The sequence below is a fragment of the Pyrgilauda ruficollis genome, unplaced genomic scaffold (genome assembly GCF_017590135.1).
Source record: "Pyrgilauda ruficollis isolate IOZ18807 unplaced genomic scaffold, ASM1759013v1 scaffold36, whole genome shotgun sequence".
NCBI classification, from domain to species: domain Eukaryota; kingdom Metazoa; phylum Chordata; class Aves; order Passeriformes; family Passeridae; genus Pyrgilauda; species Pyrgilauda ruficollis.
Window position 1 is genome coordinate 5,597,840 of NW_024525045.1, and position 144,179 is coordinate 5,742,018.

Consider the following 144,179-nt stretch of genomic DNA (forward strand, 5'->3'; position numbering starts at 1 on the left):
GGGCTGAGCGGGGACAGCGCGGCCGCTGCTCCTGGAGCCCCGGCCGGGCGAGCCCCGAGCGGCCGCGGGGCGGGCGGGCGGCGGCAGGGGAGAGCCCGGGGTGACAGGTGCCAGCCCTGCCGCGGCCCGGCCCGGTGTCACGGTGCGCCCTGCGGCGCTGGCACAGCCCGAGGCCCTGGGGATGGGCTGCAGGGGGACCCGGCGAGGGGTCACGGAGGGTCCGACCGCTCAGGAGGGATGGCTGGAAGGGCCTCCCTGGGGAGCTGGAGCCTGGGATGTGCGCGGTCCCCGCCTCTGCGGGAGCGCATCCCCGGGTGCTGAGCTCCTGGTGCAGAAGGACACAATCGCGATTAAAGAAAACTGGCTTACTGTTGCCCCCACCTGGAAGATAATTGGAGAGGTTCACTGTGGTTAGGAGCAGAACAGGAACACGACGTTAAATGCGCTTTGTATTTTCCCTTTTATGACGTTAACAAATTAACATATAGAAGAAACTGTAACAGAAGTGTATTACCTTAAGAGAGACTGAGCCAAAGTTTCCTACAGTGTACTGAGTATGGTTTCATTATCATTTTATTAGAAGGCTGTTGAGCCCTCTGATGGTTGCTTAAAATAAGCTGTATTATTTAATTCTTTGAAATTCTAATTTAATGTGGGAGACTGAAACACTACATTGAACACTTAAAACAATTTATGGAAGATTATTTAATTAATGGAGCTCTAAAATAGAGCTAAGAGCCTCCTGTCATAGGGATTAATATTTCACTGGCCACTGATTTCAATTTGTATGCGGTGAGAGGAGCCCACATTAAAGTATGGACTTTCAGCATCACTGTAAAAGTGGAATGCAGTAGTGTAATTTGTGATTGAAAATTTGGTCGAGGTAGCTGTAGTAAGACAATGGGTTTCCCTCTTGGCAAGTTTATCTTCTGTGTTGGGAGTTTCTGTGACGGTTTCTGTAGAAATGGTTTTGTTCTGTGAGGCTGGAACATCAAAGGTGTCTTTGAAATGTGACAAGATGTTCATAATATGAAATGGAAAAACATTGCCATACAGCTGGTTTTGTAGTATATTAAGGAGAGCACTCTATATAGATACTGTTCTATGTTGCAGGATAATTCATTTGGTGCCTGAATTTTTTAAACTTAATTAGTTGTTATAATCTATTCTATTGGGAATAAGATAATGCTGCTTATTCCGTGTTTCTACACAGTACTGTAATGGAATGAGGTAATTATTTTCGTGCTTAACAATTCAAGAATTTTAAAAGTGATCTTTTAGTATGTGTATTTTGCAAGCTGTCTGCATGATGTTCTAAAAAGTATCCTCCTAATAGACCTTTACTTGACCACTTCTGTTTATCACAAGTGCACAGAAATTGACTCTGTAGAAATGTAAAGACGGCAGGTGAAGATTTGTGATGTGTTTTATGACTGCACAAGTGGTGTGTGCTGTGCAATGTCTTGTTTATCACAAATGTGTGAAAAACAACCCCCTGACACCCAAGAAACCCCACAAACCGAGCGGTATTTGTATAGACTCTGATGAAGGACGCAGTTTGTGGAAACAGTAGATAATTTTTGTGTCACTTATGTCTATTGAAAAAGATCCGCACCAGCCTTTTAAAGTTGTATATCCTAATATAAAGGCCCTGAGGAGATAAATTACTGGGATCAACTGTGGCTCTGACCGAGATTTGTGTACCTAGACCAGTGTTTTCCAACTTGGAGTTGCTCGTTAGCTGTCTAAAAGGTTATGCCTCCTAAAATCAGGCCTGACCATTAGCCCCTGTTGACTTCAGCAGTAGTTGTAGATATTCTGCACCAAAGAAAATCACAAGACTTTTATTTAAGCATCTAAATGAGAATTTAGGTGCTTGACTTCAGGTACAAATATTTGAAAATTTGGGCCTTAACCTCTCTGTTCTTCAGTTAATGCATCTGTAAAGTTTGATAATAGCATTGACCTACCTCACAGGTAAGATGTGAGGCTTTATTTATTAATGTTTTTAAGCAATTGGAGTTCCTTGAAGAGGAGGTGCTATAGAAGAGAAAGTATTATTGTAAATGATACTGTAGTAGGAATAAATACATGTAAATTAATGGACATAAACAGCAGCAATGTTTTCTAAGAAAAATAAATATATGAAATATGTACATGTGTACATCATATGCACCAATATATGATTCCCCTTGTTGTGCTTGTCCTGCAAATGCAGTGTGTGTGTCTGCAGTTCTGTTCAGCCAGGTAAGCTCCAGTACCTGGCAGTCCAGGTGAGCCCAGCCAGCTGTCACTGCTCCGACTCTGCCTTGTGGACATCCGAGATGGCTCTGAGTGCTCCTGGAGCTCAGCTGGAGCTCCCTGCGTGGATCTGATCTTTACTCTGCCTTAGTCCTGCAGGCTGGGGCTGCAGGGAGCTGCTGGGGTGTGCCAGGGGCGCTGCCAGCACGGTGGGCACACCAGTGAGCTCCTCCCGTGTGGGAATGTGCAGGAGCTGCTGTCCCATGGAGGCTGTTATGGAGCTGAAATACTGATTACAGTAAGGAGTGTATACTCCATCTTTTTCTTTACTTTCCACATGATAGTTTTATTCTTGCCTTTTGTCTGTAAAAACAGTGTTTTGCCATTTTGACTAAAGCAGTGGTTTCAGCTGGGATCCACGGACTACTAACAGAGCTGCGAAAGGTAAGTAAGAAAAGCAAACTGATCATCAGAAACTTAAATCTTTTGTGTGAGGGTCAACTTTAAAGCATTTAGAGGTTGGCACGTTACAAAAAGTTGAAGATCACAGGCCTAAACAGGATTTTCAGGCTTATTCATATTGAATGATCATATTACGTATCAGGTTCTTACTCATATATTTAAAAATATATCAGAGCCAAATTGAAATGGACAGTCTGATCTTATGCCAAATCCTTCTCTCTGCTTACACAAATTTTGGGAAACTCCACCGGTTTCAGGAGCGTTAGTCTGGATCCACATCACAGTACCAGTCAGAAAAAATCATGCATTGTATAAATCTCTGGCTATTGTAGAATCCCAGTATTATATTTGTATTTTGGGTTCCTTTGAGTGTACAGATTGCTTGTCCAAAGCCAAACTTTGCTCAAGTTTCAGTAAAAAAAAGTTAAGTAAAAATACAGAAAGATAAAATCTGCATGGCTGCTGGTGTTTTGTTATTGTAGCTATTTCAGTCACAACACTTGTGTGTTCTGGTTGTTTAAAACCACACAGAGAAATGCAGCAGGAGTGTGCATCAGTCACACAATCCACACGTCTTGCAGGAGAAGTGTCACCTTGGGGCACTCTGTGGGAAAGCAGGGAAAACAGGGTAATCCACAGCACCATGGGGGAAATCATAGGAAATACAAGCTACAGGCTGGGGTTTTTTCTTGTGTTCAGTTTTTTGGTATTTTTTTTTTCCTACTGTGCAGTATTTTCCTGTGTTTCTCAGTCTGAGGCACAAGAAATGGAAACACCAAGAAAAGAAACAAAGGCCTGATGCTTTCTCAAAAAATTTTTGACCTCTCTATGATCACAGTCTGGATGAACTCTGAAAGATCCGTGGTTTCCTGTTGTGCCTAAAGATCTTAACATTCTTGTGGCAATAATCCCCAGTTCCTCTGCCTAACTGAGACGTACTGGACTCCAAATGGGAAGATCAAATGTGAAGTTTGAGATTTGGGGTAGGCTGCCAGATGTCAGTCATGTTAGACCAAGAGAAGGAAAGACCAACAGGAGGGCAGAACCCAGATAATCAACACACGGCCTGGGTGAGTAATCATGTGCTGCAAACTGGGCTTTTCTACCTCACCTGGGACAGGTGGCAACTTCTGCTGGAGGAAAGTTCTCACTGGACCAAACAGCAGCTGCAGGAGAAAGATCAATATGTGCTATTTATGGGCAGCTCTGCCTTTGACAATATGTGGGGATGCATTAGGGTGATCACTACCACAACTTCTTTAATGTTCCCCTTCTGTGTAATTTGTGCTCAAGAGTTCAATTTTTTAAAAACAATTATGCTTTTAATATTAATCCCGTTCTCTCAGGGACACAGTTATTTCTGCTCTCTCCTTTGGAAGTGTCTCTAATAAGTCCTGCAGTTGCACAAAAAGAAATTATATTCCTTTTTTACCAGTAGCCCACAAGCAGTAAATGATCACAATGTTCATTTATATAATGGTGGGTATTCATCTTGGAAAGGCACGTTTGACAGAAAAACACTGAAGTGATTCATAAATGCATGGAAGGGATACTATATAGTTGGTTGGTTAAAAGGCCTGTTTATGGATAGAATTTTCTGGTTTATCGTGTATAAAGCAGCATATCAGTTACTCTCATGTTTATGATAATTTGAAATTTAGCACAAATCCAAATAATTAAAAAGTAGCTAACAGCAGTGGGTATTGGGTTTTAGATCCCTCCAATGAGAGCAATGAACTGTATTTCCTGAAGTGACTGGTAGTTTATCTCCCATCTAGTTTTGTCTGGGTTGAGACAGAATTTTGAAAGTATATTTTGAAAATCATAATTAATCATAGTACTGTAGGCTGAGAATCTCAACCCTATTACTCTGAAAAGGGAGTTTCTGTTGGCATTTGTACTCCAAATAACAGAAAAGAATAAATTTCTGTTATTTTTTCTTTATATTGAAAAAAAAAATTATGAAGGACAAGTGCAATGGAAATATTGTTGCTTCTTACCTCTGTAAGAAGTTTCTCTGTAGCTCAAATCATCATTCACAGGCTTTGTTTTCAAGGCTCGCATCCCAAGGTAGCTCACTGTGTGTAACACTTTGTGTAAAACACCTTTTATGTGTGATAGCAGAGTGAGTTTCTGCGCACAGACAGTGACCACGGGCTGAGAGGTACAGGTGTAATTCCAGGGTCAATGTGGTTTCCCTGTGTGAATCCTACCACTGAAGTGGGAGAACTCTTCCAGCCGGCTGTAGTGGTTGTGCAAACAGACAAAAGGCAGTGAGTGGGAGCTGAAGTGTGTGTGAGGTGCAGTTTCTCTGCAGGTGAGCTGTGTGCATGCACCCCTGGGGCTCTCAGCTTTGCTCAGGGCAGTGCTCTTGGTGAATCCCAAGGGAAGGGGCTGTGCAGCACCCTTGCTCCTGCTCGTGACTGGTACAATCCCCTCTCTTTCCCATATCAGTGTATTCTCTGCATCACCAATAATATCAACAGCTGCTGGAGGAGCCAATATTTAAACATGAATGTGTCCAGAGGAACTGTTTTTAATCATCTCTGACCCACCAGCTTAAGCATAAACAGCGCAGTTCTTATTAATATGGTGAAATATGTTTATGGACACAAAATTGAGAGCCTAAAATTCAGTGAAATTAAGTGTGTCTGACTTTGTCAGAGCTCCTTGTGTGCACTTAAACCCTCCTGAGCTCAGTGGTCCTTTCCCCTGTGTTGTGGATGTTTTGTAACTCTTCTGTCCTTGTCTGTTCTACCAGTCTAGAGGAGAAGCTTTTCTGACTGGAGGTTAGTTAATTTTTTTATCATGTTATATTGCCAAAGAATCTAAAAATAAAGAAAATATAAAGAAAAAAGATAAGAAAAAGATAAATGTTTATATTTACTTGTGATTATCTCTTCTCCTTTAAACCACATCAGAGGCAGCTCCCTGTCAGTTGTCCCTTGGTGCAAAATCTTCACACAAACAGTACAAGTGTTCCCTTCACATTACAAATGGGTCAAGGAAACAATGGGTTTTTCATGGCAATGATTCCTAATGTTTCTGAAGGACATTTAAATTTAGTAGCTCACTTTTATTAAAGCTAGAAAATCCTGCAACTTACCCTGCTTTCACATTTTATCCAGGTGCATGTAGAAATGGAGATAGCAGGAAGAAATGCATTAACAAAATATGGTTTTTGTCATGAGGGAGTCATACATTCATACTAGACACATTCAACTACGCTGATCTTTGATCAATGCAGCACAAAATACTCTTGCTTGTGTTCAGGGAAGGAGCAGTGTTGGCCTTCTGCCTGTGTCTGGTCTTACTGAAAACACCTGGGTCTGAAAGCGGCTTCCCAGCTCCAGTCTGAGCTGTCTCAGGCGTGCTGTTCACATGTCATGCAGATTGAGAGATTTGGCATCAAGGTGATCAGAATCTCTTACAAATAGCTTCAAATGAGAAATATTTCAGCTGTTTTAAGAAGATTTTTACAGTAATCAAATACCATGAGGTTGATTAGTCTCATTGGATTATGGAATTTGAGGGGAATGGCTTGAATTATTCTTTTTTCTCCCCCAAACCTACTTCTGATTCGTCAGGAAACCTGAATTTTAGACTTTAGCTCATTACAAGTCTAGATGTAAGCTATGTTTCCCCATCCTACCTCTAAACTCTTTGATCGTTTAGCAAAATCTAACAAATCCTTTTTAGTTATTATTTTGTGATATTTTTATTAGTAATAAATAGCAACAACAGCATTTGGGTTTGGGTTGAGTTTTCGTTTGTTTGTTTAATTGTGTGTTTTCATGAGTGAAATTTGAGTAGTAAGGAGAGATAAAGACCAAAATTTGCTTTCTTTTAAGATGGGACGAATGAAACTTTTTATGACTTAGAAAAAGTGATGATGAACAATAATGCCGGTTTGGTTTCCATGTGGAAAATAAGGACTTGCTAATTGGACAGTTAATATTAAGAGAAAGAAAGTATTCCTCCGTGGGGGAAAAAAAATTCTGAAAATTTTGAAAACTCCAAAGTAAATTAAATGACACCATAAAATAGAAAACACACTTTCTTCTAGTTAGGTGGCAAACTTTTCTATGTGAGAATAAATTTAGATCTCCCTGCATTATTTAAGTATTGACATTGCTCGGAAAATAGGTGACATTCTAGTTTGGAATTTCCTTCTACTTTCTTTCTGAAGGGGAGGGAAAAGTCTGTCTTCGGTGATGACTACTAATATATTAGTCCAGATATTAATTGGGTCTGTTACCCCGGAAAAAAAAAAAAAAAAAAACAAAAAAAAACAAACCCACAAAACCAAAAACAAACAACAAAATAACCACCAACAAACGCACACCCTAAATTCTTTATTTTTTTGTGGGCAGTTGTTTAATTTTGGCCCGAGGCCGAGCAGCAGCTCCGGGCGCTGTGACCGGGGAGGTGCCCCCGGAGGTGCTGGGAGCGCCCCAAACCCCGCATCTCTCGCTGTGTCTGCCCCGCTGTGTTTTGCTTAACCCGCTGATGCTGTGGCGTTGGAAGTGAGCGCTTGGCACTGACGGGAGCTGTGAAGCGGGATCCCGGTATTCCAGCGTGGGATGGGTGGCGGAGAAGGAGAAGGCAAAACAGCGGCATCAGCCGGCTCCCGGCCTCGCTCGGGGATGGGCAGTGCCCGCTGGGGAGCGGGGCTGGAGCCGGGGCTGGAGCCGGGGCTGGAGCCGGGGCTGGCGCTGGCCGCTTCCTGCCCTCTGCCCCAGCCCCGGGATTCGCCCGCTCCTGCGGCGGAGGGCACGGCCGCAGCCCCTGCACCGGCAAGATCCTTCTCCGGTCTTTTCCCCTCCTTCATGCTTTCTTTCTCTTTTGTCCTTTCCTTCCTTCTTCCTTCCTTCTTTCCTTCTGTCTTCTTTCCTTATTTTCTTCTTTCCTTCTTTTGCGCTTTCTCATTTTCTCTTTTTCTCTCTCTTTCTGCTTATCCTTTCCCAAATTTTAATTCCGCTCATCTTTAAAAGAATAAGAGATGAAATCATATAGCTGTGGGCGAAATACCGATTAATGAATTCAATGTCTGTGCTAGAAGGGCCGCTTCTCCCTCAATATCGTTAATTCCTGGCTCAATGGTATTGGATGGAGGGTGAGGAAGCAGGGAGAGAAGTAAAAATGTCCCCGGAGACATTTGGGACCTTTGGGATGGAGTGCTGGATGCCTGCCCATTCCTATCTGTTGGCAGACCCGGAGTGGGTCGCTCAGGGCCACGGGTGTTCCTCGTTTCTCCAGCCGCTGTGCGAACCCCTTGTTCCTCAGGCAAATGTATCCGATGGTCCGAGCTTCAGGCTCCTGCAGCCTCATGGTCTCTGCTGCAGTGAAACTCCTGGTGGAAACCCATTGTGACACTGCTGGAATTAATAATATCCGGTGTTTTTACAGGTAATTAACGGGGATTAGACGCTTCGTTTTGAAACGGGGCCGTTAAGTGCGGAGGAGGTGCGGAAGGAGGACGCGCGTTTCCCGCCGGTGTGCGCGGGGACCCGGCCATCCCTCCGGCGGGACACGGCCCGGCATTGCCGCCGCTCTCTGACATGCACCCGAAGCTCCATGGTAATCTTTAAAGCCATAAATAAATGAGTTACACCGCCGTTTCCTCCCGCCTGTTCGCGGGGAAGGACGGTCCCTTCCCAGCCCGCTGGAAGGAGCCCCCGGGCTCCGCGGTCCGGGGCGGGCAGCCCGCGGCCGCTGCCAGCGCCAGGAGCGCAGATGTGTCCCTGTCCTGGCTCGGAGGACACGTGTCAGTGCGGAGTGGCAGCTGTAGTATCGCTTACTGCAGGATCTGGTAGTAATCAGAAAGGTGAGGAGTTAGTGAAATACATGTTGTATTTATTGCCAGTTTACAGGGAGACAGAGGGCGGCCTTCGCCCACGGGCAGCCCGGCCGGTTGCGGGGGGATGGATTTCGCCCCTTCCCGGGGCCACCTTTCACCCCCTGGATGTTTGCTCCCTCTCACGGCTCCCTTCGGGGCCCCTGTGATGAGCTCTACCTCGGATCTTCCCACCACGGAAATACTTTGCAATTCTCCTCCAGATTTCTCTTCCATCCGTGGTGGTGGCACAGGCGATCCCCGAGGATGTAACCCTCGGAGGAAACTCTTCCTTAGGAGTGGCAGAGCAGGGTGTTCTGTCCCCTATTCCTGGCCTTCTGCAGAGCCTCCTCCCGTTCTGAGCTGCCCCTTCTCCGACTGCCAGGCGTACTGTGGCTGTAAATTAATGAAAACGTAACAACTCAAAAAGGGAAAAGAAAAAAAAAAAAAAAAAAAAAAAGAAAGAAAGAAAAAAACCCCAAAATAAAACAAAACGTGCGGATGAGACATAAAAGCGATGGGAAAAGGTTCAAAGCTTTCAGTGATGACTTTTCAACCTTTATTTATGTGCCTATTAATGCAATATCCATCATGGAGATACGCATCTTTATCCTTTCAACTGATATGCTGGGAATCAATTGGATATGCAGATTACATTTCATAAGTTTCCAAATGTTAATCTCCCCGGTCCTTTGCTGGTAATTTCTTTTTTAGCCAAATAGTGTTATGTTTCTGCCACCAAAAAAACCCCAAAATAAAACAAAACAAAATTTAAAAAAAAAATTAAAAAAAAAAAAATGACCCAAACCAAAACTAAAACAAAACACTCACTAAAAATAAATAATCTTGAGGCTACTTGTCTCTATTTATTGCTAAGGCTCGGGCCCAGGAGCTGGCCCCTCCTGCCCGCTGCACCGCCGGCTCGGGCCTTCCCAGGGCATCGGGCCCCTCTCCGGGTTCCCCCGGGGCGGAGGCGCCCGCGGGCTCGGGCAGCCCGCTGCCCTCGCAGCACGGTGTCTGTGGGACGGGGAAGGTGTCCGAGCCGGTACTTTCCCCTCATAAACTGTGGTTCCCTCCCAGCCTTACAGCCTGGCGACCGGGGAAGCGTCCCGCCGATCCCACCGCCCCGTCCCCCCGATCCCACGGCCGCGTCCCACTTCCCGGGTGGCTGCACGGCGCGGGGCTCCCTCCTTCACAGCCCCCGGCTCGACGAGTAATGTCCCCGGACACCTCTGGGTCCGTAAACGGGGAGGGGTGATGTGCGAAAATAGGGTACGGAGCGGCTTTCCTCGGAGGGCTCTATGGCGGAGCTTATTTCTGAGGGCGAGCCTGGGCTGCACGGAGCTGCCTGTGGCTGTGGCCGCCGGCGGGGTGTCGCGGGATGCCACCACCTGCTGCCTCCCTACCTGCTCCGCTTCTCCGTCCCACCACCCCTTGACACTCCCCATCGCGTCCCCTCTCGAAGCAGGCGAGTCAATAACTGTGCATATTACACCGACGCCAAATTTCTTGAACAATATTGAAGTTTTTCTTCAGTGGCATTTTACAACTCGCCGCCCTACGGGGGTCACTCTCTTCCGAGCACGTCGATACCGGTTTGGCTGAACGCGCCCCTGCTCCGGGGCAGCGCTCCTGTTGTCCCCACGCCTGGCTTGCGGTGGGGACCGACCCTCCTAGCGCGGAGCACACGCTCGGGGATGGACAGCGGTCCCTGGAAGCCCCAGCCCCGCAAGCCCAGCTGCCCATCCCGCCGGGCACACCCTCCCTCAGCGACGGGCAGCGCTCTCGGCCTCTGGCCCGTCCGGGAGGCCGTGAGCGGGAGGCAGAGGGTCCCCAAAGGCACACACCCGCTCGCTATGAGAGAGACGGGGAAAAGAGGGAAACCTGTGCGAAGGGAAAGCCGTGAGGCAGTGGGTGAAGCTGAACTGGGCAGCACCGAGGGTTTTGGGGGTTTTTATTAGGTGTTTATGGCGAGGACAGCGTGGAGTACGAAACAGCAGTTGCAGGCATCCATACTCAATAGTTATGTCAGTTTTGACTTCTTTCGTTCTTTCTTGGGGTTTTTAGTGTTGGTGCTTTTCGATTTTCTTTCTTTTTCTTTCTCTTAAGCACACTTTTATGTATCAAACTGTGTAGTCTCCTCTCCACCTCCTTTGGAAATAGCCGGGGACTTCGCTTCGAAACCCGTATGAGAAATGATTTTGTGCACGCAAAACCGGAAACAGTGTAATTGATTTATTTCTAATAGAGGGGAGACCAACACTGTTTATCGTTCAGAAATGATTGCCTGTGTTCTTAATAGCTCTAATTTTCACTGTCCATTTGATGTGCTGCAGGTTTAATATAGAGCATTTACTAATCCAATTAAAAGTGCACCTGGCCTGGAAGAGCTCTGTAATTAGCAGGAGCGTTTTTAGCTATTTCCACTGGAAAACCGTGAAATCATCTCTGCTGGCCTAAAGGACTGTAATATGGGGGTGGGGGCGAGGAGGGGAGGGAGGAGCGGGGCCAGGCATTCGTGCCTAATCTTTTTGCCTTGAATTTTTCACAGTTCCCGTGCGGGAAGATGAGGCTGTTTCATCGCGGGGCGCTCGGTGTCTGGTAGCACAGGACCGCGAGGGCGAGACTAGGTGGGTTTCACCCGGCTTTCCCCTGTCGTCCATGCGAGCCCGGTCGGGAAGCGTGTCCTGGGGAAGCGCGGCTCGGTTTGGGGCTGCGGGGACGCGCTGGGGCGGCGGGGGCCACGGCAGCCCCACGGGGCCGGGTGCGAACGGGGAACTGGGGCTGCGGGAGCTGCCAGCCCTGTCGGGGGAAGCGTCCGGGCCCCTGCCCCCCGGGAGCGATCGCGGGGAGCAGCGGCGGCTCCGGAGCTCCGGAGCCGGTTTGTGGCAGGGGCGGCACGGGATGGGCCTGGGGCGGCCCCGGCGCGACACCGGCTCCACGCAAAACACGCGGCACGCACACGAAGGCGCGTCCTTAAAGGAGTGGGGAAGCAGCTGAAAAACACTGCCCAGGCTGGCTATCCTGCCGGGATGAGCGGCTCTGCTCCTCCTCCTCCGCGGGCGAGGGGTCGAGACAGTCCCAGTTCGCACTCCTCCTCGCGTGGGCGAGAATTACTGCCCACAGCATCACAATGGCACCCGTCGCGATGGCTAGGAAGGGTTTCTGCTCTTGTGCTCGGAGCCGCAGCGGTACCGGTGGGGAGTGAGTTGGCCACGGGGATGCTATTAGAGCCGTGCGGCCCCGCTCCTCGCCGCGGGGTTCCTAAATGAACTAAACCCTAAGGAGTTTAATATCTTTTTTTAAAATAACGTTTTTACCGACTTCCTCCCTGCAGTAAAAGGCGCGTGGCGAGTGGCGCGGCGTGGTCTGTGGAGCGACGGCTCGGGCCGCACGGCTCCCGCCGCCCCGGCCCGGGCGCTCCCCGGCTGCCGCCGGCGCTCCAAGCCCGGCTCGGCCCGGCTCTCACGGCACTGGGTTCCCGTAGGGCTCGCTAACGGGTTTTCCAGAGCTGCGGCCACCGGAGTGTTTGTGTTCACAAACGCTTTGTGAAACACACGCTGACTTTCACTGAGTATGAACTTTCCCTGCCAGCCTCTTCCTCGGGGTGCGGGAGCGTTCCCGGGCAGCACCCGATGCTGGATCTGTTTGTGTGCCTTTGAAAGCGAGGGAACCACTCGGTTTGGTGTCCGGAGCGTGGGGCTAGAGAGAGAAGCACCCCGCGTGCAGTGGGTGCCGGTTCTTCTGCGGACCCCTCGCTCCCACTGCGGAGCGGAGCCCGATGCAAACTCCGAGTTTCCCCGGGGGCCGCGCCGGGCTGCTGCCGGTCCCTTGACGGCCGGTTCGCTTATTATTAAGGCTCCGGATTTCTACCTAAATAACTCGAACCCCCGCCCACCCTGGGCTCGGCCCCGGCCCCGCAACGATCCTCCGACTCGTAAAGGGAACGCGGACTGGGAGCCCAGAAAACATTTTTCCCCTTCATTTCAAAGGAGGAAACCTGAGCGATTCTCATCCTTTTGATTGATTAAGGTCTTGAATAACTTGAAGCTCGGGAGTGACAGTTCCTGAATAGACGATTGCAAATAAAGAGCCCTGTGGAAAGCCGGGCTGGCACTTCGGAGTGTAAAGGAGGCGAGTTTGCTGGCACTTACCAAGTTATAAATAAAAGGCCGTGCACAATGGTACCTTCTCTAAGGACAGACAGTCTTTACAACACTCCTGGCGTCATATCCTGCTGTGGGCACTCCAGCTCCGAGGCAGACTTTACCTCTTTTATTTTTCCAGCAGTTTAGTTTGAATACTACAATAAATTCCTGGGAACAAACGCTTGTTAGTAAGACTTTAACATGCACCGCCTCGCACCCATACACATATAAACCCTCACGCACACGCGTGAAGCGCAGGGACACCCTTGTCCCACCGGTTTTTAAAAGTAGACATCCCCACGGAGATATCACTGCCAGCTCTTGCTCTCAAAACCGTGAGCACCATTTGTTCCAGAGATGTTTCTTCTGGACGGAGAGAGATTTCGGTTCAAAGTAAATAAGTAAAAGGAAAGAATAAAGGAAGAAGCATTTTTTTTTTCATTAAAATGAAAAAGGTTGTTGCCCCCACCCCGCCGCTGACGCTCGGGGAGCAGAACCAGGAGACAAAACGCTTCGTGGCAGCCAGGCGGAGGCTGTCCCGTGGAGTCCCGCAGTGACACGGGGTCCTGAGGAGTGCGATGTCCAGGCCGGCCCGGTTGTGCTTCCCTCCCGGGGCTGGGGCGGCCGTCGGGGTACCGCGTAGATCCCCATCGCCGGCCGCCCTCTGCTTGCGGGGAAAGGGTCCAGCGCGGCTCTGCCCGCGGGGTCAGCGCGGAGCCGAGCCGAGCCGAGCCGAGCGCCCTCCCCGCTCCCAGCCGCGCCGCCCGGCGGGGCTCCGGCCCGGCCCCTGCCCTCCCGGTGCGGGGCAGCGCGGGTCACTGACAAAGGGGCAGCGGCGGAGCTGCCTCCTCCCCGCCCCTCGGCGGCATCCCCCACCCCCTCCGGGGCCGCTCCTGATTCGGCGGGGCCCGCTGACAGCGCGGGTCTCCCCTAGATCAGCCCTCACCTGGATATAACCCTGCCGGCCGCTGCCGCTGCGATGACAACTCTGGCCGGAGCTGTCCCCAGGATGATGCGCCCCGGGGCCGGGCAGAACTATCCCCGCAGCGGGTTCCCGCTGGAAGGTAAGGCCGCGCCTGTGCTGCTGCCGGTCGGGAAAGGGATAATCATTCTGTGCCGGGACGCCGGAACAAAGCGGTCCCCCCGGCCCGCCGGAACGGGCGCACGGAGTCCTCCAGGATAGCTGCCCGGCTTCCCCCTGGGCTGTCAGAGCAGGGTTTGTCCCAGGACGGGCACGGCTCGGACAGCTGCAGCCGGCGGCTCCGGCCTCGCACGCCCCAGCGGCCCGTCCCGCGAGCGGGAGGTCGGCAGCGCAGCCGGCCCCGCTTCTCGTAGTGGAGTGAAGGGGGGAGATTTGGGGAGCCCAAACTTGGGGAAAAAGTTAGGGAAAAAATTAAATTCGGGTAAAAGCAATGAGAATCGAAAGGAAGTTTAGAGCCGTGGGTCGGCACCGGGCCGCTGCGAGTGGCCGCTGTTAGTTAAGGCAGCGGCGGTGCGAGGGCCCCGCAGTGCCGGGGACTGCCGGGCCCGGGCCCGAGCGAGGACGGGCGGCTGCCGCGCCTCCACCGCCGCTCCCGGGCCGGCCGAGCCGAACCGGGCCGGCCCGCGCTCCGCCGGGGACACTGCGGCCTTCCCGCACCGCTTGCCCGTTCTCCGCCGGAGTCAGGCGGGCTCTGAAAGCCGGCTCCGGCTGAGTGCAACAGGTGAAGCCCGGCCGCCTCCCTGCCCTGCCCGCCGGGCCGGCGGCGCGGTCTCCCCGGGAGCTGCGGGCCCCGAGCGCGCGGCGGGGCGGGCGGGGGTGAGCTGCTTTATGGAAAAGCAAAGGCAAAAATACAGTAACAACAACAACAACAACAAAAGAAAAAAAAAAAAAAAAAAAAAAAACTGCCTGCAGGATCCGAAGGAGACGTTAACGCCATTTACCCCCCTGCCTCCCTTCCCTCCTTTTCTAGTCTCTACCCCTCTAGGCCAGGGCAGAGTCAATCAGCTCGGAGGAGTGTTTATCAATGGCAGGCCTTTACCCAACCATATCCGGCACAAGATAGTGGAGATGGCCCACCATGGCATAAGGCCCTGTGTCATCTCCCGCCAGCTGCGAGTGTCCCACGGCTGCGTCTCCAAAATTCTCTGCAGGTACCAGGAGACGGGCTCCATCCGGCCGGGGGCCATCGGCGGCAGCAAGCCCAAGGTGAGCCTCTCCCGCCCGCCCGGAACCGGGCAAAACCCATTCGCGGTGGCGGGGAGCGAGTTCCGACCGGGACACGGTCCAGGCTGGTCGGCACCGGGGTTTACAGGCGGGACGGCGGCCCCCGGGAGGGCTGGGGGGACCGTGCGAGGCCGGCGGTGGGCGCAGACACTCCATGGGACACAGCACCCCCGCCGTGTCCCCGCCTGTTGCTCTCAAACTTACCGAGGTTTTAGAAAATATTGTTGGAGTTCTTGGAAATAATATACTTTTAATTAAGGAAATGCTATTAAAAAAATACGAAAAAAAAAGCTATTAAAAAAAAAAAAAACAAAAACAAACATAAAACGAAAATAAGGCGAAAAGGGCATTTTTTTTTTTTTTTTTGAGCCCTTGGCTGCCCGGAGCCCCGCGTCCCCCCCGCTCATTTTTCCCGCAGGGGCGCAGGCGGGCCAGAAATGCTTTTAAAAAAAAACCAAAAAAAAAAGCAATAAAAAAAAAAAAAAACAAACAAACAAAAGACGAAAATAAGGAGAAAAGGGCTTTTTTTTTTTTTTTTGAGCGCTTGGCTGCCCGGAGCCCCGCGTGCCCCACGCTCATTTTTCCCGCAGGAGCGCAGGCGGGCTCGGGGCTGCGGGACGGACCGGGATCGGTCCGGTGGTGGAGCTGACCCAGCACGGCTGGATCGGGCCCTCCCCGCTTTCGTTGAAAGCGCAACAAAACGACCTGTATTTCTGTCGGTCTATTTACCGCTCCTTCTCCTGCTCTGTTTACTTTTTCTCTCTGCTCTAGAGCAGCGTGTATTTATAGCTACGCCACCAAAAAGTTTGCGCTAACAATAACGGAGACGAAAATTTTTCCCAAGACTAGGATTCTCCTTCTCTAGCTTTTATTTCCCATTAAAGCGAAGTAAAGGCTTGAGTTTTTATTGGAAGTTGTTGCTAGATTCCCCCCGACACCCCTTCTTTGATTCTTCTAAAGTAGCGAAGCGATGCCCGAACTTTTCCTTTCCGTGTTAGGAGTAGAGGTAATTTTCTATAAGCGTACTACTCAAACGTAAGGCTATTGCCAGCCAGTTCTTTATGTTTGGTTTTTAGTTTTATTTTAAAATCACGAGGGTACCGAAGAAAAATGCCGGTACTCGAACTTCTCCGCGTTTTTATTACGCTGGTTTTTGTTCGGAGCTGCAAACTTTGTTCAGCCGAAACTTTACTGACCTGGAGCTTCGTTGCCCGGAGTCCTCCTCTGGTCGCGACCTGGTATTTTCTCGGCCGCACAGCAGCCTGTGCTGCCTAATTCGGGTTTTCCATGCCGAAGACTCTGTCCCACCTTCCCGGTAAACCCGGTGGATTTTCTGGGACGCTTCGTTTAACGCGGAGTGTGTTCGTTTTATGCGGCCCGTTATTACCTTCTGTGTCCCCTCTTTCTTTACCCTGCCGCATTCGGGTGTTTTATATCGGCGTTTCTAAGCGGGGCCGCTGTCGGCTCTCGCTGACGACGGCGCGGGCGGCTCCGACCGCCCCGGGGCTCTGGCGGCGGCAGCCCCGGTTCCCCCGGCCCTACAGACTGTGCCCGCTCGCTTGTCTTTACTGAAGCAGGTGACGACGCCGGATGTTGAGAAGAAAATAGAGGAATACAAGCGGGAAAACGCGGGCATGTTCAGCTGGGAGATCCGGGACAAGCTGCTGAAGGACGGGGTGTGTGACCGCAACTCGGTACCGTCAGGTACGGAGCGGGGAGTTCGGGGTGTCCCGGAGGGTCGGGGGCGGTCCGGGGAGGTCAGCGCGGTAGCCGGGTGAGCCCCGTCCCCTCGGGATGGGAGCCCTGGGCCGGAGCGGTGCCCACGGAGCCGCCGGCGTTAGCACGCGGTGCCTCCCTCCCGGGAGGATTCCTGCTCTCGGCGGGGTGTTTTCAATTAAATCGCAACTGCAACCCCCTCCCCTCCTCCTCCCGACGCTTCCCCGCCGTCCCCTCCGGGCTGCTGCCGCAGGAGGGCTCGGAGCTTGCCGGAGACGCGGGGCTGGGAAGCAGGAGATGGGGAGCCTCCCTGTGCCGGCGGGTTGCTTGCGGGATGGGGCGGAGGGCACATGCAGCCGGAGCAGTATTTTTGAGGGGTCCGAGGGTCTTTATCACCCGCCACGCAGGCTCGGGGGAAAGAAAGATTCTCGGGAGCCGCTGTGCCCCTGCTGGAGCCCGGTGAGGGACCGTGCCCCGTGAAACCCCCGCGGGGACGGGAGTGACAGGCTGCCTGCCCCAAGTCCCGGCTGGCAGTGGCCGAGGGACACAGGCCAGTGGCTCTGAGGGGGGACTCGGCTTCCCGGGCTGGCCCGAGAGCCGCGGGGGGCTGCTGGGGACGAGCCGGTCACAGCTCTGCACTCCCCCCCTGAAGTGAGCTCCATCAGCCGCATCCTGCGGAGCAAGTTTGGGAAAGGCGAGGAAGAGGAGGCTGAGCTGGAAAGAAAAGAGGTGGAGGAAGGCGACAAGAAGGCCAAGCACAGCATTGATGGCATCCTCAGCGAAAGAGGTAAAGTCCTGCTTGCTCTCCGTGGAGCCCTGCGACGGCCCAGTGCCAGTCCCAGGTGCTGGTGGCTATCGCTCCCAGTCTCCAGAGGTTGTCCTGGGGCCAGCCCAGCGGGAGGTGTAGGGCGAGCGAGCCCTGCCAGCCTGGCTGCCAGATCCCATCTTATCCCACTGCCCCAGCGGAGCAACCCCACAGTGTGCGGGAATGGCGCAGAGGCTGCAACAAAGATGGGAGGCAGCGCTAGTCTGGCTTTCAGGAAGCAGGGAGGGTTGGGGCCACCACAGAGCCCCTCACCACAGCCGTGCACGGGCTCCTCTCCCAAACCAAGCAAAAGGCTGCAGCTGCATAGGAGGGGTAGCTGTAGCAAAAGCCTGCGGAGCCTCAAGTCTCTGCAGTCTGAGCAGGGCAGGGAGACACATGTTTTGTTTTTTCTGCTCTTAAAACTGCTGGGGAGAGCATGTGTTGGTGTTTGGCCCGCGACTGCGAGGAGGTTGCAACCTGAACAAGGCGGAGGTGAAGGGCTGCTGCGGGGGGACAGCTGCTGCTCCCGCTGGAGCCGTGCCTGGCTCCCGGCCGGGCCAGGGTGCAGGGGCAGGCAGGGCCCGGCCCGGCCGCCTGTGCGTGGAAGTTGCTGCCCAGCGCAGGCACAGGCACTGGAGAAGGCGAGACAAAAGTACCAAATGAGCTGGTCAAACATTTGTACAACTTTTCCAGCTTTTACAAAGAAGGCCTTCTATACACAATCTACACTTGGAGATGAACTTGGAAAACAAAGAGGGGGGAGTCCATTGAAACTCACACTTTGGCTTTGCACAGACAAAGCTTCAGCTAGCAGCAGCTTGATGTGAACAAAAGAAGGCAACCTTTTTATAATTCAAGGAGAAAAGAAGAGAAAACAGCCCCACAAAAGGCTGAGAAAAGACATTATGGGCTTGCAATGAGGGATGAATTATTCAATGAGCGCCTAATAGCTGATGCTCCACTCAGTTTTATGGACTCTCAAACGTGGAAAAAAAATAGCTGTTTTTAGAGAGAAAATGTTTACAGCATTTCTAGACATCAAGGGATGCTGGTGCTGTGCAAGGACAACAGAAATCCGTTCTTTGACAGTAGGACATGTCCTTGTTTCGTTAGAACAAACCCCTAAACCCTCCTAAAACGTAGTTTTCAACTGTTATTAAAACTTTCAGGGAAGCCTCATCTTCTGTGTGTTTGTGGTTGCAAGGAGGTGTGTAGTACAGACATGCAGAAGATGCTAACAAAATTAGAGGTTTTAAGGCCAGAAGGCACAGTTTGATTGCCTGGTCGAGTTGCCTCCATATGATGGGTCCAGAGTTCCCTCCAGCATCTCCTTCAACATAGGATTTTTCCAAGAGGGATGTGCACCAAGGGAAAAATAGCTAAATTCAGTGCCCTAGTTGTTAAATAAGCTTTGCTGCGTTCTTCAATTTCTTGACAGAGATTAGAAACAGAAGATAGTAAGCCTTGATAATATCACTGCTTTATGGAACAAAGAGTGGTTAATAGAGACAGCAAGAGAAAAAATACTGTTATCAATATAACCCATCCTTCTGTTTCTCTTTGAAACAGTCTTCCTGTTCTTTAACTGTTTAAAGTGGGGCTCCTGATTTATTATAAATCAGTGTCTGGGTGCGTGGCTGCCTTCCACCAGTCCAGGGGAGCCCCAAAACTCTTGCAGGAAAGCCGCTGGAGCTGGTGATGCCTTGCTGCAAGAGTGGCTCGCTCGTGCCTCCCAGCACAGTCGTAGGAGGAGGCTGCTGCCATGTACCCTCTCTTTCACTTTCTGTGGATGCGAGTGTCTAACTTTATTTGTTTTGAGTTCAATCAGTAGCAATTTTCCCCTTGATTACATGGGGTAGTGTAGTCCTCTCCTGCCCTAGGCATGCAGGTTTTTTGCTGCGTGAACGTGACCGGACAGTTCCGTGGAAACGGCAGCTTTGGTAATCCCATCTGTTCTGTGACAGTGGCTGGGAAGGCTTGGCAGTGTGAGGGAGAGTGAGCTCTTCCCCACAGCAACGCCGGCTCCCCCTCCCTGACTAGCAAGCTGTTGCTTAATCTCATTACTGGAGTGGCTGGGATGCTGCAGTGCGAGCGCGCTGCTGCTCCAGAAAACATTTGTTGCCTCACTCGTGCCCTGCATGGAGTGTGATAATATAGCCACAGCACACCAGTGACACCATTACAAGAAAAGAATAACCATAAAAGAAGCCCACCACTACTTTCTGTATCTGACCAACAACAAAAAGTTCTGCTTCAACTCCATTGCCAGGCGAGGAGCTTTGATTTCACTCCATCTATAAAAGCAATCCTGCGCTGTTACTAAAATAACTGGCAGCGCTCCTCAGGATTTTGATGCCACAGGATCATATTTGCCAGCACCCACCAGCTTGGCTACAAGGCCTGTTGTGGCAGAGGGTGCCCGCTGCAAATGCATCTCAGATGCCCTTCTGACACTTGGGTTGCTTGCGGAATGTCCAAAGGGTATCCATGTGCTGTGCAGCAAAACCCTCGGTGCCAGCCCAGCGCCGAGCGCTCTGCATTACAGAGGGGAAAAAGTGCGGGATTTTGTGCAATGTGAGGAGTTTTTGTAGCCCTGTTCTTGGGGGCTTGAGGTATCCTGGAGCTTGGGTGCCAGGGAAGGCTGTGGGATAGGTCAGAAAGTGACTCCTGAGGCTGTTCACGATGGCTTTTCTGCTCGGGAGCACACATTAGTGCTGGACTTTTGCTGGCACTGCCTGAAATCCCCTCCTCACCATGGGCCTTTGGGTGACTCAAGGAGTGGTATTTTTTCTAAGGACAAGGACAAGATTTGTCATTTTAATGGTAGCTAATTCAAGATTTAGGGAGCATTTACAGCAGAGTGGGATTAGAGAGAAGGGAAATATGATATTTTTTAAAAATGTGTATCATTGTGTATCACTGGGCTCTCTCCCACCACATATATGGGTGTAGGTAAACTTTTGTATGGCTGGTGTGATTCTGTTCCAGCCTCTCTTCCTGGACACTTACACGTGATTCTCACACAGTTTACAGATGCCACATGTGCAGCCCTGTACGTGCTGTATTTCAGTGTTTCTGCCAGCGTCACCCTCAACTCTGGTTCTGGGGATATATTTAAAGAAAACTTGATTGTCAGAGTGTGTATCAGGAGGCTGATAGCTCTATAACAGCATATCTGTATTTCTGCACGCATGATAATTTTTTTCTTAAAGGCACAAGCCATAAATAAAGAACACCAGAAAGTTTTGTGCCTTTATGTGGCACATCAGGGCTTATTTTTAGCATAGCCACTACAGAAGAGGGACTTGCTTGTACCTTTGGTGGGAGTTATGTGCGGCATGGTTTGCTGACTAATCCGATAACTCCCCCCTTCATAAAATAGCTGTTGTTTTCTGGCAGCAACCAGTGGCTTTCAGCACTGCAGCGATGGGGCAGAGCTGGTCCCCGGCCTTCTGGGGAGGGGGCTGGGGCCGGGACCCCCCTCCCGGCCTCAAAGGGGGCCTCTGTTCCCAGCCAGCGGAATTGGCCCCCGGGCCCTGTCCCGGCGGATCCTCCCCCAGTCATGCGCACCCGTCCAAAAAGAGCCCTACTCATCCCAAGCCTCTACCCTTGGCTGTACTGAGAGCAATTCAGGCTACAGCAGACTAAATTGCCTCCTTTATTTTCTTCTTACTTTCATCTTGGACCAAACCCTTCCCCCTTTCCCTCCCCTTCCTCTTTTCTTTTTTTTCTGTGTGCCTGAGGCTCACATTAATACAATTTCGGCACCACCCCTATTTTAGAGTGTGTATGTGGGGAGTTTGAGGGGGTAGGAAAAAAAAGGACCTTAGCACAAAAGCCCTGCTCAGCAGCTCGAAAGTTCAAGCTGCTGCTGCCTCTCTAGCTGTGTGATGCTTTTCCTGTTTGTGAGTTTTGGGAAACATTTTTGCTTTGTACTGTAATGGAATTAGAGGACAGATGCTGACTGTAAATGGGACACGCGACTACCAGCCCCTAGCTTAAATATTTAGATGCAATGTTACAATTACTGACTTGATGCAGGAGGCTTTGAAGTGGTGGCACATGATCTAAAGGGTAGCTCGAGCTAGATGGGCTGGCAGATGTTTTGATTAGGGCTGGTCAGTATCATGCAGCCAGTTATTTTTAGATTGCTAAACTAATAAAGACACTTTATTAAGGGAGAAGATTAACATGGATATCAGTTTGAGTCATTCATTTCTGCATAGGAGACTGTTGGATTAGTGGCTGGAGCATGGGATGAGTCAGATGCTGAGTTAGATTTTGGTTGCACGGGTTGTCTTGGTTTTTCTCCGGTGTCCTGTCCCAAGATGCAGTGGTAGGAGGATTTAGGTGCTGTGTGAAATGCTGTTGTGGGCTGAGAAGCACAGTTTGTTCCCTTGCTCAGTGTTCATGGTAAAGATTCACTTATTGAGTGTGATGTGATAGCTGTGGCTGCAGGCAGTTATCTCCTTGAGCCTGAAATTTCATGCAGTACACAATGTATTGCTCACTAGCAGGTCTAAGAAATCAACTTGTTACTTGAACAGTGTCGTTTCTGAGGCCCTCAGAGCTGACAAGAAAATAGTACTTAATTAAGAAAAACTCCCTAGTGAGTCCAGATTTGGCTCAAGAGAGACAGTGCCAACTATATTTTCTGTCTTTTTTCCCTTCTCTTTCCTCATGTCTTAATAGTGAGAGTCCAGGCAGAACAAACAGGTATTGCACAGGCGCAAATTGGTGTAGGTGATTCCATGCAAACCCAGCACAGCTTTGTTTCTTCTGCCTGACCCATCGTCACTGTGGGGCTCTGGGCCAGGCTTCTTCTTCCAAATAATAATAATAATAATAATAATAATAATGATAATAATAATATTAGTAACGACTGATGAGCTCAGCAGTGAATAATGACCTCACCATGAAGTGAGAGTGTGATGTCCCAGCATGCTGAGCATTTTTAGAAAGGTGCTAAATGTTTGACTTTAGGGTGACTTCAAAGTGGAGTTTGCTCTTCCAGAGCTGCCGGGGGTGGGGGGGGGGGGCCAGCCCATTCCCTCCTGTCTTGAAGTGGGGGATTTTGAGGAGAGTGCTAATTGTCAGACTAACTGCAGGCTAATCGTCTGACAAAAGCACCAGTAATATTTCCAGCTGTGGGAAGAAAGGGTGTTAATCTAGCAGCGACTCTCTGAAGTAATATATGTACACATCATATCCTTGGCTTGAAATCATGATTTTATTAGTGGCTTTGAATGTTTTGCCATCTGAGGGACGCTTTCTTCAACTCAAGAGTCAGCGCCTGTTCAAGCAGAATTGCTGTGGGCATCCTTTCCAGTTCTTCTAATTGCATATATCTAGAACAAAGCTGAATGTTATTTCAGCAAATGTCAGGATTGCTTCACACACAGCAGTCGATTAACTTGAATTTGTACCCAAGTTAGCACCTTATTTGGTTGCTTTGAAATCTTCGTCTATTAGACTAAAAGGGTGTCATTCCAGAAAGGCAGAGGCAAGAAGCAGTTGGTTGACTTTGGTACGGCGAGGACTTCCTCTGAGAATGTGATTTATGTATTTGGCTTTCCAGATTCTCCTGTGATTGCAGGATCTGTGATGTCAGTAGGAATTTACCCTAATAGGCATCAGGCTTTTCTTGGAACCAGCTCTGTAGTGTGCCGAGGAGCTGCAGCTCTGGGGGGGATGCTCGGGTCTGGGATGTGAGAGGGGTTTGCTCGCTTGCTCGGCAGTGCTGCAGATGCGGTGCCGGGCAGTCCCTCTCAAAGGACCTATTCATGTGTGCAGCGCTGCTCACGTGGGCTGGCCAGGCAGCAGTGGGGCCCAAATTTGTTCTATTCTGTCAGTAAAAAGTACCCACTGCACGAGAGTGTGACTTCAATCCCGAGTGAAACTCCGGCAAAACTCTCACTGAGGGCAAGGACCTTTGTGTCTCAGTTTACACAGAGGTAGCAGTGGAATCAGAAGACAGACAGAGATTTTAGTTAGATAAAAAGCTAATTAACAATTAATGCTGTAAGTAAAAGCCAATACCGATAAAATTCTTAAAACAAATAATTTCCCGTGTCTGAGTTTGAATAGTGATTCTCTGTTATATCATGCAAATACAACACTTTTATCTAACACTTATTTAGGGAACATTTATTTTGGTTTGGGTTTACTTATTGATAAGGGTTGGAACAGGCTTTAGGAGAGGGAAGCCAATAAAGCTGATAGTGATAAATTATCATGAGTCCCCAGAGCTGTGTAATAAAACTGCATTGGGAAATGAAGCAGAACTACAAAGTGCTCTCTGGTTAATTTAAGAAGAAATTGAGTGAAACACAAAGCAATAAATCAGAGCAAGCCAGTCAATGTGAATTTCTCCATGTAAATGTCACTTTAAATCCTATGTAGCAAACATATGTGGCCAGAGAAAGAACAAAATATAGAAATAAAAATGCAGGATACTTCCAAGTGGTCCCTGAACGCTGAGCTTTCTGGCTAATAAAAATGATGTACAGTAATGTAATTCACCACAAGACCTTGCTTAGCCTAGTGTGAATGTGGCATTTTACTTTACTTGCCCTGGAGTACTCCTGCCCCATGCTGTTAAACTAATTCATTTTAAATCACTCTGCCCAGAAAAAAGTGAAGCGTAATGAAATTAAAACTCACTGAGGGCACATTAGAGTTAAAGTGTGTCATGTGCTGAGATTATTTAGTTAAGGGAGTTTGATGTAATTGTTGACAGGTCGTTTATTCATCCTAGTAAATAAAGATTCACGAACTATTAAGAATGTGCATATATAACTAGTAAGACAGTAAAAGGCAATTAAGCAGTCAGTTTAATGTCTTATCTTGCTGGTTGCCCTACAGTTGTTTTACAACTAGGAATTAAAATTTGAAAAGAAAGTTTTCAGTGTCCCTGGCCAAATATTGATTAAGTAGTTGTTTGCTGATGCCATTGTGGCACATAAAAAGGCCAGTGGTTCTGCCCCTTGTTGTTCATCTTCCATTGTTGCTGATTCTTAACCTCGGAGATCAAAGGAGGATCATTTCAGTTTATCTGTCTTGGAAAATCCTTCTTTGCTCCTAAACCCGTATGGATTAATGGCCAAATTGTCTTTAATGAGATGTGAAATTTGAATGGAATCCTTATTTTGCATGGTCTGTTGAATGTATACACTGTATGCTCTTACAGTTTTGTGGGTTTTTTTCTTTAGCATTACCGGATTTGATTTTGTTTCAATCACTTTATTTTTAGTATACAGTGCATTGAAATGTTACTATTGTAGCAGGTAAAATACAATGTACTTAACTGAATTTTGCTAAAACTATTTTTATTGCATGTAATCTTTTTGATGAGTGTAGCCTGAAGGGAGAAAAAAAAAAAAATTGTGTTCGTATACCAAATCACACAGGAGATAAATATCCAGGGCTGCCAATAAAAGAGAGGGAGCTTGAGAAGCCAGCCCATTCTCCAGGCTGGGCTCTCAGAATATAGGGGATGCAAACAAGCTTGCAACATTTGTTTGGTCATTTTCTTCAGTTTGGATTTTATGGCCCCTACTTGCCTCAGCTAGAATAGTTGTGCTGTGCCTTCTCCCAAAAAAAGGGAAGTTGGATTGACGAGGCTGCACAGAAAAACAAGCAAGAGCCCTGGAGAACAATCAGTTCCTTGTTGCATGGCAGAAAGCTATATTTATTTCAGAGACAGTAAAATGTATCCCACCACATCCTCAGTAGAAAAGGCTGCGCAATCTGGATGTGTTTTCTTGTTATTATGACACGAGTTTTCATCCGAATCGTGAGGTATGGGAGTGTTAGACCCAGCTCCCACTGCATCCACCAGACACACTTTGAATTTAGCTACACAAACAGTAGTAAGAAGCCTGTGAAACCAGAAAGCCTCTCCTGTGTTGCATTAATTTTTAGGTGGGTGCGTGGGTCTCCTCTGCTGTTGTGAAAAACAGCTGAGTAAAGGATAAGACAAAATTTTTTAATCATCTTTTTCTCATTGTCTTTCTTAAATACACTCTGCTTCCATTCTGTCTGGTTACTGCTGATTAAAATATCAGTCTGTGCATGCTTTGTAAGTGCCCAGCTACTTTAGGAGATATTTTGTCCCAGAGTAAGAGCTAACACTCTTCGAAAGCATTTTAGATACAAATTTCCTCAAAGTCCATGAACTCAACTTTTTTGTTTCCATAGAGAGCTGTGGTGAGCACAGCAATATCCAAACTACCTTTTGATTTTTTTTTAACAGATATTTGCCTGGTTGTAGAGTTTCTGCCAAATATGATTAGTGTTTATATCATGCACAAGCCCATATAAGGACCAGTCTTAAGGATTTTTATATTTATGATATGCCTCGTGTTGGATGTCTGATCTAAAAATGACTATGCAGTAATTTCTTTATCAGATATATTGTCATAAAGATGGCTGTGCTTTGAATAGTATGAGGAATAAACTGCCTGTGGCTGACAATTCTGCAAGCAGACAGCTTATTCAGCCCCTGTCAAATCTTATTCACCTTACTTAAATGAGCAGGACTGTTCATGCCAATATAATCAGAATCTCTTCCATGTACTAGCCTGGAAAAGCAATAAGCAACCACAGCTCTTTTGGCAAAATTACTCTGCACGTTGTTAAAAATGTAACCCATCTACCCCCTGCGAGGCAGTAGCACCGACCATACTCAGTGTAACCAAACTGTACTTAAAACTGGTTTTCATCTCTGTTTTTAACTGTCCCAGGGAGGATGGAGATGAGCACGGACAGGCTTTATAGAAACCAGGCTAGCAGAGTAGCGGGAATGTTTCCACAGAAAATCCGTTTTTACTGAAGATGGTGCGGCAGGACTTCCTTTCGTTTTTGACCTAAGGGCTGCTGTTTGATCCGCTGTGAAGTGCTGAAGGGTCAGAGCGTGAGTGGGGGAATCTGTGCCCCAGTAAATACTCTGACACCTACCCAGCCCCTCCTGTCAGGCTGAGTGCTGAGAAAAATCTTGCACAGAACTAGCTGGAAGTCAGGACTCAGCTGGTTTCTCAAAAAGCAAAATAAGTTCTTTTCAGAAGGAAAGGGTTTAAAAAAAACCAAAAGGAAGCGGAAATTATTCAGCTAAAGAAAATGGGAAATGAAATACACTGTTTCACAATGAAATCCTGAAAAGTACAGATTTTGAAAAAAAAATTCTCTGGAATTCCATTTACCAAGGGATAAATCAAATAACTCCACTGCAGATGGTGGACTGATGCTGTTGTGTGGCGAACGCTGATTTAAATTATCAGTATTTACATAGAAGAAGAGATACTTCCAAACAACTACTAGCTATGGAGTGATGGTCTAAGTGAGTAGTCATCAAATCTTGATGGTGTGATTTTATAGATGGAGATCTACAAATTTTTTCTGTAGAATTTTAACACGTGGTGCAGAGAAAGGCATCGTGTGTACCTCCCTTGCTGCGTGTGGTGGCTATTCCCTGTATGGTATATGACTTCACTGTGTTCTTTGTCTGTGGAACTGGAAAATAATAGAAGAAAACATTCAGGAATCTATTTAGAAGATTATACAATAGATGTCACAGTTAGGAAAAAGCCCTGTGGGTTCATCCCTGCTTTAGCACAGTTGATTTGACCTGCTCTCTTTTAAATCAACAGGCTCAAGCAAAAATGCTTGAATATTTGGCAGCTACATAGAAAACCACACAAACCCCTGTTGCTTTAGTACCCACAACTTGTTTTCCAACAAATACAGTGTTGTCTTTTGAAAACCCCTTAAAGCTAACTGCTTGTCCACCTCTTCTGAACAGCACTGAGTCTGGCGTGAGCTGCATGTTGTGTGCACTGGGGCAGGGCTGAAGCAGCCAGAAGCATTGCAGGGTCTCAGGATGCTCACGTGTCCTCCTGAAAATGCAAAATGGCTGCATACAGCAGACATATTTTTCAATCTTTTTGTTATTTCCATCTCTATGTTTTAAAAGTTTCTTGAGACCAAATGTTACTGGCATTTACACCAGAACAGTCAGGGCTGTGCAGGTTACTTAGCATCGAATTTGGCCCTCCATGAAAGTTTAATCACATTCCAAATTTGAGGGAACATATTCACTTTCTCAGACTTAGCAAGACCTTATAGTGCTAAACATCTATTTTTGCTGGTAAAGAAGAGATCTGACACAGCCAGTAAGCGTAGTTAAAATGCTGCAAGCAGAGCAAATTAAAAAAAGCTGCTTTAGAGAATGGCACTTAATTTTTCTAACATATGATTTAGCAAAAAAAAAAAAAAAAAAAAAAAAAGGAAAAAAACCCCCCCTAGCTCTTTGGTGTAAGAAAAAAAAAAAAAAAAAAAAAAAAAAAAAAAAAAGGCAAACAACCCCCCTAGCTCTCTGCTGTAAGGAGCTCTGTAACCAATCTGCTCCATCAGTCCTGGCAGGGTGGGAGGCAGTGCTGCTCCCTCTGATTTCTGGCTCCTCCCTGGCTGAAGGGTATCAGGAGGGGAGGCACACTCTGTCCCCATATGCAACATTCCTGTCCTTGGTCCCAGTCGACACAACAAATGAAATTTTTGGAAGGACACCATGTAATTTGAATGGTTGTCAAACCTTATAGTATGATGGGTGTAAAGAGGGTTTGTCCCCAGGCTGTAAGAAGTCACTTAGCCAAGGAAGAACTTAAATCAGAATTCAATGTTGCTGTGCTTCTCCTGTATTGGCAGTCAAAAAGATGGAGTGATGATTGATGACATAAATATTTCTGTTAATCTGATATCAGAAACAGAATTTTCAGCCCTGGAAGACTAAATCAGAGACAGAAATTTAAAGTGAATATCAAAAAAATCATAACTATAGCTAGTATCTGAATCCTGGTAATGATAGTCATAAATAAAACACCCTAGAAAAGTGTTATGAGGGGGGAAAAAAAAGATCCTCCAGGTGATGAAAATGTTGGGGGGGACTCACCTGTTCCTGTTCTTGAGTGCTACCCTGCAGAAAAGGGACCACTCTGCTGAAGGACCAGGCCAGCTGGTGCTGAGTGCCTGGCTGCTGGGCAGCAGCAGCAGCGGGGTTCCAGCCTGGCAAAGGGGAACCCTTTGGATGCACCTCGGTGTTGCTCCGCCTGTTTCAGCCTCGGGGTTTCTGTGGAGTGCCGTGCCCTTAGGGTGCCTTGGGCCCCTTTCAGGGCCAGATCCTGTGGCTGAAAGAGCCATTGTGCTTCTCTGAGTGCCAGCTTGAAGCAGGGAGCACAGTCCCGGCAACCCAGGGCTGGGTGCAGGGCTGGCTCCCAGCCCAGGTGGGAGCTGGGGCTACCCTGTTCCCAACCCAGGCAGCTCCTCGCTCTGCCCTTTTCTTCTGGGAGGCTTGCAATTGATTTCTTTGTATTTATTGTGAGGTTTAAAGCTTGCACAGGACCGTTGTGTTCTCGAGGTGCAGACAGGGGGGCCACAGTGATGCTTTGCAGGTGGCGCTTTGCACTTGGTGACATTCAGCTGGTGGAGTGGGTGCCTCGGGTCCCTGTGATTTGGGCTGAAGGGCTTGCTCCCACCCTTGCACAGCTGCTGCTGGTTTGCTCCTGTGCAAAAGAGGCTGCCCAGCCCATCTTTCCATAGGCTTTGACTTTCTTCTGACTAGGCTGTGGTGAGTGTGGGTCTGTGTCTTTGAATTGGGCTAAGGGATCTTTTTTAATACTCCTTTTGAGTAGGAAGGAATGATTTTGTTGACTAATGTGTTTGTAAGTAAGTGATACCCCTATACAAACAAACAAGAAAAACATGGTTATGGCAAAATTGGTGCTGGAAGAGTTGGCTTTAGTTTGAGGGGGAACTGGTTGGAGTTGGTACAATTTGCTCTGTGTTTCTTGCAGTGATTGCAGTGACTTTCTGCACTGCTTGTGCCTGGAGCCAGCTGAGATAAGACTGTTCACTTCTCCTTCCCTCTTACTGGTCTCTTGCTTCTCTGTGGTTAAATTTTGGTTTTTTGTTTTTTTTTTTTTTTTTTTTTTTTTTCTGTGGACTGAAGACTGCACTGGAAGCCTACTATGTCCTTCACAACAAACAAAGAAAGTTTGTAAAACTCTTTTTTGCTTTGACATGCTGATCTTGGCTCAGAAAGCTTCCCACACCCTTGGTATCAGTCTTGGCTTTCGGATCAACTCCATCAAACCTTCTGAGATACCCTCCTACTATTACATAGCTGTTGCAGAAGAGGAATTTTCAGCCAACAACATTGTGTCAACACTTTCAAATGAAATGTAAGATTTCTTACTACACCTACAAAACCAGCTAAATCTTGTTTTGCTATAACACCATTTGCAATATTGATATTTTGACAGCAGTTTCATTATAAAACATGGTAAGTGGAACCTACGTTTCTCCTAGCTCAAAAAAACCTATATGAGAACAACTTCCAAGCTACAAATATTGGCGGACAGGAAGAGATATTGAATTAGGTTTGTTTTTTTTTTTTTTAAAGAAATGAGACCAATGATATTTTCCTCCCTCAATGGTATTTCCAAATGTCTGTCCAGGAATCAAAAGTGTTCCATAGGTTCAGCTGTCATCGTTCATCTGCTGAAACTGCAAATCCAGATGGAATGATACTTCAGAATGAATGTTTGTGGCTAGATAGGATTGCAGCCTGTCTTTGGAAGAGTAGTTGGGCTTTCAACTTTGGGGTTTGCAGAGTTGGGGAACACCAGGGGTTGTTTGTAGAGGGCACAGTGGGTATCCTCTAGTCCAGTGGCCCATGGTATGGGGCACTTAACTCACCAGATGCACAGAGCGGCAGGGTGTGCTTTGGTGAAGTGGTAAATACTCTGCACCTTTATTTTAGTAGTTTTATTATTGTTTTTTAAAGCTAAAGTAGATCAGTAGCTTGTTTGGTCTGGGATTAAGTCCAAGAATCTAGAGGTGTTACCTCAATTTACGCTGAGGCTCTGAGCCACCATGTATTTACTGGAGTACAGCAGGAATTGATACATATTTTTTGCTGGTTTTGCCGAGACTCCCATGAATACCCTGCAATTCTCTCAAATACGTGGTGTGAAAAATCTATTCAATAATATGTATGAATAATCATTGGTTTTAAGAAAGTATTCAATGCTTGAAATTTATGTGGTTGTGTCTGGGCACCCCGGTCTTGCACTGATTTCTGTTCTACAGCTGCTCTTGCATTCACTAAAGATGTGCATTTCCTGGATAACTGTTAAAACTTTTTTTCTTCTTTTTAAATTATGTTTATTTTTTACCGTTGTACTTGTTAAAACAGAAACATGTACTGAGCAGAAAAAGGAGACAAAAATCATGCTTTCAGCATTCTTTTGTTGTACATTGCCAGTATTTATAGTTTAAAACTGTAGCTTTCCATCCTTATGCAAGAGAATGCATTTCTCAGTGGTGGGATTTTGTGTTACACAGGCTGACTAGAGATAAACTACTTTGGTTTGATTTTAAACTCTTATTAAATGAAATCTGTAATTTATTTTACAAACGTTATTCTTAACAAGGAGAAATAGTCCAGCAACTTGGACATAAAGTTATGAGACAAAAAACCAGGGAGCCAGTTGCAATTGATAGACTGGCTTAAACTTGTCAACAGGTCTTAAAAAAAGAAAAGTTTTAAATCTAAAAACTGCAGTAGAGCTTGCAGTAAGGCAAGATTTGATTTCTAAAGTTGGTGAAACAAATATTTTTTACTGATTTCCCCCCTTTGGGGATAAATTTCAAGGAAAATTGTATTGTTACAGTCTATTCCCTAAACAGTAAATTTATAGGTTGGTTTTGTGTGTTTTTCTTCTTTCTTAGCACCACTAATTCCTCTAATTAATAGTGTCAAGCATGTGAGATTGCTCATAAATCTGAAAAAAAGGCCTATTGAATTTAATAGCAAGACTTGCATTGTCTTTAATGAAATTTGGTCAGACCCTAAACAGAAAGAAAAAAAACAAAGAGAGAGACGGGAAAAAAACCTTTCTCTCCCCCTCCTCTCCTTTCCTTGAGGCAGAAAAAGTGTTGAGTTTTTTGAGGAAACTGAGGAATTCTAGCATTCCTGGGCATGAGAGGAGAATACTGATTAGAATCAGGCAGAGAGCAAGCAGGTGCTGAGCATGTTCATTGCTTAACCCCCTGCCCTGCTCCTGCATCCCTGCCTGACCCAGCGCTCAGCCCCTGCAAATAGCAGCAAGTTGCCAGATGTTGGAGATGTTTTCAGTAGGGTGATTATTCACCAGGTCTCGTCTAAAACCAGGGAGTTCCTACAATGGCTGTATTTCATGTTTAAAGCTGGGCTGGGTGAGCCATGGCACACAGTGCTGAGGAAAAAATACTGTATTTCTGGGAACGAGAGCTGGCTGTTCTGTTGCTGGCTGCTCTGTGGCATCCTTTTGCAAAAAACTAACAAGCAGAGTAGATTGCCTGAGGGGAGAAAGCCAATTTTTTTCTTTTTTTTAAATGAACAGAAAAAGATTTTATGGGTTAGAAACAGTGCACCCTAAAGAGAGGTGTGTTTAAAAGTTAAGACTCAAAAGCTTTTGTCTGGAGAAGAATACACTTGGAGTAAAGAGCTGCACAATGGAAGTCTTTTCTTCCAGTTATGTATGGGCGAGCATCAGTCAGCCAAGGAAGAACTTCAAAGGCCAATGTGAACACTTGCTAGGCTCTTTCTTTCCTGACAGGTTCTTCTTGAGGTAAGATGGGAGAGCTGTTTGTGCTGGGAGCTGGAGCTCTCCTCCTGCAATAAATCATGTGCAAACTGAGGTACCCAGCCTCAGCCATCTCTGTCTCCATATTTGCCTTTTTGGAAGCTGCTAAACCATCCCATTTCATGAATCTTTTATTGCTTATTCATAAAGAGGTCTCAAATTCCACTTCTGCCTTGCTGGAAAGGCACCATGCCAGATGGAGGGGGAAGATGATCCATTTCTCTGTCTCTAAAAAATACTCATTATTCATACACTGTAATTTGCTTTTAAGGTGGAAAAAACAGCCCCAATGTGTTTTGAGTGGTCCAAGGGTATAACTGCTGTGCATTAAAACAGCAACTGAATTTCATGTCTGCAAGTATGCATGGAGAGTGTCAGGGTTGTTAAAGGACATGCTTCTCTAACATAGGAAAGAGAAACTCCAAATAGCATCCAGAGAAATCTCTTTGACTTGACCTTATATAATAATTTCATTTTATGAATTTTAAAATGTTTTATTTTGGCTGGAAATTTATTTATGTTGAATACTGCAGTCTAGAGTGATTTATCTCATTTTAAAATGGGTTTAAGGAGCAGTTTTAGTGTTACCTGTGAGGCTGTGCTCTGGAGGCACTACTTTAGAGGACTGTGTGTGTCACATCAGTCTTTGTTCAAGGCAGACACGCAGCAGAGAAACCAGAGGATGTCTGATGGAGAGAGCAGCTCTTTTGGGTTCCCAGGAGCACAAAGCAGAGCAGTCTGTACTGCAAACCCAAACAGGGCTGATGCTCCTGCAGATGCACACAGGGATATTTACTTTCTGGGGGATGGGGTAGGGAAGGCCAGGCCCCTTCTGCAACAAAAGAAACCCTGCAGCATCTTGTCTCTGATAGTGGAGAAATGCTTCTCCAGGTGAGTGGGTGACCCCTCTGCCAGCCCGTGGCCACGAGCAGAGTGTGAGCATCCGTGGGTGCCACTGGTGCTGCCCCAGAGCCAGGGGCCAAGCAAAGCTGTGCGAGCGGAGTGCTGGGTGTCTTTTCTCAGGAAATCTGTAGCAGTTTTGCTGAGGTTCAGGGAAGGGCCACGTAGGATGTTCTCAAAGTGTTTGTGGTGCAAGCCTGGATTTGGGACTTGACTGCTGCAATGACGAGGCTGTGGGATTTTTGTGTGCTTTCTCTGTGTTCCTATCCTGATCATCCAGTTCTGCCAGACTTGAGTCCCTTTCCATGCCAGCCCTCATTCATTTAGCTATGCATTAGGCAGGGAAGAAGAACCAGTAATTATGAGCAAGCTGGCAATACTGTGTTCCAGTAACTGTTTCATGGTGTGTTTGAGCTGATGGCTGCAAGAATGGAAAATAAGTCTTTGGGATGATGTGGAAGATCTCTGTTTGCCTGCTCTGTCTCTTGGCTCGAGCCTGCCCTACGTGCTCAGGCACCCTTGGCTTCAGTCAGGCTGTTTGAAGGAAATGGGGTTTCTCTGAAGGTTAGGTTCAAAAGAAATGATTTGCCCACAGCAGCAGCAGTTGTGATATTCTCTAGGAGTGCATTGCATGACTTATCTAGACACAACCTATGAGCTGCTTTGAAGCCAGCAGTGGAAGGTGGCAGAAAAGCCAGATTAGTGTTGGCTGGCTTAAATTTTCTGTATAAGTGTTTGAACACGTAGTAAGGAAAAATTCTTTAAGTGAAAAAAGATGGGTTTCCACTGCATTAATGATTTCAGGTGAGTTCAGCTTCACTGCTGAGAAAATTTCATTTAGCAAAGCAAAGGGGTGTTTCACACAATGAAGACATGCAGTTGTGAAAAACGGGCATTTGAAACAATGGTGCTTTGTAATAAATTTCAAATGTGCAATCCTGCAACTGATCTATTTTTGTTTTGGTTTTTTTTTTGGTTTTTTTTTTTTTTTTTTACTTTCAGTATAATCCAATGCCATTGAACTCCCTGAGAATCAAGTATATGAACATTCACTTACATTGAATTTTATCTTTCATTTCAGGAAAAGGGTGAAAGAATAAATAGGATTTAGAGCCAGAAACAGGACAATAGAATTGAATTTGGTAGAGTGTTTTCAGCAGGATTTTCGTTTTTGAAAAGTAAGGGAAAGAGGAGCATTTTGGATTTTTGTCATGTTGTGGACTGACAGTCTTAGACATTATAGGTAATAGTCCTTGTTTTGCATCAGTGGTACAGAGCTTAAAACATATTTGGGAAATGAAAGAATTTGGCTCCTGCTTTCCTGGAAAAATGTTAGACTCTTGCAATGTGAAGGGAACATTTTTGACCATGATAATATCTCTGTAGTCTCATCTCCAAAGTGCTTGTTTTTATAAAATAATAAATGTCCCTTAACTTCCCTGCTGGAAAAATTCTAGATAAATTCAGGGTGTTATTTTTACCCTATTCCTTCCCCAAATTTGAAGCAGTCTCTGTTTGCTAAAGATTGAGATGGGGAAACTTAAGGACCAGGAGTGATTCTTATTTTGCTGCCACTTTTCATCAGATGTTCATCAGTCATGGAGTGCCACAGGCACTTGTAGAATCTAAAAGATATCAAAATAGAATACAAACTTGAAAATTTGTCTAACAAGTTTCTGTCACACAAATATTTAGGAGATATTTGGGCATTTATCTGTCTCTGCCCTTGATTTCATGGGGAGCTGAGCTGAGTAAAGAGCTCAGCATCAGCTTCAGTCCATGTAGATTCAGCCATTATCTCCTATTTTGCTGTGTATTTCTGTAGTTGCTGTGTATCCCTGATTTGAATTTTAGTAAAAGAACAATTTTTAATCTCCCTTTGTTTATTTTGGCGGGTTACAAATAGTAAACCAACATAATGTGAGATATTGTCTTAATGATTCTTTTTACTTTGTACTTTCATTTCATTTGTACTTTCAGGTAGATTTTCCAATAAACTAGGAAATAATGCTACAGCATAGAATATGTTTTTAGATCTGATCCTGGACCTGGTATTAACTCAGAGTGGTTCCTTGATTTCCAGGAATATAAGAGATCTCAACCTGGCTAATGGAACATTTTGTAGTTTGAATGACTGAGGACACTTTCCTGAGCAAGGGCATGTAGGATGTACAGCCAGATACTGGATTATTTGTGTCGTAAGGTTAAGTTATTTTTCTACTTTTTCTTTGGGGATAATAGTTGCTCTTTATAGAGAATCTCGTTCTATTTAATAATATAACAAGTGATGGAATCAACAATATTCTGTTTTGGGGAGAATTTGAAAGATTTCTGGTCCCTTTTAATGCAGTTTCTGTGACAATAAGGTGGTAAGGCACACTTCAGTGTGATGTATATGCCTACTGATATCAGTCTCCTGAATGCATTGTTAAGGAATATTGCAGATTTTGAGGAATGATGCTTAGTAACTTCTGCTTGTTCTATGTCTGTGTCACATTTCACACACATTCTGCAGACACACACAAACTGTGAAGCTGGGTTTCAGAGCTAGGTCTGGCCAGGCACATTGTCCAGACAGAAGAAATTTGTGTACTTGGTACAAAAGATGAATTTGTAACTATTTAAGCAAAGCTGTACCTCTTTTTATTAGTAAAAGAATGCAAATGGAGGATTTTATGCATATTAAGAAACATTTCTTTTACTGCTCAGAGGGCTTGCTGTCAGCACCCATTAAAGTCTCCAAATTAAAATAAAAATAAAACAGCAACAAACAACCCCCTCCAACCCTTGAATTTCAAACAAAACCAATCCTATGGATATGCTCTGTGTGGTAGATAATTTAGGAAAGTAGGTTATATCCTCCAGACATTCCTCTGGCACCCCTCCATGTGAACACTGCTAATATCCTTTGAGTTACTTGGTGCTATTGTCTTTCTAAATACTATTTGGAGGTTGTGCTGCTCTGGAGATCTCAGAACTGTTTTTTCTGCTGGGAAGATACGAGTCCGTTGAATGTGAAACTCTGTCAAATCATGACAATTATGGCAGCATTTTGTTCTAAAGAAAACAAAAGGAAGAATTCAGACTAGATAAATTCACTCTTTTCAACATTTGGCAGAACTAAATATTTTTGTTTGTTAATTTTGAAATTTTGTTTGTAATTAAAAAAAAAAATTCTTAAAAAACGAAGATTAAAGACCTGATTATTATTCTGAATGCATTTACAAACAATTTTCCTCTGCAGTTTTCTACTGTTGAGACTTATTCAGATTTCTCTTAACCAGAAGGAAAACAAATGCTGAGATACTCAAATTCTTTAGGGACAGTTTCTCGCTCCACAGTGTCCTTCAGAGAGCTGACTGAGAAGAAGCGTCAGAAACAATCCTTTCACTTTTCCTTGCCCCAGCACTCAGACTCTGGTTTGCACAGGTCACTCAGCCCCTGGGATGTGCAGAAGTTGGCAGCCTCTGGCAGGGGGAAGAACGGGAGGGATTTTTGTGGTGCTGCTGGGCGCAGGGAGAGCAGCACCAGAGCTGGCAGCCAGGACCCCTGAGCTCTGACTCGCCCAGCTGGGACCGTCCCTCCGAGGGAAAAAAGAGGCTGTCACAGCAAACAGTAGGAGCACTCATTTGCACCAGAGCAACATATTTTCCCCACCCGTGCAGCGTCAGTATTGAGGAAATTTGGTTTGCACTTAGCTTAGAAAAAAAAGCGATTGATGCAATAACTGTAATGGGGGGATTTTTTAGTTTGTTTTGCAGAGTTTTATTCATTTAAAATCATAGGAGCTGTTGAGGGAAATAGCAGACAACTTAGCAGCAAAGCAGTTAATTATGGCTGTGCAGTGGTTCGGAATACAGACATGAATATTAATTCTTTTAAAGCTGCTTGACGTATAAGCTGAGTTTGATTGGGGCTGCTTCTTTCTCTCTCTCCCTTTAGCATTCCTTCATTTTTTCATTCTTTTGTCCACTTGACACACAGCCTCTCCAAAGTGGTTTTGCAAAAACTGTTGGCATGATCCCTGAACAGTTTTTCCATGGACTAAATTGCTCCCCCAATGTATAGCCCGACTTTTAAATTAAAAATCTGTCTACACTGTTTCAAACAGATGAAGAAATATCTCTTGGTGTGAAGGTGTGAGTGCAAAGATGGTCTGGGGCTGACAGTACTGAGCACCTCTGTGGCTTTTGGATGTCGGGGATAAAAAGGTTTGTGGGGAAAAGGATGTGGAGTTTTTTGCTTTTGGAAGATTTCTGGGGCTGCCAGAAGTTTTCAGTGAGGCTATATTCAGTGCCTTTGAAATTTAAATACAGATTGAGAAATGAGTTTTGTTTATTAACTCAAATTATGGGTGCTGCCAGTCTTCTGCAGGGGGGAAAAAAGAGGAAAGAAAGGTGTAACTTTAAGCACACACTGATTTGTTCTTATTACATAACAAAAGTCTATTTCTTTATCATGTTATCATTCAGTTAATAAAAATTAGCTACAATAACAGCATCAACTTAGAAACCCCTCAAAGTCCAGGGGATTTTCTTTCACAATGAACATGAATACTGTTCAGAAATACAAACAGTCAAAGGATAACTTTAGGTCTGAAAGAGAAACCTGGCAAGGGTAATTGAATAAGCCTGGATCTCCTGAATATGTCATGGTGAGTGCAGTCAACATGTCATAATTAGGTTTATTGAGGGCCATTCCAACAATCTGCTTCTATTCTTCCTGCCTTATTGTCCACAGCTAGGCAAATAGCCAGGGGACAAAAGGAATCAAGTGCTGACAAAACATGAAAGAGGAAAAAGATTTAGCTGCTTTTATCAAAGAAACTGAGAAGGACTTTGTGTAAATAAAGTAAGTAACTGGCCATCCTGCATTTAGGCAATGCCGTTTTCATTAGAATTAATTCTTGACATATTGGAAGGGTTCCAAGGGAAGGATTTCTACTTCTGACAAGTTTAATTTGTAAATTAAAAACAGTTGGTTAAACATGAGCTGCCATCAACAAAACTTAACTAAAGCCATACATGGTCAAGTCCTAAGCAGGTGAAAAAGAGAATTACTTTGAAAACAAAGTATTCCCCAAAATTATGCAAATTCTTAAAATCTCATAACAAATGTTTTCTATTGAGACCTTCAGCAGATAGCTGTTTGGAAATATTTGGATCCTGTTTATTTTGCTATTTAAATCCTGTTAACTTGCACAGTACTTGCTGCTTGCTCTTTATGGTGGATAAGAAAAAATGACTTCAAGGTTTTGGGGTCTGCTGGGGTCTAATAGTGGAAAAAAAAAATAGAGTTTATGCAAAATGCCTGTGCTTTGGGTAGTAAGTGGAGAAGAGCTTTTCAGGTGGGTTTCTCCTCCCTCTCCTTTAACTCTTCAAATGGTGGTGATTCAAATGATGGCTTTTGTTTGGGCACAGGGACAAATGAAGTATTCTCTGGATTCACACATGGTAGTTTGATTAAGAGCATCTCAGCACTGCCATCCTTGTCTGGGAGCTGCTCCTGGAGAATCCTCCTTTTACTGAGGTCAATGTGAGCTTCCTGCTGCCTTGGTGGGAGTAGGATTGGTCCCTCTGGGCTGAGCACAGGACAGATTATATCAGAGCATGTGCTTTGGGGCCATACCAGTGGTCTTTTAAGATTAAAGAATTAACATATGGTCACATTTTCATTCTACTGTACAGCTTTTAATTTTCCTTTAAGAAAATTAGGTTGTGTTGTATGTGTGAAAGCTAGACACTGCTGTTCTGTAGCTGTCTGAAGTGTTTGTTTTCTAAAAAGTTTGCCACTGAACATTTCCAGACCAAAAACCTCCAAATCCTTTTGTTAATTTAGTCTTAAGGTTAAGCAGATGTAGTAAGAAACTTGTGGGGGGGGGGAGGGAAAATCAATTCAACACATAAATCCCTTTCTTCAGAACTGTACCATGTCTTAAAATTAAATAGGAAATTTATGAAATAAAAATTCAGTACAGAAAACTTCATAAAATGTGTCAAAAGTCTTTTGGTGCTTCCTAGGACTCTGTGCAGTTAGAACCAGCAGCTTTGGGAGAGCAGCTGTCCTGCAGAGGAGCTGCAATGCTGACTGCACTGTTCAGTTTATTTGGGTGCTTTCCCATAGTTTGAAGTTTTGCTGGAAATTCAAACTTGTCCTTGAATTTATATGTTTTCTGAGATTTGATTTGATTTTCAGCTTCAGTGATCTTTCAAGATTTTTTTTCCTGTTTTTTTTAATTTAAAAAAAAGTTAAAAAAAATCCAGATTTGGTTTCATTGATCTTCTGTCCAGAAACATCCTGGGCTCTTAAAGACAACCTAAAAGTTTTGATAGAATGTCTGGCAGCAGGTAGGGCTTGAGGCACGAGATGAAAGAGCATGTGCCCCTCTACATCAGGCTCTGCATAAACCCCAGGAGTGGTGGCACTCTCGGTAGCAAAGAGCAGATTATCTGACTTTTGGGACTGTATTTCCACTCACAGGACATAGATGCTAGGGGAATGCTGTTCTTCAAAGTTTAAGTTGGCTACTTTCAGTCAATTCCCTGAAGATAAGATTAGATGGTGTTTATTAAGCCTAAAGTATTTTGGTTTGTTTTTTTCAGTTTATGTATTTAATTTCTTCCAACCCCTTTTTTTCTTTTTGTTTAGTAACAGTAATAAACCAACAGCCAGTATTAAATTACTTTGTATAGGATTTACTACTGAAGTTGCAGATAATAAAAAAAGCTGGATAATGAGACATTCAAGCGTGGTGGTGGAGCTATTTACATGAAAACCAAAACCAGAAATAATATTATAAATGACAAAAAGCAGAGAATAGCTGAATCCAGTTATTACAAAACGGTCTTGTGGTGTTTGTCATACAATTTTCAGGAAAATATTGTCCAGGAACACGCGTGCCCCAGGCAGTGCTGGAAGGACAGTAATTGTAGGGGAGCAGGGCTGGTTGTGTGCATGCCCCTGTCCAGCGTGAAGTGGTTTGTCTCTATGAATGGCTCTGTTCTGCTTTGTATCAGCAAAGAACTGATGTAATACAAAACAAATCCATTTGCTTATGTTTCAAATTTTATGGTGGTTCTTGATAATTCAATAATGATAATGACAATAATCAATGGTCCCTTTGCTTCACAAAGTGTAGTGATTTATCTGTTTTTATGGTAGTGAATATGTTAGATGGCTTGACTAATATTTTTCTGGTTTGCCCAGCATTAGGCTATTCTAGAACTGCTATTATCATAAAACTATGTATGTTTTGTGTACTGATAGAGGCTGGAGTGACAGATTGGACAAAATACAAAATAAATTTAATAGCGAAATAAATTTTTCCCCCAATTTAGTGTTGGGGGAGTTAATGTATAAGGGTAAAGCAATTTACCAAAATTTGAAAGATGGAAAGCATCTAAGCTATTTGTTTTGTTTTATTGGGTTGATTCTTAAACATGTTCCAAATGGAAAGTTTATGTATCCTTGTTGGAGACTCGTGCTATAGCTTTGCATGTGTAATTTATACATTATAGTCAGGAATTATTGTGGCGCTTTGCTTTATTTCTAGACTGTGTATAACGAATAAGAGCAGTTTGTATCAAAGATCTCTACAGGCTGTAAACCCCACCGTACTGCTGGTTGAGAGAGGACAGCCTGTGTGTTTGGTGCTTGTTTCAATAATGCAATAATTGTGGCAGTTGGGGTGTGTGTAGATTTGGCTTATTTGTTGTGACCTGATGGGGGTCAAAACGCAGGTCTCAGCTCCTGTAATGGCACTGTAGTGTCTGTCACGGGGGAGATCCCTCGTCCCTCCTGGTGCTGAGGCTGGGGCTGTGCCGCCTTGGGAGCGCCTGCTGCCTGTATCTGAGCCTCACCTCTGCCTTGTGAAGCAAACCAACCTGGTGGCTCCTGGCTCTGGCCTCCTGCGGGGCTGTGGCACGGAGGAGGCTGCTGGCTGCGCGGTTCAGTGCTGGGAGCTGGCTGAGCAGTCCCTCAGCCTGGAGCAACCCTTGGGAGCAGCTTTTCCACCTCCAGCCCCGAGCTCTGCCATGTGTCAGACTGCTTCTCAACTTGCTGTCCCCACTGCACCCACAGCCTTGCTCTGAAGTGCACTGCATCTGGGAAACATTGCTGTTCTACGAGTGGAGGTGGCATGTAAATGATCATTTCTAAACTACTGTGACGCAGTTTTACTGCCAGTGCCCTTCTGAGGCTGTGATTTCTAGAAGAGGAATCCAAGTGGGGCAAAATGTTTTTATGTTGACAGCTAACAGTGTAATCTAACCTAATGTACAGAGCTGCCTGTGAATACATGAAGAAGAGTGAAATTAATAATATGAAGTATGGAAAATAAATTAGCTAATATTTTTTGAAAAATGTGTTAGAAAATATAACACTTCTGAAACAGAGGAGCATCAGGTGTTAGAGGAGCATTGCAGCAGTGGTGTTTAACATTAAATGAAATAAATCACAGAATTAATCCAGAGTTTTGAGGGTCTTGACTAATGTTAAAGCAAGATTGCAGACCAGGATAGCTCAAAAAACCCCATCCAAATTTCAGTAGGACCGTTAATGTAATGCAGTGCAGTTGAGCAGTTTTCTAGCAGGCTGCTCAACATATGGCTTTGTATTCCAAAAAAAGAGCAATTTAACCATGCTGATGCTGGCAGTGAAACCTCCAAGTCTCTCCTGTCCCTCTTCTGCAGCTGAGACCTTTTCTTCTGTTGCATGTTTTTCATTACTGTGCTGCTTCTCCCCACTTCACAAATGCAAGATGCTTTTCCAGAGTTTGTCAGTACTGAGTTTCCAGCTGGATGTTTAAGGTCAAAGTTCTCCACGTTCTGGTGAGTAAGAAAGATTCGGATCCAGGACTGGGGTGATGAACACTCCTGCTAAGCAAGGCTGGGGTAGGGTAGTAGTGGAGGAGTAAAAAAAAAAAATCCCAGGAAGAAGTGTTGGTGAGGGAAAATCTTGTGGCAGGTTGCACACAGAATTAGGCTTGAGCGGATGCAATATTAATAAAAAACCCTTTTGGAAAAAGTGGGGCTAAAAATGTGGTCTGTGTTTTTCCAGGTTGTTTGTACTCCTACAACCTTCTTAGTTATGGGAGATACCAGCACAATTCCTGGTGTGAATGCACTCATAAGTCACTTTTACACTGTTATGAGTATAGCTAATCCTCTTTCATGGGGGAGTAATTCTTCTGCAAGGAAACAACCTTGTATTTGTTAAGTAAATTATTTCTGTGTAAAGAGAAGTCTGAGTCTATAAATAATAAGTCAGAATTTATAAAGAGGACACCTGGGAGCTTCTTGTTTCTGTGTACTTGCATTGTGGCTGTAATTATATTACATTATATTTTATGTTGAAGCTTCTAATTTCAATTTTATAGTCTTGCTATTTTAAAGAGAAAATATAAGACTTCATAGGCAGAATTAAGAAGTTCAGTAAGTTTTCCTAGTGCAGCTTCCTAAGTCTCAAACAATCAAAACTTATCAAGTCAACCTGACAAAATCCCCAAGTATTATAATTTAAAACAAAATATTCGAGACCTTTAGGCAATTAAGAAAGTTAACAGCCACACATTTTAACACAGTACTGACTTAATTAGGAAAATGTAAATCAGTAATAATTTAAGTGAATACTTTTTTATTCCCTAGGCACTAAAATGCAAACTACTGGATGTGCTTTGTCTCATAAAAAAAAAAAACAACAAAGTTAACTTGCTGATTCCTTTTCTTTATAACCCTGGAAAGAACCATATTAAAACTATTTGTTTCTTTGGTCTGAGTCTAAGGGTGAAAGTTTAAACCCTAAAGTGTTTTTTTGTGAGGGTAAGGGAAGCAAGCAGAGGCTGAGCTGGACCCCAGCATTTTGCCAAGGGTTAAGGCTTTATGAACACAATGGGATGTTGATGCTTTTTTAACACATTCAGCCATATTAACTTATTTTCTGTTGTGGGGATGTTTGCGTTGTTTTTTATTTGTTTACTCTTGTTTGTTTGAACTAATCACCACTTAAGTAAAAGCCTCACTGCCTGCCCTGCCTCCTCTTCACCCAGCATTTAGCCATGGTGACCAGTCAGGCATAAAAACGTGCTTATCTGCAAATGAATGGCAGCTCTTTGCTTCATTAAAGCCTCTTTCTCTTCTGGCACTCGCATTGTGACCCTTTGATATTAATTCAAAGGGCAATTAAAGAATGCGGCCCATCTTTGAAGTAGAGCATTCAGGGCAAGGAATGGGATGAACCTGGGACTCTGATGGACTGTGCACATTCAACAGGCCTTTTCAAGGCAGTTTGAAGTGACTCAAAGAAAATGGGCAGGAGAAGGTCAAAGAGAAAAAAGGGGCTAAAGAAACAGTCTGTATTTGTTCGAAGTATTAGCCAAGCAAACTGCAAATAGCAACAAAATGAAACAGTTAATAGAGCAGCCAGACAGAGGCATGTCAATCACTTAACTTGAACAGCATTGGGCTAACCAAGGCTTCAGTCCACTGTGTTACCTAATTATCTTGGGAAAGCCAGTAGCTGGAAGTAATAGTATTGTATTTCTTTCTGCTTACTGCTCAGAAAAGGTGATAAATACTCACAGCTTCATAATTATTCAACATATATACATAAAGAGTGGTGGGTTGGTGGATTGTAGGCAAGCTGCTAGTAGAAAACCAACAAAAAACCCTTCTCGATTAACCTGAGATGCAGAATGTGAGCATTAGCATGTTTAAAATCGTGTAAGGGTTTGCTTATGGAGCGAGCTAAGACACGCATGGTTTGCTCTGGAACAAACCTTAAAGACAAACACATTTACAAACCTTGGAGCGTCGTTTTCGATCTTTCCTCCAAATATAGTTTTAAACCACACATAATGTTAAGGGTCAGACTTTAAACCACAATAAACAATGAGATTAAGAGCCAAGACTGCAACTCCCCTAACTTAGCATATGCTGTTTTACCTAAGCGGTGTAGCACACATGGTATGAGATTCCTGCCTTATTTTGCCCTAACAGGGTAAATTAAGGACAAAGTTTCACATTTGCCTCGTGATTTTTTTTTTTGGTATTGTTGGTTAAATTATCCCCATGGGGCTTGATTTTCCACTGGCCCGAATTTGCACATGAAAAGCATTTTATTTTATTTGCCCAAATGGATGTGCCCATAAACAGGCATATTTTAAAGTCCTGGCGTAAGAAGAGATTCCTGAACTTATCTTCATAGTTGCATTAAATTGTCAAATTATTGAAACAAGGAAATAATAATGAATTTGCAATGTGAGAAAGTGTTCTGGCCTTGATCCAGATGATGCGGAAGATTGTATAATAGTCATGAGCAGAAGTGTGTGGCAAGAACCATCTTGAAATATGTGAAGTTTTGCAGCATTACTGATCTGCTTGCATCTTGGACGTGCTTTTTTGGTCTAGATATTTTTATCTTCCTTTTTTTTTTCTGTCTGTTTTTAATGTGAATGGATTTTAATTGGAAAGAATGGCTGTTGCTTTGTACTGGTTAAATCTACTGCACAGGTTTGCATAGGTTTGCGGGTGCTGCTGTGACTACTTTTGCCTAAATGTAGCTTCGGTCTCCAGCATGATCCTGTTTGGTGGGATCCCAGTTGTGTTCACAAGCCTTAAGCTGTGTAGCAAGATTGGGTGGTACACTTGGTTTAACATGGTAAAGGATTTGTAGCAAAAAATGCTCCACACACATGAAATGGACAATATACAATGTGACTTAACGCATGTTAAAAAAATACTCCATCAACAGCTGGTAATGGTTTACTGTGGAGGAGAAGGAAGAAATAATTTTTTGTTGCTGTTGTTGAGAAAACAAAAGCATTGGCACAGTCAAAAAAATCACTTTTGTTGAGATCTTGCATGCTAAATTTTAACCAGAGGGACTATTTTTTTTTTCCTGGCTGCATTGCACCCTCCTTTGAACTTCAGTCTAACAAATAATCTAAAAGGCTATTCAGTGCGGTTGTGCTTGTATGAAGGGATTGCCATCATACAAGAAGAAATATAATCTTTTCTTTTATAGTGGCCACTGTATTTTCTTTTTTAGGAGCAGAAAAAAGAGGAATTCTTGTATATGTTAGGCATAGCACTGTTTTGAAGTTACATAGTAATAGAAAAAATGACACTGTGTGAACACTTCACTGTCTAAGAATTCCAGCTGGAATAACTGTACAGAACCAATGACCATTGCTTTGTATGGGTCCCTCCTGATGTCCATAGGGTTTTATCTGTAGTTCGTTGGAGTCAAAGCCATAAATTAAATTAGTTCAGTTTTAAAAGGTTCTGCTCTTACAGGAGGGATAAGACTTTATAGGGATCCTTCTGAATATATCAAGACTGACAAAGTACCATTTCATCAGCTGAAAATAGAGAGGATTTCTACAAAGAGCATAGAGCCTGAGCTGGTATAAGCTGCCTTGCCTGTATCTCCAGCTGGACTTGGACCAGGATCTGTGGCAGTGGCAGTCCTGTTAGGTGTAGTTGGCTAGTGGGCTGTGTTCATCATCTCTCTCCTCTGATTTTAGCTGTTTCCAACATTATATAAACTTCTTTCTTCTGCACTGTTCTCACTCCCTGGGGCAGCTGTATTTGCCCAGAGGAAGGAAGGTCAGTGCATGTCCCAGAGGGGTGGTTCCCTCTCCTGCTGGGTGGCATACCAGTTCGATGGGCTCTGCCAAGGCAAAACTGGGAGAGTAGGATTGCATAAGGAAGCAATAGTGTTCATGTTATGACCAGAGCAAAAGAAGGATGGCTGGATGGAGTCACCTGAGCTGACAAAAGGAAACAGAAAGCACTGAAGTCCCATGACATGTGTTATCTATTATCTGAACATACAGCAAACCATTTGGGGTTTGAACACCCAGTTTGGTGGAAACTTGGAGAGTTGGGATATCTCATTTGCATGAGTTTTGGGGAACTTTGTTCCCTGCTTAGATTTTGGTTTCAAACCAAGCAAGCCCTGGCTGCAAAATGCCTTGGTGGGACAGGTGCTGCAGCCAGAGCCTTGCTTGGAACAGGTTTTCATTCTGTGTTGCAGTTGTCTCTACTCATGGTTTTGTCCTACAGAAATCTGTCCAATTGCCTGATCCAAGGGAGCCGTCAAACCCCAAACCCTGAAAAGACTACTCCAAACCCCACATTGTTTGGGGTATGTTCTCTTTTGGAAGGAGGAAAGAGCATTTTAGGTCTTCTCAGATGTGCATAAGGATTTAATAAAAACCCCAGTCCTTGATTTTTGCTGCTTGCCTGGTAGAGTTTCCTAGGTGCTATGTGTGTGACTGAGTCCCCTCTGTCCATGGGATGAGTGTGCTTTGAGGCCGGACACTGCCCTGAGCCACTCCTGATTGTCAGCCAGGGGACCTAAGACGTGAGGTGGGTGCTTGGGTTGCACCCCTCAGGGGGTAGAGGGATGCTTGAAAGCATAAAATTTGTCTGGCTATTTCCCCACTCAAACTGAAGTCTAGTTTAGCTGCATGGCAAGAGGTAGAACCTGAGCATCTTTTCCATTTAACTGGGGTCTGTTTTTCCTTCTTGGCGCAAGTACCTGATGTGTATGTCATCTATTTCTTCAGTGAGTGTAGGTTTGTGCTATGTGGATTTTGCTTTATAAATGCAAAACTTAATTTTTTCTGTTTTTCCTTCTTGGTGCAAGTGCCTGATGTGTATGTCATCTATGATTTCTTCAGTGAATGTAGGTTTGTGCTATGTGGATTTTGCTTTATAAATGCAAAACTTAATTTTAAGTTGCTTTTCTCTCAGAGCTTTTGGGAATTTTTTTTTGCCTAGCAAGAAAGCAGAGCCAGCTCTTAGAATACGAGGCTATACTGCATTTTCTGAACAAAAATAACAGGTAGTCTCTTTGCTTTGCTAAAACCCCTCATGTGCTGTGTCCCAGGGCTTCTCCTGGAGACTGGAGGCCTTTTATTTGCTGGTGTTCCTTCCCAGATGCTGATTGTTGTAGTGCTGTGTGTACAACGTACACTCGATACATCATCTGAGCACTGGAAAGCGTTCATTGCCTTTGTGCAGTCTCTCAGGCCTGATGTAAAACAGGCAGAAGTGCAGCAATTCCTGCCATAATGTAACATGATTCCAGGAATTAGAAATTTCCAACTCTGAGTGTACCAGGAAGCAGCAGCACGCCCTGTGCCGGCGGGGATGGGCTGGCGGTGAGCTCCTCAGCCTCTCCTTTTAGTGCACAGTGTGTGTGTATGGCTGCAAGGACAGAGGGTACAGAGGGGAGGCATAGATGTCAATATAAATGGATCTGGTTTTTTTTACTGTAGACTCTGAAAGTTCTTCCAAGAATTAAGTCTAAAACCACCAAGTGTTAGCTAGAAAGTGGTTCCGAGTGCCTCAGCCGAAAGGCTGCGTCCTGCTGACATGGGAATCTATGGAAGTTTTGCCTTTGGCTTTTATGGCCGTGGGACTGCATCTGAAAAATGCCATAAAGTGATCTGAAAAAAGTTGTGAAGCTGCGGAAATGCACAGACTAACCTGAAAAGCACGAAAGGAGGCTTTTTAGAATATATTATCGTTCGTGGGGAGGTTTTTGTAATGTCAAAATGCTTGAGTTTTACTGGGAGTTTTACAAAGCTTGGAAACAAAAGATTAAACTCTAAAGGAGTATCTTTAGGTTTGCTTTTTTTTTTTTTTTTAATCTGGAAACCAAATAAATGAGGAAAACATCAATTGTACTCAAATTCAAATAACAAGTTAAAAAGAGGCAAGAAATGTGTAATAAAACAAGTCTAAAATTAATTATTACTAGAAAATAAGTTTTTTCCACTTGAAAACAATTGAGAGGGTTTAGGAATCAAGTCTGGGGTCAAAGGGTCTTGATGGCCAAGTCAAAGGGCACCCAGAGATGTATATTAATGCGTGTCAGCTTCTAGATCCTAGAGTCAAGCAGAAGTTCATAAAGGAAACAAGGCATCTTAAGAAGAAGTGTTATTAGCAAACATCAGGTCAAAGTTTATCTTTGGGTCAGTGTGTATGGGAGGGTCATCCATTCATGCTCCTAACGCAGGCGTTATCCTTACAGCTGCCTTGGCGCAAGGTGTAGAGGAAAAATAGAAAAACTGTGAAAACATGGTGATTTATCAGAATGCTCTGCAAGACTAAAGACTTAAATTGAGCATCCTTAATGGAGCAAAGGAAAATAGGAATTTTTATTTCGATTACTCTTGGTTTTTTTTCAATTATTTTTTAAATCCAAAGATAAAATTATTTTTGTATGAACATGTAGGTTTCTCAGCAATGTCTTTGCACTCTTGCCTGAGTCAGAGTTGATGCTATAGGGGACAGACACGTCTTTCTTTTGAAAGGACCAGTATAGCCAATGTCAAACCCTTTGATGTGGAGGTATTGTAAATCTTTACACGTGATCCTTCCTGGAAGCCATGGATTTCCTAAGAAGCATGTTGACCAGTTCATCCCATTTACAACGCTACTTCTGCAGCTCTGCTTTCTCCTCTTCCCACCGCCTTGGGTGTGGGAACCCTGGCGCCCAGGGCAGCCGCGGCCGGGGGCGCTCCGCCACTCAGACCTGGAGGAATGCTCCTGCTGTGCCGGAGCACACAAAGGCTGCCTACTTGCTTTGACAAGCCCATGCTGCAGAAAATCCTTGCAATCTTTTGTGCTGCGTGGTGTTGACTTATTTTAGTTCCACGCTAAGATGCTCCCCATTGAAAAAAGCCAAAAAAAAAAAAAAAGAAAAAATGGAATAGGGTTCTTTTAAAAACTGTTATTCTGATGCCTTTAGGAGGCACTTTGCCTGACTTTCTAAAGAGATGTGTTTGAACGGTGCAACTTTGCTTATGCTTTGGAGGGGAAGAGAATGGCATAGTTGTAGGAATAATAAATATGACTGATCACTAAAGCCCATTATGTTTGCATTGAATGGCGATTGGAATATAATGTGCAATGATAACTGAGTATTTCTGGGAACCAGTGTGACAAGAGGTGACAGAAAAGAGATTATCTGTTGGACTTTTATTTGTATAGTGTGAATATTGTAGACCTGAATTGTGCATTTAGTACACATGTTGTGCACTGGAAAGTCCTGAGCTCCAGAGACATCAGCATAATGGAAAGCCTTGGCATGCTCAGGAAAACAGTCATGTCCTTGCTGCTCTTCAGTGAAGTTATAACAGAAGAGTCCCAGCCTCTTAATTAAGATATTCAGTATATATTTCTGAATTTTCTGTTAGTAAAATATATGAAGAAAGTCTTAAGAAAAAGCCTTGAGCTATAACAGTCAAACTTCACTGTTTTTTAGACAAAATGCTTTTCCTGTTAGACCCTGGCAGTCAGAAAAAAATGACTTTTTCCAGATGGAATTCCTAGTTGGGAGTAGAGGAGAAAATGCCTGTCCTGTCTGCTGTGAGCAGGGCATGTCCCTGCATTAAGAAGGGAGTATGTTTCCCTGGCACTGAGGTAAAAGCTGTAACCAGACCTCTCTAGGTCCTCTGAGTTCCTGCATTTCATTTGCTTAGCTACCCTCTGTTGGGTGTTTGGAGTGTGGGACAGTCAAACTTAGATGCTTGGGGCTTTTTTTGGGGTGTGTGTTGGGTTTTTGTTCAGTTGGTTTTTGATCTGTCTTTTTTCAAGCACTCATTGAACCTTCTGAAGAGTGGAAATAGAGAAGGAGCTACTGGTCTAGACTCTTCAGCTGGTCTCCACTCTAAAGCATCCTGAGTGAGTGCCATGACCACATGCCTCTCCCTCTAGAAGACAAATGACTCCTTCTCTCTTTCCATTTTTCACAAAAGACTTTAACTAGATTTTGGGTTTTTTTCCGCTAGCACAGAATCAAGAAGGCAGGGGAGAAAGCTTGGAAGGAGAAATGTGAAATGTAGAGAAGGGCAAATATTCCCTTTCTCACCAAGTTGCAGCCATGGTCTGAAAGCATGAAATGACATCAATTGGAAACATACCCAAAAGGCAGAGCAGCTGAACCTTTGCTGCTGTAATCTGTCATGGCTCCACTGAAGTTAATTTGAAAGTCTGCCTGTTCCTAAATAGGTGCAAAGGCCTTCCAGTGAATTGTGTGTTACCACAGGAAATCATATTAAAGAGAATGGCATTTTGGGAGTCAGTAAGTCGTCACTTCTAATGGTAGCTGCATTGAGTTTGATATAAGCTCTCAGGAAATTTGTGGCATAGACTTTAACTTTGTGAGAATATCTTTTCTGCTAAACTGAGAGTTGAAACTCTATAAAATAATTTGTGCTAGAGCCTGGTCCTGACAGAATTCTGCTAAAAAATGTGAGCTGAGTCATGGGAACAGACTCCTGAAACCACGTTGTATGTGCAGCACAGAATAAAGAAAGCCAAAAGTTTGTTCAGTGTCTTCATGAACTCCAAGGCTAAGGAGGACTCTGGCAATCTTGCTTCCTTCAGTGTCTTAACAGGATCAAATTTACTTCTAATTCTTTTTCCCTGATTCTGCTTGCAAAAATTAACCAAGTAACTTGAGTTTATCAGATAAAATTAGGAGTTTATCATGTTCCTAATGAAGCTTATGGCAGCATTAGTTTACTACAAGATGGTGCACACTAAAATAATAAACAATTACTTTAAAAGAGGAAAACAACTGAATGCCGATTAAGACAAGCATCAGAATGACAATGTTCCATTTTCCCACTGTACAGAGAATGATTTGTGGCCAAGGCATTACTTTTGAAATTGTTTTGAATTCTGCCCTTTAATTTATTAAATGAATCCTTCTTAGGAACTTGATTGCTAATTCACTTTAATTTAGAAAAGCCCCACTGTCTTTGGATGTAGGCAGAGCCCTCAGGGGTCTATAAAACTGTCAATAGGGCTGTTAATTTGGCTTTTCTTTTTTTCTTATGGCTTAAAGCTTAATTGTGAGAGCTGGGAAGATGCCACGGCTTTGGTTTGTAGGGACTCAGTGTCTCATGGGTTTCAGATCCCATCAGAAGTTACAGGAACCCTCCTGCTGCTGCTGACATGCCAAGCTGGAAAAGCTCCAAGAATCTGGGGAGGACCAGGGCTTTGCTGAAAGTTGGTCCCACCTGGTTTTCGTGCTGGAATTGGAGATGGACAAGAACCAAGTCACTCAGTCTAAATGTCCCTCAGCTTTGGGTGGGTCTGGATCCTGATCAGGATCTGAACTTTTTGTGCCTTAGGCTTGTCTCTAATTGAATCCATGCAAAACCAGACATTTCACATGACTTTGATGCAAAACCATAAATAGGCCCATTTTTTATTCAAAACGAAGTCCAGGTTTGCTTAGAAAGATCACAAACCTCCTACTGAACCTTGATGGTCCCAGATTATAATGAAAATTGAAGTCTCCAATGCAATAACATTCCCAATGCAATAACATTCCTGGAGGCAAAGATGCTTGATATTTGTCTTTCTAGTCAAATGTTTTACTGTTCAGAGGCAGGCAATGATGTCCCACTTGCTGCAAGTTGGACAGAAGATGGTCTAGAACCTTCCTTACACAGACCCTGGTTGTAATTATGTTTCTTGGATTAGATCCCAATAAAAAAGAAAAATCTTAATGGCACTTCTAGTGGTTTTGTGTCTGATATAGGACAGTATAGGAATAATTCCAAGTGATATGGGATTAAAAATGCAAAACAAAGCATGGAAGCTTGGATGAGATTTTGTTTGGATTGAAACACTTTTTGCAAGCAAGATTGAAAAAAACCCCAAAACTCTGGATGTTTGAATTTTGCAAAACAATTTTCAAGTTGAAGGTGGCTTCCAAAAAGTACAAGGATTTTGTCAATACAAATTCTAGTACCTGAGCAGAACAGTATGGCTGTTATTTAATTTTAATGACAGATGCAGGCTCTACTTTGAAGATCCAAATCTGAGCATTCACTTTGAAATTATCCACTGCACATATCAGCTAATCCATTTATATGTGATCATGTATGTTAGAATTAAGTGGATGTTCATCAGAACACAGCCTGGGTCAAAGTTTGTTTGTAAAATATTGTTTGCAACTGCCCTTAGACTGTGATTTTGAAAGTCTGATTGGAGTGTCTGAATAGGTAATTGTCACTGAAAACATCAGAAATGTTTCCAGGCCATCTGTCACTCAGCCACTTGTTGTTATTTGTATTTCTATGGTAAACAGGAGCCCTGCTCGTGGACTGCCACTGTGCTGGGAGCTGTACCAACACAGATCTTGGGATTTCTCTGTGAAAAGGACCTAATGATGTAAGCACATGAAGGTGCACAGACATGTTTAGACTTTTAAGTAGAGATGGAGGCTATTGAGCTCTATGATGAGCAGTGGTTTCAGATCACTGGTACCCAAAAACTGCAGCAGATGATGGCAAGCTGTCAGAGTAGCAAAACCCCTCTAGAATTCCTGTCTCATTTGATGTCTACTGAGACAACAAATGTTCTAGGCTTCTGCTGTGAGCCCAAAGGCACATTTATATGCTACCAGACACAGAGGAAGGCTGATTACCTGGCCAACAGTAGACGAAGGCAAAAAGTCCTCTACCCTCACAGGGTAAACCCTCTTGCATTTGTTTCTGTGCTTTGTGATCCCCTTGGGCAGGATTAAACCTGGGACCCTGGATCTCCCTGTCCTGCTTGTCTAACAATAAAAAGGAAGCCACTTAGAAAAGCTGCCAAGAGCTGGTTTCTCCCTTGATCCCGGTTTTCCTTTGCTGACACAGGAGGCTGGCTGGCAGCGTGCAGCTTTTATTCTTTTCTGTCTCTCTGCTATTGTGCAGAGTTCACTCTGGCAGCCTCCCCCTGGACGCATCTGGGGCATCTGTCAGGCCCCTCCGTCGGGCTCTGTCCGGCTGGCTTGCAGGCCAAGTTTTGACTTCCTAATCTGTATTAACCACTTTGATGTGGCTCTCAGCAGGCTTTGACCTAAAGCAGGCAGAGAATCACATCTCACAATCCATAGGGTATGAATTGAAGGAAAAAATTAGCATTTTAAAAATTTGCTGTCAAATAAAAAGAAAGAGCATGATTTTTGCTGAAATTCAGTTGGGTTTGAATGCTTGTCTTTTCTAAACTTCCTAGAAAAGCCCAGCAAAATATGTGCTGCTTGTTTGCATAGGCAGGGAAGGCAGGCTGTGTGTTAGTGACTGGTGTTCTTCCAGTATTCATCATGGAGGTATTTCTCTTTCAGTCTGGATTTACAAGATGAGATACTCAGGCTTCCATTTTAGGACCCGTTATGTTTTCATAACAGGAAAATGCCTGTTGTGGCAGGAAAATGTCAAGCACTCTGCAGAGCCTGCTTTTGAGAAGCCCTCTTGGTTTTGAATGTGCTGTAATATGATGTTTTCAGGAGAAATTAGAAACAAGGAGGACTACTTTTATTCTCACCTAAGAAAGCTCCCTTGCTGCATGTTTTGTGATGGAGCCATTAGGACTCCCACTTGTGATGCTCCTGGGTACCCAGCAGTGCACATAAGAGTGCTTGCAGGCTGTGGTGCTCTGAGCTGAGTACAAGTGGAAGCAAAAAAGAACTCTGTTGAGTGGTGCCACAGCACTGAAAGGCAAGATGAAGCAGGAGCCAGGATTTTTACAGCTGACGTGAAGCTTCTTCCAGATCTTCTCCTGCTTCTTGCTGAAATGTTGAGGACCTCTGGGGAAACAGAGAGAACCTTTAAATAGATGCTATAATTAACCCTACAGCCTAACAATTTAAGATAGCTGATTTTACAGAGATGAAAAACCGTAGCTAAGAAACTAGGCATTTTAGCTTTCTGGATTCATCTGTTTGTATTTTGGCGATTTTCACCCCTAATTTTAAATATTGCAAATCTGATTTGGGGCCACTCTCACTGTTATCTTTGAGATATTTGAGAATTTGCCCTATTTCTGGAGGGTAAAATAATCAGTTTTAATGAAACCATTGATTTTCAGTCTGTGGGAGATCATCAGAAAGTGAGCTCCTTTTCATGCTCCAAAAAAAGCCACAGGAACTTTCATTGGGTTCCCCGTTTGGGTAAAAGGAGCTAAAGTAAAAACCTTGTATTTTCTGAGTGTGGACGTTGCTGATGCTTGAGGGTGGGTGAGGGCTACATCTGAGTCTCGAGGGTGGATCCAAGACCACTGACACAATGTGTCGGTATTAAATAAACGGCTTGCATTTAATACTGGGAATGTAGACCTAGATTCTTCAGAATCTCTTTCTTTGGGAATGGCAAGGAGCAAATGAGTTGTATGCGTGGTTTTGTACCTCATATATAATTTAAATACTCTCTGTTTAGACAATCACGTCATTTTAAGTCATTGATGTTGTAGGGACACTGTGGGAGTGGGAAAAAAGGAAATGAGTGAAAATATATTTTGTAATGTTAGTGTCCAAGCAAAGCCTACAGGACTCATCAACAGGCATCCTGTCACTTCTGCTGCATGTGTATGGTGAATAGTTAAGAGAAGCTAGTGTGTTTCTTGCACTAAATTTTGTGCAGAGTTACTTCTTCAGTTTTTGGGACTGTTAATAATTCAGAGAGACTGTTATAAATTGGTTAATATATGTAGAGATTTCAAAGCTGGTGACATTAAGTATGTGTATATTTAGTCAAATAATTTTTGACATCTCTGCCATTAGGCATTCACCAGCAACCATCCTTCCTGCAGGGTTTCAAGAACATTTATCAGCATCTGTCAGCAAGCAGTAAATGAGAGCAAATGTAAGGGAATTACATATGTCTGTGGTGTAGAGACTGGATCCAGAGTGACTCCCAGCAGGCACATTTTCCATGCTATTAAGGTGCTGTGGGGCTGGCTGCAGCCGAGCACAGCCCATCACTCCCTTTCACTGACTGCTCTGAGGTCAGCTCGAGCAGGGCTTTGTTCTGGCTTTTTTTATTGGACTGAAAAATTGTGAGTTTTCTTTGGAAGTGAAGCTCCCCATGTTTCTTTGGAATAGGTAGCAAGCTGTATACCTTGCTTCATTATTAGCCAGCCAGGGTCCATGTCCTCAGAGCACTGTGTGTGTGCTTTATTTTCTCATGTTTGGTGTCTGTATTATGGCAGTGCTCTGGTCAGGTGACACCTGTGAGCTCCAATAGCTTTTGTGAGGTTGGTAGAAGACAGTCCCCAGGAAATGTAATTAAAGGATGATGCCAGGAGCTCATGGGCGTGCAAACCTCATAGGGTGAGGAACAAGGAGCATCTGCAGGTGACCAGTTCTTGGATGGACTCAAGGTAATTACTGTAACAGCATCACAGGCGCTGAAATGAATGAAAGAGCTTTGTGTGCTTCAGGGAGTCTTGGGCACAGAGTCCTGCACCCCCCCATGCTGGCACCCAAGGTAGGAGCTGGAATGAGAAACCCCACAGGAAATAACACAAAGAGGTACTGAGCACCCTGCTGCTATCCCGTTATAGGGTCCTTTTATCCCAAACACTGCAACAACGATAAAGACAGGGGCTGTTTTTGACCAGTGGGACTGGAGGGCTCAATACCCAGTAGGACCAGGTTTCATGACAGAAGATGATGGATTTTGAGGTCAGCACCCCAATTCTTATGTAGTTGTGATGGAAGTGACCTAGAGTTACTAACAGCTTTGGCTGGAAAAGAAGTATTTAGCAGGAGTAGGTAGTATCTTCAAAAAAACAATAATAGGAAAAATATTTGATGAAAAAGATAAGCTATTTTATTGACTGAAATCTGAAAAGCAGAGGAAAAAAAGTCATAGTTTTAGTTTTCTTTCACAAAAATCTCCTGCAAAGTTAAGTAATTTCTAGAAGAAATAGAGTTGTATTCAAGGACAAAATCCAATATTCTATTTAAGGAAAAAAAATCTGGAAATATTTTGGCCATTCCTAGTCCTGAAAGTGATAAATAGAGACGGTCATATAACTCAGTGTACCTCTGTAGTGGGTAAAAGTGGCTTGAGGGGTGGTCTGGCTGCAGCTGTGGATTTAAGAAAAGATGATAAACTCGATTTCCCACTGAGACTTTGAGGACTGTAATCATGACATGGAGATGAAGCCATCTACAACAGCTTTCTCTGCTAGTGTTTTTTTTGGAATCAAGAATGTTATTAATTCAGACGCTAGAACTAGTTGAGACAAATAGGAAGTTATTAAAACATTCTTTTTTTTTTTTTTTTACTTTAGCCATCTGTACAGTTTCTGTTTTCTTCAAAAATGTTTTAGCACTACTACAAGTGGAATCAGTGAAGAAATCAGAGCTGATATTGAAAAATGCTTGTAAGCCTTTTCTGTCTTGGTGTGCTCAGTATGATCATATAACTTTAGGAGTTCTGTTTGCATGGTGTTGTTGCAAAGGATTGAGGCAAATATAATTTATAGGGTTTTTTTTCTTCTGAAAAATCCACATTGCCTTAGACAATTGAGAGATTACTGACAACTCAATTATTTACAGGACTTTAACTCACTAATACAGTCTCATTATTTATCCAGAGACTCCTTCATTTGCTTTATTTAATTTCTCAGCTGACGAATTCCATCTCCCAGGATACTCAATGTTTTCAGTCTTAATTGGTTATCAATCAGCACTTCCATCAGCTGATACTGGCTTGAAGACATGACACCAATCCTTTCTTAGTACGTTCTGGGATTTCTGCAAGAGAGATCTCACTTTCCTCCTAAGTCTCCCTATATTAAAATATCACCTAAATTCCTAAAGTTACTTGGGAGAAAACCTAATTTGGATTTGTGTATTTAGTTTCCTTTTTTTTTTTTTTTTTTTTTTTAATTTAGGAGACAAAGTTCTTTAATCCTCTGGCAGTTTTTCCTTGAAATGTCCAAATGTCTGTTGCGAACAGACAACAATACTTAAATACACCACTCGTGTTCTCAGCCTTACCAGGGATGCTCCCTGTGGGAAGGGCTGGAAAAACCCCCAGATGTGGGCACTCGTGAGCTCCCGGAGAGAAACAAGGAGCTGTGCTTTTGCAGAGCCGCTCGGCGGGCCGGCCCGGCACGGTCCGCGGTGCGCTCGGGGCGCGCCCGGGTCACCGCAGCTCCGGCTCGCTGGGCTCTGCCTGGGTCCGCTGGGAAAGGAGGCACGGACAGACAGACTGAGCAAGGGGCAAGGCTAGCCCGGATCCAGCTTTGCTCGTGTACCAGTAGAAACAGCAGAGTAGTCTTTTGAGGCTAGTGAATGGAAACTCTGCACAGTCAGCGAGGAAGCCTTGGCTTTGCGGGGAAAACTGTAGCAACTTAAATTTTATTTAGTCATTAAACCTGAGCTAACCCATATATAAATACCAACTTCTGAAACCACAGGGAAACCTCCCACAGGCTACATGACTTTTACCAAATCACAGTATTTTTTTTTTTTTTTGATAATACACATACATGTGTGTGTACTCCCTGGACCAGAGGATCTAAGTGCTAACTGCAGTTATTTTATATTTAGTTTTCAATGTAAGTAATAAGAATGAATAATAATAATGTCAATAATGTTAATGAGAATAATGATAATAATGACAATAATAGTAAAAATAATAGTAATCCCCCAGAGCAAATTTACGGCAGTGAAAGTTGGGATCAGACCCACATGCAAAGCTGGTAAGTACTTTAGCGTTACTTGTATCAACAAAGCAAATCTCTTTTTGGCAAAGGAGGTGGGGGAATAAGAAGAGATTTTTGTAGTTGTATTTGCAGTTTCCTTTTCCCTTCCTTTCACTCTAGAAATTCTTTATCCTTTCATGCACAGTTGAGAATTAGCCATTTATTCTTAGTGCTGGCGATGCAGTCTTTGATATTTAAAATGGAATGTGTTCCTTTTTGATGCTCTGTGATTTTGAATGAAGTACATGCTAGCAGATTAATGGTGCAGAACAGTTAGACACTGTGCATTTCTTCTTTTCCATATTATTTCATCATTGCAAAAAATATATATATATTTTTAAAAAAGAAGAGCCTGTGAATTGTCTATTGTTTATGCAGTGAAATTGTTTTCACAGTGTTGTCATTCTCTTCTAAGTTGAAATCATTGAATAGCTATGAGCTGTCACATTTTTTGTCACTTATAACTGCATCAAGCTGTGCTGACAAAATGTCCCTGCATAACTGTTAATATGCATTGTCATTTTAAGCATGAAACAGTTTAGCTAATGATTTATCTCTTATAATGCAGCACTTGGGGCAGCTGTATGATTTGTCTCTTTAGCAAGTCAAGTAATTTCTTTAACAAAATGTTAAGCACAGATGGGCCATAGGCTGTCAGTTAACCATTATTGTGCATGCATCTGCTTGCCTTCAATGCACTGTTTTATGTATTCAGCCACTTACTTAGGCACAGTTCTCTGAAAAGCGGAACCTACTCTGATTGGCAAATAAAATGTTCATTTGTCTCTTCTTCCTATTGTTTTGTTTTGGTAACACATGTCAGCAGCTCAATTACCCAGTTCATTAACAGCTCCCAGTGGACATGATGGCCAACCCATGATAAGGAGGGCGATTGTGGCACATATGGTCAATAATAGCCTGTCTCTTGGTAATTGTAAATAAAAGTCACTGTTGGCCTTTTCCTTTTACTGCAGCTACTGTTTTCCTTTTCACTTTGCCGTACAAAGCACATTTCTCTATGTGAATCAGCCCAAACAAAATAAAAATACCATCCATTTTTCTCAAGAAGATCACTTTTATCACTGCTGTGGTGGTTGTTTCCTTTCTGTGCTGACTTTTCAGCTTAGAGCTCACAGGATATGGGCTTGCTCTTTTCCAATTCCAGCAACGAATTAATTGCTCTTATTAACGAGTTTACTTAAGTAGCAACGTATTTTCTCAACATTTCTCTCATTCTCTCACTGCAGATTTTTTTTAAAGTGCCTGTGGAGTTAAAGTAATTTACAATTTTTTTTTTTTGTAAGTATGCCCTTTACAAATAGCAGCGGTTTTCAAAGGAGTAATTGAAGTGTGACTTAATCCCTGTTAGATGAGCGATATTCCTGTCTAGAACAGAGGCTTTCTTTTTGGTTTCATTTCTCCTTCTTTGATATATCATAGTCAAAATGCCAGTAGAACTGGTTAAAAGCAATTCTACTACTTGTGGGTATTTCACATTGTATCAGGTACTTTGCTGCTTTCTAGCAAGATTGAGAATTTCTTTATATATTTTCTGATTCCTAAATTTTCACTTTTAATAGGAAAAAAGAAGCATGTAGCAGCATTAGCATGTTTTATGATAAGCCCATCTGAGAAATCTTTTGTGGCTTCTTGTTTCATTCTTTGTTTCTTGAAATCTGATTTCGTTTTTCCTCTCAAAGAAAAGGAGTCCATTTGATAATAAGTTTTGGGCTGTGACTTAATAGGGTGAAACTTAGGGTGTCCAAATCTCCCTTCTGTCCTCTTACCCCACAGATGTTGAAGCCCAGAAAATAGCGTTGAACTGGGTAAAATTGCAGCTCTGAGTATCAGTAAACTTGCCCAAAAGTGCTTTGGGGAGAGAACCTAAACTTTAGGGATTCTCTTCTCTTCCTTGAAGCACGCTTTATCTTAGATAAACACAGCTTCAGTTGTGTCTGAAGAGCTCACAGGTGGCTGTGGGGTGACTCGGGACCCCTGAGCTCGTCCCCTGCTGCCTGCCATATTCATAACTAATCTGTAGTCTCCTCCCGGGCTGCAGGCACTCGGGGAGTTGTTGAGTGTCAGAGTTTATTTGTCCTGGTTTGATTAGCACAGACCTGGCAGGGCGTATTTTCTTTTTAATGGCTCCTTGCTGTGACAGTGAGGTTTTGGGAGGAGGAGGAGGAGAGGGGGGAGCCTGGCGTCATGTTTCCCCAGGCAAACACAGAAAAACGAAGGGCTGATGTGCTGGGAGGGAGAGAGGTGCTCTAGAGTCTTCATTATATTTTGTATGGATATAAGAGCCTGCCCCTAAACAGGAGTGCTGAGAGGGAAGGAGAGAGAGGTGCTGCTAACACGAAATAAGGATGCTATTTTATTTTCCTGTGGACTTTATTTTGAGGAAGAAAAGGAGCTTGGTGCGTTTCTATCTTGTTGACTGTTAAAAGCCAGCTGCTGAAAGCCTACCCCAACACAAACAAGGATCCAGGCAGGAATGCCCTGCTGGCCACCTACTGCTCCTGGCCATCATGGGGAGCCAGCACCAGAGGTGTGCTTGGGGAGCTCCTCGGGTGCCTGTGACACCCCCATCCTGGGGTAGTTCTGCCTCTCTCCCTCCCTTTCCTCCTTAATTCCCCCTCAGTGTGATGGAGGGCTGTTTGAGCCCCTCACCTCTGGTGGAGGAGGCAGTGTTGGAGGGACGCCTCCAGGTGCGGAGGTTTGGGGAGGGGGAGCTGGATTAACCCCTGCTGTGCATCCCCTTCACCCGGCTGCCCTCCCCAGCCCCCCGGCCCACCGCCCCCGCCTCCACGGCAGCCGCCTTTGTGCCTCCCGCATCCTGCCAGGCAGGTGTCAGAGCCCTGAATGCGGGCAAAGGCCCCGCTGATGGATACCACAGATGGAGCGTGGAAATCGGCCCAATAGGCCTCAGCCACAGGCCATTTCTTAGGACTCAACAAAAGCCTCCAAATAAGTCAACAAAAATCCCGAAGATCACAAAGAGAAAGTGTCATTTGTCATTTGCTGTGGGTTTGTGTGGGGGTGGCGGCCCCGCTGCACTCCCCTTGCCTGCACCCGAGCAAACACGAGGAGGTCACTCGCCTCGCCTCGGCCTGGATGGCTGCGGGGATCAGACGGGCGCCGGCAGCCACCGCCGCCACGGTGAGCCCCAGGCTGGCAGAGGGGACACCCCAGTGAGCCCCAGGGCTGGCAGAGAGAACACCCCAGTGAGCCCCAGGCTGGCCGAGGGGACACCCCAGTGAGCCCCAGGGCTGGCAGAGAGAACACCCCAGTGAGCCCCAGGCTGGCAGAGGGGACACCCCAGGGAGCTCCAGAGCTGCAGTGGCACAAGGGGGAGACTCTGTGAAATTAATCTTAAGTAAAGAACTGAGAAGATGGATGTGTGGTGGGTAGCTAGTTAAGAAACTGCTACCAAACCCTTCCCTGGCCTTTGCTATTTTTAATTTTTTTCATTTGCCTTATTTTAGTGAGATCTCCAGCTAAACAGAATTCATTCTGGCTGTTACACTAGGAGGAAGAGACTGTGTAATATGTTATTAAAAAATGTTACGGGGTGTGAAGAGCTGTGAGAGAGCTTCTGCTTCCCTGGGTCACAAAATGATAACCTCTCCATGATAACCCCTCTGCCTGCCTCTGTCAGGTGCACTGTGTTGCAGCCCTAATGCATGGGCTTTAAATGGTTGTCATGTTATTGTTATTTAATTATTCAAATGAAATGTCTTGCTGGGAGGAAGAACAGCCCACAGAATGACCTCTTGTGTGTCATTTTGTTGTTCGGTTTTTGCCCCATGTGTCTATTTACAGCGTTTGGAAAAGGGATGGTTGCAGAACTCCAGGTGACCGAGTGCCTGTGACATTGGGCAGTGGGGTTGTGCATTTGTGGTGATAATCGGCATGCAGCATTTCCTTAGGCCACCAGATAGGTCACGAGCAGTTAAGGGACAAATAATTTCTCTTTAATGCTGTAATTCCTTTTTTAATTACCTTTGTGACTTAGCAACTGGTAGTGCTATTGGCTGCCTCTCCCATTTTGAGCTGTACAGTAAGAGGGGTTCCAGTGATACCAAGGAGCCCAGCCAGGCAATCTCCCAGGGCAGTGAGTCTCCTTCTATTTATGACTTGAGGGGTTGGAAAATCAGGATCAGTCAGACACATGTAAAGGTTAGTGGTATGCATGTTTTGTGTCTGTGGAGGTGATGGATGTAGAAATAACCCAGCTAAAATCTCTCCACCTTTGCCAGTGCTGAATAATATCTTTGCATATCATGGAAGTCAGTAGAACTGTTAGTGAGATACTGCTTAGAGTGAGGGCAATACACTGTGACTATTGAACATATATAAAATATATGCTGTTTGTCTGAAGGCTGAGGTGTATCCAATTTTTGTGCTTAGCCAGTACTCTGACCCTTCTCACCTATACCAAAGTCTAATAATGGTATTTTAATAGGAAAAAATAAGAATAAAGGCGTCTTTGGTGATAGTGATATTTAAGAATACTTTGTAAGAAATGAAAACAGTACAGTTTGTAGTACAGACATGTAGCTATCCTTTGAGATTATATTTGTCTGACTTTCATATCACAGGGCAAATAAGACAAAAGAAGCCAATGTTTTCAATAAAGCTGCACATAGCAGCCTGGCCTGGCAAAAGGTAATGCCAATGAAAGCAGGTAGATATAAAACTAGTTTCATGTGATATACATTTTCTCTCTAATTTTATTACTTTCCCTTTAAATTCTTGCCCTTGATTACACATATTGTTCCAGACTCTTAGATATTATAGAGTTGGTTTTTTAAATTGGTTTACCTTTGTACCTTTTATATACTGCTTAATGAAATATAAAGTGAAAATGAAATTAAGTCAGGGTTTTAGTTCTACATTCTTTTGCAGAAAGGAATGAGAGCATAGGGAAACATGTCAAGATTTTGCTAAGTCTTTATAAAACATTTTTAAAAAGATAATGATATTTGTCCTCATACTTCCCACTCAATTGGTGAGGGAGTTCACTTCAGGAATTTCACAGTAAATATCCCCTTTAAATTGCACTGTTTAAGCTGGCTTTTTTTAGGCAAATATATATGTGTGAAGAGGTTGTACTCATACATGTAAGAGCATTGAAAGTGTTCCTGATATCTTCCTGACAACTTCCTTTTCTTTTAACTCATTGTACACAATTAAAGGCAGCTTTTGTCAGACAAGTTGTCTTCAAAAGGGACATTTCTGAGCTCTATACAGAAATATATTCAGATCTCACCACACCAGGTAAGGGCAGAGTGCAGTGGTAGCCAGTGTGACCCTGGCAATGTGGCTGGTGTGCTCTCCTCCAGCCTAGCTGGGCAGTAAGAGCTGTTCTGCTTAAGGTGGGTGATTTGTATGAGAGTGACATTGAGGAACTATATTTAAAATAGCCAATATTTCTTTTTGCTTTTGAATGACAGTGTGAAGCCATCCTGCAGGGTTGTAACTTGGCAGTTGCTGAGGAAGGCAGGTGTCACTTGGGACCTTAGCTGAGAAGATTTGGGATTTGTCACTAATTCAGACAATGCATAATGTTAATTTTGGGATACTCTATATTGCCTGTTTAATAAGGACTGAACTTGAAGTGTTTAGGATAGGATGTTTGTGCTGATACTCCTTTGTTCTAGAGAACAATATTTTCAAGAATAAGAACCTCTTAGTCTAGTCTTGGGACAAAACTTCACTGCAAGTAAGAGACTCTGGGAATTGATGTTTGTTCAGTATATTGATGCTGAGATCCACAGGAGTTTCTCCTTATGTCGGTGTTTGCTGGGTCCAAGATATTGATGCTGTCTGGAAAATGAAGACACCTTTCACAAAAGAGCCGCTGGTCTAGCAGTAATTGTTCTTTATTTTGTGGTGTGCAGAAATTAATAAACTTTTCAGCTGGATTATCTGAAAAAGCACTTTGTGTTTCTCATGCTCTAAGTAAATAGATTAGCTGTATTTATTAGCTCAAACAGCTTGAGTGAAATTGGAAATGTAACACAGCTAGAAATGAACTTGGCGGGGTGTTTTTGCTGGAGCTTGAGAAACAGTTTGCTTCCAAATAAAATACATTAAAAGGATTATATTAAATCAATGTCTATATCAATAATTTCTTTGGCATTGTTGAAGTAGTAGCAGCAATGCTTGTATTTCCATTGAACAAGCAGTTTCAGCATCGCTGGGGAGTGTCTGCCCTCTTTAGGTGGTTTCCCTTGAACACTCAGGCAAGAAGGAATGCTGGTTGCCTGGACAGCAGCTGGTGCAAGGGAAGACTGGCTTTGAAAGTCTAGTTTCTTGGTTCATTACTGTTTACTGGAGAAAATGAGTGTGGTTGGGTACTGGAAGAGGTTCTGCTGCCTTCACAGTTATATCTCTGGGTTCAGCTGCGGCTGGAGTTCATTTGATGGCCAGGGGAAACAAGCAGTGCTGCTGGGATCTCTCTGGCCCTGTCTGTGACATCACTATCTGCATGTCTGTGAAGTCCAGAAAGAGTTTCCATATTGATTTCTCCATAAACTGCTGATTGCAAGAGTTGGTAGTCCCTTCCTGGGTCATGGTCGTGCTGAATATGGTTTGTTTCTTGCTGACTTTTCTTAAGTTCTCACTCAGGGTTCGTGAGGGTCCTTTGGTCCAAGACAGCCTCCATATGAAAGGATGTCATTGATTGAGTCAGTATTTTGCTGTTCTTTCTCCTTAACTAAACCTAATTTTGCCTTTCTCTTTTTCCTTTTTTGAGCATCAGCACCACAGTCTGATGAAGGCTCTGACATTGATTCTGAACCAGATTTGCCTTTAAAAAGAAAGCAGCGTCGCAGCAGGACAACCTTCACAGCAGAACAACTGGAAGAGCTGGAAAGAGCTTTTGAGAGGACACACTACCCTGACATTTACACCAGGGAAGAACTTGCACAAAGAGCTAAGCTCACAGAGGCTCGTGTCCAGGTATGTGTAATACAAGCTGCCTAATGAAAGGAGTTTCCTATTCTGTTAGCATGTGAGTCCTTTTATATTCCTACATGATCCTGCTCTTCAGTAGAAGGAAAATGTAAAACAACATTGTTTACATCTGTAGAGTTTTTATGTGTGTACATGGACATTGGTTTTACAATTGCTTAAGAGAACTGCTTTGAAAAACTTTTGTGTCTTCCCATTAATTGTTCCATACTTACCATGAGTATAGTACAGAATCTTTGAAGAAGAAGAAGAAAGTCTGGTATCCCCATTTGTTTCCTTTATGCACTTGACAGCACTCGGCATGTAACAGCTCAGCTGTTGGACCAGTTTATAGTTACCTAACTGATTTCATCTCGTGTTGTCTGGGTCTTCCAGGCATTAAAAAAAGGAGAGAAAAACATTTTTTTAAGGAAAATGTGACTACAGAGCCATGCAAGTGAGCAAGGTGGCTGGTGCGGTATCTACAGTTCACTTTTAGGTTAGATTTTGAAGTTGACTTGACATAAATTCTGTAATATCTCTTTTATACCCACTCTCAGTTTAATTCAAAAGAAAATAAGTACTCAAATAACTTCTAAGTCTTCACAGCCTCATGTAGATCTGGGCTGTCTAAAACAAGATAATGTACCAGAGCAGTAACATGAAGTTGATTTAAATTTTTTTTAAAAAGCGTGAGCCTGGATTTTTAGCTGTCTAAATCTAGGAAAATAGCAGCTAAATTGACCTGGAATAAACTGCACCTCAGAGTTCAAGTTTTGATTAGGACTTCTCCGGTTTAATATCAAAGAAACACATGCTTGAAAAGTTTAATACTGCAGGCAGAATCTTCTGCTGCTCTTTCACCACTTGACATCTACGAATTGCTGGGAAAAGTATGCCCCTTTTAAATCAGTCTGAGTTGCAAGTGTTACTGACTAATGTGTGGTTGGGTGACAAGCAAAATGTTGAAGCATGTGATCTAACAAAGGAAATGAGTGGTGACTTGTGGTCTGACCAAGGATACAGGTGAATTTGGTTTCTTTGGTAAAACTCTTATTATGGTTTGACCTTTGAAACTCAGCCTGAGGCATCGAGACTGTGCAAACTGAAATAAGCAATACAAAACACCTCTCTGACTTTGGAAGACAATCACACCTATTGCAGCATGTCTGTATTATTGAGTGTCTATCTTGAAAGGCTCAGACTTTTTACCTGCTAGATGTTTTTGCAGAAGACTTCATGCCACATTTCTTGTAAGTGTTTATTATGACTGTGGGAGAAAATCAGATGTGTGGATGAATTTGTCTGGAAGGCAAACTCAGTTGTGCATGACTCTTTTCTTAACATGTTTACTAAGTGAAATGCTTGCAAAACAACTCCATAGATAGACTTGGGCCAGGTAAGACCCGATCAAGCCCCAGGAATCATTTGCACACAAACATAACAAAGATAACTTGCTTCACAAGAGTTGTTAGCAAGACGAATGGGATCTCGGAGATGATGTTTTGGTCTATGTTAGCTTCAGTGGAAAAATACGATAAAATGAAAAAGACCTTGTTCATGTTTTTCTAAATCAATGACCCACAGCTAGAAGAAAAGCAGAACTCTCATTAACATAACAGCTGTCTTAATGTGGCTTTAACCCTGTGACTTTTTGCATTCCTCATGGCTTCCTTGGTTCCCTCGAGACGCATCCTGTCTCACACCACTCGTATGATCTACAGCCTCACAAATTCCCCAGTACCTCTGACATGGATATTTTACCTAACCCAGCATGGAAGAGAGTTCCCAGTCAATCAATGATTAAAATACCAGAACAAAACCTTTCTGGATTAAAGATGAGCTGGGGTTGAAGTAACCAGCCTGTGGGCAGTTTCCTAGTGCACTCCATCTGTCTGGTACACTTGAAGGCTGGCAGAATGATTTAGCAGTGGATTAAGGGATACAGGATTTGCCTTATCAGCATTCAGCACCTCTCTATAGCCCCTTAAAATAGCCACGTATTATGGGCATGAAATAAAAGACGACCTGTGAAAAGAAAATAACCCTAAGAGACTTGAGGCTGAGAGGGCTGGATAGCCATACTGAAGTAGCATTCAAGCTTTCTTAGTCACACTTCTTTTTTGGTAACATTATGATAGAGATCAGAGATACCAAATTTTATATGGATATATACACAAAGATCTCTTTGACTGCTTCCCAATAAAGCATTATCTAAAAGAGCTGGCTCTTGCAGCCTGAATCCAGCTAAGCCCAGAAATTTATTTATTTATTTCCTTTGGAGCTGTAAGGTCCAATTCTGTACAGTAGTTTTATATTGCCTAGGCAGTTATTTAGTTGGTTACAACTGGATCAGCCTTGCTATTCCCTCAGTCCCTCTGTGTAGTACTTGCATCTCATGTTTTGTTTTCTCTACTCTGCCATCCTGTGCTTCCACTTTCCTTCTGTTCCCTGAGGCTGTCTATTACTCTAGTGAAAGGAAGAATCTTACACCACTGAACCATGGTTTTCCTCACTTTCCCACTGCTGAAGGATAACCAAATGTATGTTTCTAACCTGGTTACTTGGAGGTGGGGAAAAAACTTGCCTCTGGTCTGGGATCAAGCATGGAACATGTCAGCCCCTAAGGGGAATTTTTTGAGAGCTACAAGCAACTGAAAACAGACTTTACACTGTGAATGTTATTTGTGTACCTAATCATGGGAACAGGAAAGGCTTTTGGGGAAAGAAGTGTTCCAACAAAATCCACATTGTAAGAGTCACGAGATGTGTAACTGTAATCATGGCAAATATTTCAACACTGGGTGTAATAACGAGTTAAAATGCTCCCTGCAATTCCTCCTGCAGCACTTTTCCACTCAAGGACTGTTGAGTTTTTTCCCCCAGTATTTGAACCTAGATGTGATGTGGAGCCAGGACAACCTCTTCTGCTGCCTCTTAAGGCACTTGCTCTTCTCTGTACATTAGATGCAGAAGGAAAAGGAGAGTTCTTTGGTCTTGTGAGATTATCAGATAAAATTCAGAAAGAGAAGCACAGTTCCAAAGGAGGACCATTCCTTTAAAAATAAACAAAAATAGTGATACTCTGGGAATGTGAAGTTAAAGATTTTCATGTTTTGAGTAAAAATTGCAACGCTGCAGTAGTTTACCTGTCCAGTTTAAAACCTCATTAAAACCATTGTTACGTTGCAGTGCAGGTCCTTAAGGTCTGTGGTCTGTTTTTACTGACAATCTGAAGGCAAGTTTGGAAAGTGAATTTATCTCCAGTGTAGATCAAAGGGTCTTTCTGAGCTTCAGAGCTGTGGAGTTATGGTTTCTGTAAGAAATGGTGCATCAGGAATGAAGTGGGCAGTATCTTTTCTGGCCACCTTTGATTCCCACAGCAGGTTTGTTTTTAGACCTGGATGAACTGGGCAAGCTTTGGCAGGAGCTTGGGCCTGTTTTGGATTGATGGTGGGGAGTGTTTACGTCAATCTTTTGGCAAAGGATTTTTAAATAAGGTTCAGGTTTGTCCTGTGGCTGGCCAGGAGCCTGCCTTGGCCAACGGGGGCTGGCCATGCAGGCAAATCTTTTGGGGCTGTGTGTTGATGGCAGGCATCCCAAATTGCCAGAAATGTGGGGCATGAGACTTGTGTATTGGACCATGTTAAGGAGTGCCCCAGCTGTATGGATCCTTGGGGCAGGAGGCCCTGCTGTGAGAAGCAGCTGGCACATGGCCTCTCTGTTTAATTCCAAAATGCAATAGGAAAAATTTGTTTGGATTCTTTTTCATCCATGAATAATGGTGAAAAAGAAGGGCAAGTCAGGGAGGATTCTGAATCATGACTATTTCCCACCCTGAAGAGTTTCTTCTCAGCCAAATCCCAGTTTTACTGATTTGCTTGAAGACATAAAAAAAGAAAAAAACATTGTTTATCAACAGAGCATGTCTGAAAATTTAGGCACATCTCTCCAGGCTACTAGCATGGAATTGAATGTTCCCATGTCAAACTTGTAATCAGCTTGTAAGCTATTGTAAAAACCTTATAATAATCTTAACAAATAAGTCCCAAGAGCTCAGATGTCTTGAGTAGCTAGAAGAAAAATTATTTTAAAAAATGTATTTTAAGTGTTGTGCTTGGATGTTATTTTCTTTGCTTCACTGTGGTACAGGGAGGGAAAGAGTTTGGAGAAGAGTATGGGGAAAGGTGAGAGAAGTTATGACTCTTGAGTTAGTAGTAAATTTTAAAGGCTCTGAAGTCCAATTTCTCAGCTTTAGTAGTATTTTCTCAGTAGAAACCAGTGAAAAGCACTCTCTGAGAAATCACTGGGGAGGGGGAATCTGTGCCAAAAAAAGGTCTTAATTTGCTTTCAGCTCCTCTGAAATGGTTTGAGCATATACACTGAACTGCCCAGTCCTATGGGAAGATGGGGCAAAGGAATGCAGGATGGATTCAAGAACACTCAAGACTCACTTTCATCAGTTCTTTAGTTATTCCTGATGTGGTTTATGGAGAGTTTTTGTTGCTTTTTCTTGAGACTGAATCTCTTGCATCATAAAAAGGCTAAAGCAAGAAAATGCTGTGTGCATCCCGCAGTAGATAACCCTGTAATTGTAGGTCCCCCCCTCCTTGTACAGGGGAAATTCTTATGGGTAAATTAACCAACTGCATTCATATGCAGGCCCAAGAGGACATTTTAAATATAAAGGAAAAGAGGGATGTGATTTTGATTGTCTCTTTCTTGTCTCTGCTGCCTAAGGGCTCTAATTAGTGTCACTTTAACTTATAAATACACAGCTCAATTTGCTTATTATTCAATAATTTTCAGAACTATTCAGCTGCAGATTTTTAGAAGTATTTTTGTAGAACCGAGTCAAAGTTTTCTCAAAGAAACCTAAGAGATCGAAGTGTGTTGGATCACACTGGGGGGTGGTTGGAAGTCCCTATTCCCTTTGGCACAGGCTAGTGACTTTTCGGTCTATGTTGTTTTTTGTTTTATTTTGTGTGTAGTGTGTTGGGTTTAATTTGAGTTTTCTTTGCTTTTGGGTTTCTTTTCTTGTGCGGTTCAGGTTTTTTGAATTTTTTTTTTTTTTTTTTTTTTTTTTTTTTTTTTTAGTTCTTTTTTTTGTTTTTGCTGTTTTGGGGGTATGTTTGATATATTTTTCCCTTTTATTCCCACCTCCCTCCCTCCCCCCTGTATATTTTCAAAGAACTCTGGTTTCTAGCACACTGATAACTAGCAGTATCCTAAACAGCATCACTTCCCATAGAAAGCAGGCTTCAGCAGGCAGGGAACCTTCAGCATTGTGACCTTCCCTCTGGTGGCCATGGCAGACTTCTCTCAGCAGGCTTTGTGATGCTGTGAGGGGACATGGTGTGCATCTGTACGCAGTGGACCTTATCCCTGTGAGGCTGGGGATGTGCAGATGCCACAGTCAAGCTGATTTTTCAACTACTTGTGCTAAAAAGCAATTCTTTTTTACTCTTTCTTCATCCTGTGGCTGCTCCCTGGCAGTGCTCTCCCTACAGCTCATAGTAGTGATACTCTGGTAAGCCAGGATGGAAACTCACCCTACTGCAAAAAAAAAAAAAAAAAAGAAAAGGAGGATAAAAATCTTATTTCCTGTGCACGCCCTCAAAGGGCTGCTGAAGTAAGTGAGGTCTGGCATCTGTAGGGACTGCAGGAGCAGACCCTGAAGGTGTCTGTAGCAGTCACATTGCCGTGTTTTGCAAAGGTAACAGAGTCAGCTCTGCCTGGGCTGGTGGAGCTCAGCTTTGTTTGCAGTTTCCTTCTTCAGCCTCCCCTCTTCCCAAGGCACCCCTGCTGCTTCTGGCACAGCCCACATTCTTTCTCTGGTGGAACATCCGCTGAGGACTCTGGCTTCCAGGATGGTCGGACTTTGTTTTGAACATATGAATTTTGTGGGAAGGGAGAGGTGGGGAATAGTAGGGTGGGGGAGGCAGTTGCCACGAAAAATGTCATGAGGAAAAACTGAACCAACTCCTCCCTCCCCCCATCTATGATCCATCTAAAATTAGAAGTGCCATTAACAATACATCAATCTCTTGACTTTTGTGTTTCTGGCACTCGTGCTTGCAATGGTCAGGACTTTGTATAACAAAATATCCACGGGTTTTTTGCAACATTCACATCTTGAATGTTTTTCCCTGTTGAATCAGAGATCTTTTTGCCTTAAAAGCACATACAGCACTCTGTGTTTATGATCAGACTGTCGAAATGTCAAGGCTAATTACACTAGTGTGTTCCCAAGTGAATAAATGCATCTTCTAAAGAATATCCTGTTGAGATCAACAAAAAAAGATATTGGCATGATCATTTGCAAACTGCCTTTAGAAAAAATGATAATAAGAGGCAGGATCCAAATATCAGGAAATAAAGATGGAAGAAACATATTAGTTCACCTTATCTATCTACATTGGTGCAAAATACAGTTTTTATGTTCTGTTGCAGAGTGATTTCTTTTTTGGTCAGTCCAGTCCCAGTGCTTAAAAAACTGGAGCCTCCAGTACTTAAAGTGCTACTTTCCCCTTGTTTTGTTCTGTATTTCATCCTATTCAGTTCTATTTTCAAGCCATAAATGTTGGCCAGACATTGGGACTCAAGTTTGTTTCCAAATCATCTGGATCATTTACATTCCATCTTTGAAAGTGACATAGGAAGCGAGGAGTCCAAGCCTCACTACGGTGAGTGTGACTTGGCTTCTGTGCAGACAGTTTCTGAATGCTTGGGTCCCTCAGCCAAGACATGTTTCCTCTGTCCATTTTTAGATAGTTTAGAGTTTGATTTCTGTTGTGCCCACTGCAGGGTTGCACTTTCTCACAGGATGACACTCGGGATCTCCTCCAGGGGCTGCTGTGTACTGGCAGCATCCCTGCAGCCAGGTGATGAGTGTGCCTCTCAGAAGGAGATTGTGGGAGAACAGGAGCATCCTATGGGGATCTGCTAGATTTGAAAAGGCCACTCATAAGATGAGAATTTTGTCATGTTGGTGGAAGTTGAAATCTGTTGCACATAAGGGGACATTGTATTTAAATCATATTGGAAATGTATAAACAAAAGAAAATATTCCCCCAGGTTTTTACAATATGTTTCTAAGCAGACACACTGGCTTGTGGTGACTGGATTTATTTTTAAGTCTTGGCTTGAGATTAGCAAAATTTTTTCAAGATTTCTTTAGTGGTAGTGTTGTACATGGAGTTTTCATGATACATGAGGACTTAAGAAATGAAAAAAAATTCTGGACTCTTGAAATAGATCAAGGTAACTGACTGTAGTCTAAGGGAAATATTATGATTAAAACCCCCAATAATTTCAGTTAAAATAACATCTTCTGAATATGTTCTGAACTCAACATTCATAATTCTGTTCAGGCTTCTGAATAAAGCTTGGGATTTGACTAATTTTAATAAGCATTACATAAAATGTAAATGAATTATTAGGTTTCAGTTATTTAGGTTTCAGTTATTTAGTTTTTAATAGCTTTATTCAGTTTTTAGTAGCTTTTTAGTAGCCCCTGGGGAAAGCAAGAGACCAGTCCAAAGGACGGTGCCATGGGACATGGGTGCCCATCAAGTAGCACTCATTTGGCATATCCCAATCACACAGGACTGAGGTGGCAATACACAGCCTTGTTCCTGCACCCCTGCAGAGTCCCACTCAGTATGATGGGGCTCCAGGTGGCAACAAAGCTCTGTGCAAGGATGTCCCTTGTGTGGCTGCTGCAGACTTTTTTACACCATTGAGTGTGTTCCTTTCAGAGATGTCTAATACGTAGCTGCAGTTGTGGAAAAAAATGCAAGTCTACAAAATGAGCCAAAAATCTGTCCGTAAATAAAAAAATAAGACTTGTAATTTATGTAAATTGCTTACTACTGAATTAAAGTTTGGGATTTGACTGATTTTAATAAAGATCTGGAGCTTGAAGCAAATGCTTGTCTGTAGAGAAAACGAAATCTTGTTACCTCACTTCACTCAGTGAAATCCATTCATGTAGCCTAGTTATGTTCATGTTCCCAAAACACTTGGAGATCATGAGATAACCCTCTTGACCTGAAGAAGAGAGAGTGTCGAGGCAAAAAGCCACAGTTAATGACCTGGGTCAGCTCATTACAACAAGCGTTTGCTGTTCCCTGGTCACTCTTTGACCTCCATTATCCTTCCTAAGTGTTCTTTGGATCTTTAGCAAGGTCTCTTTCTTGCTCTACAGGCTGAGTTTAGACCCATCCTCAACTACTGCTCATTGCAGGTTCTGCATCTCCACCCCAGTGCCTTGTCCCTGCCAGCTGCTATCAGAAATGGTTCATGTGGAGACAGAGGAGGGTTAATATGTACAGCAAACAACAAGAGAGGGATTTGTGACAGAGAACAGAGGCTCCACCTATCCCTCTGTCCTAGATCTTAAACTGGAGTGGGAGTGGATAATTGCAGAGTAGATGTTGTGGCCAAAGGAGGAGGCAGCTGTGTGAACTGAGCACCTCATTCTGAAAAGAGGATGAAGTCAGAACAAACTATATGGTGACAGATGGCCTATGGCAGAAACCAGATGGCCCAGTGAGTCCCACCACTCCTGTCATGAAATAGCAAGCAGAGGAGAAGCCCACAGTGCAGCCCAAAATGTTGTCATCCTCTGGTGTGAGGGCCACTCACGGTTTATAAAAGGTGTTACACTTAGAATCCCAGTCTGTGATGCCTGATTCATAATCCAGCAAGAGCTGCTTGTTGGAAGGGTTACAGGTCTGAGCCCCATCTTCTACAAACAAATCTATATGTGGCTCATCAGCTAACGTGCCTCAGTGGCTTTCAGGCCAGGCTGCCTTACAGGCTGTACAGATCTACTTTATCAGCTATTAACACTCAGTTGAGGGCTTATCTAATTAATTGTATCTATAGATGAGCACCACAGCTGCTTCAGGGTGTAGGATTATGAGCAACTGGCTCATACAAATGTGTGCAGTCTCTGTTACCTGAACCAACCATTCTTTCCCTCAGTGTTCCACCATGGAGCTGAGAGCTGTTATCAGGAGCCTGCTCTGACCCTGCAACAGGGCAATATGCCTGCACCCTGCTCCAGGCGCCCCTGCACTGACTCCTTGCCCTTCCAATTTGTGATGTGTGGAATTATTATAATATCAAAATTAACAAATGTGTTTTGCAACTCCTATTATATCTGCATTTGTGATGTCCTGCCTCTTTGTATCTTGGATGTAGTAAGAACCATCCCAGACTTGGAAAGCCTAAAACACAAACTGAGAATGATGTGAAGAAAAGCAGATTTATAGCTAAAATGTCCCACAAATCCAAACCCCATCTGGTTGGTGTGCTGTCCTGGGAACAGATTTCAAAGTGGTTCTGAAATGCTAATGTAGTACTGAAGTTCTGACCTACTGTTTTGTACATATGTGAACACATGAAAAGTTGCTGGGAGGGATTTGTGTATTTTGTACACGGGGCTTGTGTTTTTCTAATTAAAACCTTGAAGTTCTGTTGGTCATTAGGGCAATGGGCAATATAGTATCCCAATATATAAGTACGTGCACCTTCTAACAGTGCATTAAGTGATGCCACTAACTTGTTAGCAAGTTAAAGACAATACAGTACAGATAAAATAGCTTTGGCTGGCACTTAGATTAAATGGAGAGGTTTCCCCTTTGTCATTAAATCTGCCACAGTAATGATAGTGATTAAAACCACTAAAGCTTGAAAGAGTAGACAACTTTTTTCTCAGGAGAAGCTGAATTTGAGAGGAAACTAGGGATCAGAATTCCTGTGTTGAATCTGTTGGGCCATGGAAATATGTGCCAAGGGCAACTTTCTTGTCTAGGAGTACTGAGTTCAGTGTGCATCTTCTGCATCTCTCATCTCAGTCACTGAGCGTGTTTGAAATACAATGCCATTATTTCTGATACATCTGTATTAAATGTGCAAAAATCAAATGTTCATGTTTAAAACATTTGCAGGTCTGGTTTAGTAATCGTCGTGCCAGATGGAGGAAGCAGGCAGGAGCCAACCAACTGATGGCTTTCAACCATCTGATCCCTGGAGGATTTCCACCCAGTGCCATGCCAACTTTGCCAACGTACCAGCTCTCTGAGCCCTCCTACCAGCCCACCTCCATACCCCAAGGTACAGTAGCCTGCAGGTACTTGGTTAAAATAGTGTTATTGAGGGGGGTTCCTGTGCTCCTCCACTGTAGAAATATTTTTTTTTCTAATGAGTTGGCCAATTTATGGTCTGACTCAGGGAGGACCCTGCAAGCCTGTTTATTTTAAGCACATAAGAACTGAGATTTGTTTTGCTGCAAGAAAGGGATGGTTCCATGTGAAGGGTGCTCTCCAGAGAAATAATCACCTTCTGCCCAGCAGGCATGCAGCTTTGGTAAAGTGATGGACACTCATCCCTGTCCTGCCACTGCATTTGCCTGCTTTGCTGGAAGTGTCTGGTGTGATGTAAAAGGAGACAGGTGCACTCTGTCTTTATTGTGACTATCAGTGATGGAGCGTTGGAACTTCTGTAAATACTCTGAATATTTATCTGAGGGTGGAAAAAACAGCCATTCAGACCACCTTGTTTCACATCAGTCAGTAGCCAGTCTAGGTAGGGTAAAAATTTTTCTTAATGTTATCAGAAATTCTGTGAACTTTGATGGATTCGAGTGGGAGGAAACAGACCCTCAAATCTAGGCTTTGTTAGATTGCACTATTGAATAAAAAAAATTACGAGTGAGATTTTGTAAAGTAAGTTATGCCCTCTTATTGCTTTCTCCTTGAAATTTGGATCCAACTCTTGTAGGAGTTTTTAATTGAGGGTATTTTTCAAAGCCCAGGGCTTCTCCCATCTATTGCTTGACTTGATAAAAACTGTGGTGGGATTTCTGAGCTGTGACCAGGAGGGGAAAGCTGGTCTTATAAGTAAATAAATATTTTCCTTTATTTTTATATATAGACATATATAAAAAAATACTGCTGACAATATGTGCTCACTAGTTGTTGTCTGAAAACCACATGTCTGTTGTTATGGTATTTACAGTCTGTTTAAGAATTTTTTGTGTAAATTCACAAGCCAGTTAAATATCCAGTAATATTACAGATTTACTTTTCTACTTAACCAGTATTTAGATGCAGGTTTCTAATGCAGTTCTCTGAAGCTAAGCTTCACATAATGAACTTATTATGCCAGAAGTAAAGGAGGAAAACATATCAACATGTTTCTTCTGCTTGCAGCCGTGTCTGATCCAAGCAGCACCGTCCATAGACCTCAGCCTCTCCCTCCAAGCACTGTACACCAAAGCAGCCTCCCTTCAAACCCAGAGAGCAGCTCTGCCTATTGCCTGCCCAGCACCAGGCATGGATTTTCCAGCTATACAGACAGCTTTGTGCCTCCGTCCGGGCCCTCCAATCCCATGAACCCTGCCATTGGCAATGGCCTCTCACCTCAGGTCAGTCCTGTGTTTTCAGACAGAGGATTTGCTGTATACCAGAACCAAAGAGTCTATTCCCTCAGGCCACAGTATAATGAATTGCCAAATTTAAACCATAATGTATTCTTTATATAAGCCACATGATTTCAGTTTGCTAGTTTCCTTTTTTTTTTTTTTAGAGTTTTTTTCCTCCTACTGGCTGAATAAAGAGTCATAGCTTATATTTAATTTCAACAGATTTATAATGGAATCATGCGGACTTCATGTTTGCATCCAGTTGTCAAGCATTTGTAATGTGCTGCTCTTCTCCTGAAGAACCATGGCTAGGTACAGACAACAGAGCTTGTATTTTTTCCTGTGAATAAAATATCTAATTAAAATAACATCATCAAGATTTTACCAAGTGGTCCAGGAAAATTATGGGCAAGTTGTGTGAGGAAAGTTCCAAGGACTAAGAACTGTGTATTGAGATGAGCTGTAATCGAGTTATAAATACATAAATTAGGAGTATTACTGCTCTTTGGCAATATATAAATGCATGAATACCATAATTGTTTTTCTAATTTGCGTGAGCTCTTTTAAGGAAATCAGGTTAATAAATTGCCTTGATAATTGAGTGTCAAAAGACTGGTTAAATTTTCCTACACGCGGCATCTGTCTGAAGCTGACATTATTAGTTAAAGCTTGAATAGATGGCAATTTATTTTATTAGCAAGAGCTTTGCCCAGGTGCTTGGAAAGAGATGTCCACTAAATTCTGAGGAGTCACAAAGAAGATGCAATCTATAATTACAATCAGGAATCTCTTCAGGGCTGAAAGTGAGAGTTTTAACAGCTTTATCTGCTTTCTACCCTTTTTTCCTCACAGTGGTTAGAAAAACAGAGAGAAGCTCAGAATGACACAAATGAAAAGTGAAAAGACAATTATACTCAATTACACACTAATCACTGACTATCACCACTGCCTAAGCAGGGAGAGGGCATTCTAATAGGCAGAAAATGAGATTTTAATGGCACAAAGGGTGGCCAAAATAACGACTCGTATATCTTTGCCTCCTTCGTTTTCTTCAACTTGTGGTTTGCATCTCGGGAGTGCAGTTCCTGGTTCCTGTGCAACGGTGATAACTCTGTGCAGCTGAAAAGTTCAAAGGCTCTGGAGTTGAAAAGAATGAATAACAAAGGCAATGAAATAAACATTTTTGCCCAAAGGCAAAAGTTCATAAACCCTTTTTTGTAACGGTAAATGTAATTAAGATTCACAGATTCCTATAGCATGGAGTGTGGTACAAAACTTCATGGCTTGAAACCTCAGGAGAAAAATACCAACAGAAAAACAAACGGATGTACTTCTATCAAGACTTGAATAGATTTTGTTTGAAAGAATTCTGATTTCTAAATGCAAACTTCAACTAAATCCATGACATTATATTAGTTGTTTCTTTTTTTTTTTTTTTTAACGGCTAGTTTCATAGTGTGCAAGACTTCCACATTTTTGGACATAATTATCTATCTGGTTTTCAATGTTAATCCATAAAAAGTAGTTGTTAGTGTCAGTTTAAATGTGTGTTGGTTCTGGCTATGGAAAATGTGATCTCTTTTTTCCCCCTTTCACAAAGCTTTTATTGTCTATGACACAGAAGTGGAGCACAACAGTAAAGAAATCTTGTGATGGCTGGGTAAAATGGGACAAAAATGAGAGGCCAGGTCTGCTCCTGCCAAAGTCTTGCTCATTTGAGGTTTGATGTAATCAAAAGGAGATTCTGTGCTTTTTTACACCTAGCCCTGTCTTTACCCTAGGAGACTTCTGTGGTTTTATTGTTTGTTTATTTGTTTTCCTTAGACTTCTGAAACCTTTTTCTAACCCAGTGCTTAGCACCTCTGTCTGTGTCCAGCAGCTTTACCAACAGGTAGAGCTAGGTTTAGGGGGATGCTGATCCCTTTAAAGTTGACATCATGCTTCCATTGCTCTGTACATAGTGGAGACTACTTAATATCCATTTAGATTTGGAACAACTTCTTGGCAACTAAATGATTACCTTCAACAGCTGTTAAAAATCTTCCCATCAAACAAACAAATGAAAAACCCGGGCCTGAATTCATGTGGCATTGCCAACAACTCCTCTATATCAGCTTTGGTGCCTAAACAATGACTTAGAGACCTGCATAAAATGTAGAGATTTATAAAGTGACACATTCAGATTTTGTATTTATATACTGTAGTAATACAGCCTCAAACATGTAAATTATGTGCAACAAATTGTGGGACTGTAGCAAACCAGTGAAACTCTTGATGCCCAAAGGAGCCTCAGCTGCTGGTCACAATGTTGGTGTGTGAAATGTCCCTTATTTGTGGGGTGTGTCACTGTGCATCCCCTCTCCGTGCTTCCTCAGGGCTCTTCCTGAGGTGCTGAAAGAGAGGCTGAGGTAAGGTAGAGTTGAAAGCCAGCTCTGCATCTGGGTTTTCATGAAAAAGGGAAACAGGAGTTTTCCTGCTGAGTGGGCATGTTGCAGTGCCCTGCCTGTGTGCATGGAATTTAGATGAGAAAGAAAGAGGGTCTATTTACTAGTCAGTGCATTTTTGACCACAATAAATCTGGGTGTGTGAGTAATTAACATAATGTTTCCACCCATCCATGTGTCTCTTGCTGGCAAGTACTCCTGACAAACTGAGTCTAAAGCTGAATTTGTGGTGGCTGTAGCAGGGAGGGGGAAGGGGGGCTTTGTCTGAAGCCCAGATAATATTTTGTGATTAAAAAAACCTCACACTTAGAACATAAAGAACAAAATCTAATAGTAAGATACACAGGATCATGTTCTTAGCAGACTTAAACCTCTCTCTCCTCTTTGTCATCGATTTATTACAAATGGGGGTCTGACACAAAGACATCAGGGAAACTTTATTTTCTGTGTAGAATGGTTCCATTCTACCTTTTTTTTTTATAAATATGATGGACAAATATGGTGTTTAAGGCAAACACTGGTGAAGGTAGAAGACAAGCAGAGACACCTAGAGTGATGTTATTTTATTTTTATTGTGTTAGCCTTGAATTTTAGGGTGAAAGAGGACTGCATTTCTCAGTTCTAGGAAGCAGAATGCTCCATTGCATACCTGTCTTGCGAGCTGGGTGTTGAAAAGTTGTTGCTCTTGTTTAAAAATATAAGAGAACAGAAAGATTCCACCTTCTTTAATACTTTTTAACATCAAGACAAGATCTGCAGATATCCTTCAGATGACTGATTACTCTCCTTGCTCATCTGGTTTATTCATTACTACCTGGATGTGGTGAGAGAACCTCTGTCTTGCAGGCATGCAAGGGGTTGACTTTTGCTGGAAAAAGTCAGGGATTAATGTTTTGGGGAGATGGCAGCCTGGAGTGTTTGTATTTCATGAAAAAGCAACTCAACTGCAAGCATGCCATCTCAGTCAGGGCTCTTTAAATATAATGTCAGAAAAGAGATTATTAGTGTGTAATATATGTAAATTGCATATTTTTATGTTTTCTATGCCTATTATGCAGCTTCTTGCCTGTCATGCATACATTTATGGGAATATTGTATTTCCTTTTCAAATTAGGTTTTAGTTGCTCAGTGAATTTTCTTTTAACAAATGTTTTTTAACTCAGAATTATGAGGGGATAGCATATCTAGACGCTAATGTATGTATACAGGACTTAGGCATGCTTTTGGATTGGCATGGCACTTCATGATTAGTGGCCATCTCTGGCTTTTTGCTGTGAAGCAGAGCAGTGGCTGCAGAAACACTTGTCTCCCAGCTGCAAGTGTATGGTCTTGGTGAAGGGCAGATTGTTTTAAAGACAGGATATCAGTATTTTGAACGGCTTCATTTAAGATAAGGAAAAAGGCTTTTCCGGTGTACATCAGCATCCTCTGACCTCCTCATGTGCTTTTTATTAGTGTCAGAGCAGTAGAGTTTGCCCTACACCAGGTCAGGCTGGTTTGGAGAGTGCTGCTCTGGCTGCTGTGCATCCAGTTGGAGCAGCAATACTCTGCTGGGATTGCTGCCCACGAGGCTGTGTGCTTCCTGAATTTAACCTGTAGGATGTTTAACTTGTAGGATGTTTAACCTGTAGGATAATCCAGGCTTAAACACCACTTCAGTTTTAAGATTTTACTGGGAGAAGAACAGACGTGTGTAACCCGTCTCCTGCTAGGCATAATTGTTTTTCCTCCTTGCCCTCTAGAAAAATTCTCAGATCTATTCTTTCCTCTTCCTTGCCTTCTCCCCCCATAATTGAATCAAACCTGTAGCTTTAAAGGCTGCTGTTTTAAAATGGGAAGTGGATCGAGTATTAAATGGGCTGTGTAGGAGATCATAACAGTCTTTAACAAAGTTTGCAGTTTCATGCCATTACCTGCAGCTCAGGAATAATCTTGATAAGAAAATCCCAAACTTTTCCGTGAACAGTAGTAAAGACTCAAGCTGTTTCAAGGTTTCTTTCTTCTACTGTCAAAACATTTCACTGCCTGAGTTTAAGAGTTACCCTGTAACTCCTTTTGGTGAGATGGATCTTAGGCAATGGGCTTCTCTTAGGTCTTTGAGAGCACTTGGTTCTCATTAACCTGACGTATGGAACTGATGGCAGCTGTCGAATCAGTTAGATATGTTCATATTGTCTTGTTAGCTCTGTTTTTAGGAACCAGGACTAAAAATTTTCATTCCCTCATTAAGATGGACAAGAGCAGTGAAAAAAAGCAACTATTAACTGATTATACTTTTCCCTATGCCTTCTGTCGGATTACCTTGAGCTGGTTGCCCACAGAAACATTTCATTTGGGTTCGAGTCCCACAGCAATGAGAAGCTCATGATCTTTGGCATGATGCACTTGGCTTTGAGACCTCTTTGCTTAATGACCCAAGAGCATGAGACAGGGCATGGATTCCTTAGTGAGTAAGAAAGTTAATTCACATGATATAATCTTCATGAACACAAGTTTTTGTTCTTTTTTTTTTTTTTTAAATTGAAAACCAGAAGTTCAGACAATGGGGTTAATTATTTTTTTGTTTCTGTGAGTAAAATAGATGAGATTCCATAATTTTGTAATTGTTACTGTATAAAAATAACAACATGTATTATTTATTTTGTAAGTATATTTTATATAAAATATTCTATAGCATTCTGTTCTATTTATATCAGTATACATGTGCAGATAACATATTTACTAAATACATTAATATAGCAGAAAAAATAAACAGATGGCTGTTTAAACTGTATGTTTTTGAATGTCCACCTTAACTTTTCTCTTTTGGTTTGTTTTGCTCTCAGCCATAACAAATCCATACATCCCAGTTGTTGAGGGAAGGTGCGTGAGAGCTGAGCTAGTGACAGCTGGGATGGTGTTCATAATGGCCAGAATCCTTCTTTTGTGTTTGGGGCTGAATAGAAGGTGGGAGGAGGAAAGTTCACAGGCAAAGAGCAACCTAATACCAAATTTAGGCTTGTTATGAATTCTTTTGAGTAATATTGCCATAGTTGAGCATTTAAAGTCATGAGACTCCAGTCTCTGGGGCTGCCTGAAAAAGTTGTGAGATGTTTAATTGCATAGCTATGCATATATATTCATAAATTATGAGTATCTGTTCATCTTTGAGCTTTGTTTTTTACCTTTTCAGTCATCTTTGGTTGCTATTCATTCCAGGGGCTCAAGAACTAGCTGATCTTAAAATTATTTTGGTGATGTTACCAAGTTCTGGGACTCTGTGATATAGCACTTTAAAGAAACAGGAGTTTTGTGACGGACTGTAATAATGTTTTGAAAATTAGTAATTCTTTGTAGGTAAAAATGTATTTAATGAAAGAATGAAGTTATCCTCCTGATTATAGGAGGTGCTCCTAAATGAGCACCAGTGCACCTTCTCTAATTCCAGTGCAGGTACCAGTGATACCTGGTGGTGTGAAATCAGTATCAGATCTCATTGATATGAGTATTCAGAGGGTCAGATCATCAATGTCCAAAGTCAGTACATTTACTCTTATTTCATCAACAAAGTATGTGGGTGCCAGCTCTTGCCATTTGGCAAAAAATTGCTTTTTTTCAGGTTTCTTGTATTCAATGGAAATATTAATATATATAAAATGAATCAGCAGAGTGGTTCTAGGATCCTATAGATATAGATCCATATAGCTAATTAACTTTAATCCTCTAAAATCTCTCATTATAGTGAGTGATAGCAATCCTTTTTGTGTTCTTTCTTGTGCAATATTTTGTTTTTTGAGAGATTTCTCTACAGTGAAGAGAGTTAACAGCAGGTAATGCCATTCATCTCGGAAGGAGTTTAAAATTTTCAGTGTTAGTGATGAATGAGGATATCTGACCCACATCTGTTTTACATTAGAATGGAACATTGCCCTGACATCGTTAGGAGCATTTGTCAAGATTCCCTGGACAGAGCTTCTGTAAATTACATGCTGCAAATGTGTCAGGGTCAGATAAGAGGATATCATTAACTGTGCTAAAGTTTACTCATGGTTCTGTCAGTTCAACTTAATATGTTAACTGCCAACCATTTTCCTTGAGCTGTTTCATTAAATCTTTCATTCACAGGAGGGGAAAAATAGTATCACTGTACCCAAAAAAATATTGCACATGTTCTTTTCTCATAAATCATATTAATTGCAGGCATGGTCACAAAGCATATTAAACACAAGCATGCGTAAATGAATTAAAACATATGAGAATTTTATTGTGCCTATGGAGGCTCCTACGTTCTCAAATACTAACCATGTTAACAGCCAGAATGTTTCATTTCAATACAATAAGCTTTATTTTTTTTTTTTTTTTTAGTTTAAAGGCCTTTATTTTGGTGATAATAGAAGTATTTTCCAGCAGCTGATAATGGACCAGACATTGTGTTCATGCCTTTAAGGCTTTCATCCCTGAGTTCTCTTTCCCGAGCATATCCTCAGCTGGTGATTCTGTGCTGACTCCAGCAGCAAGGAATTTGTCCCAGTGAATATTTTGGGTTGCTTCAGATGTGTTCTCTAAAAATTTTTCTGCAGACTTTGTTGTTGCAGTCCACTGTGTTCTGTTTACTTATCCCTAATTTCACCTTTGTTTTCTAATAGAGTGATTTTATCAATTATATATTGTATTTTATTGTATAAGCACAAAGGCTGTGCCTCAACATTCCTGTGTGTTTTGTAAAAGATGAGAACAAAATATATGTAGTTAAAATACTTAAATCTGATTTTTTTTTTTTTTGCATTTATGGGATTTCTACTCTAAAACAAATTGAAAAGTTATTGTATCACTTTAATGCAGTGTTAGCTCAGCCCTTGGATTCTGGGTCAGTGAGGCTGATAATTACTAATTTAGGTTTCCCAAAGTGATTTAGGAGGAAGTACATATTTTCCAGTAATTTGGATGGTATAGAGATTGAATAAATTTATTTTCTACCTTAACTATTATAAAGCAATCATATCTGTTTACTTAGAACTATATTGCTTCATACCCACAGAAGATCTGAGCTGCAAATCCAGATCCTTGTGTGTCTCCCGTGCAGCTAAGCTGAGGGTGCTGAGCATCTTGCAGACATGGCCCGTTAATGGATTTCTAATTGATTAGGTGAAAGTTAGCCATGCCCTTCCTGTAACTCCTTGTATGGGTGAGAAGGTCATGGCACATACCGTAGCAAAGACTCCTGCCCTGAGGCTACTTCCCTTAGACTTTCAAAAGAGACATGACTAAAAATCGAATTATTTAGATACTAATCAACTGCAGGATGATTCTGAAGGTCTCTGAGGAAGATATTTCTGGCAAGTTGGTTACTGTTCAGACTTTAGTTTTCTCCAGCTCAGAGACAGACAGCTCAGTGAGTTCTGCTCCAGAATATTTACTAGGTGCATGTCCACTTAATAAAATTATGCCTAATTATTTTCTAATTTAAAAAAAAAGTTAAAGTAAATCTCACTAAATGCTAATTTTAATTTGTCAAAGAAAAGAAATCTCTATCCAAATAGAGTTGCTGCTGATGTTTGAGTGGCATTTGAGATTCTGTCTGGACTCAGGTTTAAATTTCAAGACAAATCTCCAATTTTAAAATAGCTTCTAATCCAAAAGTTTTTGAGCTCACTCTTTTTGCTGGCAAAGTCCAAATAATTTTGTTTCGGGTTTTATTCTATTGAAAACATTAAATTAAAACAAACCTCTAGTTGAAATCCGCAGTTGGTAAAATAGTTATTTACCCAAATCAACAATTGGTTCTAAAAGTGCTGGCAGACAGGCAGTGATGTGAGAGCCCCGAGGCAGAGAGGAGCTCCCCTGGGATGTGAGCCCAGCCCTGCCCCTTCTCTCTGCTCTTGAACTTGGAACAAAGCGTGGGGAAGTCCTGTGAACCTCGGTGTCACACTGGCCCTACAGGGCAATGCAAAGGGTTCTGCACTTGAGATTTCTGATAAACCCCTGTGCACTCTAAACTGTAGTCAAAACCGTGATACTCCTGCCAACATAAATATTTCCCAAAATAGTAATTGTCTATGTAAATGTTTAACTTATCCCTTTATTTTTAGTTTTTGTTGTAGTTCTTTCTCTTCTTTTAACTCTACTAGTTTTAATTTCAAAGAACAAGGATGAATATAACCTGAATGAACATGGGTTTTAATGCTGTGTCCTGCTGATGCAGTGTCAGGTCGTTAAGCATGCTTCATTTTGGTCCATATCAAATTCCAAAGTTATAAGAAAAATATTTGGAATTTCTGAAACAGAAAAACTTGCTAAAATAATAGAAATTTTAAGAGTTTTCAGAACCAATTATTAGAACAAAAACTTGAGAGCCCAGTATTTTCAACTTTTGGGGAGTATTAGCACAAAATGATAGCATGATTTTTCAATCTGTAGTGATTTCATAGTTGTTTTATTATTAACCACAAGCTCTTTTAATAGGTTTTGGGCATTGAATGTATTTCTTGAATTAAATATAAAATATCCTACACCCTGAATCCAAATTCATCTTGTTTTTATAAACAAAATTTTATTAAAAACTTTAAAAAGTTGTAAGATTTCAATACCTGAATGCAGTCTTTGCATATATTTTGGAATTTGGTTTTGCATGAATACTTCATTTTTTGAAACATTCAGCAAATACCACTGGTTAAACTCATGTTTTTCAGCTCAGTGAATCAGAAGTGAACATTCCAGTGTTATATGTAGTAACCGAACTTTTTTCTCAGCATTTTTTTTTCAGTGAGATATGTTGGGTGCATTTGATGCAAACATATTTCGTGTTCTCAATGCAGAGATCTGGGTTTCCCTTTCTGAGCTACTCTGTTTCTACCTCTTGCTCTTTTCCTAATCAGACATGCAAAAACTGTGCAGGTCTTCTTTCCTAAATCACCTAAATCACTATCTCTGGATCATGTTTCATATGTTTATTAAGAAAAAAGCCCAAACCAACAATAAAGCAAACAACTCAGAGCTGGAAACACAAGCTCCCTGCAATAATAATACTTTTTAGTTTGTGATGGAAAATAAGTATAATTCCAGGAGGAACATCAGAACCTTAGGAAACAGATCTGTTCTTATGAGGTTTAATTTAGTATTTAAAAAATAGACTCCAATTTAAAAAAAATCTCTCTTTAGTTTATGGCAAGAATTGCTGCAAAGCAAAATGATTATCAAATAGCACATGTCAGATAATTGTAATGCCATTTTGGAGCAAGAACAGCCTGTAAATTATCACAATATGCAGTTTTGGCAAAAGCTGTATGTCACCCATCCGTTAGAAGCTGCAGAATGTTTGTCAGGATCTGTGTGCAGTTTACTTCAGCAAAAAGTAAGCAAATCTGAGTCACACACTTATTTTCAAAGTGTTCTACAGTGGTGTACCAGGAGAGGAAGTGTTCACCAACTTGTAGTGGGAGAGATTTTTGAACAACAAGAACTTTTCACTGTAGTTCTGTGCTTGAAAATGTAGATGTTTTGAAATATTTTCTTGCTCTTCTACTGGAAATTATGACACGGGGGGCTGGGCTTTTCTAGGGACAAGCATGTATTTTCCAGTAAATTCATTTCAGCTACTGATTTCGTAACTGTCCCTGTAGAAGCAGCTTAATAAAGGAGTCACAGCTGACTTGAAGTCACTCTGGAGTGCCTGACCCTTTCTGTTGTGTCCTCTAACTGTGATGTTGGAATCAATAACTGGTGTTATAACCAGCACTTTGCTCGTGCACATTCACTTCTTCACAGCACACAGGGCATGCAGCAGTGGGGGTACAGCTGCTCTGCCCCTTTCCCAGCCCCAGAACATCAGGATTCTGTGGCGTTTTTTGTTACTTCCACCAGTAGTGCTACTGGGATATGCTCCAAACTGATTTCACTGTAATGGTTCTTGATCTTGGAGAAGAAAATTGTGAGCTTTTTCACAGATTTTTATGTTTCTAGATCATGCAGGACATCATGGTTAAACAGCCACTACTTGCTTTTTGTTTTCTAATAATTTCGTCCTCAAGGAATACCCATCTGCAGGACTCCCAGCTGGGGCTGGGATCAGGTGCTCTAAAACCATAAATTTAAAAAAAAAATTCCTTATTTGCCCCAATATCACTTCTTATTGCTTGCTAGCCATAAGATTTTATTTTGGTGGATGATGCAACCAAATTCTATTTCCTCTTGGGATTAGCTACTCAAAGCACCGTTCAAGTATCAAGTCTACCTGGTCTAGGAAATCAAATTATAGATTTGAGAACTTCTGTGGTTCTGTAAGCAATGGAGTTCTTAATCTGTTTTAACTCTTCCTATTATTCTTCTTTCTAGGTAATGGGACTCCTGACTAACCACGGTGGTGTGCCTCACCAGCCCCAAACTGATTATGCCCTGTCCCCTCTAACTGGGGGTCTGGAGCCCACCACCACTGTGTCAGCCAGCTGCAGCCAGAGGTTAGAGCACATGAAGAGCTTAGACAGCCTGCCTACATCCCAGTCCTACTGCCCACCGACCTACAGCACCACGGGATACAGCATGGACCCCGTCACGGGCTACCAGTACGGCCAGTACGGCCAAAGTGAGTACAGCACACTGGCACTGGGAAGGGCACCCAGCTGCCCACACCCTCTGCTGTCTGTCTGTCTGTCTGTCTGTGAGAAAAGGAGTTCTGAGCAGAGATCCTCAGGGCTCACTGCTACTTCTCCTCAAAGCCATGCACTGGTGAGATAGCTGATTGTTCGAGCAGGATTTCTGCTGCATAATTATTTTCTTAAGTGATGTCAACAACATCTTGATGTTATTAATTGTTGAGACATGAAACCTGATTGCCATTAGGTAAAACATAAGAGTTGTCCAAAATGAAATAACCGCTGGCATTCCACTATTAGAAACACATGTTCTTAATGAGGTCAGCTCAAGAATCATTACAGTATATAATCCCAGATACATAGAGTTTTGTCAAACTTGTCCTAGGAATAAAAATATTAGTCCCTTTCCTTTGATACATCAGTATTAAATATGACATTGTCAACCTGTAGTTGGCATGGCCCCATGCTGTGAGGTTGTCACAGCATGACTTAAAAAGCTTCTTTTGCTTTCTTGCAGGTGCCTTTCATTATCTGAAGCCAGATATTGCATAAATGAACTGTCCACTTCAAGTTAAAGCTGGTCTTGTTTTCCGGTCTCACTCCAAGGCTTGGATATGAGGGATCTTCTCAACACAGTGCAGCCTAAACTGGGGCAGTCCCACTGAGAGAAACAAGCTTGTTATATTCTCTCCAGTCATAGCTTTTAGTAGACTTTTGAAGGCTGGGCAAAGCTATACAGAAGACAAAGGCCAAAAGCAATAATGAATAAATGTGACATGCTTCATTATGAGTGGGTATACAAAACAGAGCAGTATTTAACATCACAGCCTGGCAAACATTCCATTTTTTTTGTTGTTGTTGAAATTAATGTGCATTGATTGGGACAAATGGAACATTTTGAAACTAAACTTAGAGCAGTTGAGCTCTGTGTACTCTGACTCATCTGACATCCAGTGCTGACTTTAGTCTAACTTTAAAACAGCTCTGTTTCTGAAGCAAGGTTGGAAGAGCCTCTCACTGTTCACACTGGAAATTGTCATCAAGAGGAAACATCACAGTCCCTAGGAAGCTGGATAACTGCGAAAGACTTCCCAAGCAACTCACTGGTTACCTTACTGTGCTTTTGTAATCACCTTGTCAATAAATGTCACTCACAGGTTTGGCTTTACCAAGAGAGGAGATCTTGTGTAACATGAAACTCAGATTTTGCCTTTTTGTATGTGTTTTCCCAGTGTGTTTTACCTTTTTGAACAGATATGTGAGACAAAAACCCCACCAACGCGACTGATTTTTCATAACTGCCTAGCAATGTGCAATACTGTGTACCTCACAAAAACTTTGGGATCATCCAAAGTCATAGATATAGAATCAGAACTATATTTTTGCAGGTACTTTTATTTTTGCAGTGCATAATTCCTGATGATAAAATACAGAAATGTTGCAGTCTGCTGGATTACTGAAATCCAGCTTGCTAATCATGATTTAAAGGTCATCTTCAGGAAACAATAGGAAGAAATGATTACGTTTACATGTTTTTTAGTGCTGTACAGGACATAGACAGAGATGGACCTGTATTTGACACATCTGTTTAAATTATACAGTGATATCCAATATAGACAGTATAATTATAGGAACCAAGGTTTACAAGAAGTTTGCATCATGACATTTTAGAATGTCAATAAATTTGTGTTTTGTGATGTTGAGAGGAAGAGGACGATGGAAGGTGGGATTATTTATTTCTCTCTATTCTTGGAACAAAGAGGGAGGCAGAACACAAATACATTCCTTTTAGAGTTAAGGACTATGAAGTAGTGAGTTAGACTAGGTTCAGTACAGAGGTTAGTTCACACAGCAGTCTTAAGGGTGATGGAAAAATGAAATATTATCTTTGTGTTGCAGCCTCTACAACAAGATGTGTTGTAAAAAAAAGAAAAACCCAAACAAACAAACAAAAAAATCAAAAAAAAGAAAACAAAAAACAAGTGTCTTTCATGTAAAAAGTTCAGTAAATATTTACTATTTATAATGAATAAACATTATGAAGACTTTCAAAGCACTGATGATTTTGTCCTAAAATGTAGTATTGTGATAAATACGTTGATACATTTTAATCTGAATATCATGAAGAAATAAACCATGTTATCTTCGATGCAGCCTGTATTCATTATATGAGTGTATTCTGCACACATCCTGGGCTGTGGGGGCATTGGGCAGCCTCTGTGCCCAGGTACTGCCTGTGTGCCATGTGGAGCACTGTGTGCCTGGCTGTGTGTGAGATAATGAACTTTGCATTTTCTGAGTGCTGTGGATACCAGTAGTGCATCTTCCAAACAAGGGAAAAGCCCTTGCCACGCATTAAAAATAAGATAGCATAGGTTTAAACCCAGTAGGGCAAACAAGATGGCTTCAGAAAATGCAGGGACTTTGTAATCAGTTATGGGTGGTATCTGTCCTGAATTATATTTTTTTTTGTCCTCAGAAGCTTCAAGAATTTTTTAATAGGCCTACACACAAACTGATTGTAACATAGGGAAGACTCTTCAAAATGGGTGTTGTAAATTTTACTGGTAAATCAGTGTGCAAGGGAATTTTACTTCACCCTAGGCTTGGTGAACATTTAATTTCCTCACTATTTTGTAGGGGAAGTAACCACCTCTAATTTCTTTCTGCCTTTTTTTTTTTTTTTTCCATGTGCATTTTATTTTTATTTTGTTCTTTTAAGTCTAGCCCTCTTCCCTTGGAAAAGAGAAGGAATACATTTCTTGAACAGAGGACATTAAAAAAGGGGAAAGGAGATTTCTTTCCTTTCCAGTTTCTGTTTCTCTGATACCCTTTTTAATTTCTGAGACAATTGAAATTTAAAACTCTCTTATTAACACCTATTCCCTGCTCGAAACTGCTATTTTTCTGATTTTTTTCAATGTTGCTTCCAAGGACTTGATCCTTGGCAGGGAGCCTCATGTCCTAGGCTTGCTGCAAAGGCCATGTAAACTTCTATTTCCCACATGCAATCATTTTCCTGTAAACCACTGGATAGAATCCTGCTTGCTTACACAGTTTGGAACTGGGTGATGAGTGCTCCTTCCCAGGAGGAGTGCACCCTTGTCACGGGGTGATTGAAAAATGTCACCACCTTTTCTGTTCCAGCAGCTGCACGGGTGGGGGAGCTGTGATTTCTCCCCATCCCCTCAATCCTACTGAGGAGCTTCACTGACCTCACATTAGGGAATTTTGGGCATTTTGGGCATTTTGGCTGCTCCATCCTCTTCTCAAGGGTGTCACAAGCACTTTCCTGTGTGAGAGCCTAATGCGGCGCAGGAGAGACTGGAAACAAGAGAGATAGGGAGGAAAGGCCCTGTCCCTGCCCATGGTGGGGGGTTGGAACAGGATGATCTTTAAGGTCCCTTCCAACCTCATTCTATGATTCTTTGAAAGTCATCCATTCTTCTCACAATCAAGCCACGCAGCGGAGAACTGGGAGGAGCTGGGGCAGAGGGACTAAGCACTATCTTGATTTATTATGTCCTGCAGAAATCTTTGACAGAGCCATAAGGATAACTTGGGATACTGCTGATCCCTTCTTGTTATCACTGTCAAGACTGAAGAGGTTCTTGGGAACCACATGTGTTTATGGGATATGGATTCTGAATGCTCACAAAGTCAAAGGGGAATGAGCCTGCTGTGGATATTGCATTTGACAGAAAAGCCATGGAGGCTTCTGTCAAAGTTGGGAGGAATGTGCTCACAGCAGTGGAGTCCAAGCCCCACTGACTCATGAGTGCAGAAAGGGCAGGTCTCAGGGTCCCTCCTCTTATTTTTCTGCGTGTGAGTGTGCATATTTTACAAGATGGAAATAAATCACCACAGCTGCTTAACTAACTGTCTGTCATCTCATTAGAATTGGAAGCTTTTGAGAGACAGGTTTTCATAAAAATTTTTTTCTTTGTGTCACAACCATGATTTTTAATTTATTATTAAGTCTTTATCTAGAAATGACTTCTACTCCCATCACAATACCCAGTATATGCACTTTACCATAATTTAATATGTATTGCTACTCCTTTATCTGGGCATTAATGAATGAGCTAGGAAAAGAATAATTTTTAATGACACCTATTATCCTTTTCCCTAGATATTTTAGTGTTTCTTGTTTAAAGAAAAGCTAGAAATAAACATTTTTCTCCAATAATCACACAGAGTTTTCCACTCTGTGTTGCTCAAAAGTCTCTATCCAAATAACAAATGCTATTGCAGTGTATCTTTCTGAAAGGCACAAAATGCCTATCCCAATCTACAAATCATCACTGAAAATAACTGATTGTCAAACCGGTTCTGTGTCCTCAGAAATCTGCTTCTGCACCTACATGCAGAAGAGTTAGGTTTTTAATCCTTAACCCTATGTTAAGGTCTGTTCAAACACAAAATATCTGGCTACAGGTCTGTAACCTGTATCTCCAGATGTAATGAAAAAATACAAAGCTACTTAACTTTGCAATTCCAAACCACAACCCAAATTATCACAGGCTACTAATATTTTTTGGTAGCAAGGATGTCTGCATTTTCTCAGCAGTATGGCAGACAACAGCATGTAAACTATTTGTTATGTCTGAATTCTGTGCTTTATTCTCACACATTTAAGAAATGCATTATCTCTGGTTACTGCTGATGTGTAAAGCATACATTTTTGTTGGTAACCATGAACATTCTCAACATTTGCTATCCATAAAGTCTTTTGGCCTTAAAGTCTATGAAGTGGATTACTAGAACATACCTTTTTATGAAATAAAAAGAAATTAATTTAAGGCAGTATCAATGTGACCATCAGAAACCTGGAACAGCTTGAATTTATAAACTTTTTTTTGTATTGCTCACTTCAATGTTCTGCTTAATTGCAAGGAAACCTGAATCCTGATTAGAAGATCCCATTTTAAATTTATTTTCACTTTTCCAATAACATATAGATATTCCCTAGAGCAACTGGAGAATCGCAGGGTTACTTAAAGAAACACGTGAGTTAATTTGAATCTGTTCAAGATATTTGTCTATTGTAAAATAATAAAACCTGCAGTTTGCTTCTGTGGTCATTGCAAGGTAAGAGGCCATTTGATGTGTCAGATTTTCACTCCCTATGCTCTCCCAGCACTTCTGGGCAGCTCATCACAGGCTGGAAAATTCTCATCAGTCTTGGGAAGCAAAATGTTACAGCTAGAGGATTAATCAGGTTCAAAAACTGACAGGTATTTATCCTACAAACAGGCTTCAAAATCAGGATGTGTACACAGTTCTAGTGCTTGGCTCTGTTTTGCCACTGTGGTTCCCACAAAAATCCTTTGCAATGTTCACACACAGTTTATGTCGTTGCTTAGTGCATTTACATCGCCTCAGAACCAGTGACTGATTAACCCAGGGTGGCTGTGGACAGCTTGGGCACTGCAGCATTTTGACATGCACTGTTTATTATTCAGCTACTCAGGCAATGTCATGAAAAATCATAATAAAACTAGGAAGACACATCACATTTGACCTTTGCTGAATAATTTAATAAAGCCAGCTTGATACACAAATATGAAAGAGCAGTTGCTGGTAAGAGCGGAACTATTGCTTCCTTGTCTGAGAATTGGAAACAGTTCAGAAGCTTTATTAACCATTCAGTGTCTTCATCCTCAGCAAAGTTTGTCCCTTAGGCCATAACCAAATGTTAAGCTACTTGTTTCTCCACACACTCCCCTCCTCTCAGCGCTCACACGGGTATCTTTGCTTATGCTGTACACAATTATGGTCTGAGTTCTTCTCATGGCTCTGAACAATTTTCCAATTTTTTTCCTCACAGGCTCAGTTTTATTTACACAAACATTTTTCTCCTCATATATATGCATTTATTCTCAATGATCTCAAATGTACATACCTCTAAAATTTTAGCTTTAAAAGGGTGATGGTTACAGGTACGCTGCACACTCAAACCATTATATCTTATAATTCAGATATTTGGAGGTAGAAAAAATGTCTTTGGAGCCACTCTCATGTGAGTGTCCCCACGGTCAATACCAGAATAATTAACTAAGGGTACAAGTCTCCTGAGTCTTTTGAAATACTGTTTTGGCCACACTTATCCTGGGGAAGGGCCTGTTGGGGCTGGGGGTGGTGTGGCTTGCAAGGACCATCAGGTTCTGCACAACATGAGCCATAGAGCATCACTGGAGTGTTACCCCTCTGTGGAGTTCATGGCACAGTGTGTGGCTGAACCCTTCTTCCACCGTTCCCATCTGAGGTCTCCAGGTGGTGGAAGTCACATGTTGCCCTCAATATCATGGTTTCTCCTCATTGCATCCCTTTCAAGGCCTTGTGGCTCTCCAAAAAACTTGAGTCCTGCCACTCTGCAGGTATCCAATAGCCACACCTTTATCCCAGTTCCTGCATCAGCTCAACAGAATTTTTCGTTCCCTTGCTTTTCCCAAAGACTCTGATGGGCAGCACTGGCTGCATCAACAGCAGCGCTCCCAAAACACCACAACACTGTCTCACCTGGCACTGAAACCTGAGGGAAACACTTGCACAGTCATGGCTGCCTGACTTGAAAAGGGGATAATGAATGTGTGTGAAAAGGCAAGGTGGAGCTCAGCTTTTCCTTTAGAGCCCAGAAGGGTTTCTGAGTGCAGCGCAGTGCAGCCATGCCAGGCACGGGCTGGGGATGGTGGGGGCTCAGGGGGGACAACTGCAGAGAATGTGGGGAGCACCAAAACATGGCCTTCACCAGCTGAGAGGGCACGGCTCTGAGGGGAACGCAGAGCCACTGCCAGGAGCAGCTTCCGAGCTGCTGGGCCTGGGGCACGCCAAGGGGACGGCAGAGGGCCGGGCGGTGCCGGTGCTGGGCCCGGCTCGGCTCGGTGTGTGGGAGCCATCTGGTGTCTCTGGTGCCAGCATGTCCACATGCCATGTGCAGCGGAAACAGCACAGCTTCCCCCGTGGGTGGCTGGAGACACAGCAGGAACCCTGCTGGGAATCCTCTGAGAAACCTGAGGGATTTTTTCTGCTCAGGGTTAGCCCCAAATACAGTTTTCCACATGGCTGTTGCTGTCCCAGGGAAGCTGTAGAGTGGGTGGGAGGGGAGATGGTGCTGCGGCCCCTTGTGTCCCTAAAAGTGCATTTTTCTCGTGTGTGTGGGGTCAGAAAGGCGTGGCTGAGGGGAGCAGCCGGGGCAGAGGTGTTCCCAGAGGTGCTGCCTTGGGGTACCGCTCAGTCTATCCTTTGAGAATGGTTGGGAAGAGCACGTGCCATTTCAGGAGCCGGCTCCTGGTGCACGGAGCACTGTGCAGAATTAAATCCCTCTCCCTTTGAGGGGCTCCTGGGACATGGCAGGGCTGTGCCAGGGCTGCAGAGGTCCCAGGGGACATGTGTGTGAGCAGCAGTGGGACATGGCGGGGAGCAGGATCTCTGGGGGTTTGCTTGGTCACTGCACTTGCCAGGCTCACTCCTGTGAGCCTTTGCCTAGGCCTGCTTTGGTTTCAGAGCATTTTGTTGGAGCCAGCCATGACCCAGACTGTGCCTGCCAGTGCTGAGACAGCGGCGGAGCCTCAGCTGGGAGGTCTCTGCCTGTCCCAGCCAGGTGCTGACCCTGACCTGGGGACAGGGACAGGGTGCAGGGCTGGCTCGCCCTGCTTTGCTGAGAACCAAGCACAGCAAAACCACCTGTGAGACTCAGTAAAGATACTTGGTTTGGCCAAAATAACCCTCTGGATTCTGTAAATAAACTCTGGGGTTTTGACATGCATCAAACTTGTGGCAGAAGCCCTTATCTACTTCCTTTTGTAATTCTCATTCATAAAGGGCTGCATAAATGCCAGATATTTGAAAGACCTGGAAGGAAGTATTTTCTCCAACTCCATCTAAAGGAAAATATAATCTCTACTAGCATGCATAACATCACAAGTACTCTTGCCAAAGACAAGCTTGGAGTTGTTAATTTTTTTACTGCTAAATATTAAAAAAAAAATCTTTAAAAATACACAGAATAGATAAGGAGCTCAATCTTATGCTCATGTGCACCCATTTTCCTTTGATTTTTAGTGGAAATTTTAGGTCCAGAGATAGCAAAGAACAAGGCAATTTTAATCTGTGAAACTACAGTTCTGTTACTTCTATTCTGATTCTGCTCAAGATCATCAGGAAAGATTAACTTTGGCAGCTTGTTCAGTGACTAAATCTTGATATTTTTGTGGCTTAATTCATAACATAACTGTAAGCTATTGCCCTGTGTTTATATTTCCCATCCATTTCTCACATTTCCAAAGCATACTGATATGTGATCCTGGCAATTTAGCTACCATAATTGGCATTTTTCTAGGGCCAAAAGGAAACAAATTCCTTATCCTCCATACTTCTTTAATTTCTGAAAAACAACAAGTAACATGGTTAATCCTCTTTTTTGATCTTTTCCCCCACTTTGAATTTTTCTTATGGTCTTTTCCTTTTAATCTTTTACTTTCTTTTTAATCTTCACTCATTGTCCCCCTGCATTTGAAGAATTTCATGTACTTACATCTCTAAAAAGAATTGGATCACTTTATGGAAATAGCTCTTTAGGATCTTGTTCAAAGCACCATTATATACTTTTAACTGTTTGGGGGAGGGTGAAAAAAGGAGAGAAAAAGCAACTTTAAAAGCACTGTTTGTTTGTGTAACCTAGCAGAGCACTGATGCGTTCCACAAGAGGCAGAAACAGTGTCCGGAAACACCCCAAGCTAAAATGAGACCAGACTACTCTGGATGAGCAGGAGGATGAATGAGCATCTGCCTTGGATCCCGTCATCTGACTCCTGGTGGAGGTGTGCTTGGGCAAGAGCATTTCAGGAGGGGCCAAGCAGAGCAGCACAGGTGAGCCCTGTGCTTCACCCCGAGCAGCTCCTCCCAGTCTGCAGGGAATGGGCTGTGCTGTGTGCATGCACCTTTCACACTTTAAACCTTTCCTGCAGAGGCCACCATTACAGCCCCAAGTAAATCTTCCTTTGTTCAGCAGCCTTTCTCAGGTGGTGTGGAGACAGCTCTGTGAGCAGGCACGTGGAGACTGGTGGCATGCAGCATAAGTTTTGCTAAGGGTGGCCTCGAGTGGCCTCTCCTCTGGGTGACCAGGGCATGTCACAGCCCCGGTGTTGGACAGGGAATGTGTCACACTGAGTTTGTTGGGCCAGGATTCTGGGTTTGTAAGATACCCGCATGGCCCAGTGTTAACACAGTCATTTATCTTCCAGGCTTAGGCTGATGTGGCTCTGACTGTCTGAATGCTGGAGAAAGCAAGTTTTTTTGTGCTTTTCATCGACCACTAAAAAACTGCTTGGATGTGTGAGGATGCCAGTACACTGCATAGCACAAGATGAGTTAAAACACTTATTTCTAGGAAATAATGAGTATGCATCTCAGGAATCTGACTGAAGCTATGTTTTAAGGGGCAAGGTGAGGCACAGCATTCCTTGTTCATTGCATACCCAAAACTGCCACTGTGAATTCACTGGTGTGATTTTGGTCACTCAATTCTCGACTCTGTTGTGGTGTCCTACCCCTCAAAACACCCTTTAATTTTTTTAAAATTTCATTTTGCCAATCTCAAAAGCCCCAGAAACTGGCCAATGGAGGTTACGTGTTTCTCAAGCAGGCAAGAAATTTACAGGGATTAACATGTGTCCAACTCAATTTATGCAGAATTGCAAGCTTCTTTTACTGAAGCAAATTCCTTAAAACACAAACAAACAGTAAGAATTTACAGAGTTCTGGAAAAGTTACAAAACCTAAATGAAAATCCTTTTCCAGTTACATGGATATAAATTGGGCATAGTTCCCCTGAATATTTTATACTAGTATAATGCATGTATTTTATTTGTAGTTAGACTGCTGATAAAACTTCTGTTGCCTCAAAACAAGATTAAGTCCCCCGAATCTCTTCTCCTTTACCCACAAGAATAGGCAAATTAGATCTCTCCTATAACTTGGCCCCAACCAAGAACAGGATTCGGCATTGCTCTTTATTGGAATTTAAAATCTTTTTTCTTTCTATTATTTTCTTTTTTTTTAAGGGCTGATTTTAAAACAAATAGTTAAAATGTGGAGCTGAGCATTTCTTCTAGAAGTTGCATATTCTAAATGTACTTATACCGTAGTCTGCTGCTCATATAAAATTACAGACTTCACTTTCATCTTTCTTTTTACAAGAAACTCTTAATGACAAACGCAGGCTGTTTAGTGATACCGATATACTGCAATCTTAGCATGTGAATTAGTCATCATACAATCAGTTCAGGGGGTCAGGCCTAAAGAAACAGTGCAGAGTTGGCAAACTGCTAGTCTGGTGATGTGCTCTCCACTTCAAAGTCATGGTGCTTATTCCCCAGAATTCAGATCACAGAAAGAAACAGCTGGTATTGTCGTTTGTGGCAGTAAGGACTTTTTTTTTTGTAGCAAGATAAGGTTTCACTACTTTGTAAAACAACAATTTACTTTAGAGTGACCCAGCCTGTAAAACACAATAGGAAGCAGAAATCCACGGAGCACTGCTCTGCTATTATTATGCAAGTAGACATGACCTGTGACAAACCACACTGGAGAAGACTTAACCTCCTTGCTCCTTGTCTGAAAATATTCAGTGTAGTCCACTTGTCAGTGGCAGTCAAAGGTTTCATATTCCAGAATGACTTTATAAGCAGTTCTTTTCTGTTTGGATATTGCTCTCTTGCATATTTCCAGTGTGGCACCCATTTTTGGCAGCACACAGCTACAGACTACCAGTCCTAATGCTCAATGCAAACACATTAAAAGTTTCAACTTTACACCTAAGCTCCAAGACTGTCAAATTTGAGCTCAAATTTAAGTTTTCATGTTCAACTTGTAGATAGCAGTTGACTGAAATGCCTTTTTTTTTTTTTATTATTTTCCTTAAACCCCCACTGGTGCTTTTAAAGTCATTTCACCTAGTAACCTGAGCAGATTTGTTGTCCAAATATTGTGCAAGTAGGGGAATAAAAAATTAAATCACACATTTTAAACTGCCTGGCAGATGTGTGTCTCAGGGATTTGTTATTGTTCAATTATTGTTATTATTCATAGACTTCACAGACAAGGCAGGCTTATCGGCCAAATGCCTCATTATCAAATAACTGAGACCCAATAAGTGCTTAAGAGCATTCCTTACCAAAAGAGGAAATGGTTCCAGGCCAGATCCAGCTCTGCCAGAGCTGGTGGACAGAGTCCCACTTCAATGAAGCATCACTTGGGGCCCCTCGATGCTCACTCCCCTCTATTTTCTGACATGCATTTTAACTCCCCAAAATGAACCAAACAGCTTTAGCTTCTCTCATCTCGCAATGTGTTCTGCAACTTCTGGAAAGGAACCTGGACACAAGGAAAAATGCTACAGAACAAAAAGAGCCACAATACAAACCATATGACAACGCCTATTTCTTCATCCTCTTTGTCATGTTGTTTTACTCTTTCCTGGCATTAACTGTCTTCTTTGGTTATGTACGCTCGAAGAAAGCAGTTTCAAAGCAAGATCCTTACCAGGAGTTCATCGAGGATAGGAATCGAAATAAGAAGTGGAACATGACCCGGCCAGCGGTGATGAAATTTGACTTTGAAGAAGAAAGTATTCTTTGAACTCCTTAAACCAAAATACTCTGCAAAATGCACCGGACTGTCTCCGCTGCCAAGATCTCAAGTGAAGATCTACACATTTATCTTGTTCAACTGTTACCCTCAATAGGGCAGAGTATTGCCTAAAATAGGTAAAGGAAAAAGAATTTTCTTTCTTTTGTTTTCTTGTAATCCATTTGTTGCTGGAATATATATTTTCTAAATTTTGGAGAAATCCTATAAACTTTAAAATGAGAGTGAAAAGTGGACATTTTTGGCTTTTGCTTCCAGTTTGGTGCAACATGAATGGGAATCCACCCTACACAGAGACCCTGAATTTAAGACAAAGGACTAGTTTGTGTATGCATACACCTACTCCAGTGGAATGCTGTTACTTCTGAGTGCTTCAGACCTGGGAACTGGAGTCCAGTATCCCTGGGCAGTGCCTCCCTGGAATAGCAGAATGCATTTTGCCTAGACCAGCAAATACTGTTTAACATGTAAATATAGAAAAGCCCTCTTGCATTCCCTCCTCTCAAAAATTAATTTCATATGCTATGGCAAAAGATTGAAAAAAACATCTGCAAAATGTAATTAAAATGCATCTAGTGGAAAAACAGGTTGTGTGTTCAGTGAATTTAGAGTCCTTGCCTTGTCCATGTTTTGTATGTACTTATTCTTCACCAGTTTCTAATTGAAGTGTACGTTTCATTTATAGAGAATGGTAAATACAGCTGATCACAAACCTAACATGGGAAGGGCTTCTCTGTGTCTGCAGTAAATATTTGCTCAAATATTGCACAAGCTTTGCTCAGAGTTGTACTGAACACATTAGCCTACCATCTGATTTATTAATTTTTCTCCTGCTTAATAAGTGTTGAAAAAATAAGAGTTCTGATACAGAGCGTATTGCTGTGCTTAATATAAAAGAGCAGTGCTGAGGTGCTCAGTGATATCCTGCATGTGCCATGACACACTGCTCTGTGATAGCACACGTGCTCATCTTCTGAGCCTTTAACGTGCGTCCCCCTTAGCCAAGGTCTCCCATTAATGGTCTCCACTTGTATCCTGTGTGGAACTGCTTGGATACATTACACACAGGCTGCACGGCACAGCCCCTGGCTGCTCAGGGGCTCTCTGAGCATGGTAATCATTTCCAGGCAGTAGGTAGGCTCTGATTTTTCCTTACTATGTATATGAAGCCAAAGTGGGGCAAATAAATTTCCATGTATGTATTAACTTTTCCTGCTAGTGGAATTCTAAGGTTAAGGATTTGGTTTTTCTAAAATGTGTGGTGTTCATGATTATATATGAACTGTTTTAGGGATGTGGAGATTTTTAATTCTGTCAATATTCAGAGAAAGATTTTATATCTATTCAGCCTGGGCTAAATTATCTGATGCTCCTGTTTCCTGGTGGGATGTGTTCTGGTGTGTGTGCAAGCAAAGAGGTTGATGCTATGCATAACCCCTTCTCATAAAACTAATATTTTCCTTCCTGCTTACCAGCATGAATGTTTGTAGGTGTTGACTCAGCTAAGAGTGCTCTGACTCTGATAATAAGAAAAAGGAAGTTAATAAGAAAGATAATAAGAATAATATAGTAATAAGGAAGATTAATAATAAGAATGAGGTGATACTTTCCCAGGTGTACTTGCTCAGCCTTCAAGGATTTGTTGGTCAAACAGGGCCATCTGAGACACAGGCCACTCCTGTTGCCTAAATGCAGGGGTGGGATATGTGCAGAACACTGATGTGGAAGGGATGAACACAAGCTTTTCAACAGGCCAGAAAATGTTCACAGATGTCCTTTTGCTCGATCCATCCAACTCCAATTTAAATGGTTTTGACTATATTAACAAGACCAGAGCTGGAGTTCTTGCACAAGTCAATGTTTCGTCTATGTTATGCGTGTCCTGGCTGCTTCATCTACAGAGTTTGGAGTGGAAAAACGAAAGTTCAAGTAATTTGTGTTCACATCATGCTCCTGACTTTGGAGTATGTGAAATTGAAATCACTCTGAATTAAGTGGCTTGTAAGGGCTTGGAGCAAATGGGCAGGCCGACTCTTGCAAACACAGAATTCTGGCTTCTTTTAATGTTCTGAAAGGCTGTGTAAATGTGCTCTCCTGATAGAAAATCTTTTACTGTTTTTATCTTGTAGTCAGTATTTTTTTATTCTTTGCAGTGTATGCTATATAATCTTAAAAATTAAAGATAATTCTTTGAAACTTCCTTCAAACCCATGTCCTTTATTTCTGTAAGCTGTTTCTGCTTTTGTCTTACCAAGCAATTATCAGATCTGCCTAAATCCCTTAAACATTCTTTGGCAATGTGCTGCCATTTTCTGGAGTTTAGGCTTTTTGGAAACATTCACAGCTCGCTTAACAACAAGACCGAAAGTTCTTCAGACAGTTTTACTTTCAAACAATTTTACATCGTTGGTGCCTGTGTGGGTGTGTGCGCCAGCAAGATGAGGCTTTTCCCGGTCCTATCTTTGTGCAGTAGTAAAAATATCTCTTTGCCAAAGTTAGACACGTTGGTGGCATTATTGGCCTTTTTTCTTCTGTGTGTCCAAGTCTGTTCATCCCTGCCCAGGAGACCTAATGAGTAGCAAATGAGAGAGGACAATTCCGTGCTACAGCTCCATAGGCAGATCCTCAGCCACGACAGCGTTTCTGAGCCTTCAATGCAGCCACGTCCCTCTGCCCTCCCGACTATCCAGTGAACCAGCTGCAGCTGGAGAAGCTTTAGGTTTGGAAGTGTGGCAGAAGGTGTCTGTGCAGCCTTGGGAGTTGAATGCTATCTTTGTAGGACAAGCAAGACCCCTATCTGCCCAGTGGTGTGCATAGAGAAGGGGGGTTACAAGGTACATTGTAGTTGTGGTGATTGGGATGGGGCCCAGCCTCATCCCCAGTGGGCACAGCTGTGAGCAGCACTGACAGCACTGACAGCAATGAGCCATGGAGTGCCCAGGGGCACTGACCAACACCAAAGGGAGCAGAGGGCACATAGAGGCAGGGCATCAGCATGAGGGGATAAAAGGCTGGGACAAAGAACAAGAAGGGCAGATGCTTGCAGCCTTCTGAAGTAATCTGATGTTACTCTGTATGAGCTGATGCCTCTGATGAGATAAGGTGTTACTCTGTATGGGTTGAAGCTTTCTGAAATTGTATGGTGACACTCTGTGTATTGTGGCTGTCTCAACTGTGACGTGTGCTGTGACAGTATGTGTCCTTCCCTCAGCAGAAGGCTACACAACAAGGCACTGCACTTTTGGTGCCTCCATAGAATGGTGTGCTGGTTGCCTGCTCTGGAAACAGAAGGTGGTGAGGGTGGCAAGGGCAGGGATAAATGACACACATACCATGATGTGCAACTTCTGAGGCAATTAACCCACGGCCTATAATGTGAGAATCATTCACCTCACTCTGTGCTGTGTATGAAACCAGTGCAGTGCTTCTAGAGCTCACAGAAGCCTCTGATGTGTAAACTTGTCAGTCTCCTTTACAGCCACCTCTGGTTTTTTTTTGTGTGTGGGGTGTGAAACAGGAATAGGAGAGCCAAGATAACTCCATTCATGGTGGGCCCTGGACTGTGAAGTATGATTTACACCTCTGAGCTAACCAGAATGCTCCAGGCTAAGCCCTGGAGAAGGAAGGGGTGTGGGGAAAGGAGGACATTACAAAGCACCATAACGAGGACTTAGCCCAGGCAAGGGGCTGTGATGCTGTGGGAAATGGAGTTGGAGAGCTATTTGTGGCAGTGAGACTCAGCTCTGCATGCTAATAAGTGCCTTGAACTTTAGAAGTTTTAGCATTGCAAGAAGCGAGGGATTCATTAATTGTCTTTGGTTCCTAATTTTTCTCTCTCTGCTTACTGGTGTTCTGAATTAACATCACTCATCTGGTGATCTTAGTAAGAACCTTCTTCTTCTTTGCTAGTAAGAAATATGCTAAAGCCAATTTCATCATGGGTCTTGCTTTAGTTCCCCTACTTTTTGCTGTTTCTTGTGGCCCTCTGTAACACATTGCAGCTGAAGTGTGTGGGCTGCTTTTGGGGAGGCTTCCACTTTGAATTTAGTTTGAGCATTTTGAGATATTCTAGGAAAGGCTTCACTGAAATGCAGGCATGTTGCAGTTTCCACTCAGCCTTTGTGAATTAGTACTGCAGCTCTGTCAGACTGCTTTGCAAGAAGGTCTACTTCTAATTAAACTCCTGCTGAGAAATATTAGTTTCTTCTCTAATTTTACTTGCCTCTGTGTATGCCCTTGTGACAAGTTCTACTGTATTAGGGTTTTTCTTCCTTTGAATGCCAAAATTATGACAAATAAGCTGGATCAGCTAGAATGGCAGCTATGTTGTGGTGCCATGTAAATCTGGAGTAAGTTGATTTGGCTGTGTAAATTCTGGTGTTTGCTGGTGTGTGAGTTACATCTAGAACAGAAACCTATCGTTATCTTTTGACTGCTTACAACTCTGAACTCCACAAATGAAGCTCTCTGCACCCATGGGCAGCCTAAAATACATATTGGGTGACCAAGTGTTCCTGTAGGCAGATGTAGACACTGAGCATTCTTTTGCTGTAGTTACTAATGCATGGAAGACTTAGAAAAAGTTGTGTGCCTGAATTAAGCAAGCCTGGCACTATGTATGTCTCTGCCTCGTTCAGTTAGCATGGCAGATGCTGCAAACTTTTGGCACTTCATCTGTGACTTACCTGTGTGCTTAGACAAAAAGAGCCTGATCTTTAGTAAGGAAATACTTTTCTCATCACAGGAAGACATAAAATGACTTTATGGAATTGTTCAAGTACCTCTGGCCTGGATTCAGAGGAGCACACAAGTCACCACTCAAATCTTCTGTCAGTCATGTGTATGAGTGCAGTGAGACTTGGAAAGCACATGCTTAAAATTAAACACATGCTGCCATGTTCTCCTGAGCTTGGAAACTCAATAAGTGCAGCGATCTGTACTACAAACTTTAGCCGCTGAAATAGGCTGACTCTTTTTTTTTTTTTTTTGGTGTGGGATGTTTAATAGCAAATCCCTTGCCATGTAAGTAAGCTTAGCAAATTAAAAGAGGTGAGATTAATAAATTAATGTTTCTGGGAATAAGTAAATTCTGGGGCCTTGTTTTGAATCAAATTAGTGTGAACCCTGAAAAGACTGTTTTCCTCCATAACAGAATGACACAGTTGGAGATCTTCCATCTTTTTTGGCTATTCTAAAAAAAAAAAAAAAAATTGGAAGGCACAGCAAGCCTTGACTGACAGCTTCTTGTGGTATAACTGCACACTACCTTCAACTTGTTTTATAAATTCTCAGCAACAGAGCCTTTTTTTCAGCCTTGGAATGCTATGTGACCTAGCACATGAAACTGCAGTAAATATAGATGACAGTGCCCCCTCCCTGCCATATATTTCCTTTTATCCCCCAAGACAAAGGACAACCAAAGGGGTCACGAAATTAACACAAAGATAAAATATTCTGCCAATTGAGGTCACGTGGCTGGGTCTCCTTGTGTGTACAAGAAAATGCTCAATGTATATTCAATAAGTCAAAAGAAAATTGTGCTTTCTTCTGGCTCATTTAGAAGCCTGTGGTCAGGCCCAGTATGTTTGTTGGGGTAGCTGTCCTTGTTTTCTGCCCTAAACACTCCTTACCTTGGAGTTGTATGGTGAGGACATAATTGCTACCTCTGTGTCAGAAGAGGACTAAAATTGGATGTAGTTTTGTTGGCATAAGTGTCAAAAGCTTATGAGTGATCCCTTTGTCCTTTGCCTTGAGTCACTGAGGTGTCAGTGTGGTTACAGAGTCAAACCTGTGTTGAGCTCATGGTGTGGCTACCCAGGCTCACTGCGAGGCGCTTGGACCCTGGGGGTTTTACAGACAGATCCAAACCTGGGACCTGGAAAGGACACCCCGTGAGGGGTAATGTGCTTCTGGTCTCCTAACACTGAGCATGGGCTTTGCTTCAGCAAAAAATGTAAATGCTGTGTGGTCCACAGTGACCTTGATGAACCAATGAGTTCCACAGGAATTTTTTTTAGGAGAAGGGGAAAAAAAACCTGTTTGACATAATGCCAAGACTCTAGGTTCCCCCCCAATAAAATAGCTTTAAGTAAAGCTGTATTAGTTTTATTTTCAGCAGAGCACTTTTACTGAAGAAGTCTTTGAAACTTTTTGATGCACAGAATCATTAGATAATCACATAAATAGCTTGGTCATGCAGTGTCATGTGGTTTTACTTACATACAGAAGTTCTGTCGAAACCTTTTCTGTCTCTTCTTTCTTCTATCTCTGTGGTATTTGCTGATTCATCCAAACTGCTGTGTATTGAGGGAGGGAGTTAATTGCAGTGGAGTGGTTCTGTCAGAGCCTCACATGGGTCCTCTCATGTTTGCTTATCAGTGCTGATCCTGGTGGGCTGGAGGACAGGGAGTGTAATCTGTCCTCAGCACTGAGCACTATCAGCCTGGCAGGGCTCCTGGCTTCCACAGGAGCTCTCTACAAAATGACAGTTCTCATTTTGTGGTCATTTGAAGAAAACTCTCCTGCTGAATGCTGAAATTTGGTTCCAGTCTTGAAATTGTGAGCTAAATGGGAACTGTTTTGCCCCTAACTGTCCTCTCAAGTCACTTAAAAGTTGAATATTTTTTTTCCTTTTATTTTTAGGAAAGGGGGGGGGGGTAAATGAAAAAAAATTAAAAAAAAAGAAAAATGTGTTTTTCTAACTTGCAAAGCTGTATACTTTGATCCTCTATCCTCCTGTGTGTAGATTTGTTTCATTGCCGCAAGATCAGGATGTGGAGGATATTAGCCAGCTTTTTTCTCCAGCTTTATATTGGTGTCAGCTCAGATGCACAGCTCATCTGAGGAGGGTGAAAATCATTTAAATTTGGCACAGGGAGGTTACTCATAGCAACCAACTTTAGGCCCTGAGCAGAGTGGGCTGGTGAGGGGCAAGGCTGCAGCTCTCACCTGTTCCTCTTTCATAGTGGCCCTATTGGATAAACAGACTAAATCCAAATTTACATCTCTAGGTGAGACCTAAACTTAAATGTATCCCTCCTGGTAGACAGGTAGAGCTGATCTTCCATAAATCTTTACTTATATCAGCATTTTAATCATTATTTGTATTTAATATAATGTTTCAAAAATTATCTGTATCCTGTACCATGTGACATGCTTTTAGCTGCTGTTATACACAGTTACTATACAACTACACAGAAAGCTGTAAATCAGTGAGTTTAATCAAAAAGGCAAACAAGCAACTCTGCATTAAAAGAATCTCAGGGAATAAAGTTTTTCAGCTGTTCATTCTTGAAACTTACTGCAGTCAAAATTAAATGGTTCAAATCTCAGAAGAGCATATCTGAAGCACTGATATGTTCATTGGATTGTGTTTGGTGCTTTAAGCTTATCACAAAAAACGTAGTCAGACTGTTGTGTCAGCTCTGAATTACACCATTGTGCCATGCAGAAAACAAATTTCCTTCACCTGGATAGGATGAATGGGAGGCATCACACAGGCATCACCCATGATTTGTGTCTGACTGCACAATTGCACTGGAAGAAAGGATAAACATTCCAACACCTCTAATCATATTCTCAGCCACTCTCAAGAGCTGTTTAAACAACAGATTTCTCTTTCACTGGTGTGTTTATGTCCTGGCATGACTTGTGATTAAAATTTATACACTCTGTAAAGAAGAGGTGTTTTGGCTGGATGGGACTTTTGTCTCTTTGTGTGTGACCGTGGGATTTCACAGTTCTGTGCTTCCACAGTTCTACTGGTTAGTTCTCTTTTCTCAGATTTGAGTTGCTTCAGGTCCTCTCCTGGAATGAAGAGATCTTGGGGAGCATTGGTTATTTGTGCCACAGCTGGTTGTGATGCTGTTTTGGCTCCCCTGTGCAGGTTTAAACCTCTGTCCCCTGCTCATGCACTGAGCAGCTCGTGGGAAAGCTGCTCTGCAGCACTCTGAGTCCTCACTGCCACCTCTTCTCCTCTCAGGTGTGATGGAGCTTGGGCTGGTTTTCTTGATTATTCAGACAATTAACTGGCTCTGATTATCTTGGTTTCTTATTGTCACCTGATTGCCAAACTTAGCTGCACACAATGGAGCCACGTGAGAATCAAGAGGCAATTGGGCTCATTTAGTTTGGGGTTTTTTTTGTCTGATGAAACACTGATTTTTTTTTTTTTCCCCCTCTTTTGATTTAAACTTTCAAAATTTCTATTGGAATGGACAGTGTGACCTCAGGAAATTTTATGTCTGTCTTACTCTCTTATGCTGCATTTAGCAGAAATTTGGTCTTTTTTTGGTATATTTTTCTGAAATACTTGGCTCTTTTCAGAGAGACAATAAGCAGGATTATGTGTGCCAGACAGCAAGAAGATTTCAAATCCAGAACATTTGTCATTTCAGTTAATGCTGTGTGACTGAGGGAGGAATTTGATCTGTGAGTTTTAGTTTTGAATCTCTCAGTTCTGTTGCTGACCATTAATTTTGCATCAGCATGGACCAAAAATGCCATCCTTTATAAATACCTACTAGAGGAATAGAAAAAAGAAATTAGAGGGTCATGTCCATTACCATTTTACTCACATCTCACACACTCACATCTATTGCAAATCAGCCTCCCTTTCCTGAAGCCAACATAGCATCCTCAGTTCACACCAGCTGAGGATGTGTCCAGTGTTCTTTTTTTTGTAAGATGTTTCCTTCACTTCCATTGAGTTAACTATTTTGTACATGGAGTACTTGAAATTTTATGTGAAAGGAAAGAAAAGGAAAAGTTTGGATATTGTTTTTGATTTACTTTTATTTTCCCATAGATTCCTGCAAAAACAACTTATTTGCTTATTTACTTATTTTACTTTTAAACTGAGTCTCAACTCTTCCTTCTTTCTTTCATCCCTAATTAATTTTTCAGTCAGAAAATAGGACACCTGTTAGCCAACTGTGAGCTGAATTTCTATAATTTACAGAAAGACTGGTCATAAAGTGCTTAAAGCTCTGGGGACTTGGGTACCACCCAGTGCAGAACAGATTAATTTCACGGTGTTTTTCTACATTTGCACAAATTAAAAATATGAGAATCTGTACTTTGTTTGTTTGAACTTCTTGAATTAAATTTCTTCAATTTGTTTTGAGCTTGGGTTTGGACAGTCAGCATTTTCAAAAATCTCTAAATTCCAAGTTCAATGCCAGTTGGATGTTCAGGCTTCTTTCTCTGCCTGTATCCCATTAGTTTCTGATGAGAAAGGATTAATTTCTGAGCCTTTGTTCCTCACCAGTTTTCTCCACCTGGACATTAACCTTGTTTGCATGTTTCATCCCTCCTGTTCCTATATTACATGTTATTGCTGGATGAAATGCTAATCTCTGGGACTTTAAATTTGTGCTCTCTCCTACTTCAATTGGTGTTTGAAGAGCCAGAGCTGTGGCTTCAAACTCTCTTGGTTTTTTGGGGTAAACTGTGCTTTGATTAGCAATTCTCAGTGATGTAATATAATTCAACCATTCTTAAATTTAGCCAAACCAGTCCAGATCTTTTGGGATTTTTTTTTCTTTCTTAATTCTCTTCTCTCTTTCCTTGCAGTGACAGTGGATGGGAGTGTTCACCCCCTTGGCCCTTGTAGGAGGTTGCCATGAAAACAATGTCTTTCAAACCTGCTGAAACATGGAAAACCCACACATGGAAAATTTTTGGGCCAGAAAGAATGGCTGTTACAATAGTTTGGTAACTCAGAACTTATTGAATCACATCTCCCTCTAGGGTTTAGATGTCCCTGGATGGGGTCAGGCTGCCAATTGATGACTTTGCCTGTAGCAAGTTTTGCCATTTATAAAATGTTTCCTTGCAGTTCCCATGATGTTTTTACATGCAAGAAACTGTTCTGAGTTAAAGCATCTCTTTATTGCTGGCACTGTTCAGGAGTTAACCTGATCATCATCTTGATGACTGAACTGCAGCTTTTCGGTTTTCCACAAAATTTTGCCACTGAGTGTGGTTTTGTTGCTGGTGTGGTTTTTTTTTTTTTTTCTTCTCCCTAATGATTTTTTTCTACTTTGGTAAATTTAGATGGGTCTTCTACTCTGCACTTAGCAGTTCAGTCAGAACTGCTCAGGTTAGGCTGAGGGTTAGCATTTAACCCTCTTTGGTTAATGAAGTGAAATAGGAGCCTTCCTGAAGGCATTTACACTGAATTATATAAAAATGTGTTTTAAGACTGGTGTGTCAGCTTCTGATGTATCTCTGCCCACTGACCAGGTAGGCTAACATTTTTTTACTTCACTTTATCAAATTAATAGGAAGGAATTTTACATATGAAAGAGCAAGCAGTGGTATGTAACACTTAGAAGAGCAGATTATTTTTGTCTGAGATTTCTTCATGGTCATAATTTCTTTATATACTGAACTGAATAGATACAGCAATTAATTAGGGAATTAGTCTGGTTTTCTGCTCTGAGATGTGGGTCACTGGTTTGTAGGTACTTAGTTCCTGAGGGCTGACAATGCATCTTTAGTGCAGGAATTTACTAAATACCTAGTGGCTGTTGCCTAGTTTCATGCCTCTTCATTCCACCATTGCAGAATATTGTGGACTTATTACCTGTTTTGCTGAAGTAGAACTGAGTCAAAGGTGTGCTCAGGGCCAAAGCAGGTACCAGTCTGAATTGGCTGTTGCTACCTGCTGGCATAAATGACTGGAATAGATCAACCCTGGGGTGCCTAGACTAAATAAAGACAAGCTGGACATGACCTACATTTTCCCAACATTTCAAAGGCTGTTCTGAAATTGGGAAGTAATTATTTTGTTCTTGCTGCCTGCCCTTTAAAAAAATCACTGCAATGACACAGCTCCCCTTGTATTAATAAAGAATGCAAAGGTAAAGGCACAGTAGTACCTGGATGGATTTTGCAGACTGCAGAAATACTGTTTGCCTTTCCTGCATTTATTCCATAAAGGAGAGCTGATCTACAACAGTGCTTTTTTTTTTCCACAGACCATGCCTAACTCACATGCACAACTTTTCCATTCTAGAACTAATTAGTTTTGGTTGAGTAACTCATCAGCATTAAGTAACAATAAGAATCATATTTCCAGGAACACTTTCCTTGTTACAGAAAATTGGAATCAACTGTGGAAGTGTGGTTACTGAATTTACTTACTTTTTACAGCGTGCTTTTTTTTTTTTTTTTTTAAAAGAAAGCTTCCTCCTGTAATACAAAGTCTTTTAAATGTAGCTGATTGGGTGATTGCACTATGATTGTAAAATTTTAGACTTTGAATGTAAAGTTTTGTTACTTTAATTTTAGTAGAAAGATTTGCATATTCTGAAAACCTTCCCAATGTGAGGGACAGTTCTGCTAACAGAGAAAATTTTAAGAAAACTCTTCTCTGGAATCTTTTACGAATAGATTAGATAAGTGTTGGCTCTGGGTGGAGCTCTCAAAATCCCTCCAGTTTCACACTTTCTGTGAGCCATGCAATCTGTTCAGTCCTTTTTTGTTACACTGGACTGCAGCTGGTTTCAGTTACAAAAGTTTTGTTTACCCTGACTGGTCTTCAGTCTTCAGTTTTGAAGAACCATATACAGTGCCTCTCTCCCTGAAAATCACCCTGGACTTACTTTTTCATTCTCTAAGGATCTGGCTAGTGTCTACCACCTGCTATTCCTTCTGTACCAGAGAGAAATTTCAGCCCTTTCCCTTTTGTGCCTATTTCCTCCTCACTCTCTGTGCCAGAGGATGCACTTTCTGCTGGTTTTTACCCACCTGAGGGCTGCTTGCCTCAGTCTCCTCCTTCCCTCAGTTATTGCTGGCCTGTCTAAGGAGGATGCAATGATGTATGTCTTGAGGTCTGAATTTTGGGATGTTTGATCACTCTTGGATAAATGATTTCTGCATATTTTCCCTTTTTGGTCTCTCTTGAGAATCTTCTGCTGCAGTTCTGCTTTGATTTCACACTCTGTCCATTTACAGTCAGGCAAGATTCCAGTAAAATAAATGGATTCCCCTGATGCACTGTGGGACATGTTTCTTTTGAATGGTGTCATGTTCTTTGTGACTTTTTTTTTCATTACTCAGAAAAGAGGGAGAAAGGTGAAGACCTTGGGCTTTTACATTTCTCAGTTGTCTCCTTGCTTTTCATTTTAACTTTCACTTCTTGTCTTTCATCATTATACCACCCAAATGTGCTTAGGTCAAAACGAAGTGCTTCACCCTTTCACTGTTTTACACTCAGGCTTTGCTGCAGAATCCAGTTGAGCACATCAATCTCATGGCAAGGGAAAGCAGGTACTGAGGAACAAAAGAGCCTAATCACTTTTTTTTCTTTTTCCCCCCTTCTGTTGACTGTCTAATGTTGTTAGTTTACTTACCCCTAGAATATACAAGTGAGAAGCTTATTGACCCACTGAGGCCTGCCCCTTATTAACCCGGAAAAAATCTAATCAACCAATCCATCACCACTGTGAACTAACAAGTTCAATTGGTGCCTGCAGTTTCTGGTTTCTTTCACAAACATGGATCCAAGGCTCTTTGAACTGACCATCATTGTTTACTTTCCTTGGTGAGTGTGTTCATTTGTTGCTCAGCTCAGCTGTGTGATGGGTGGATAAATTTTGTCTGTTCCTTGCTGTGGCCTCATGTTTAACTTCGTGCTGCCTTCTTTTTGGCACTAACTTAATTCAAAGGGTTGAGTGATATCAACTTGTCAAATTCCTTTAATGCACAAGTACCATGTTGCTCACACAGGCAGAGAGGCAGTGTTCATTTCTGGAGCTGACTTTGGTATATGCAGATATAAAACCTCACTGCAGTTACCCTGACCTCACCACACTTGGTGAATCCACTTCCAGCCTGGCAACTGGGAGCAGCTACAGTGGTAGGCAGCACAGAAAAGAAGCACAGTGGCTTTGTAGCAGCTCTTGTTGTGGGCTCTCTGTGCTAATCCAGTCAAATCAGGATTTGAACATTCACATTTCTGTCTGGGACTGCCACCTGAGTTGTGCTCAGCCCATCAGCCACAGTTCCAGGGAAGCTGCAGTTGAAAGAACCCTGTCATTTTTTTCTGGTTTCCTTCTGTTCATTCCACAATGCCCAACACCTTCCTTATTTACAGAGCCTAAAGGAATTGTGTTTACTGGGGGAGCCTTCCATGACACAGTAGAGAGTGTTAAATCCCAAGGAGTGGTTTACAGTGGAGAGAAGTGTTGTGTGCCTTTAACTTGTACAGCTCTGCTTTCATGTGACTGTTTTTTCAGGAGAACAGCAATGTCACTAGCCTGAAGTTGGAGTTAATGTAATGATAGCAGGTTCTGGCTGGCTGTATGGATGCACTGTGGATCTCAGGTTGTGTTTCAGCTGGAATCTTGTTGGGCAGAGAGAAGAAATCATAATTAATTTAAAAAAAAAAAAAAACAAACAAAAAAAACAGAAAAACCAAAAAAACAAAACCAAGGCAAGAAAGAGCAAATGTAGACCAGCAGTTTTCCTGGGCACTGTAGGTTTCCAATACTGCCCAAGAGCAGTCACACCTTATCTGTTCTCACATCTGAGCCAAACCTTCAGTTCATGTGGAAAGGGTACAGCTGCACATTGCCAAAGCAGCAAGCGAGGATCCAACTCCCCAGTTTTCCTTTTGCTGGTTACTGTGCATTGCATGTCATGTATTCCAGGCAATGTGTTTCTTATTTGCATAGCTCTTTATATTTTAAACAATCCTATCTCAGAGCAACAATGTGTATTTGCTTTTTAAATATTTGTTTTGATATGTTTCCCAATTTCTGGTCCTGGCACATCAAACTCAATAGAATACACTCTGGTTTTGGGAAGATGAAATCAGCCAGTGATGTAATCTTTGTCACTGATGTCTTTCTTTGCTTCATGGCTTGACTAAATTTGCTTTTTTAATTTTATCTCTCATAAATTCAACAACAAAGGATAGACAATAAAAGTTAGAGATTTCAAGCATTCCCTGTGTTTTAAATTTGTAAGAAAATCATTTAAGTGACTGAGCTAGGATAAAAGTCAGTAAGAAACAGAGCTAAGAAACAACCACTAGACTCAATGCCTGTCAGTCAGCAGAGATATATGTATCTTTAATGTGGAAAGGGATTGTTACTTTAAATTCACTGCAAAGATTCTCCCTGTTAGCAGGAACGCCCCTTATCCCGGTGCTGCAAACCATGGCTGGTGGCCAGGATACAGTGAGATGAGGAAGCTGTCCCCACTGCTCAATGTCTGGCTTGAATTTGGTGCGTCACTTGTGACTGTTCAGTGGCAGTCAAGCGTTGGTGCTTGATCAGATCCTGGGTGGTTATTCTGTCTTGTTGCCATTGACTTTACAGCTGGCACTTGCAAACCTTCTGGTGAGCCCTGACAGAAAAGCTGAGGGAGTACAGAAAGTCCTGTCCAAAACAAAACCTTCAAGAAACTTCAATGCTGTACTAACAGGCAAATTAATTTTTTTTCATAATTCCTTTTGTTAATTTGCTCATTTATGCTAAATCAATTTAGGAAGCTCACTTTAATTAATTTTCAATCCCCTCCCACTGCTGGCACACTGTTACAGGGATCTCAGTATCAGGCAGGATCCCTCTGAAGACAGCAAGGTCTTCCTGACTATTGAACCATTTATTTATGTAAGAACCACTCTACTATTGGAGATTTGGAATTAACCTTTTTCTGGTTTCAGAAAACAGACCCAAATCAAAAGAGTGAAGATAATAAAATATTTTCCTACTACAAATGTAATTTCCTTTGAAATAGCACCTCATTCAATTTATTCATTTGTAGTTGTTATGCCTATACACACGTGTGAGAAGCAGAACAGTCTTTTTTTTTTTTTTTTTTCCTGCAAGGAGAAAATACCATCTTTTTTAGCAGCATACAAGTTCTGTGATGCTTTGAGTGGTATTTTGGCCTAGGATTTTATGGGAAATGATGGAAAATAACTAAAAATATTTATGGAAAAACAACAGCAGACAAATAACACTCAACAATACAGCTTTTCTAATTATCTGGAATTCAAAAGAACACATGTTAAAAAGAATATTTTTTCCTTTATTCTTTTCCTTATAAAACCCCTAATTTCTAACTGTCTTCAAAAACCTAAATGACACAAAAGTAGTACTGAGGCCAGAAGTCAACCAAACCCATTTGTTTAAATATCCTAAGTTGAGTGGAAATTATGAGACACTGTGAGAGGAAACCTGGGTTGTGAGACACCATATTAAGGGTGGAGGAGCAGTGACTGGGTGCAGTGGCACTGCCGGGGCTGTTTAGTGGTGTCTGAGCAGACACTGAGTAGATGTCATTGTCACACATTCACATTTCCCTTTGCGTTGCTAGAGGCTCATCTATGAAAAAATGCAAGCCCTTTATGCTGCTTTGACCCCAGTAATGGTTAAGGTAAACACTTTCAAAGTCATAGGTGAATGGCCACATGTGGCTTCTGTTGACTTTAGTGGAGCCTCTGCATGAGCTTCTGTGCTCAGTGTTTGGTTTGTCTGTGAGAGTATGGAATCCTGCCTGTTCTGCTTCATCTTGGGCTGGAGACCACAAAAAATACGTTTTTGAAGTAGTGGCCTAAGAAAAAGCCACAGAAACGTATTACAAAGTTGCAACAATATTCAAGGACAAGTAGAGAGATGATATGACAGATGGAAATGAAAGCAGAAAAAGGAATGCGGTCTGGAGACCAAATATGTTGTGTAAATTTAGCCCACAATGGAAATTTTAAGTTCAAGCTATCACACCAATCCCATTATCCACAAAGCTTAGTTAAAACTTTTGAGAGAATTCCAGTGGTATTTGTATCAAAAGGTTGATTTTAGTCCTAGCAGCATTTTTCCATAATGAAACAAAAAAAAAAAAAAAAAAAAAAAAAAAAAAAAAAAAAAAAAAAAAAAAAAAAAAGAAAGAAAATGAGATTTATAGTTATGTTTGACATTGATGAAAAACCCCCAGTGCAGATTTGCTGATCCTTGCCCATGGAATCCATGGAGTCTGAGTTCTTGTTAAATAGGACCCACAACAGCTCACATTCTCTCCCCTGTACCCCGCTTTTGTTGTTGCCAGCTTTGAAAACAAATTCCTGAGCTATGTGGTCAAAAATCTTTTGAGTAGCCCATATACCACAGGTGTAACTCAAGAATGCCTTCAGTGTGCTTCCTAACCCTGCTCCATCTGCTGCTGGCACCTGATTTATTACAGCACACAGGTCAAACTTGTCTCTGCTGCTTGACTGCTCATAAACTCCTTTTTGTCTGAGGAAGAGGGGATAGTATTAGCACTCAATAAATCATAAAGTGAAAGAGGAGTAGGAGTAACAATATCACAGATTTTAGCCTGGCTTTGAAGCCCCATGTTGGGCAGTAGAATTACAAGCGTTTTGGCCTGAGGAATCTGAGGCCACCTTGGATCCTGAGGCTTCCTGAGCCTTGGCTAACTCCACTTGGCTGTGGGATGCACCCTGCGCTGGTGCTCTCAGAGCAGAGCAAGGAGTGGAGGAGCTGAGGCTGCATCTCCCCTTCCCACCAGAGCAGCTGCTGCTGCTGCAGTGTGTTTAGATAGCGAGGCTGGCTTTGCCACAAATGGCCTCCAAGCTTCTGGTGACCCAAGCTGTCAACACTTCTCTGGGAATTCAGGATGGGATTTTCTGAAGAACCCTGCGGAGGCCCAACTCTGTTCCCCTGAAGACCGGTGGTGATACTTCTATTGATTTTTGTTGGAAGTGCTGCTTTGGAGGCAGAAAAATCTTAGTGTCTTTGTGGTTCTAGCACACAAAATAGAGGTGTAAAATGCTGGTGTTTAATCTCCCATTTCCTCTTGCTTTGGTGTTCTGGTGAGTTGTTTATTTTCAACCTTTTCTGCAATGGAGGAGTAGCTGGGAGTTTTTTCTCAAGCTGTCATGACACAAGCTGAATAAATAGACCTGCAGAGAGCTTTATCCTGACAGTTTTTTCACAGTGCCAAAGAAAACTGCAGGCTTAGGTTCGGATCCAAAGCAGAGGGAAGTCAATGAAAGCATCTTTGTTGTTTTCGTTAAAATTTGGATTGGGATGGCTCTCCTAAAAAGTGAAAAGCTTCCTGTACAAAAATTCCACCAAAATAATTAGTTTTGCTTAGTATCACACTTTCCTGTAGTGTAGTAAAATTAGAAAATTATAGTGATTTTTGAATGATAGAAAGGGGTCAAGTCCAGCAATTCATTTTTCACTCCATACTCATTCCTACTAAAGACTGAAACAATTGCACTACAGTTCAGTGTGAAGTTTGAAGACTGAAGGGTGGCTAACAGGACTGAGGTGATGATGCCTAACAAGCCACTGAGATGTGACTGGATGCTGTTAATTCTGCTTGTTACATCATGCTCAAATATAGCTGGCTGTATTCTTAAAGACAGACAAAACCCAAAACACAAGTTCTGATATGTGGCTGAGAAAGGAATATTAAACAGATATGTCAAATCCTCTCTCTAAAGGTATTTAGTAGCATTTTCAGACAGATATTTTTGTATCATGATAAATTGTAAAGATGGGCAGTATTGCTCTTCAAGGCTGAAAAATGAGCTTGCAAATGTCATCCTGTGGCTCTGTGTGCACTGAGGCTCTGCCTTGGGAGGCAGAAAAGTTGGTTCTCCTTCTGGCATTCTGGGAACCTTACCACAGTTTGAAAGAGTTTGTTCCAAACCTTGGCTGTACTTGTGCCCAGATTTTTCTTCTGTCAATTTTGATGATAAAGCAGGAAACTGTGAATTTTTTGTCTCAATGGCTTATTGATGTGTTGAGTATTAACTGAAAGGGGGGGAAAATTCACAAACCCCTCTATTTGTAATAGGCAATTCAGAGGTTTCATGTTTTTAGAGGTTAAACCATTTTCCAAACCAGCAGCAGGATTTCAGGTACCTCATTTCTCTGTCAAGGTCTATCAGCAGAGAACTGTTTTCTCTAAATTAAGTTTGTGCTGAATGGTACAAGTGAAGAGAGGATCTGAATCTACACCAGTGAGTTGCAGGGCACGAGAGTCCATGAAATAGCCCGTGTTTTTAACTGATGCCATGGAGCTGTGGTAAAGGCTGTTCTTCTCTAAGCCTGTGTGCTTTGGGATTTTCTTGGTGTCTTATACACAGAAACAAACCTGATGTAGTAATAGTCACTAATAAAATACCACCAGCAATAAACCCTCTTGTCATGTTCTTTATGTTCTCTGTTTCCTTAAGTATAAGGTGAGGTGGAACAGGCTCGCTCTGTTCTACAACTGGAATTTAGGCATTTGCTTCTCTGGCAAGAGCACTTGTGAAGGTACCAGAACTGATTTGCTGTTAGATTAGTGTGTGCTCTTATTTAATGGAATTAAGACTCTTTGAAGCTGCTACAACACAGTTGAAAGTTTTTATATAGATTTAAACACAGATGTAATTTAAATCAATATATCAGATCCCACTGGAAATGTGGTCTGGAAGTCCTGTTAAAATTTCCAAAGGAAGTGTCCCCATGGTCACTTTGCTACTTGCTGGAAATGATTAGCAGCTGCACCTCAAAAAAGTGAGGTGGGTACTGCAAGGTCCTGTGGAAGGACAGGCAAAATGTATGAACCAATCAAGCTTTACAATTCAGATGATGGAAGAGTCTGTTTCACAGTAAATATCCATTTGGACAATGTGATCTAATTTTTGTCAGACACAGGTATTGGTGGATTTTTTAACTGACCAAAAATATGTACAATAAAAAACCCCAATCAAACAAATAAAACCCCCAAACCATCCAGAGTGCTTTGATTAGCTCACTCTCCTTTCTCTCCTGTTATACATAAAACTTCTGTGTGTACTTCCATGGCTGATGGGGAATTAGCCCCTCTGAGGAGGGAAAAGGAAACTTTCAGAGGCATGGAGATGATGAATGTTTTAAATTTGAGTAGCTCTGCCAAAGGTATGCTAAGACAACCTTATAAACCATGTATTCAAGGGGATTGCAACATATCATGAATTTAGATAATCTAGGGTAGCCATGGATTACATTGCTAAATGTCTGGGAAAAGTGGCAAAAAAGGCAGCAGGGGAAAAGAAAAAAAGCTGTGTTCTGACTAATCAGTTCATCAGCCCTTGCACTTGTGTGGTGTGCCGTGCAACGACGCTCTTCCCAGGCAGAGAGACTCTCACATGACATGAGATATGCCCAGGGTCATAAATCCTAGCAGTCACATTATACACCAAAACAAGAGATAAATGCATGTTTTATTTATCTTGCTGTAGCCTGTAGTTTACAGTTGTTCTGTCTTTTACTGCGGAGTGTCTCACTTCAGCCTTTCCCAGCCCCAACTCCCACATGACTGATTGGTACAGATTTACAGTAGTAATGAATATCTTAGGTAAATGGTGAGATCTGTTCAGGCTGCCAGAGAAATTGTACCCATACACCCATGGAATAAATGGGCTATAAAGAAATATTCAATATCCTTTTGTCCTCTTCCCCGTCATCTCATTTGGACACACAATTTCAGTGATTTTTTTTTTCTTTTTTTCTCAAGGATAGCAGTACCGTGGCTGAGTCAGGCCATGAACAATATCTGTGAAAGCTGCAAGCTTTTACTCACACCGAGGGGAACTTGAAACAAGTCCACAGATACTATACAACTGTGTAATCACAGATGTTTCCCTGAAAAACCTTCTGTGCAACTCCTCACTAAACCCCTGTTGGAGTGACAAGAGCATGAGGTCTCAGTTGTTCTGCTTTTTGGGAGAATTATGAGGAACATTTATTCCCAGGCTGGAGTACAGCAAGTAACTTCTCTGTGCTGTGAAGCAGTTACACACGAGGGTGATTTTCTGTGGTAGCTGTAAGCAGTTTCATCAGCTTTCCAATGGCTGTCCTGACTCCTTGTGGCCACTGAAGACACTTGTCATGCATAAGCTAGTTTTTCAGACCGCAGGTTTTTTCCTATTCTAAATGTGACGTGGGTCAATGCTTGTTGTGTTTAATTTAAATATGTCACTACTTATTCTTCAATCCTGTAGAAATCTGCGTCTTCCTGACTAGAGGGCTCTGTGGGTTAGGGGGTGACTGGGGGATCTTCATTAATGCTGAACTTTTGCTTGCTGTAAAAGCATTCAGGGCAAGGTAGAAAATGCTGTGAGTGCTCTTTGCTGTTAGTCTTGCCTGTCCTGCGTGGTGAGTACGCCTCCCACAGCTACAGTGGCAGCAGGTATAAAAGAATGAAGATGGAGAGAATCAGAGATCTTTTTGTCTGGAAAGCTCTGTGTTAGAAAGATGTAGTGAAAACCACACAAGTTTCCATTCCTGAGTCTTCATTTTGCATTAGTTTTAATTTGTTGGATTGTTTAGCAGGACTGAAATTTGACAGAAGGGAGATAATCTGTGTAATGCTGACAAGAGTTTTCCCTTGCTTTATAGGATTAGTTTGGTAGGTTGGGTTGTTTGTTTTTCTTTTGGGTTCTTGCCTCTGTAAGAATAGATTACAAATATCCTGACTAATGCAGTTTACAAACATAGCATCAGTAGCAGGCACTGCCTAGCAGCATTTGGAAATTGTCAATGTAGCTCAGAGAGACAATATCTGAGTACTTCCAACACCTGAAAACTGCCTACACTTCTTTGGATGTGCTTAGGACAGCTTCTGGGAGGGACTGGGAGCAAAACAAAACCAAGGAGATCGTGCTGACGTTTATTAAATTAAATCCCAGATTTAGCAATGTAGGAAGCTCAGCGCAGTTTTATTTCTACAGAATTGTGGGTGGTTTTTCCTGGTGCTGACTGTTGTAACTAGTTCTGGATAAAATGTAACACTCAAAAACTGCTGATGGTTGTAAGTGGCTTGTGTACAGAATTTGCTGTTATCTTCACTCCCCAAGGTGCATTTACATGAAATGACAGTCTTTTAATAAATATTCACCTGTGACTTTCTCCTCCTTCCTCAGAAGCTGAATACAGCAATTCACAAGGTAACAATATAGAATTCAGCTCACATTTGACATTTTACACTTCTCCTGGCTTTTACATGTGTGATTTGTAAAGTAAATAGCAACCTCCAAGTTGTTATTTTTATGCACGCTTTCTGAAAGTGACATTTTAGTTACCACAAGTGAATACTCACTGTCCCACTTCTACTGCATTCTGATGAGGTCCTACTTCATAGGTATGAAAATATGAACAATTATAATCAACATGGTGCATAGAAACTATCCCATTGGAAATTAATGCTTTAAATTTGCAGCTCAAAATTCAGCTTTTGCAAGAACCAAGTGAATGTCTTGTACTTCTTTCTGTAACAAGGCAAAAGAATATCTGACTGTTACTCACAAAAAGAAAGTGATTTCTTTTTGTGATAGATCCTCTAAGTTATTGCTGAGAATAGTATAGATGGGGGATCCATCATAAACACCTGTATACTTTATGGAAGCACAAATTCTTCCTTTATTGTCATCTCTGTAGTCCTCTGGTGGAGAAAGTTTTGGAAATAAATTTTTTACTGACTACAGAGTTGATAGTGAGCCCTGCTGAAGGATTTAAGAAGGTATAGTATAGAATAGCCTAATATCCTCAGTATGTCCTGGACACTCCAAATGTCTGTCTAGAATCAGATTAAAGTTTTGCTTAATAAGAAGTTTGCCCTTTTCTTTTGCTGGCTGCCATCCTGCCAGCTGCCAGATCCCATCAGCATGTTTTCACTCTAGCATCTCACATTGCAGGTGCTGGAGTGCCTCACGCAGTCCAAAGTGCTCCATATCCCAGGCAGCCCCCAGAATGTGCTGAGCAAGGCAGGGCATGCAGAATTCCCCTGTGGGTTCCCCAGCACTCAGCTGGCAGGGAGCTCACAGGACATCCCTGGACTGCCACTTGAGGGGAGCACCACCAAATGGTCTGTGCAGCTCCACTGCTCCTGCACGGGATGGAGCTCAGGGGGCTGAGGAGAGCTCAGGGCCTTGGTGCCTTAGGATTTAGCTTTTGTTTTTCAGATCCTGTCCTCCTTTAGTGTGCGACTCTAAGGCTCCATAGCCTGTCAGCTACTGTTCTCCCACTTTATTGAGACAAAACCACTCCTATCTAGACCTGAGACTCAAGAAATCAACTAAAAATTAAACAATTGATGCTTATAAAGACTGATAAAACTGACACACCTCACTGTCTCAGGCCCTGAAAAGTATAAACAAAAGTGAGTTGGAGGGGAGCAAACTGGGGGTAAATGACTTCATTACTTGGAGCTGTAATTGGAGGATTAAACCCTCATATGTAAATGGACCAAACTTACATCTGTCTGAAAAAACGATGACCATTGTCCATCTTGGATGTAGCCCCTTGGAGGCTTTGGACTGCCCAAGGTGTACCTAGTGAAGGCCTTTAATAAATACCTGTTTTTATTCTCTTAATCTCGTCTAGCCTCGGCTTCAGGTAGCCACTCCAAGGCATCAGCCTTCACTGTCTATCTAAAGAAGGGGTGTAATTGTCAGAAAATGAAAGGTTGGCAGCAATGCAAATTTTACACTACATCTTCTATCTTTCTTATAAAAATCTAATGTCACAGCAACTTCTTTCAATGGCTTTTTGGGGAGAACTCAAAGACCCTTAATGAGAGTCAAGTATACTACAAGTTTCTTCTCTTTAACTGCGTTTAAAAAATGGTGGAACTTTATTTTGTTTATATTAGCCAGAAATTGAACAAGCCAGAAATTTCCTTCTTCCATTGGACAGCAAAAATCTGAGGTGGGCAGAAATCATGGGCAGGTAGGGGAGCACTCAGGAACTGCAGCAGGGTTAGGAAGCAAAAGAAGGATTTTATTAAGTGTGAGTTTGTAGTGTATGAATGTACTTTTGGGTTGCTTACATTTGTCCGTTTGGGTTTGAAAGAGTTTGAAGCAAGGAGTTTCAGCCAGCACCAAGAGGTCCAGCAGCCAGAGGGACAGAGCTGCTCTCCCTCCAGCCCGTGCCTCTTGTAGCCCCTCTCTGCTCCCCCTCTCCTGGCACAGCCCTTTGGGCACCTGCAGGGGAGGTGATCTGGGTAAAAATGTGGCAGAGTTGCAGGTCCAGCTTCCCAAGCCTGTGTTTCCCAGGAACAGGAGGAGTTGTCTCTGTGCCTGGTGGTGAGTAGGCAGGCCTTGTGTGACACACAGAAACTTCAGGAAATCTGCCTGGCTCATTAAAGGGTGTGTGGAGGTGGCAGTGAACAAAGGAAATATGTTAAAGCCTGCTCTGAAGAGTGGGAAGTAGAGTGGCAAATGGGATAAGCAATTGGCAGAGGAGTCTGAAGAAGGGGTTTGAAAAACAAGGAAGTTTGGGAGAAGAAAAAAGGAGTGGCACGTACTTAGGAAGAGGGGATTGTTCTTGCTGGAGCAGGTTGAGATGAAAGGAGGGGAGTCTGGCTGGGTCCGTGCCAGAAAGGGAGGTCCTAAGTGCCTGACAGAAGTCTAACCAAACCCTAGTAACTTCTCCATAGTGAGAAAGTGTCAATATAGGATTGTATATATATTTCTTAAACATAAATTAAAAAAAAAATTAACCTATGTGCACATGCTCAGGGGTTGAAATTTTACAAGACAGTGGGTAAAAGAGAAATTGGAATGGATAGCCAAGGAAAGTGATGCAAAACATGAATATGTCCAAAATGATGATGATGGAAATGGGATGTTTCAATTAAAAAAGCAGCACATGTTTCTTTAGTTGTCCAAAGATATGTCAGCTGCCATTCAATGTAACTATAGAAAAAAGTGCCTTGATTCAGGACGCCTGCAGTGCTAAATATGTTGGGCTGCTGAGGGGAGACTCGAGTGGTCTCAGTCCTTGTTTCCTAAGTCAGAGCCCTGGCTTAACTTTAAACTGGTCTTCCTTGTGTTAAAAGAGCCATTTTCCTAACCTTCTTCACAGCTGCTGCTGTGAGTTGAAATGTGTGCCCCATCTCAGAGAACATAACCCCTCTCGTAAATAAGGCATGAGAAACTCGGGGGTGGAAATGTTCATTTGCAAAGACTAGATATATTAAATGCTCAAGACCACAGTGCAGCATGTGTGGTGTCCTGGCTGATGTTGCAGGAGGATCAGGAGCCACTCTCAGCTGCAGTTCTGAGGGGTCTGCAGGGACACGGCTTGGGGATTGTGCTGCACCTCTGTGGCAGCCACTCTGTCCTTCAGACGAGTCACAATTGTCCCATTTTCTGCTGTCACTCCTTCCCTTACACTGCAGCTCCTCCTGCTCTTCTTGCTGTTTCTGTTTATGCTATTAAGTCTCTTTTAAGACTGTGCTATAAGAAAATTTCTCTGAAACCAGATGTCCCATGGGAATGCAGGAATTAACATGCCTTGTTTCACATGGCAAACTGAGACAAATAAGACAGTCCTTCCCCTCTGCTGGCAGGCCACTGTTCTTCCTTCCCAGAGGAGCTCTGATATCAGGGCTCTAGACCTTGACAGTTTTTGCTGTGTGACTCTCACAGTGCTGAGGCTGTGAATTCAGGGCACCCCCACCTCAACTGCTGTGTTTGGTACCTGTTTGAGACAGCACTGGAAGTAGTGGGAAGGTCACTGCCCCCAGCGGCAATGCTGCTCCTACTTTTCCTGGGCTTGGAGGACCTCTGCAAACCCTGGGAAGAGCTTTTGCAAGTGTTACAGTCTCTAAATGCAGCTGGAAGGTGCTGGGGGAGTGGGGTGGTCTTCTTCTCTGGGTGTCTCCTTTGCCTGCACTGAAGGAAAGAATGGGGTTGTATTCCTTGGTCTGACACTAATGAGCCCCAATGCCTTCACAGCTGAAAAGCTCTGAGTAGTGACAGGGGAAGAAAACAGTGACAGGGAGAATGAAAAATGTACATTTTCCTGGGTAGGAAAATAAAACATGAAATATTTATTTGTGGGAAAACACACATTTTAAAAGGCAAAAACCTTGCTGTGTTTTGGAACAAGTTGCATGCAAGTCTTGGTCTTTGTTTGCTTGTTGCCTTGTGCGAGATGATTGATTTGTTTATTTGACCATACAAACTTTCTGTTGGGGATTTTTGTTTTCTGTGCTGCATTCAAAAATATCTTGCATCTAAACCTTCAGCTGCTTTTGATGACTTGAGCTGCTGTTGTGCTTTGGAAGCAGGAGAGGTTAAAACTGTGCAGTTGGTCCTAAAGACTTTTGTGCATGCAAGTGAATGGTCCTACTGAAGTGTTAGCCTGTCTTTGTATACAATTGTGCATATTTGTGGCTTGAACTCACAGTATTTTTATGTCAATGTTCTAGACATAAAAATGCCCTCAGTTTAAAAAGACATTTCAGCAGCACTTTCTTTATTTGTTTGCAAATTTTTATCAGTTAAGGAGGAAAAATTGAAAATGTGTAAGATGCTGGAATGTTCTAAGCTGTGCTGGATCCTGCAGACAGTGCAGAGTAGAGGCATAGACAGACGTGTCCATTAAGGTAACATAAGTGGTGAATCATTAAGGTCAGGGAATTAGTTATAAATAGAAGTGGCAGCAGAAGGTTATTTCTGTGAAGGACTTCAAAGTGAGGGCAAGAAGTTTGAATGTGATGTTGAGCAAGTCAGTCAACAGAGAGTGACAGGAATGGAGCACAGAGTCCTTGCAGCCAAGAGATTGGAGCTGTATTTTTAACAACAGGAAGAGAAACTGTGGCACTTGAGTATAAATTGTTAGCTTGTTGAAACTGACATCATTAAAATCTGCTTAGCTTTGGGGGTCTTGTTTGTTGAACAAACAATTTCTCAGGTTTATAACTGATTTAATTTTCTATAGGGCTCACCTACTCAGAGTTCTCCAAACTGATAGAAGTTTAAAAAATATTAAAATATTGTTAATTATGTTTGCTGGACATTTCTATGGCTTCAGCCCCACCAATTAATTAATTTGGGGAGCATTTGTCTCTCTTGTGACAAGTTCTGACAGAGTGGCTCTATCATGCACTTGATAATGACCTCCTGACAGGCAAATGGACCCCCTCACTTTGAGGTGGTAAGAAATGTTAAGAAACATGCCTTCAAATGAAGTCTGGAAAACATGAAAGAAATATCATTACAGAATAAATACTTAATAATTATTAAATGTGGCCATGTAACAGGTCCCTGTATGAAATTTCCCTAATACCTATGGTAAAAGTGCATTAAGAATAGTGTGATAATTCCAGCGATAATAAAATGTGAAGGGAGAAGACAACATCAAACAGCACCATCTGCTGTTCCCACTTGGACTGCAAGGACTGCAACAAGGTGGGGCATATTTGCTCTAAAGGGACATTCTCACAAAGTGGTTTTTTGTATGAAAACTTTCTTAGCAGTCCTACTGACTTGTGCAGAAATGTGGGCATGTCACGATTTTGATTTTAATAGTTTTGATAAAAATATGTTTCCCTAAAGCCTGAAAAGCTTTGATTGTATCTGCTTATATATGACAGTCAGAAAATCAGTATTTCCCTTCAGATAAATATATTTGAATTAATATAGACTTATTTATATATTTTTAAAGCATACCTAAAGTAATACTTGCTTTAGTCCATAAAACAAAACATTAGCACGTACAATAAAATATACATCAATGCCTACAATAATTAATACTTACAACGAAACTTAGTTACTGTCTTCTTGTGTAGTTTACACAGTCTGAAACAAATGTTCTGCACTGAGGCTTATTGACTATATTTATGGTAATATCCAACATTTTAAACCATTGTAAGTACATCAAATTAAACAGGAAGTGGTTAATATGAAGTCTGGGGAAGAAGGGATTCCTTGAGCCCCCAGTAACAGCAGCTTGTGCACCCCTAGAGGGAGTTTAAATAAAAGTGGGATATTAAGTGGCACATGAGAATAGAAAAATTGGCCGCAAGAGCAGATGACTAAAAGAAGGAAGTTGCATAAACTCCATTGTTACTCATGCTTGCAGTGAGTAGAGAATGAAGACATGCAATGAAACAACAGCAATTTACAAGTCAGGTTCCCAGCACTGAAAGAAAAGACTCATTCCTGATCTGCTTTCTGGGATTACAGCTGGGTTCCCTGGAGCAGTGAGTAGGAGTGAGGCAGGGTGAGGGCCCAGGGGCACTGTGCACCCTGCATGGGTGCTGCACTTGGCTCAGAAATGGGCAGGAGCTGGGAGCCAAGGCTGGATTTCAGATGGGAGGCTTTGCAAACACAGGGTGTTTGCAGAGGAGTGCTGAGGCAGGGCTGGAGGCAGCGTGTAAACAGCACTTAAATGGTTCAGCCATGTGTGCACAATTCCTGGAGCAGAAACTGGGCTGCCATGGCTGTTACCTGCTCCCACTGTGCAGGTGGGAGCTGCTGAAGGGCAAGGTGTTGCCACTGGCACTGCATCCTGCTTACGGCAGAAGAACAGTGTGGAAGCTGCCTGCAGCAAAGGCAAAGCTTGTTTGTATCTGTCTGCAGAAGACTCTGCACACATCCCCTCAGTCTGGCTTACTAGAGAGAGAGAGGCTTGCTGGGAAGTGCAAAACTGGGTCAAAACTCTTCCAGGCTGGTCAGATGATGGGATCTGGTTTTGATTGAGTTCCTATTCAAAAAGCACATTTACTCCAAATACTTATTTTATGGATGAGATGATAGAGTATCTTGTTTTTGAAGACTGCAGAAATGCATTTAATTGCTTTAAGATGTATTTACCTCTACAGAGTGGTGATTTTCAGAGCAGACACAAAGCTTCAGGAAAATCTTCCACTATATAATAATACTTTAATGGAACTACGATGTATTTTAATAAGGCCATACAGCTGTTCAAACAGCTCTGTTATCATCATCACTATCTTGTGATGCTCTGGGCTCTCCTGTGGCTTAATGATGATGTCACATTATCAGAAGCACTGAACTGGCAGAGAGGATGAAGGGAAATGGTAATTTGTGCCTTCTGCAGCTTGTTGCTGTGGCTATTATCACCTCAATTTGGTTCTAAATCAACACCTTTGATTAGGAAGACCCAGTGATTGTGATTTCTATTACTTGTTTTCAATACTGCTACTGTGAAATTCAAAACAGAGCGTGAAGGTATGGCTTGGTGGCTTTATCACATTACCTGTAAGTGTGATAAAGAACTAATATTTGATACTAGTGACAAATGACAGCTTTGTGATTTAGAGGTGAGAAAGTACTAAAATACATTTTGTCCAGAACATATGGAATAGATTAATTAAAATATTTTTACTATTCATTTTTTTTCAATCAAACATGTGGCAGAAAACAAAAATTATTTAATCCAATCTTTAAACTCCTATTAATCTAGATGGATGGCACATGAAGTTTTTTGTCTCAAGTGTAATACTTTGTTTGACCCTCAAAAATATTTTGCTTCAGGTGAAGAGTGAGAGGGTTCATTTAAATGTGAAGAAGGAACATTGGCAGTTTAGATATCTTCCTTTATTTTTCTGAATATCTAATATTTGCACAGTTCTAATTATGAGCTCTGACATAGGAGCAGACTCTGCAGAGGAATGAGTGGCTTGATTTAAGAGGACTATGTCCCTGTGAGCAATCTGGCCTAAAACTTGAAGTTCACACCTAATTTCCAGTAATGTGCTGCTAGAATAATTATGGAATCTCTTAAGTGTGTGCAAGGAGACAAGAGCAGTAAACAAGTTCCTAGCATGTACTTTTACGAGCAGGTGGCTTAATCTTCCCTCAAATAAAGCAATAATTTCAGCATATTCTGGTGATTACAGATAATAGTTATTCAGGTAATATTAGCTTTTTCAGGTGTGGCATCTTGTTCTAGGTGTTGTAACCTGTCGTTTACTCCTTCAGTGTGTTCAAGTTTACTTAGTAATTGCTTTGCTGAAAAACAGATTATGTATTATTTAGCTGTCAGTTGTGTTGGAACAGTGCCAAATAACTCTTAAACAACCAAATATTAGCCAATAAACATCAGTGAGAACACTCATGCATGAAACAAGGATCTGACTTATTTTCTTGTTGGATGGTTATTATTGGAGAGAAGTTCTGAATCAGGTCTTTCTGCCTTTGCCTCATTGTCCAAGTAAGTCATCTGATGGGCTTGAAGATATTTAACTCTGAGACAAACAGACATACCTAGGCTGTCTCAAAAAGACCCTGCAGCAATTTGATGCAAGGGAAAACCCCAAACAGCCCTCAGATCCTGCTGTTACATTCAGTGTACATTCTCCTGCAGGAGAATTTCACCGTAAGTTGTTACGCTTTCACAAAACTGGTTGGAAAGAGCTAGTGGTCAGTGTTTGAATGTGAGTCAGACCAAACCCTCTTCAAGCTTCCCTTAGAGCAGAGCAGAGGAACTGTCTGACCCCAGCTTAACAAAGAGCTGCTTATATTACCGTACCTTTTTGTATTAATGCAGCAAAGACAAACCCTTCTGGGGATAGTGGCCAAAACCAAGGCTGCACATGTGCTCACACATAGAAGAAAAGGTTCTCAGCCCAAATTTATTATGAGCTATTGAGGTTTAAATTTGGCTTAGCAGGAAATCTGGCATTTTATAAGTGTCAGTGTGAGTCCATGACTAGCAAATCACCCAGGGTTTGGAATACCTCTGTTATTTGTCAGCTTTTTGGGATAGGGAAATTCTGTCAATGCTGTGATACGTCTGGACAACAGAGACAAGCCCACAAAGGAAATAAGTGGCAAGGTAAGGACTGGGGATAGGTGTCCAGTCTTAAAGCCTAATCCTGAGACTTCTGGAAACCTTCAGGGACCTTGGCTGTACACTTGCATTGAAGGCTCTCTTGTAAAGATGAGGCTATTTTGGGTGAAACAACTGAGCATCTGTCCTTTCAGGCTGCCTCTTTTCCTGCTCCCCTGAAGGAAGGGTTCTTCCCTGGAGGCCAGCTGGCAGCAGGGAGCCCATGGCTGTTTGCTCCAGCAGGTCCCTGCAGCCTCTTGTGAGGTTCACGTTGCAACAGCTTGAGGTCAGTGAGCTGAAAGCAGGAGTGGAAAGTATTTGAAGAGTGCGCTTCCCACCCTTCCCTCCTGCTCTGCTCTGCCTGAAGCAAGTTGTTTGATTCCATATATATTATTTTCCCTGCTGGAAAATGACTCCCACTCAAAACAGGATTAGGGAGCTTGGCAAAGGGAGGGTGAACTTAATTATAGGACAAACCAACATTCCCTCCCCCAGGAGTCTTGGCTTCACTTGTCACTTCTGGTGCTTATTCTCTATAAATGGTATCCCCTTGGCCTGTGTTCCTTTTCATCTGATAAGATGACATCTTTTTCACTCCTGTGTTGTTGTCTCGGTGTACAGATTTCAGATACTGGTGGATTAACATAGGCTGTCAGCAGAACAGTGACTGATGCTTTTAACTGTACTCAGATAATGGCATTAGGTCGAGATCCCATCTGATTTTAGACACTAAGAAGCACTAAAGTACGGGGAAGTCTCTCCAGGATTTTCCCATTTGATGAAGCAGGACAACATCTCCATTCAGGCATAAGGAAGACTGAATAACTCTCTGCACATAAGCATTTTTCTGTCTAAGGGAAGAACCTACAGGAACAAAAGTCCTAAAGACTACTGAAACAAATCTGGATGTTATACAAAAGTACTTAATGTTTTCGCCTTTTTCCTGTAACATTTTTTGTGTCTTTAGCATTGTGCACAGCAAAGTAAACAAAATGTTTGTAACATATTGATTATAAACATAAATTATTTTGTGATGATTTTGATAATCTTAATAATCATATTAAGTCATGAAGAAAAAAGCACCACAGGATACAGGGCATGCTTGTAGCTGACAGGGTTCTTCCTTGCCTTCAGGTAGCCTGGGCTGAAGGCTACATTATCTTGGCTTTTTCTCCCCTTAAATAGAAGAGACCTGTGGAATACTTTTCATGCCCTCTCTGCAAAGAAGTTGTCTTCATTAATCATATATGGTCTTGCCAGATTGCACAGCTTGATAGATCTTATCATTATTGCCAGCTTTTCTTGATGTGTATCTGCTAGTGAAAAGTAGTCAAAGTTAACAGAGGTCTACCTGTATTACAAAGCAGCAACAAAGTAGGAAAAAAGGGAACATGGGCAATGAATGACATATCAAGGGGTAAAAGAAGGTCAAGAAAAAATCAGAACAGGAATTTAAACATTGCCTGATGGATCTTGAATGGTTTTCCATTTCAGTGTACTGCCAGTGAAAGATCGTGGTCTCACCCATCACTTGCTGCTCGTCCTGTAATAGTTTTGGTGCAAATCCCACCTGTTTGAAAAGGTCAGTCCCTGTGCCAATTGTGGAACTGAGCTGGCAGTGGAGCAGGAGGAGGGTGACCTGCACCTTACAGCCTGGGCATGAAGAGGTGTCAGAGGGGATCCAGCTCTGGAGAAGAGCTTTAAGCCTGAGGCACACCTCGCATGGTTCTGTTGTGTTTCTCTGGCCTGCTCTAGGGCTGCCTGAACTAATGCAGCACTCCTCATGAACACAGCAGAATTTAGCTAAGCTGGTGTTAACAGCTGACTAGGAAGCAGAATTTCTGTCTACTGGTTTCATCCTGAATGAAAGCAAAAGGAATTTTGACCAAAAGAAGTAATAGGCTTTTTTAAAAAATCCTTATCAGAACATTTGATAAGGTTTCTATGGTTATTTCTTCTAATGCAAATTTAAAAAGTGACATGGTTCAATATTGTAAGCGTGAAAAGACATTTCTAGTGGGATATTTTAATTTAATCAAATCTGCATTTTTCATTGGTGAAGCTATTGTGTATGATCTTTTTTGATCATTGTAAGCTGAGATATTTCAAAATGCTGTTGTAATTTAAGAAAATAAGACTTTGGATTAGTGGTGTTCTGGTTCAGAGTTTCTGCTATCCAGCACCAAATATGCTGAGCAGGAGAAGAAAGAAAATGACAAAAGTAACTGGGTGGGTTCTTTTGTTTACATTAAAAACCCAGACCAAACAATTCTGCTTTAACAACACAAACCATTTTTTGCTATCTTATTTTGCCACAAGAGGACTTACAGTCCTTACTGGGTAATTTCCTATCCACTGTGTTGGCTTCTTTGTGTTTTACAATTGTAGAATTAATTTAAAGTTTTTATTTGAATTTGAAACTTGACTAATCTGCAAGTATTTAACATTCCTGTTTCAATGAATGAGTGTACTTGAGACAAAACTTATTTTATTAAGCCTCATTTTATTTCTTTCTTCCTTGTACCCCATTTTTATCTTCTGTTTCCATATTTCAAAACAAATAGCCATAGTTCTTCATATTTACACTGTAGTAAATGTTTCCTCACATATAGTAATTACTGCAGAACTAAAATTATGCAAATTAGAAGGAAGGAAATATCTGTTTCTTTGTGTGGTGGGGGATCAAGAATGTGGATGAGTTGAGTTTTGTTAGTTTTGTTACCAGGAAGGTATTGGGCACTCTGAATTAAATAATGCTGCTCACTGGGACATGCAATGTATTTTCCTACTTTTAGGCATTTGAGACAAGAGGAGGTTGAGTCTTAAATATTATTGATATTACTGGCTCATTGATAGTGATCCTTCACAGGTCATTGATACAAGCAGGGTTGTAAGATGTCTGGGATCCTTTGGTTCTAGTCTTGGCTTCCCTCAGGCTGCGTCCATCAGTGCATGGTTCAGTGCTTGTGTTTCATTTAAGGACCTCCAATACTTCTTTTGCCTCATGGGTTTTTTTTCTTTTGGCATCTTCATGTGTGCTGTTCTCAACATGCAATGAGGGCGTTCTTCTTTTGGCTGGCCAAGGGTAGAGACCTTGCTGGGGCTGGTTCTGGTTCCTCCCTTTCCATCTGACATTCCCCTGAAGTGAAATTGGTTTAGCAGGAGTTCTATTCTGGGGAAGAAAGGGACTGGATGACAAAATAGAGAAATTTGTCGTAGTTATTTCCAAGAGGTAAGCTCCTAAACACATTTCTTATTTGAACTGAGCTTTTATTGGCCAAGAAGGTAATCAGACACAGTCTGTAATGAATCCTCTGTGGTTAATTGCATATCTTTGCAAATGGGCAAACTCTGGCCTTGCTGCATGACTTAAGTGCTAGTGATGCAGTGATGCTCATGTGGGTAAAAAGTCTTGCTTAAATACAGATGATTACAAGTTAACCTGGAATGTGTCATAGGAAGCTTATGGAGCAGGCCAATCCAAAAATTTATTTCTGTCTAATCTAAGAATTTGTATGGCAGATGAAAGTGGGGCCCCCCTGAGGCTCCTGTGCTGGGCACCATAGATGCACTCAGCAAAAATACACTGCCCTGGACAGAACATTGCAATTCAGAATAAGGGAAGAAATAGAAATAACAATGTGATGGGAGGGCAGAGGACCAAGGAGTTACTGCTGCTCTCTAATGCCAAAGAGAGCCATCACCCTAAGTCCATATCTGATAGCCCCTCTTTGAACAGAATTGATGCCACTTATGGTTTGGCCATTGAAAAGATTTGCTTCTGTCTTTGCTGCTGCCTGAACGTGTATCCCATGGCCATGGTGATGAATTGTGAGCTATGATCATGATTCAAAAGCCACTAAGTACTCTTATCAACACTGGGACTTTCTCTAAGTGCCAGAGTGTAAAGCACTGTAAAAAGTGCAATTTGAATACATATGTATAGCTGTAGTTACATTTATACACCTTGGTTCAGTGGGATCTCATACCAGATGTGTAAAAAATGTCATAATCTGGGGACAGAACATTTCTCTGTTACAATAAGTGAGGAGTAGTCTTTCTCTTCTGTGCCTTTTAAAGTGTCTTGGACTGAATTATACTTGCTGAAGTTTTTCTAAACGCAATGAAGCTGCCAGCAGATTTTTAGCAGCAGAACTGGTGGTGTTTCACTCTGGGGACTCAGAGCTCCAGCAGATGAGCTGAAAGCCACACTGCATGGCTCAGGGGACAGGTTTTGTGTCACAGGCTGCTGTCATGAGCAGCACTAATGGGTGTCCTCTCTGGCCAGCCCTGCAGAAGTACAACACAACATTTTCCCTCCAGTCCCACAAAAAGCCTTGCCAGAGAGCCAGCCAAGCAGAGGGGGTGGCTGGAAACCTTAGGGATCTGCCAGTCCTGATGAATAGAAAACCTGCAGCTAGGAAAGGAATTAGAGACTGCAGTGCTGCTAGTTCAGTGCAAAGCCTGAGAACTCCAGGGGCATAAGTTCAGTGGGCTTAATGCAGACAGTCCTGAGAAGAGTTACCACTAAACACACTTGGGTCTAATTCCCAGTGTTGCTGTAAATTCACTATATTCTTTAACCCTTTTAAATTGAGGTTGCAGGCTGTAAACAGACACGAACATTTCCTTACCAATTTCAAGTTTCCTTTGCAGCCGTGTCTGGTTGTTTTGGATTTTTTATTTTTTTTTTTTTCAGTGCAGCATTAATCCAAATAACCCAGATGAGAAAATAAAACCTGCAATAAAAATGTATGACTCTCTGAAGACTGAGTGCAAACTATCAGCAGCTGGTATCCATAAAAAAATGCCATAATTATGCTATCTAGATGATTTATGGTTCTGTCTGGTATGATCAGACACCTGACTTTTTTTTTCTCTGTGGAGAGCACTGAATTCTCAGAATAAGGTCAATTTTCTTCCAGAAAGCAGAGGGAGGAGCACTGTGCTACTTCTAATATGCTGGAGAAAGGCTGCTCTCTAGTGTCCAGTGATGGGGTAATTCGGGAGAGCGCTGGAGTCAAGCACATTGCAGCAAGCAGGCAGTGCCCAGGTCTGCTTTAGGCTTGTTTGACTTGCAGCAGTAGCAATTTGATGAAGAACAATCAGAGATTATGTTTGCTAAGAATCTGAGACACTTTGCTACTTCTTCTTGGGTTTTTTTTTTGCCGTGTACTTGATGGTAATCCATCTCTGAGTGATTAGGAAAAGTCAAATCCTCCTGCCAGTCTCAACTGGTTGCTGGAATGTGATGGGTAGGTGTGAGCTGTGCCAAGATTTTATTTTATATTTTAAATAGGAGCAAGCAAAAAGAAAAGCAAAAAATATCACACCATTCCTGGAAGTGTTGACAGGGATTATAAATTCTGTGGGTGAGCAATTGTTTGCATCAAGGCAGAGAGGCAGAGCTCCAGGGGAATCAGAAGTTAAGCAATCCTAGCAGAAGGAAAGCTGTCATATTCAAAGACCTAAATAAATTTTCACTTACTTTCTGCTTTGCCCTCTGCAGGATGTGATTCTTCTTGGTCCGTGGTGTTTCACAGCATACTCAGTGATGCTCCATGATACCTCCTGGATAAATGGAGGTCATTGCTGTGGCTTCTGCATCCAAGTACAGATACACAGAATTGTAGGAACTGATTGGTAACAGCAACTCATCCCTGTCCAATTGCCTGAACTGTATTGGAAAACCTCCAAGGACTGAAACACCACAGTCTCTTGTCTCTTGGTGACTTATTAATTATCCCCACCACTGTAAAGCTTTCCCTAATGGCTGACAGAAATCATCTTTGCCACACATTAAGCTTATACTGCCTGCAAATGTAAAGATGGATTTGTTATCTCTCTTTTCCCAGCAGTCTTTGCAGCAACCTATCTGACAACATCTGAGCCATTGTCCCCTGCGTGAGTGGGCTTTATCAAGCCAAACAGCCAGGATGAACAGTTAGGCTGATCAAGTCAGACAGCCAGGTCTATATGTACCCCACTAGAGTCCTACTTGTGCAATTAGGGTAGTGTTTGAAACTTTCCTTATAGAGAAAATCTGCATGGTTTAATGGAAAAGACACATCTTTTGTAACTGGCCGTGTTTCTTTTTCCTCCTCTTTTTTCCTGTTTTTTCTTCTTGTTTTTCCTCTTAATTTTTTTAATGATATATACCAAAATGGTAAAAGTGGCTAAAGTGATCACTGGAACTTCTTACCTAGTGCCAAATCCAGCACTTGGAAAGCTGTGCTTATTGGAAGGATGTTAGCTGGAAGAGTAATGCTCTTGTCTGGGGTGTTAGGGTGTAAGGTCAGGTAAATTACAGAGCTTGGAGGTCTGAGGTGAAACTGTAAACCTGGCCGTGATTATGTCTGCAGAGGGGAATATAAGAGTGGGATAACATTTAGGACAAGCCAAGGAAACCTGCAAATTGATCTAGAAACAGATATGTTGGCTTTCAGCTCATTTGTTGTCTGGAACAGATTAAAACCAGCAAATCTCTTTTTGAGGAAGCAGAGCTGGTCAAACTGCAGCTTGGTTCAAGAGAAGCAAGGAATCCATGTGGAGCTGGTGTATTCCTGGCTCCCAGCCACATGCAGAATTGAGGAATCACTTTCTGATCATTTCAGTTGTTGCCCTGCAGGCTCTGATGGCATTAAGGTGTTTGTAATTCAAAAATGCAAGTATCTTTGAGAGAAGAATTCGCAGTGAAAAGCTGTTTCCTACTGCTTTCCTCCCTGCTCAGAGAGGCGATGGATGTCCCTGGGAGTCAGCCAGGTGCACAATCCCAGTCTGCAGAGCTGAGCAGGGAGTGAATTCCTGCTGCTGCCTGACAGCTGGAAAAGCAGAAGGCAGCAAAGGTTGCTAAAACTGGCTCTCCTGCTGGAGGGAGCCTAAGGAGTTTGGACTTGTTGGGTAAGAAATACAGGAGCAGAGCTCAGGGAGAGCACGTCAGAGCAGCTGCAGGGAGTATAGAGTATCTTTTCCAAAACAGAGCAAATGCTCTGCTGAAATGAGTTGACTAATAATTTCCCCCTGTCCTGGTTTCCCACACACTTAGTCAGCTTTCTCTCTGAGTTTTCAAGGCCTGGCTGATGCTGGTGCCATCCATCAGCAAGGCTGAGTCTCCCTCTTTCTGCTCTTCTGGAGAAGAACTTTTCTGTTCCCTTGCCTTCAGGAGGTGGAGGGTGAATCTGATGCTCCTCAAGCAGCCTAGTCCAGCTCAGACAGAGAAAAAAGAGGACACTGACCTTGCTGGAGTCATGTGTGGCAGGTGACAAAGCTGCTGTCATTGCTGGCTTTGGAGGTAATTAGGTTTTCATACACAATTTCAATGATTCTTTAGAATCAGGGAAACCACTGAGCAAAGATATGTCATATCAGAAGGAGCAAAAGCCTGGCTTATGCTAAGTAGGATATGTGATAATTTTCTTTTCCATTTCAAGGATGAGAGAGTATGTGGAATTAGTGGATGGTGCCATTAGAATTAGCAGTTCTATGTCTCAGTGAGTGTTTGGTGGGGAATGTGCCAGGAGGAAAATGTTTACTTCTGCTGTAATTAGAAAAGCAATCTGCAGAAAATCTGAAGATATCTGGCTTCAAATTAGTTCCAGACTCTTTTGCTGCCTCTTGAAACCATTATTTGTCCATGGAATAGAGTCCAAACACTGTATTTGATTCACCATGTGTCAGAAGTGTGGAAAAGAAGGAAACAATGCAGAAAGCATGGAAGGAGTGTGTCAGGAATGTCTTGGCTTGCAGTCACTGTAACCTAGGAATCTTCTGCAGCCCATGGGGAAAGGTGTGGGCCAAAGGGGATTCACCACAGAGTGAATATGGAATACAGGGAATACATGTGCTCTTAGGCAAACTAGTAACCACATCTGCCAAGTGCTGACTGGCCTTATTTTGTTACACTAGTGTGAAAAGGTGAATTCCCCAGTAAGAATTTATGAAACAACTTGGAAGGGTGTTCTAGGCAAACTCAGTCAAGAGTCAGGGTATGGGTCTCTGCTGGGGAGCTGAGGTCAGTGGGTTGCACCACTCCAGCATGGAATTTGAGAAGAATGTACTCTCTGAATGCTGCTCTCTACATGGTGCAGGCTCTGAGGACACCTGATTGTGATGAACTGTGAGAGGAAACCAACAATTTCTTAGTAAGAGAAAATTTTACCTGAATAAATCAACAGCCACCATAGCGATGTGTGTGTAACCCTTTTTTTACCCTATATATAGATTGAGAGGGGGAGATTGCTCTCAGTTGGCTGTTTTCTATACAGATAAAACATCTGCCTTCTCTCTATTAGGCAAAAAATGTTCGTCAGTTAAGCCATAGGCAAAAAATCTTCATTTATCTTGATCTAATCAAATCCCTCTGCAGATGTGGTCTGTGATGAATGGACTTGAGATTATACTTTAGTATCATCACAGTAATTTGTGTTGTGAAGTCAAAACCCCACTGCAGTCCAGTTTAGCTCTTAATTTGAAGGTACATACAGAATTTGAGCACTGCACAAGGCTTTCATTAAGCCTGCCAATAAAGCATATATAATATTTTTGTCTGATCCTACTAAAGACTACTTTTTCACCTCCACAGTTAAACAAGAAACAAATGGCCATAATTAGTATTTAGTGTATGATTAGTGAATGAATATGTATAAATGTTTCTTTCTGTTGCTTGTAGTTCCAAACATAATGCTTATGATTACACAGGCCGTCAAAGCTCTGCTCTGATATTTTATTATTATATTTGATATTTTCTGTTTTAATCAAGCATAAAGGTCAATTGATTTAATTTCTGTTGACAGTGGAGATATGGTTCAATTTGCTGTTCAGTCAGATATTAAAACAGGATAGCATTTCAGAGAGTACCTACAGCAACAAAATTCCAGGTAAAGGACATATTCCTGATATTTTTTCTTTCTTAAGATGATCAAAATGAGCAAGCTTACAGAGTTAAATGCCAGTGCTTACATATTTAAATACACAGAAACATTGCAATGATTGATACTGCCGTGTTAATGAGAAGCAAAATGCATTTTGATTTCCTAAGTAATTGGAGCAAAAAAAAAAAAAAAAAAATAATTAATTCTCCAGTGATTCAAATACTTGTAATTTGAAACATTGATCTGGGAAATGTGTTATTGGCACATTTAATATAAATCTATGATTATTATTTCAGACAGACAAGTTTCTGGCTCAGTTTCTATTAGAAATTAAAGACCTATCAATGTTTACGATCTGAGGTATTTTTCTTCTGTACTGGTGATTTAAAATTTCTTTTTAACCTGTTATGGAGAGATCTTTAATCATTATGGAGAGATCTTCCTTTCTATTTTTCCAAGTAAAATTTGGATTGCTTTAAATGGATTTAGAGTTAATATAATTTTTGAGAAGCAAAACCAATATGCATATTTTAAAGTTAGAAAAGATGTGAACACTGATGCAGCAAAGATCTGCTGAAATATTTTTCTGCTGGATCAGGGATTTTGGCTTAACATCAGGAATCCTGATACGTTTCTGCACTTCTGCAGCCTGAAGAATGGGGAAGGAAATTTATAGGGGTGAGCTCTGTGAACTAGCACTGTTGTGAAGCAGACTATCTTGTACTTCTGCCCTGGCTGGAATGATGGTTTCATACTTTTATTTCAGTAATTGGATTAAATAGAGAAAAGCAGCAACACTATTGAGAAGTGCAGTACAAAAACGTGACCTTGTTAGGATAGTTCTGAACACAACAAAAACATCTGCTGCATTGTTGTTTTGTCAGGTGTTGGATGGCAGGTCCAGGTGAGCACTTTATGCTGGAAAAATGTCTTTGCACAAATCAATATTTTCTCTGTTACTTGGAAGTGTTCCTGACAATAGTAAAAAGTATTTGCCTTAGGTTTTTTTCATAAAAGTTTTGGTAGTTTGTTAGTTCTTCTATTTTTAATTTAATCTGATCCAATTCAAAAGGTTTTTTTTTTACTATATCTATAATTAAGTTTTTACCTTGTAGGCACTGTCTTCTGGAAATTGTAGTTTTTCAGTGCATGGAAGAAAATGGAGACTGATGACAAGAATTGCACTGATTTCTCTAAAGTTTTTTTGAGAGGAGTGTAGCAAGGTGCACTGGGAAAGAGGAAGCTTGCTTTGGGAAGTTAGTGATTGGGAAGAAAATTGTCTGTTTATTTATGGAACTTGAAGTTCAGGAGTCATGACTCAGTGTAAGGTTAAGTCAGTTCATCAAAATGTCAATGAAATACATGGATTTAAGAAATGTCAATTGCTTGTTTTTCATGAAATATCAGAACATGACTCCGCTTCAAAAACAGGATATTCATGTTTTCTTGACAAGCAGGATCATGCAGCATGTAGAGAAAATGAACCTTTTGGTCTCCAATTTTGGCAAAGCAACAAGGCAGCAAAACCTTTAGCATGTCCATAGAACTGGAAATTCCAATTCAATTGAGTGGATTTCGTAGCATTACACAACAGATGTCCACATATATTTTACACAGATGTAAGACTGCAGTGCAGAACAGAGCAAGTCATGATTCCAGGTCAATAGATGCACAGAAAAGTTGGCTGGAGTTGCAGGAAATCACAAGGAAGAGCCAGGTGTCACCAGTGGAGTTACTCCAACAGGAATTGTCCATGTGTCTGAATTTGCACAATCATCTCTTCCATGAGTTTATCTCACATGTAGCAGTGAGCACACCAGGACAAAACCATGTTTGGAGGACCAAGATCTCAGCATCTCTACTGCAGGGCAACCCAGCAGTTGCAGCACCATGAATTCCAGATGTTGTCCAGATGGGTTCTGTTCTTCACAGTTGCTGCTGAGTCAGAGCAGGTTAAAAGCACAGTGCCTTTTGCACAGGGCTGGAGCAGGTCCCTACCTAGGCAGGGCAGGTGAGAATTGTGCTCCAAGGATTGTTTAGTCTTATTAATGTGGTTTTATGTAAGCTACATCATTATCCTTTGAGCAGACAGCCTGTTTCAGGTGGTGATGGTTGTGGGCACTTGAGTTCTCTTTTTGCCTCCTGTTTGACAGGACAGCATTGCCTCATAAAGTTAGGAGATATCAATGAGGATTTTTACTATTTTTTCCTTTTTTCCTTTTTTTCCTCTCCTACCAGTGATATGCAGCACTTAGCAATCTCTCTACCTTTTTCTCTCTATTGGTTAAGGGTATTTTAATATTCTTCCTGAATAAGAGAAGCATATTTAAAATTTGTTAAAGTCTTTGAAGTCTTCAAAGAAGGATACAAGAAGAACTTGAAATAATACAAATTCAGTTTTAAGGGGATCCAGCATTTTCTGTGCACTACAAAGGGTTATTTTGAAAGCCGGGGTAGTACTCCTGCTGCTGCCTACAGGGAATGCACTCTGCTAAGGTCTATGAATGGTTATTGAATTACAAAATGAATTTGCAGTGCAAAACTCCACGGGCACACGTAGCAGATGCCTCCTGCCATGTTTCAGGTTGCCAGCCTAAACTAACTGGCACATGCAGGAGATATTTGAACAGTAACAAAAGAAGGGAAACCTTCAGAAGGTTTGTCTGTCTTTCCATCTATTTCTGTCAATGAGGATGCTGTACAGCAAAAAACTTGCAATATCTGATGAAAACTGGCAAGAGGTGATCCTTGCTTTTTAGTTTTGGGTGCTGTTGGTAATGACTGTCTTAGGAGGGTACATTCACAGACTGGCCTCCCAGTGGAGGGCTCAGTGTTTCCCCCACCTGAAAGTTTCCAAGCCCTTGTAGGTAAAGCTGCATCTGAAGGACAGCACAGTCCCATCAGTTTGAGCTCGTGCCTCTGGCCCAGATGTCTGGGTGACTCTTGTCAGCAGAACCATGGGGAAAACTGCCAGAAGGCAGTTTTTGTGTTGCTTTGTAGCCTCTTGGGAGGAGACCCAAGAGGTGAAAGCATCAAACCACATGTGCACTGAGGGCATTCAGTCCAGATGAAATCTACAGGGAGGCAAATCTGCAATACACAGAGTGGAGATGTTGTGGCCACTTTCACCTACTGGTTCATTGCCAAATTACTTGCTGATGTGGGCCTGGCCTGGTGCTACTTAATCTGGACAAAATCTAGGACAGTTTGGGAAGGGGGATGTGTGAGAAATTATGTTCTTGTAAGTGCTGTGTGAATGCAAAGGGTACCTAGGAAAGCATCTGAGGAGCTGGTTATTTATTCAGCCTTTCTCCTCCATGATGTCAGTTTTTCAGTAAACAAGATGCTGAGAAAATCACCTCTATTATTTATAGGGTGGTGGGTTTTCCACTGTGTGCTCTCACCAGCAATGGGAGATTTACAGATTGACTGTATTTTACTGTGGCTCTTCTCCTTTGTAAATGTCAAAGATAAAATGACTTTTTAAAAACTGGTTACTAAGTAGGTCAGTATTTGTTTCAGGATTGTCATGTGTGGTCTTTAAGACACAGATTTTCCTTTTGAAAACCTCAATTTTTCAGCACTGAAGAGTTCAGCAATGCTGGTTTATATTGGGTCCTTTTAAAAAGCTGCATACTTCAGTGCTAAGGGGATTAGAGCTGAGCACACTTTAATGAACACCTGTGAAGAGAGTGAACCTGTTCAAAAGAATAGACATGTTGTGCTTCAAAGTAATCCACAGAGAGAAATATGGAGAGCCATTTAAAAAGAATACTGTGCATTTTAACTAACTAATCCAGCTAAAAGAAAAAAAATTTCAATGCACAGAAAGGCAAAATACAAGAGGGAGCAGAGGAGAAGGGCTGTGTTACACAGTTATATCTTTCCCTGCTACATTTTTTATTCTTAATCCTCATAAAAGAATACTTTAAACCACCTACCTGAAACAGATATTCAGGGTGCAATTTCTGTGGGGTTTCTCTATGGCAATGGGATTATACACATTTAATGGGTGTCAGTTGTACTTTCTCTGTGCTTTTTAGCTAATAGTTGTTCTGATCCCTCAGGAAATGAGAAACTTTTGAGTGAGGATGTAATGATCACATTTACTAAGGGAGAAGTAATAGAATTTTTGCTGACTGATTATTTTATCACCATTAATGCTTCCTTATGATGGCAATGAACATGTTGAAATATTCAACTGATGAAATGGTTTACGATAAAAACTGAGCCAGTCTTTTGCAGAACTGAATTTGTGACCTGGCAATGGCTTTAGAAGGTTCCCCAAGATGGCATCAGTGAGGTACTCAATGCCTAGCAACAAAACTGAAGTGAAGGTCTTGAGCTACATTTCCAGATTAGTGTCTTGTGCTGAATGTCTTTTGTGTGAGACATAAACAGAACCTCGTGTTCCTGGGCAATCCTTCTGGAAAGGACCCATCTACTGTTGTAGGAAGACCAATAATAATCTTCCTTTTCCAGATTTTTTGTTTTTAATTCGATGTCCTATAATGGCTCTGTTCTTCAGCCAGCCATTCATTTTTTCTGCTGATGCACCAAAACTTCCTAGAGTGGGACTTCTTCCCAGATGTTTTGATTGAAATCATACATCATCTTGGCCTTCCCAAATAACTTTTTGTATAGAAGGTATTCCATGTCCTTGAGCATAATGAATGGACACAGAGATCAAATCAATACCAGTATAAAAAAAAAAAAAAGAAGTTTTGCCCATTGCAGCCCTTACTGTCTCAGCCTCGTGAAACACTTTGCAAACTTTAGGTCTTCTTTGAAGGGAGCACTGTTCTCTCCTTTTTAAATACAGGGAAAAGGCACTGAGACCTAAACAAATGAGCTGGGCGGGAGCTGAAGGTTGACCTTCCACTTCCACACAAGGCCAGGAGGACTGGAGCTCCCTCTTCAGTATTTGAGTGCACAGTAGAGGAGAGAACATGTGCAGGGGAAGGCAGTGTCAAATCTAAGTATAATTCTAAGCCCCTGTAATTCGGTGTAACCTGTTTTGCTTGACAAATGCTCCAGGAGTAAGGGATTGGAGTGAGGCTGCTCCCCCTTGCCCCCACCCCAGGGTGTTCCAGGTGTGACTGTGCCCAGGGAAGGGCACGAGGGTGCTGTGCCCCTGTACGAGCCCTGCTGTGTCACACAGGGGTGCAGCCCTGCAGGAACCCGGCTCTGCTGGCAGAGGGGACTGTGCTTCTCTGCGGAGATCAGCCCAGGCTGGAGCCTCACTGGCCAAGCCACATCCCTGTGGCATTCACATTCTCTGAAAAAAACCCTTCGCCCAGGATTTTTGTCCTGGGAAGCTGAAGCCTCAGAGAAAAAGGAAAACAATTCTTATCTCGTTTTCTTCTCCTGTGTTTTGCTCACGTGGAATGTGTTTGGAGATTGTTTACCCACAGGTGACTGTTTCATTGGTTTCCAGTGTGAGTTATTTTGACTCTTTGGCCAATCAGGACCAAGCTGTGATTTCCAGTGTGAGTTATTTTGACTCCTTGGCCAATCAGGGCCAAGCTGTGTCGAGATGCTGGAAAGAGTTTTCATAATTATCTTTTTAGCATTCTGTAAGTATCTTTTCTGTATTCTCTAGTACAGTGTAGTATTCTTTAATATAACATAGTATCATAAAATAATAAATTAACCTTCCGAGAACATGGAGTCAGATTCATCATTCCTGCCTTTGTCGGGACACCCAGCAAATACAATACATCCCTGCCATTCCCTTTGTCCCTAGGGAAGGGCACAAAACAAGAGGAGTCCTTGGGTTAGTGCTCCAGTGCTGTGAGTTTGAAAGAAGAGTTTTGAAGGTCTTTAGCTATTTTTCCTATATGGTCTATTGCCTTTTAACACTGCAGAGTGAAAACATTGATGCACCTCTTGAGTCTGGAGACCTCAATGAGCCCTAGTATCCTTCTTAAAGCGAATTTCTGCTCATTAAAAAGTGCACTTAGACCAATTTAAGGGCAGATTTTCTCTTATTGTCAGGTTTCTAAGCTGTTCTGATGGGACCCAGTTCACCAGACACAGAAACAAAAGAACAGTGTAATCAAAAAAATGTGTAAAATGGAGTGAAAGTTTCTTCTTAGATTGTGTGGAATCAGCTTAAAATAGACCTAAAATAAGTAGGATTTAAGTGAAGTACAAAAGACCAAGCCTCAGAAAAAATTGCCAGGTAATTTTGAGAAATCCTCTTTGCTCCTTGTGCTGGTGATGAGACTGATCTGGAAACTCAGATTGCTGCTGTTTTGGAACACACATCTCTTTATCTGTATAGCTGATCTTCCTCTCAGAAAATCACAGCTGAGCAACCTGTAGTGGTTTGTGACTACAAACCTGTAGTGGTTTGTGACTGAAAATGTCCCCTAAATAATAAAACTGATCTTAAAGGTAATGTGAGATTTTCTTCTTGATAACATTGTTGCTCCTTTTAAATGGGGTAAAAACTCAGTTCTCCTGCTAAATATGGGGGAAGAGATTCTTTTTCTGAGGTAAAGATATATCTTCTATTAGATACTGAGTGGTTTTATTAAAAAAGATAAAGGAGTTATTTTTTAAAATTATGTAAATTACTTAGTCTTCCAAAAATGGGGAAAAGAATGGACTTTGTAGTTACTGGGGAAGAAAACTGCCAATATGACTGAACTCCTCGAAACCTTCTTTCCAGGAGAGGAAGAATTCTTTGCAGAATATTGGGGAGTGTTTTGTTTGTCATGAACAGTGCCAGGGACACAGGAATGGTCCTGCTTCATTTCCAGTTATCCCCTCCTGTCCCCTGAGCTGGGTTGGTGTCCCAGGTGCTCTGGCCCTGGCCAGCTCTGGGGGTGCAGCCCATGGAAAGAACCAAAGGCAGCACAGGAGGCCCTGGTGGGTCAGACAGCAGGGAGGGGCGTGCAGGGCCACCAGGAAATGAATCTGAATGTCTGCTGCATGTTGCAGCAATTCATTGCTGCTGGTGAATGGCAGGGACAGGCTGGTTAGCAGCTTCAGAGAGTTTAGCAAACTTCATCAGGACTGGGAGATGTTTGTGCTTGGTTTGGAAGCAAAGCAGAGATTTTGTGTACTCATTTATTCAAGAATTTATTTTGCGCAAACCTTGTGAGGTGGTGATGGCACTTGATGAACTGTGCTTTTGGGGAGTGCAGCACATGAGGCTGCTC

At 42.3% G+C, this 144,179-nt stretch overlaps 1 protein-coding gene across 4 annotated transcripts; it reads left to right on the forward strand.

Annotated features, from left to right (window-relative positions):
• The first annotated feature begins 13,504 nt into the window (after positions 1-13,504).
• On the forward strand, positions 13,505-89,034 carry PAX3 (paired box 3). Of its 4 annotated transcripts, none has more exons than XM_041475770.1 (9): positions 13,505-13,751; positions 14,640-14,875; positions 16,468-16,597; positions 17,262-17,396; positions 64,268-64,473; positions 74,424-74,589; positions 75,687-75,901; positions 86,653-86,899; positions 87,427-89,034. In XM_041475770.1, exons 1-9 carry the CDS (start codon positions 13,667-13,669, stop codon positions 87,459-87,461), a joined length of 1,455 nt encoding a protein of 484 aa, XP_041331704.1. In that variant the 5' UTR covers positions 13,505-13,666; the 3' UTR covers positions 87,462-89,034. The 4 variants fall into 4 exon arrangements, with proteins under 4 accessions (XP_041331704.1, XP_041331706.1, XP_041331705.1 ...); XM_041475772.1 differs by having other exon boundaries at positions 64,274-64,473; XM_041475771.1 differs by having other exon boundaries at positions 16,471-16,597.
• The last annotated feature ends 55,145 nt before the right edge of the window (positions 89,035-144,179 follow it).

Excerpts from the sequence above, each read along its gene's own strand:
- PAX3 (XM_041475770.1), top strand. The coding sequence starts at position 13,667 with ATGACAACTCTGGCCGGAGCTGTCCCCAGGATGATGCGCCCCGGGGCC. Across the intron at positions 17,397-64,267 it reads TGGCATCCTCAGCGAAAGAG|CATCAGCACCACAGTCTGAT; the intron begins GTAAAGTCCTGC and ends TCCTTTTTTGAG. Across the intron at positions 86,900-87,426 it reads GTACGGCCAGTACGGCCAAA|GTGCCTTTCATTATCTGAAG; the intron begins GTGAGTACAGCA and ends GCTTTCTTGCAG.